The sequence below is a fragment of the Cervus canadensis genome, chromosome 31, assembly GCF_019320065.1.
Source record: "Cervus canadensis isolate Bull #8, Minnesota chromosome 31, ASM1932006v1, whole genome shotgun sequence".
In the NCBI taxonomy this organism is placed as follows: domain Eukaryota; kingdom Metazoa; phylum Chordata; class Mammalia; order Artiodactyla; family Cervidae; genus Cervus; species Cervus canadensis.
In genome coordinates, this window is record NC_057416.1 from 18,602,236 (window position 1) to 18,746,414 (window position 144,179).

General features: G+C 38.1%; 2 protein-coding genes across 4 annotated transcripts; one reads left to right on the forward strand and one right to left on the reverse strand.

Annotated features, from left to right (window-relative positions):
• Positions 1 to 318: 318 nt before the first annotated feature.
• Positions 319 to 77,336, reverse strand: MICU3 (mitochondrial calcium uptake family member 3). 3 transcript variants are annotated; one of them, XM_043454276.1, is made up of 15 exons: positions 76,480 to 77,120; positions 53,204 to 53,357; positions 48,703 to 48,734; positions 43,810 to 43,888; positions 37,578 to 37,625; positions 34,244 to 34,326; positions 30,662 to 30,733; positions 27,484 to 27,522; positions 18,595 to 18,690; positions 12,548 to 12,648; positions 11,869 to 12,040; positions 8,541 to 8,649; positions 5,607 to 5,764; positions 4,497 to 4,565; positions 319 to 2,746 (listed from the first exon to the last, which is right to left on the reverse strand). In XM_043454276.1, exons 1-14 carry the CDS (start codon positions 76,867 to 76,869, stop codon positions 4,497 to 4,499), a joined length of 1,602 nt encoding a protein of 533 aa, XP_043310211.1. In that variant the 5' UTR covers positions 76,870 to 77,120; the 3' UTR covers positions 319 to 2,746. The 3 variants fall into 3 exon arrangements, with proteins under 3 accessions (XP_043310211.1, XP_043310213.1, XP_043310212.1); XM_043454278.1 differs by lacking the exon at positions 37,578 to 37,625 and having other exon boundaries at positions 76,480 to 77,336; XM_043454277.1 differs by lacking the exon at positions 27,484 to 27,522 and having other exon boundaries at positions 76,480 to 77,117.
• A 24,249-nt stretch (positions 77,337 to 101,585) lies between these two features.
• Positions 101,586 to 111,458, forward strand: FGF20 (fibroblast growth factor 20). Its single transcript, XM_043454429.1, has 3 exons — positions 101,586 to 102,346; positions 108,149 to 108,252; positions 110,342 to 111,458. Exons 1-3 carry the CDS (start codon positions 102,061 to 102,063, stop codon positions 110,585 to 110,587), a joined length of 636 nt encoding a protein of 211 aa, XP_043310364.1. The 5' UTR covers positions 101,586 to 102,060; the 3' UTR covers positions 110,588 to 111,458.
• The last annotated feature ends 32,721 nt before the right edge of the window (positions 111,459 to 144,179 follow it).

Below are 144,179 nucleotides of genomic sequence, written 5' to 3' on the forward strand. Positions count from 1 at the left end.
TTATTTTAAGCCACTTAAATGGCCCACCTACAAAGAAAGTTGATATTCCATTCACAGGTAAACTTTCTGAAAGTTTTCCAGTACTGATGATAATTCTATAATGTATGACTCTTATTATGCACTTTGAGAGGTTTTATGGCTCTGTGATTTATTTACTTACAGAAGTGTTGATGAGATTAATTTCTTGGCCTGTACTGATATAGCAGACGGCATAAGATCAGTGGAGGTTTGGTCACCAGCAAAGATTTTCAAAGTTTATATGTGACATTTTTCAGAAAGACGTTATTTAGTCCACAAATATACACAGAAGCAAAGTACTACATTTCTTGATTTGAGAGCAAGTATATTTATTTTATGATAACATAAGAATGTAAGACAGGTCACTTTACAGTTATTTTTTATAGTAAGAACAACAGACTACAACTTAAGTTACATGAAATTCTTAGTATGAAATGATTTTTAGAAGACCATAAACCTTTTATCATATAGTCTCCTGTAAACAGTATGATACTAAAATTTTATGAATAGCTTCATCTTTCCAAAGAATAATTTGTAGAAGATACTGAGAACTGCATACATGTACTTAGTACAGTACTATTTTCAAAGCATTTAAAATTTTTTAAATTGATGTAAACAACAGTCCAGTGAGATATTTTTACCTCCCATTTTATAGATGATAAAGTTAAAGAGTGATAACATGGAGAATCAACATAATTTACTACTCTTTCGCATTTTAATTGATCAGAATACTTTATTTGCAGTTTAATATTATGCTGCAGTTTTAGATGAATATCATTCTGATAAGCAATAAAGAGTAAAGTTTGCATAGGTAGTATTCCTTGGGAGAATGGCAGAATTATTAATAATCATTAATAATCTTAATGAGCTAATTCAGTTTTAATCTTTATTGATAGGACTGTTTTAAATATCAATTTTTCCATGTATACAAGGTAACTTAGGTTATAATCAAAGATAAAAATAAGTTGCATTATTTCCATTATTATTTTCCATTAGTTCCATAAATTCTTTGCATATTTTCCATTATTTTAGATAGTAAATAATATTGAGGACATTCAACGTAAGATAAAATAAAGCTGGGCATGTTAAATGAGAAGGTATTTTCATTTAGTCAATCACAACCTTCAAAGCAGGTGAAATTAAATTATACTATATGAAATCCTAAAACTTATGAGTCATATATATTTATATCAATATAATAAATAAGTCAGATAAAGAATGTAAAAAGTCTACCAAATGCACTGTCAATGCTAACAGTATTTTCTTGGAAATAATAATACCTTCATAAATAGGCTGATGCAGAACTATCAATTTCACATTTAATAACTTACAAAACCGAAGTCAGTATTTCCTATATTCCTGTGCAAAGCAAGGTAATAGTTGGAGTGTGTGCAATTTATATTTAATACATCCTAGAAAAGAAGATAAATTAACCTATCTTCCACATACAGTATATAAATAAATTAAATCCATTGTTCTATTTTTGTTTAGTATCCTTTTATAAACTACACTTTTTAAGTTGAACAGATTTCCAATAAATAGTATTGAGTTATTTTCTCCATGTGAAATTGAATTTTGTTGTTTTTCAAAAGAAAGTTTTTCTTTTCTTTTTAAAGACATTTTAAAATATAAATTATATTTAAGTTATTCATCATTACTGGCTGTTGGGCTCACTTTTCCATATGGTCCTTTCACAAGAAACAAAACATTAACTTCTACCTAATATATACATTAGTCTTCTAAACCATTTTACATTAGTCTTTATAAAATTCATTTTGACACTACAGACATATAATAACAATATGCAATAAGTTACAGTGCCATAAGATACTAATTTTATTAGTGTTATTAACATGTACCATCTGCTGTCAGGAGCTGCACCATGTTTAAAACAATATGGCAAAAAAAAAAAAAAAATAAATAAATAAAACAATAATGGCAATAACAGTGACTACTGCTAAAAAAACTATCACTGTTTCCACCATCAATGTATGACTGTTTTTTTGAGAAAAAAAGATCTACATTTTAAATTTCTTTTCTGTACACATAAAAGAATACCAGATATTCTGTTGACCTTGGTAAATGAACAAAAACTTAAAACTTTATATGATTCAAACAATAATGCTAATTAAGTACTTTTAAAAGTTAAAAGTACAATGTAAACCATCATATTGTACAGTAACTTAATTTCTACTTGTGTTTCAAAATTATTTCAGTGTAATTAAAAACCTGGTAAGTAATGGAGATCTATTAATGATTCTAAGTCCCCTAAGATAAATCTCAAGGAATACTCACTTTCTGAAAATAAGTTCACAGTCCAAAACCAAAGGGAATATGTTGCTGTTCATTTTTAAGGTATCTAGATTCCAGGAGTCATACATTATTCAAAAATGAGACAAGTTTCTAATAAATTAAAAAAAACATTTAAAATACATTCTTACATAGTCACTGGAAGAATCTATACACTTCTGAAGGGAATGAAAAAGTGCAGAGTTCAGTAAATCAACACAAAAGCTCAACATAACACACAACATCTGTAATTAGTAAGAAGATGCATCTTATCTGTCTTATGTTCAAGAATTCAGTTCAAGAAAAAATTACAATTAGCGTTTCACCTTTTCCTTCATTTCTACGAGTTTTGACTTCAGGCCTGCTTCCGCCCTCTGAAATGTCTGCTTCTTGCATTTTCAAGTAGATAATAATCCTTTAAACTCTGTTTTAGCAGTACCTAATTAAAAAAAATATGTAATAACATAAAAGTAACATTTATTTAGGATGAAATTTGGACATGATGGCATTAATCAGTTATTATAATAATGACAAGAAACAGTAAGAAGCATAATAAAAACACCCAACAGATAATACAAGAATCAGACTTATAAACTATTTCCTTTTAACTTAAAAGTTGAATGTTTTACTAATTTATCTAATCCTGTCTTACAAAGTTCTAGAATCTATGTAGTCATTTTTAGCTATGCTTCTATATTCTACTACTAGAATCAATGATGTTAATGTGACACTATTTTAAGTTGGTTAGATATAGGAACTAACTATATACAACTATATAGTTATATATATATAACTATATATATAACTAACTAACTAACTATAGGAACATATAAGTAGTACAATCCTACTGCTTTTTAAAAAAAATGTTTAGTTTAACTTTTTATAATAATGGCGATATAAGGTTCCCAGAGATTAGGAAGACCTGACTTCTATTAGCTCAATCATGACAGTTACCACCTTAGCTAAGTAAATAAGCCTACTTATCACTAAACATTTTAGACCAGCAATCCCCTTATTGAGTTCCATAAAACATTAGGCTTCAAAGCTTTGCAAAATATTGAATACTACTGTTTTCTTTTAGGGAGACAAATCAATAGTGTCATGTTAAGATCTTAGTCCTATTTAAGTAATGTATTTAATCATGTTTATTATGGTTGTTTATGTTTCTCATAGTTATTTCTAAATAGCTTTTGGTCTTTTAAGTAACATATCCTATGCATATGGACCACGTTGGTAATGATGCTGTAGACAAATATAAATGCTTTAAGCTTGAGAAAAATAGAAAAAAACATTTGTAAGCATGTAAATGAGCAAAATTTTCGTTTCCGAGAACTAATCAGCACTCGCAACTGATCAAAATTTTATAGTTGGCTTTTTAAAGAAAAAAGAAAAAAATGAAGAAAAAAGGAAAAACAAATCTTTCATTTTGGAGATCATCAACAAGTTTAAGGTATTTCTTTGGGTTGATAGAAACTGAACAAATCTCCTGTATCTTCCTCAACTGTTTCATTTTCTGGTGATAGTGCAGTAAATAATAGCTAAGATGGTTTTGTCATCACATAGAATGAGGTTCAAATTCCATTTTGCAGCTGAGTAGCAAGTTATCTTGGGTAATTGGCTCACCAAGTCTCTATTTTCTCTGCTGTTAAATGGGATTTCTAGCTGTAAGGATTAAATGAGATACTACCTGTAGAAGAACACCTAGTATAGTGCCAGGCACCCAAAATAACTCTAAAAAAAGTTAGCGGTTATTATTGTAGCAGATGTTTGGACTCATGATTCTAAAAAACAGTAAAAGATATCCCTTAGAGTCTGATGATCCCTGATTATACAAATGCAATCTGGATTCATCCTACTGTACCTGCTCAGATATAAAACTGCAGGTTAAACAAAAAATTTTTCAGTCAAGACACTCCATGAGAATTTCAGCTGGATGAGTATTCCAGTTCATTTTTAGATCACAACTTAATAGTAGCAAACTAATGCTTTGTTATAACAACTATTCTTGAATTATAGTCCAAAATGAAATCCTTAAAAGACTGACTCTGAAATTTAGTGACCTAAGATTTAAAAAGAAATTATAATTCTATTTCTTTTAGCTATTACCTAAATGTTATAATAGAAAAATAAATGACCCCTTTCTTTTATTGTTACTGAGCAAATTTTGACAAACAGAGGTGTTAACATACTTATCTACTATGAAGTTCCTTCTTCAGACAGGATTTGAAAGTGGGATACTTCTGAACTGTTTTATAACCCTGTGGAACAGAGGATTAAAAGTAAAGTATAAATAAAATATTATGAGGTCATAGATATGCAATAAATAAAGCAAAAATAAAAATGCATAACACCTGAGAGAGGAAGACAGTGTCAGGGGTTTATAGCATATACATAATTTATGTGTTAATTTGATCTTGCTACTCTAAAATATTTGAGGAAAAAAATGATTTTCACTTGACTTGTGCCACCAATGCGAATGTTAACAACTAACCACTAGGTGGCAGTTAAATACACAGTATCTTTATCAAGGCAGTTTGGATTAAAACATTGTCTATGACGAATCTTGATTTTTTGTACATATATTTTTTCTCTTTTAAAATGTATAATACTCAGAGCTATTCTTACCAAAGAAGGAAGACTGAATATTCTAGCTGAATAGAAAACAGTTTTTTTTTCTTTTTCTATTTGTGGCATATCAAAATAAATGTGTAAACATGCACTGATTTATGCACCATTTCACTGTTTAAAATGTATTTTTGAGATAAAAATCATTGAATTTCTTGAAATTACTTCACAGTGTGAGATGTGAACAGGAATGAACAGTTCAACAAACAAAAAAACACTTTTTTACCTGATTTTCCATATAAAAAGTACTGAATATGCAGTGACTTAAGAACCTCATGTTGCCTAGTGGAAATCTGCATCACATAAAATGAGAAATGGTGATATTTCTTTGTATACTAAAAAGTCTTGAACAACCAGTGTTCAGACTGAAGTAATAAAAATGTTTGGCAACATCTCCCCCCCACCCCAAAATGGGATAAATACATTAAACTAACTGAATATGAAAACAAGTTTTTGAAATTCAAAAACTGATTTTATATTTAAAAAAGCATGACCTTTTATAACCTCAAATTATTTTTGAAAGTAGATAGGACTTTATGTTTACTTTTCAAATATATATCATTTCATGTTTATATACTTAAATATTCATATAAAACTATGTCTGAAACTTAGATGGATTTTTTTTTTTCCAGTTTTTAAAAGGAGAGCAATAGGCTTGAAATGTATAGGTTTACCCGGAATCCTCTATGGAGTCTGTCTTTCATAATTCCAATAAATTCTTTATAGCTTAATTGATCATCTTTGTCAACGTCAAAAATCTTGAAGACCGTGTTTACTAAATGTGGTGAAAGTTTGAGGCCAGTGGCTACATAGACAGCACGCTTAAATTCATCTAGATAAATGACACAGAAAAGGAGTAAACCATTAATATTATTTTTATAATATGTGTTAGTTACTAGCAAAGTTAAAATGGAAGTTCCCCCGCCCCAAAAAAAAAAACATGGATCATGATCTTATGTTAAGTAATTCTTTTCATTAATCATCCTATCTTTTAGGGAACAAAAAATTTTTGTGGTTTTGGTTAAAAGGGCCTGGTATCAACCACAGATATTTTAGAGGTTATTAAAGTGAGTAAGTTCTCAAGGAACTTACTCACAGTTCAGATGGGAAATGAGACACCTGCCCAAATAATCACTGCACAGGACCATGCAGAAAGCAGCAACAGAGCACCATGGGAATTTGGAAATGTACAGTGAGTGTCCTGTAGTGTGGAGCCAGGGAAGCATAAAGAAGACAGCCATCAGGGAAGCCTGCCGGTTTGTACATGAGCTGAGCCCGGAATAGACGACTTCAGCTGGCAGAGATGAGAGGAAATGGCAGATGACGACATGGAAGAACAAAGGCGGGGGCGGGGCTGTGGGGATGGACAGGAGCGCGATGCAAGTTCAGAGCATGCGCAGCCTGGACACACAGAGGCTGGGACGCTTTGACTTTGAGGCTCTGACTTTGAAGAACCTGTGTGTTCTTCAACAGGTAGCTGGGGAACTGAAGAGTTTTCGGTGTGTCAGGAGTTGACAAATCTGTTTTATAGGACGGCTATTCTGTGTGTTGTCCAGGAAACATGGAAGAGGAGAGTGGATAACGGCAGGAGTACCACTGATCTGGCTACAGCAGTAGTTCTTTTTAAGTGGTAATAAACCTGAATTAAGGTGCTAGAAGTTGCAACAGAAAAATAAAGGGGGAAAAAAAAAAAAGGCAGATCTATTCCTAGCTAGCACCTGCCAAGACTGTTTTTCATTTCTGTGAGGCTGCCAGGGCTAACACCATGACAGGCGGCCGGGACCTAGGTTTCAGCTTCCCCCGAAATGGTAAGATTCCCTACCCCCATCAGGCCACCTGGAGCCAGCCAATCAACATGCGCCCAGTAAGAAAAAGGGAACCTATCAGGGGAAAGCTGAAAAGGCCGGAGCGCCCAAGTTTGAAAAAAGCCCGGGAAAGCTTGGACCAATAAAATTGCTTTGCAAGCATGTAACCAATCTGCTTAAGCCAGCTACCAACTGCTTATGCTCACCCTATAAATTTGTGTAACAGCTGGAGCTCGGGGCTCTCTGACCCCCGCACCACTGCGTTGGATGCGGCAGGAGCCCTGACTCGAGTCAGCAATAAACTTCCCTTCTTTGCAAGTTGCATTGTCTTGGAGGACTTCTCTCTTCCCGCTCGGGGATTCGGACATTGGGCATAACAATTTCCCAGTTCCACAAAGTAAAAGAGTAGCCTTCCATTCTGAACCAGGTAAGCAGGTACTGACTCTTTTTCTCTTTTTAAGGTTGACACTCTTCCCTTTTTAAGGGTGATCAGTAGATTTATTGGGCTTCCCTGGTGGCTCAGATGATAAAGAATCTGCCTGCAATGCAAGAGACCCGGGTTCAACCCCTGGGGTGGGAAGACCCCCTGGAGAAGGGAAAGGCTGCCCACTTCAGTATTCTTGCCTGGAGAATTCCATGGACAGAGAAGCCTGACGGGCTACTCGTCCAGATTTATCATGGCAATAAAACACTGGTGTGTTAAGGCAGGGCTCCCAAAGGTTTTGGTTTTAATTTTTGAAAAAAGGGTTTTTTGACTGCACTGCATGTGAGATCCTAGTTCCTCAATCAGGGATGGAACCCATGTCCCCTGCAGTGAAAGCATGGAGCTTAACCACTGGACTGCCAGGGAAGTTCCAAGTTTGGTTTTAAAACACTAAAATGCGTTAAGAACATCAAGATCAGTCAAAGGGTGAAATATGAAAATTTTTCAGGTTTCTTTTACTCAATGAAAAAGTGAATAAAGCTATGGAAGGGATTCATTGTGTTTTGGAGAGAGAATTGTCATGTAGGGGCTCCAGTGTGCCTTCTCCCTAGAACTTGGTAATAAAATAATGAGACTGTCCTCTGAAATTAAACTGGGGGATTAGCACTTACTAGATATGGCATACATAAAATCACTGTAAAGATATAACCAACAAGTCCTTATATGGCAAGAATATTTAAAAATGATATGAGCACAAGGGAAGGGAAAATGGTCACAGAATCCTGGGAAAGGACTTGACTTGTAAAGCCTCCCTACAGGGAATGAAGGAGCTGGCCCTGAGGGCAACAGCATTCTCAATTCTAGGGCAGCTGTAATTTTTGGTAAATTAAGTAAAACTGTCATTTTTATATAACGTTCTTGAAACTCGGTTAATTTAAGTCCATCTCTAAGAGGTAGTTTTGCTGACAAAATTCGGGTTTCTGAGCCAGCAAAGAGTACGGGTCAAGTCAGTAATATAAACAAATAATATGAATGTCAACCTGTGATGATGTGTGTGGCATGGCTGGCTGGCCCTTCTATAGGGAGATACATACCCCTCTATGTTACTAAACGGCCATGAGGTTTTTTCCTCTTTGAACCTTTACAAACATCATTAGCTTTTCCCCATAATATGCGATGAAAGGCAATAATAAGTTTAATACCAAAATTTAGAATATTTCCCTAAACTGTGCTTAGGGAAAATGAATTTCTCATTGAAGTATACACTAGACTTTCAGGCAAATGGATGATGAATGTGACAGACATATCTAGTTAATTTGCTGTCAAAGGTTGCTAAAGAATTATGGTTTGCTTTTAATTTTTGAAAGTTTAATACTTACCTTGTCCTATAGAACGACTTGCAAAATTATACATATTCAAAGCTATTGCAAAGTCTTCTAGGTTGTTCAAAAACTGGAAAAATGACCTGAATTCATCAAATGTAATGCCCTATATTGGGAAAATACATGTAAATATATTTAGCATTATCAAATTAATTAAAATAAATATCCACACTTACTAGAAATAAATACACTAAGCCTCAGCAATATATCTTCTAAGTAAATATTTCCAGGGTACTTTCTGAAACCTTCTTTCTCCAAATGGAATGTAAAATTCCACTCAGTTTTTTCCCATGGGTAATGTTGTCATATCAGCACAGAGTTTAAAAAAATGCTACAATAAAAATAAACTTAAAGTCTCAATTTTATTTCAAGCCTGGATTTTTTAAGCCTTAAAAGTAAATATGATGGTTAAGAAAAAAAAATTTACAAACTTTCTCCTGTACATGTATTCTTTAAATATATTTTGGCATTAGGTCATTAATGCTTTTATAATGACAATGCAAAATAAAAATGTCCAAAACCCCACAGCACTGTGTTTTTACTTGTTTCTGCTATGATAAGGCGGCCAGCACAGCAGAAGGAGGTGCAATGTACATAGAGCTCGGGAGGCCCAGCACCGGGCTTGGGACAGAATCATGGACAGGACTCAGTGATGTTATTTACATAAAATGAAATCAGTGCCACTGTTAAAGCTGCAGTTCAACAGGAGAGTTACTTAAAGTAAGCACAATGTATCTCTGATAATACAAATTTGGACACGAAGAGCTGTATTTAATATGTGTTCTTCTTAGCAAAATGAACAAAACTGAGAAAGAAAAAGAAACTGAGGAAGGAGCAGAAGGCCAAGAGCTCAGGCTTAACAAATTCTGACCTTCCTGCTGGGGCAGCAGCAGAGGGGAAACTTATTATATAAATAACATTTATATAATAGGTAAGTATGTATTAGGTTGGAAGGATAGACCTCATTGAGAAGTAATGTAGTGAGCCATGTGTATATCTGAGAGAAGAGCTTCAGGGACTGTCTATCTCCTTTTCTAGTCCTCATGACCTTTGGTCCTCTTCATAATATTTACCATTATCTGAAAAGATATCATTTACTATTTTTCCTTTACTTGTTTGTTGTATCTCTCCAATGAAATGTATTTCCATGAGAGAAGGATTTTGTTATCTTATCACATTATCCACAGTGGCTAGAATAAGGCCTAGTAAACAGCAGAATGCTGCTGCTGCTGCTAAGTCGCTTCAGTCGTGTCCGACTCTGTGCGACCCCAAAGACGGCAGCCCACCAGGCTCCTCTGTCCACAGGACAAGAATACTGGAGTGGGTTGCCATTTCCTTCTCCAAAACAGTAGACTAAAACCTAGTAAATACTATAAATAATAGCTTAATATTTCCTAGACAAATGAGTGGAAATGAAAAAGCATTTTAGAAATGTAAACTGCTACTGAAATACAATTAGTTGTTTTTCTTTTGGAGGGATGGAAATGCAGGAGAAAGGAAAGGCAGAAGTAAGATGTGGTAGGAACAACACTGGCTAGAATTTTGGGTTTGAATCCTTGGCAAGTGTCTTAAGTGCCTGAGAGCCTCAGGTTTCCATTTTCTAAAAGAAAGTTGTCAATATCTAGAAGGTTGCTCTAAGGATTGATGAGATAATGCAGAAAAAAAAAAAATCAGTGAGAATCAATGCTAGTTCACTTGCCATATTTTCCTTTCTCATTGTAATGATTTATTACATTTAAGATGTGCTATGCTTAGTCGCTCAGTCATGTCTTGACTCTTTGTGACTCCCTGGACTGTAACCCACCAGGCTCCTCTGTCCGTGGGATTCTCCAGGCAAAAATACTGGAGTGGGTTGCCTTGCCTTCCTCTAGGGGATCTTCCTGATCCAGAGATCGAACCCAGGTCTGCACTGAAGGTGGATTCCTTACTGTCTGAGCCTCCAGGGAAGTCCAAGAAAACTGTATGTTTAAGATAGCTCTATCAATTAAAAGTTTTCAGAAGCTGAATTTAACTTAAAAGGAAACTTTCTATTTTTTATTTTTTTGGCTACCCCACGTAGCTTGCAAGATCAGAGTTCCCAGACCAGGCCATTGCAGTGAAAGCAGAGAGTCCTAACCACTGGAATGCCAGGGAATTACCCAAAGAAAGTTTCTTATTTTGAAATAATTTTGTGTAAAAAAATAGTTACAAAGAGTTCAAATGTAAAAATGTATATGTAAAAAACAGTACAGAGAGTTCCCTATACACTTCACCTTAGAATTGAATTTTTTGAATTATGTATTTTTATAATTTTCCACTGGATAAAAGAGAAAAAGCAGATACCTCAAGGCCCTAAATAATACACCAGTAGCTTGAGAAAATAGTACAGTTTCCAATATTCATTCTTAGGGAAGTGTCTATGAATTGGGAGAAATTTAGTTTAACATGTAAAACAGATTAAGAAAAAAAAAAAACCCTAAGAGATTATATAAACTAATAGTCAAAAACATCAAGTCCTTTTTTCCTCATTCCATGGGGACCTGCAGAATTGTTAGCATAGTCACAGTGTATCCATTTTAAACAAAGTCAAACTGTTTGCAAGTTTTCCTTGGATAGATTAACTTGATCCTTCTACAAACACAAATAGAAGGCAATACATCCCAAACATCCCCTGCTTTAAGAGGTGCTTGTAACACCAGTTCTATTCGGTTGCAGTGATGCATTCAAATACCACTAGATAATGTAACTGCTCAGAACTGCTGACAAAATATGTGCTACTAAACAAACAGACAATCAGTTGTCCCAGGTTCTTAACCATTCATGCCGTCCAAACTCTTTGAAAAACCTCACTTCAACTACTGATAAAATCATTCACTCATCAATAGCTGTCTTCCAGTGACCTTTTATTAAGGGTGTTAGGGAAATGAATAAAGTGTGACTGAAATGATGTCAATATAAACTATTTTATATGAGGTGATGTTTACATAGTAGCCAAAGCATATAGTTGAGCAGAATTCTCTTGAAAAATGATATTCATAATGTGAATAAAACAACTGTTGATAACATTAAAGGTTTTCAAAATGTCTAAGAAAAAATAGGGTAAAAATAAATTAAAAAATTATATTTTTTAAAAAGAAAAATAAGGATATGTATCTAGAATTTTAAATTCATCAATTTTTAAAATTTAGCAGAGCACTTAAGACACATAGGAACAAAGAGTGGAATATATTCAAAGTATGTATGAATCCACAGGGGAGCAGAACTAATAGGACAATATATTTTACAGACCTATAGAATTACAAGCTAATAACATACTGTTAACAAAATAAAAATGAGGATCAGATACCTTTTCTTCAGGTATACTGTAACGCACATTTTCCAAAAATACTGATGTATTTTCCACATTTGTATATCGTAAAAGAATATGAGCAAAGTCTTCTTCACTGATAGTATTCATCCCATTAGAGTAGGAAAGGAATTCTATTTCTAAAACTTCTGTTTGGAGGTTATCCATGAACCTATGACAAAAAATATGTAAGCAATGAATAAGATAAGTGAAGAGTGATAGTAACAGATGGTACTTAGCCTCTGAGGATTTTTGCTTCTTACTCCGTAAAATGGGCATAAACAACAATACCTTGCAGGGTAGTGATCAGACTTAAAGGAGTTAATGTGTCCTGACTAGTATTTACTATCGTAAACACTATACATGCTTATTATTACTTATTGTCACTGTGGCTTACTAAGACTAAGACTAAGGAATTGGTAATATTCTTTCTTCCGAACACATAGGAAATAATCCAGATATCTAGACTTTTTTTAAAAAAAATCATTCAGTGACTTGCTATTATATTTATCAATATGACTACTGGTACACAGGCACTGATGGAAGTGGATATTTGTTATAGAGAGTATCTTTAGCTAAAATGAAAGCAGCAAAGAGGTGAGTGTCACTGCATTAGATGACTCCTTTCTCACTTTAGCATGTTAACATTTTTCAATACGAGTATAAAAATTAAGCTCACCTATAAAAATCTTCAAAGTTGAGCTCAGCTTTTCCTTTCTTCCCAAAAAAGTGTACAAGAAGTGTAGTATCTGTTACTAAGTTTGTAATGTCATCAGCACGCTTAAAAAAAAAATTACAATTTGAAAGTTAGTTACAGCAGAACAGAATAGGAATATCCAATATCCCCCAAAGAATGTAAATATATTAACATTAGAGTAAAAAGCATAAAGATGTATCAACACATGCCATTACAGTTAACAAGAAGTTCAAAATGTGAAAGCAGAATTATAGATGAAATTGATGTTTATCTTCAAAAAGCTTAAAGCTCTGACTATATAAGAAGTATTCAACCTCACATTGTGGTTTGAGTCTTTCAAGGCCCTTTATGTGACAAAGATACTAAAGTGTTAGTTACTCAGTTGTGTCTAACTGTTTGCAACCCCATGGACTGTAGCCCACCAGACTCCTCTGTCCATGGGATTCTCCAGGAGTGGGTTGCCATGTGTTCCTCCAGAGGATCTTCTTGACCCAGGGATCGAACCCAGGTCGCCAGCACTGCAGGCAGATTCTTTATTGTCTGTCACCAGGGAAGCCCCTATGTGACACTAGATTAGTATAATTTTCAAGTAGTGCTTAAAAGGCACTACTACTTTTACCAATAACTTTAGGTTGAGGAGGTAGACTGATGTAATGGAAAGAAGACAGGATTTGAAATCAGAAGACCTGAGCTTACTGACTTTTTTGATCATCGGCTTCCTTACCTGTAAAATGGGAAAAACCCTATCTGTGATAACCATTTTGAGGATAAAACTAGAATGTGAGTGTAAATGAAATATACAAATGTCCTTATTGGTAGTCATAAGATGCTTTGGACAAAAGCATTAAAACCTTTGGAGGGGGAGAAGATATCTCCTGTTAATTACAGACATTCTTCTGTGATTGTGCATAATCAACTCTAGTCAGTTTATTATCCAAGGAACAGCTTAACTTAGTAGGGGGAGGAAATATCAAGATATTGAGAAGCATGCCTAAATGGAGCATAAGAGTGGAGGCTCAAGCTGATCAGAAGTCTGCAAGAAGGACTGGAGTATCCATCTGCAGGCCAGAGGGATGGGATGTGGAAGGGGTCAGGATGGCTAAGAAGAGGAGCAGGGGACAGGTTTTAGAACAAGTTGCTACTTCACAAATACACAGTAGTGTGATGAGCAAACAGGAATAATGAACTCAAGAGTCAGATTTCTGAGCTTTAAATCCTGACTTTTTCCCTCATTGGTTAAGTGGCCTTGGGGAAGTTAATCTCACTGAGGATATTATTATCTTCAGAAATAACAACAGTACTTACCCTAAAGGGTTGTCGTGAGGATTAGATAACCCGTGTTAGTCAGCACTATCACTGGCATATTGTAAATGCTCAATAAATGTTAGCTATTATTATTCATTTCTGTCAAATCTGTAAATTCCAAGAAGGTGAAAAAGGACTAGACAAGACAGGAAATAATGTTGGAACTTAATGCAAAAAAATAATTTTACATGGTACACTCTTACTTCTTTTGTGTTATTGAAACCACATATATTATACAGATCTAACAAAATGCCTTACAATGAGAGGATATAGGAACACTAAAAGTTAGTGAACTCAGATAACATAATTACGAATGTTTTCCTCTGGTGTTGTCATGTTCCTGACCTCGAGACATAATACACTGAAATGAGATGGCTTTGTTTCACACAGCTTTTAAATAATGACCTCATTCGGCCAGTTTTTCTCATGCCCATTGAGCAGAGCAAATCTTCATTTACAGTCTTTCATCATCAAAATCTTATTAGACTTAGGTTGCACTTATCCAGATAATCCAGATCCACAGAGGCATAAATAACAGTTGGACATTAGAGAGAAAAATTAGAAAATGGAAATGGTGAAAACCTTTTCCCCTCATTCAGTGAAACAGAGTACTGTTGGCAGTCATTGAAAACTATACCAGTGTCCTTGGTATCCTAACAGTGTTATATAACTTAAATCACAGGAGCACTGAGACAAAAATAGAGACTTTATCCCTTTGATTCTTGTGCTTATTGTTAAAATAAAATGAATTCAGGTGTTTTCATAACAAAGCAAAAAAAGAACCCCATGGGCCATTTACATGAAGAGCCATTATCTAACTCTGTTTTGACTAAAAATTACTTTAAATGACTTCATCAAAAATGAAATACATTAAAAAACCTGCATAAAATAAAAATATGCCAAATTATTAAAGAGCTTGAAGAAATTCTTTCAATGTATTTTTATTGTTTATTATATGATAGTAATCTTATCAAGCTCTATTCAAGGGCTGGAGGAAACCTTCAAACTCTTGATATGTTAGTGAAGGTTTTAAATAACCTACTAAAACTTATTAAGGGTTAGTAATGTTTAAAGCAAATAAGAAAAAAATCTAAATTTCATCTGTAAAGCTCAAAACAGTTTGTATAATTCCAGTACTCACAGACTGTATTCAACAGTTGCACAATAGATATATTGTACTATGAATTTATTATCTATTATTTTGGTTAGAAAGTGGTATAATTTTTCTGAAAGTGGCATACTCAAATTTTCATTATCATAGGGTTTTACTATCATTGAAAAAATTTATGGTTAGAAACAGCTCTGAAATAAGTGTATGAGAGGCTAATCTCAAGTTTACCTACATTATGTAAAGAGACCTGCTTTACTCTCAATATTTACATTTTTAAATATAAAAGAAACAAAGAAATACAAATATATATAGATCTAAGCTTTCTTTCTGAACTAATTTGAATCCTGAAATACTATTAACAATTCATTGTTACACTGGCATCAGTAATAACTGATAAGGGTTGGAATTTACAGCTAATTCTCAGTTTTCATTCCAATCCCGAAGAATGTTCAAACTACCGCACAACTGCACTCATCTCATATGCTAGTAAAGTAATGCTCAAAATTCTTCAAGCTAGGCTTCAGCTATACGTGAACTGTGAACTTCCAGATGTTCAAGCTGGTTTTAGAAAAGGCAGAGGAACCAGAGATCAAATTGCCAACATCCGCTGGATCATTGAAAAAGCAAGAGAGTTCCAGAAAAACATCTACTTCTGCTTTATTGACTATGCCAAAGCCTTTGACAGTGTGGATCACAATAAACTGTGGAAAATTCTGAAAGAGATGGGCATACCAGACCACCTGACCTGCCTCTTGAGAAACCTGTATGCAGGTCAGGAAGCAACAGTTAGAACTGGACATGGAACAACAGACTGGTTCCAAATAGGAAAAGGAGTACGTCAAGGCTGTATATTGTCACCCTGCTTATTTAACTTATATGCAGAGTACATCTTGAGAACGCTGGGCTGGAAGAAGCACAAGCTGGAATCAAGACTGCTGGGGAGAAATATCAATAACCTCAGATATGCAGATGACAACTACCCTCATGGCAGAAAGTGAAGAGGAACTAAAAAGCCTCTTGATGAAAGTGAAAGAGGAGAGTGAAAAAGTTGGCTTAAAGCTCAACATTCAGAAAACTAAGATCATATCATCCAGTCCCATCACTTCATGGGAAATAGATGGGGAAACAGTGTCAGACTTTATTTTTGGGGGCACCAAAACCACTGCAGGTGGTGACTGCAGCCATGAAATTAAAAGATGCTTACTCCTTGGAAGGAAGTTATGACCAACCTAGATAGCATATTAAAAAGCAGAGACTTACTTTGCCAACAAAGGTCCATCTAGTCAAGGCTGTGGTTTTTCCAGTGGTCATGTATGGATGTGAGAGTTGGACTGTGAAGAAAGCTGAGCACTGAAAAATTGATGCTTTTGAACTGTGGTGTTGGAGAAGACTCTTGAGAGTCCCTTGGACTGCAAGGAGATCCAGCCAGTCCATCCTAAAGGAGATCAGTTCTGGGTGTTCATTGGAAGGACTGATGCTGAAGCTGAAGCTCCAATACTTTGGCCACCTCATGCGAAGAGTTTACTCATTGGAAAAAACCCTGATGCTGGGAGGGATTGGGGGCAGGAGGAGAAGGGGTCGACAGAGGATGAGATGGCTGGATGGCATCACTGACTCAATGGACATGAGTTTGAGTAAACTCCAGGAGTTGGTGATGGACAGGGAGGTCTGGTGTGCTGCGATTCATGGGGTCGCAAAGAGTCAGACATGACTGAGCAACTGAACTGACTGAACTGAATGTTAGGAAGGTAGTTACAGAGATAATCCCTCAATAATTATTTTACCTGAAAACACAAATTTTGTTTTCTTTTCATTTTTCTTTGTACTTCCCTCCATCCAATTTATTTTCATGATGTTTTAATTAAATTAGCCGGTTTATAGCTGTGGATTGATTACAGTCAATGGTGTGCTAGTAAACTAGCTTGCAAAGGGGGGAGAAAAAGCCAGATTTGTGGTGTTTGCCAATGTCTAATACACTCCTATCATGGGCACTTTGAAGGTACCAATGGGGTGTCACAGAATGCTGGGTTGGGAAGAGATGTGCTGTAAAAGCCAGCCCCAGCACAAGTCTGAAAGAGCGATAAACATCTTCAAGAGATCCTATGCGAATCTTATATATACGATCTTTGCATATATGTACGAGCCAACTGGTCTTCTGATATTAAACCTCCCAAGATTTAAATTAAAGCAGATTGTGTCTAACTGCAAGAATTTCTTTCTAGCAGAGTTAAATGAGATTAAAGACAAGCTGGAGGCTGAGAGGCGAACAGTCCGTGGTGGCGAGAGAGCAAGACAGAACCGCAAATTTGAAGCTGGGCATAGCTGGCTTGTAGGGACTCTAAGGAATAGTGTCCCCAGTGGCTCTTATTTTTAGGCACTGACTACTATGTGCCTACATAAATGATTACAGAATTAAGCACTTCTAAAATATGTGTAAGTGGAATATCCATTAGCACTTTATGCCCCCAAATAGCTAGAATTTAAAAAGGTGATTTTTAAACATTAATAATTACTAGCCATAATCATCATATTTATATATCACATACAGACTAAATATAGGGCAAATGCTTTATTCTATGTTTTAGGATTTTAAAATTGAGCACAAGTGGCAAAATTAGCATTTCTAAGTGTCTACCATGCTATCAAGATGTCAGTTGAGTAACACAGTATATATGGGTAACAGAAGTCATATCTGATCCAGTTTACTTTTCTAGATATTTTTAATTGTAATTTTTAAAAACAAAACTTTAGAAAAAGAAATGAGAAGCCAACTTTAAAGACAAAAAGATAATGAAAAAATACATTTCTTGGTATTTACTGAAAAAGTCCTTTATGATAAGCCAGCTAGTCATCTCTAATAAATAAATAAAGTTCTTAAAAATTCTTAATAGGAAACATAGAACAGTATTCAATCTACAACACATAGCCCATCTTTTAAAATGACAAATTCCTATTAACGGGCAAAAAGAGAGTGGGGTGGTGGGAGCCGTCCGCCTGAGTGCAGCAAAAAGGTACATGTCTCTATGGAATTCAAAAACAATAATGAATGATGTAATGGTCGGTCTGCTTTTCATTTTCCATGCACTGGCAATCCTAACCAATGTCAAGGAAAAATGTTCCTCCCTTCCTGGACCGACTGCTCTTAGCACAATGCCCCCATGCCCACCCTTGGTAAGCTGCTCACTGTGAATAGTGGGAAACTGGATTGTTTCAATCTACTGTAACTCTAAAGCATTAGATATCTTTTACTAAGTTCATGTAACATTGAAGTTTATAAGGTTAAAAGAGTCAGTGAAACTATAAATAGTATTTTCAAATTTCCTGAAAGTAATCCTAAAGTGAAAAATAATATTTCCTTTTAATTAGGTTGGAAAGTCAAGTTTTCTACAACAAGCAGGTAGATTTAGACAATTAAAGGTGACCTTGCAGCCCCTGCCAGCACAGCTGACATATTCAAATATACCAATTTATTTATAGGAATTATTGCTTTCCTGGAGAAAAGGGAAAATACAAAATACATTTTTGGTTTCATCACTGTGACTCTAAAATGAAACAAGGACCAGATTAAGAAAGTGGCATGTGGTACCAGGACCTGGCTGAGGTTTGATTATACCTCTGCGAGGTCTGAGAAGAGTGCTTGGCTTGTGTTACGTCTCAGTGTATCCCAGTAGCTTCTGGAGACGAGTTCCTCAGCGTCTGTTTTAAGTACCTGTGGAAGTTTTTAAGAAGCACAACTGAAATCTAAAGAACAGTCCCAAACAATGATAATTTATACATCTAAATCTCTTCTAGCCAAACTTGGAAAGAAAACACATTAGCTTACCTTTTTTGTTTTCTGCTGCACACAACAGTATTGTATTACATCGCTGGTAAACCCAGGCCATTTTCAAAGCGGTAACGTACATAACCACTATTTCTAAGTACAATGTGGCTTTGTCAAAAAATCACCTCCTTCACTCCCCGGCCCATGCCCTTCTACTGAGACATACATCACTTCTAAGAAAGTGTGAAATAAAAATTTTATTCACACCTGTGTGAAGTAAATTCATTTGGAGGAGACTTTGGTAATTTTATAGCAACCTAGGGAAATTCTGCTTAACTTAAAAATGAATTGTTAGCTAGCATATGTTAGTGCACCAAAGAATCAAAATGACCACACCCATACGTTAGAGAAAATTTAGATTAATCCAAAACTTGTCAGAAAGAAGTAGTGAGTTTCAGGCAAACCACTCAGAGCTAACCAAGGATTTGGTAAGTGTGTCTATGGTAAATAGATCAGGTACTTTCTGGTTTAATCCCAAGGACACAGCACCAGCTTCTACCTCAGCACAGGCTAGTCTGAAGGTGATAATCAAGATGAAGAAGTGTTGTCTAATCTTCATATGAACTGCAGAACTTCAAGCTTAACTTGGGCTGTATAAACAAAAGTAATTAAATCTGGTTTCTGTCAGAATTTATCAGGGAAGATTTCACAGATTCTCAGGCTTGGTCTTCTTTGGGTTACTGTGAGAAGAAAATGCTGCATAATAAACTTAGGAGTGAGTGGCTGACGATGAGAGAATTCTCATTTCTTGTGTGTGTTAATTTTCAAAAGTCCAGTGCCCCTAATGAAATTATAAGCATCTGGGAATTATTTCAAAGACCTATATTTTAATTCACTATTATGAACTAGAAAACACTGCCTACTGCCCATATTTTAATAAACTCTTAATAAAATGTTAATAATAAGGTATCATTGAGCAGGAGTCACTTATATAACATAGATATATTTACTACCATAACAGGAAACATAGTAATATGGCAAGAGAGTGTGCTCATCACGCCCTTTAGTAACTAAATAAGCTTTTACCAAGCAAAATTAGCTGAGTAGAGAGCTAACACAGTTCTTTTTCTTTTCCATAGATATAATAGAACTTTGATAAATTGTTACTAGATTAAATACTCTGTCATCTAAATATTTTGACTGTGGATATATTTTTAAACTGTAACTAGAAAGTTGGTATACAATAAAGAAAAGGATTGTTAAACCAATGAAACTAGAAAATAAGGCTTACTGCACAATTGTTAGGAGGATAACAGGAGATTTGTTTTGTGAAGCCAGGCCTCTCCCCTACTTTCAAACACTGGTCACCATCACCCCTCCCAGCCATCATACACAGACTTTGATGACATTAAAAATATTTACAACATATGAAAGGATAAAATTAGTTTGAAAACCTATATTGACATGGATCGCTATAGGAAAAAATGTATGTTCTGAGAATAGAAGAGAGAGAGAGGAGGAAGAAAGGAAGGAAAAGAGGAAGAGAGAGAGAAAGGAAGAAGCTAAGTGTGAAGAATTCAGGTACTGGAACCCTAACCCCCAAGGCGATGGCATCAGGAGGAGGTGGGGCGTTTGGGAGGTGATTAGGTCATGAGGCCAGAGCCTGCAAGGATGGGATTGTTGCTCTTAGCAAAGAGGCCTGAAAGACCTCCCTTCCCCTTCCACCACCTGAGGACACAGTGAGAAGGTGCCAGGAAGTAGGCTCTCAGCAACTACCACACTGAGGCTGCTGGCTTGCTGACCTTGGACTTCCATAGCTCTCAGAACTATGAAAAAAATGATTATTCATCATAAGTCATCCACTTTATGGTATTTTTTATATTGCAGCTCAAACAAAGACAGTAGGAAAGAAGGAAGGAAATAAAATGAGGGAGAATGGGAGGATAGAAGAAAGGAAGAAAAAAGGTGATTAGAGGGAAAAAAAGACTGATTTAGAGATGGGAATATACCACTGTGGGAAGCAGAACAGTGGTGCCCTAAGGTTGTTCATGCCCAGATAGGCAAATAAACTATATATATAGTATATTTGAGAAAGGTTATACCCAGAGATAATGCAAACTAGAGGAAAAAAAAATCCCAAAATAGCAGCCCATAGAATTGGGCAGGAAACTGTCTTTGCTATTAGTGATATTTAAAAACACACACAGAAAAATATAAACAAAGAAAAGAAAATTACATCTTTATAATTTGCGCCAATACGACAACTGTGCCCTGAGACACCATAGTCTGAGAACTGTAATTTAAAGTCACACGGTGCTGCAGGTCTCTGCAGTGTATCACAGAAATACACCCCCACACAAGTCTTCCTGGAAAACACACACCGTTAACCCAGCCCTGCAAGAATCACCACAGACACATTCCAACAAATTCATGCTCATAATATGAGACTGCATGCGTGGTAAGTCGCTTCAGTCATATCGGACTCTTTGCAACACCATGGACTTGTAGCCTGCCAGGCTCCTCTGTCCATAGGATTCTCCAGGCAAGAATACTGGAGTGGGTTGCCATGCCCTTCCATGAAAGAACGTAAGTCATCACAAGTAGGAACTAGCAGAAAAAAAGAAACAACAGAACCAGAGCTGCAGATTTCAGATACTGAAATGATTAAATATGGAGCACAAAATAAGCTTAACAAATTTAAAGAATATGAAGTTGCATGTGACAGGTTTTTTTTAGGAAAAACAGACTATGAAAATTATTAGGGTGATCAGAAAAAGTAAAACTTCTAGAAATGAAAAACAAACCACTGAAATTTAACTGAATTGAACTATATACAGATAGAGAGAAAATCATTAAACTTAAAGGTAATATGAATAAACTATACAGAATGCAGTGTGAAAAGAAATAATGTGGCAAATTAAAGAGGAGTTGACAGACATGAAACATGAATATCTATGAAAGCTCTAGAAAGTCACAGTTGAGAAAATGGGAGAGAGGAAACATTCAGAGAGACACTGGCAGTAAACATTCAAGAAATAATGAAAGCAAACAATCCTCATATTTGAGAAGCCCAATAAATTTCACGATAAATAAAAGCAGAAAGATTGTAAGAAAATTGTAGAATACCAAAGGCAAAGAGAACCTTAAAAGCACCCAGAAAGAAAACAGATTAACTACAAAAGAATAATTAGATCCAGAGCGGACTTTTCAATTTCAACAATAGAAGCCAGAAGACTAGAATGACATCACAATTTGCTGAGAACAAATGTCAATCTGTAATATACCTAATAAAATTAGCTTTCAAAATAATGGCATGTATACATATATCAAATCATTATACACCTGAAGCTAATATAATATTAAATGCAAATTATGTCTCAATTAAAACAAACAAACAAATCCACAGAAATGGAAGAGACTGGTGGTTGCCAGAGGCAAGTGGCTGGAGGTGGGAGGGAACTGGGTGAAGGTGGTAAAAAGGTACAAACTACCAGGAATAAGATAAGTAAGTCTTGGGGATGTAATTAACATACAGCATGTAACTACAGTTAACAATACTGTACAGTGTACTGGAAGCTGCTAAGACAATACATCTTAGTTTTCATCACAAGGAAAAAAAACTGTAACTATGTGATGGGACAGATGTCAAGTAGACTTACTGTGGTGATTATTTTGTGATAAATACATATATCAAATTATGTTATATACCATAAATTGATACCATGTTATATGTCAACTATATCTCAATAAACTGGAAAAAAAAATAAGGGCAGAATAAAGAGATTTCCTGAGAGAGGGTTTAAAAAAATTATCAGAAGATCATCACTTGAGGATACACTTTGTGAGTATAAGATTATAAGATTTAAGAAGGGGGAAATTAAAGAGGGAATTACTGAGAAAAGAATAGCAAATATATAAGTAATTTGAAACAAACATGGCTGATACATATTTTAGAAGTCTAACTTGGTGGATTAAAAAAGACAAGGGTAGATAGACGTTGTTTTAAGTACACATGACAGGAGCAGAAAGAATGGTACTAAAGAAATTTTAAACTCTATTTTTGAGAAAGAGAATAAAGATATGGTCCAATCTAAGACTTTATTATTTTAAGTATATTTACTAAAATTTCAAGAATAACTACATAAAGAAAAGAAATACAGTGAATGTCTTCTAAACTAAAAATAAATCCAGGTAATACAAACAAAGAAGAAAAAAAAAACAGTATATAGAAAGGTTAAAGTAAATCCAAATAAGTTAGTCATCACAGTAATATAAACTGAATTTCCAATTAAAAAGCCCATGTTATCCACCCAGAAAAAAGAAACTGATAAAGTACATAAGATACACTTAAAATAAGACGTATCCAAAATATAAGGAAAAAAATAGGTTGAAAATGATAAACCAGGCTTCTAGTAATGAGAAGCTAGAAAACAATGCCAATTTTCTCACTGAGAACAACTGAAAAAACTAGACAAAATATAATGTAGATGTATCTTAAAGCATCTTAAGGACACTATCTGCCTTTTGTACTGTATTTTCAGGTACAAAAGCCATGGTGGGTAGAATTTCTGAAGCCTTAGTGCAATGAGAGCAGTGGGACCAAAGACCAAAGTCTTTACATTCTTCAGACACGGTCACAGTCTTCAGTTTCATATACTCACATTAAAATAAAATTCACTTAAGAATATACTTGCTAAAGAACAGAAACCATAATTTTGTTAATTTGATCTTTGAGCACACATCTTTTTAACATTCAGTGTGAAGGGAAGCAAGCATAAAGCACTTCTGCTAATGAAGTACTATGGCTGTCTGAGAAAAAACATCCAGGTGGTGATTTATGTTGCAAGGTAAATTAGTCACTTTTTTCATGATCCTTCATTTTTACTTGAAAGAACAACTGATAAGACAAACTATGGTTATTTAGACCTTGGTATACGGCAGACATCTTTTTGGAAAATGAACCCAGTAAGCCTGTCGCTTCAAGGGAAACAACTGATAGTATTTGTTGCCAAAACAATATCCTGCAACAGACTGAATACAGAAGCATCTAAGAGAAACCGGCTGTCTTCTATTAAGTCAGATGTCAAAGAGATTTGAAATGATTGTAAAAATACTACTTTCCTCATTACATTTTAAAAGTTATTTTTCATAAAAAAGTTTATGATAACAAGTGAGTTTTTATTATTTTAAATATACAAATAATTATTTTAAAATTTCTGAGTTTTAATTTCTAATATGGTAAATATAGATAAATATATCCAAAATATGAACAAAACTTCTTTGGATTCTCAATAATCTTCAACAATGTAAAGGGGTCCCGAGACGAAAACATTTGGGCACTGTTGCTTATAGTAATAAAAATGAATGAACTAGGACCATTCATTAGATTCAGTAACGTAGATGAAGCTGACAATCATGATAATGAGTCAAAGAAGCAAGACACAGAAGAACTCATATAATACGATCTCATTTAATTGAAGATCAAAAGTGGGCAAAACCAAACTGTATCATTTAAGATACATAAAAAGGTTGTAAAATGACAAAGTAGTGACTGACATAAAGGTCATGATTGTGACTATCTTTTCCAGGAGAAGAAGGATTATGACTGGAGATATATGAAGGGGGTTCTTGGGGCATAGTAAAGGTAATGTTTAATTTCTTGATCTATATTATATAGTAAACTTCTATTATTTTTTATTTCATATTTACATTCTATCAGCAGTAAATTTCCAAACTAAAATATATATTTTAAAAAAATCAAGGAAAGCTTCATCATTACTAGAGGTAAAAATAAGATAGTAAAAAACACAAAAAGGGAAAAGTCATATGTTAACAAAAATAAAGGTAGTATATTTGACAACTAAAATAGATTTTTAACACAAACATTTCTAGAGATCTAAGGATAGTATTTAATCAAAGATTTAATTTGCTAAGATGATTTAAGTGATCTAAATTTATTCCTATAGAGGCAATAACAAGGCTTAGAAATATATGAAATAAAACTGGAATTACAGGTAGAAATTAATAAGTCTATCTTAGGAATGTGTAATTTAACACATTATTTGACCAAACAAGTGGACAAAAAATTAGTAATGATAGAGATTTAAAACACATACTTAATATGTTTGATCATGCATATATTACATCCCTGTACCCCAAGTTGGAGAATACACATTCTTTTCAAACAAAGATCATTTATGAATATTGGCATTGTTTTAGTCCATAAAACAAGTTCAATGCATGTTAAAAAATTATATAATACCTGGTACATTTTTGGACTCCAACGAAATCTGGATAATAATCTTTAAAAATTTGTCAAATATAAGGCATGTCAAAGTCATGCCTTGACTTTGCATTAGTGACCTCATGTTTGCATTATTTATTCTTCTGGATGTTTTACATTTCTTTTCATCACCATAGTAAGATAATCAAGAGTTGACTATATGAGAAATATGAAAAGAATTAGGGTTATTTGGAACAAAAAAGGCTATAATGTAACTATCTTCCAGAATAACAAAGGAGCATGTTCAATCTTACACTGTAGGAAGGGATAATCTGACAGAGTAGAGGCAAAATCTACCATAGGAATGATTAAATTTTGGAACTGGCTACTACAGACACCACAGAACCTCCATCTGTAATAGTAAAATCCAGAGGTACTGCATTTCCTGAAGGAACTTATTCCTAAAGGTAGAATCTGAGGTTATAATTAGTTCCATGAACTATACTGAACTTAGATACTTTATCACTCCAGTTGATCTACAGTTCTGGAAACTAGCAGATAATTGCCAGCTAAGTCATAACATTATACTATTATATTTGTATGACATATATCACTGATATTTCATATAAATGTTCAGGCTTTTTTCTAATTTAAATCAGTTTTCCTTGTTTGGTTTGACTGTTTTTCAAAATAATCATTCCTTTCTGAGCAAAAATTTCCTATTAGTTTATACAACTTGAAAAATCATGTAATCCAGTGAAGACTGGATAATAAAATGACATCATGTTACATCACTTTATATGTATTTTATATTCTTAGATGGAAAAAAAAGATGTTTTAAGTAAAAATATATATATATATATATATATAACCACAATAAAATGTAAATTACCTTCTTATTAAATAAGCAAGCATAATATAAATGAAACATGTAATTTAAATCTGCTTCTCAATATTATTCTCTTAATGTCTAAGTAACTATAATTTGTATATATGGCTTAAACTAGAACCATATTAGTACCTGTTTCTTTTTAACAATACTACTCTGAAATGCATTATTTTAAAAAAATGCTTGTCTCTTAAATGAAAATTATTTATGAGTTTAAAGGAAATATATAAACTGCCACAGTTGGAAAAATGGCTCATGCAATGACATATTAGATTAGAAAAATAAATAACAAAGTCATAATTATTATTAACATTTATTAAGTTTCACAGGGCATGTGGCATTAAAATCTCTGAGATTTCCATCTTTCAAATTCTTATATATTTTTGAAATAATTAACAGAGAAATCTTTTTAAAATTTTAAGAGAACACTTTATTTCATGGAAATAAATAAATAAATAAAGCTTTATTTCATGGAAAACAGTGAATTTTGCAGAAAAATTTTAAAGTATCTTGTAAGGAATCAAAACAACTAGTCAGTCATAAGATTCCCATGGACTTGGCTTGTTTTCCAACCCATTCTAGGTCCATTCCTTGTGACTTAGATAAGATATTTTAGGTTTATTTTATGCTGCATCAGTCTTTAGTGTATACTTGAGTCTCAAAGAGAATTAGTTGTTATAGTATGGAATTTTTATTAAATATCAGTTTCAGGAGGCACACAGCTAGAGTCTACACTATAGTGGAACCTTTCAGTAGGACAATCCTTAGTAGGTCACTGTAAATTCGAGAGTTTCTCTCAGGTGGATTTGTATAATTTGAGGGATCTGTCTAAGTGACTTAAGGACGCCAGGGAAAATCAAATGGACTGTGCCTTTTACATTCAGAAGAGACCATGGCCTATTCTCAGTTGTGTAGCAACTGGGCTAATCCATAAGCTATGACTTTCTGGGAGAAAGAAAACAACAAAAGCGTAGCACGAGAAGAGTACATCTGGAAGATCATCTGCAAGAACTCCCAGCTTTTTCAGGAAAAAACGAGTTTGAAGATCATAATCCTCTTTGAGAAACAACATGATACAGTGATATATTGAACATATCAAGTGCAATCTTATACAAGACTTTTGTAGAGACTAAAGGCAGTAGGCAGGCATCAAAAGTTTTAGGAAAAAATGGGGAGAAATACTGAGAACTAGCAAAAGTTTATCCATTAATATCTTTGGTTAAAATTAAGAAAAGACTGTACATCAGATGGAGAGATCTAGCTCTCAAAATACCTGTGTCCTGTAGGAGCAGAGCCTGAGAATCTGCTCCATAAACTGTACTTAACTCTTCAAATACCACTGAAAAATACAAAAGGTCAATCACTCTGCCAGAGTTTTAGGTTCTTGTTCACTCACCTTCACTTCATTTTAATCTAAAGCTAAAGAGAAAAAATTGCTCTGTAAGTTTATAGTTTTCTTATAAGTCCAGGAAGGAAATAAAAACTGGGGGCTTGGTTTCACATTATTATATTCAATAAATTCCTAAACAGTCTCAATAGTAGATCTGGCTTTATAAAAGAAATAGCATTGTCAAGTATAACAGGTGAGGGCTATTTACATAAAGAACATTTAAAGGGTTGTACATACACTATTAGTAGGAGAATGGTATCCATAAAGTTGAAGACGCTGACATAGAGCACAAAGGGCCAAATGAAGTGTCACATTTCAGAATGAACCCAAGTATAGCAAAAGAAAAAAAAGAAAAAGACGACAAAATAATCAATTAGGAAGGGCAAATCATTATGCTACATTCTCTATAGAGCACGCACACAGTACAAGTGGGATAAATGTTAAAGATGAGTAGCAAAGTTTTTTAAATCTCGTATAATTAAACATTAAGTGAACCTGTGCTCATTTCAACCACTTTCACTATAACTTTTTGATGGAACTATTGCTTTGAATTAAACATGGTACTCCGAAGTACGCAGTTTTCCTGAGACATGCTTCAGCAATTCCATGTGCGATGAGGGGGCAGACCTCGATGCAGCAGCATGGCAGTGGGGATGGCATGAGACCTATGCTGGAATCCTGCTCACACCTGTTAGTGCCGTGGGCCCAGGCAACTTAATGAACCTCTCTGAGATGGTTTTCTCTTCTGTGCAAAGGTGTGAAGACTTACCTGAGAGAAATGTAATGAGGACTAAATGACAGTAACATGTATAATGGAGATAGTACAGACCTTAGCACACGGTAAGTGTCCCAAGAAATATTATGCTCATTTCTCTCTTCTGAAGCATAGTTCATTTTGATATGTAAATATTTTAAAATTTAGTCTTGCCTAATTTTTGATTTGGGGATGTACTATTCAGTTTAAAATGTTCTACTAATTAAAAGAGAATTTCATGTTTCACAATTAGCTAATCTTTTTGAGTATTTATTATATTTCATACCCTGTTAAGTGGCTACACGGTTTAACTCATTTAACCCCCATAATCATCATATGTGCTCATTACTCCTATTCTAGTACAAATGAAGAAACTGAGGCACAGAAAAATTTAAGGACCTGGTTCAAGGTCACAGAAGTAATGAATGGCAGAGCTAATAGTCAAAACTTGAAAATCTGACTCCTACAATGTCTAACATAATCTATATATTTTCACCATAAGCTAAATTTCAATTGTTTCAAAACTCAAAAATCTCATCAGTTCAGATATGCATTGTTTAAAATGTGACAGCTATTAACAATGTTACCACTAATTATTACTATTATTGTAAAACACAGTAAAAAAATATTTGAAGAGAGCTGTACTGTCCTAGAGTGTTGCTTAGTTCAGAAGCTGAACTAAAGATTATTTCTGGATTGTTTTTAAGAAATAGTTCAGATAGCTAAATTCTATAAGTGAGATTCCAGGAGCATTAATTGAACTCTAGATAAATATCCCTGGGACCTATGGAGATAGATCAGTGCGTCTTTAGCAAGCATTCGTTTCCACATAAGTAAGTGACAGAATACTTATAAGTTATTTTTATCTGTTCTTTAAAACAAGTCTCCTTCCCCATGTATTTGCTAGATGATGTTTCACTGATCTACGTATGTTCATATAAAATAACACAATTTGGGGTATACTGATATAATTTAGATTTCATAATTCAGATAGACTTTCCCTAAATAATCCAAGTTAATAAAGTTTTACTGTATTACTGTTATGAACTTATTTGCATTATATCATCAGTATTAAATTTACTTCACCTGGGATGCAATGAAGCTTTTGTGCTACATGGTAGCTTTTCCCAATGTGGGTTGTCTGCTATTATTATTCCCTTTCCTCTCTCCCTTTGTTACTCACTTAGGTATTTTAGTAAAGGTTACTGATTAGAATAGGATTGTTACTTTACTGGAAGATCCGTAAGTCTTTTCTGGAATTAGTACAAATAAACAAACAATTAAATCTGTATCCACTGAAACACTATCTACTTTATCACTGAGGTATACCAAAAGATTCATTAACATAATTCAACCTCCTAAATGATATTTTATCAACAACTTGCCTATCCAGTCAATCACTGGCAATCCATCAAAGTTAAAATAATTGTTTACTCTTTTAGTATATTATCAATAGAGAGTGTCTCTACAAGTGTCTTCTATAATTTAGTCTATCGGGGAGGTTAAAAAAATACTGATAAATATACCATAGTCAAATATTCTGAGAAATAATAAACATTCATAATCCTGATAATCTGCTTTTATTAATATAAACACATATTTGTAAATCTACTGGGATGAAAATGACACTCATCTGCTACAGATAACCCATGTTTAAAAAAACCTAATATATATGCTTGTAACAGTGAGAAAAATAAAAAGTGTTGCAACTCTTTGAAGTTAATTATTTGAATTCCAAATAAACCAATTAAACTATTTCACAGGGCCACTAATTTGCAAATGAAACAATTATCATTTACATACTAACAAAATTCACCATGTTTCTGCTATCTAAGTACCAGAGGAAGAAATATGATACAATAGGTAAAAGTATAGGTTTTGGAGCTGGCCAGCCATGGTTTCAAATCTTGGCTTTGCCATTTAATAGTTATGGAATTTTGGACAAGATACTAACCTTTCCAAGTGTCAGTTTTCTCATTTATAACTATAGATAATAAGGGAACTGTTTGGTAGATTAAAAGAGAAAATGCATGCAAAGCATCTAATATAATGCCTCATACTAAAGTCTTAGTACCTGTCTGTTATTTTTATTAAGTGAACCTGGGATGTTGTCAGGCTGAAATACTTACTTGGGACAAGCAAAAAGAAAACTAGAAGGAAAATGGAGGGAAATGTTGCTTAACTCTACTTTCAAAATAAAGTGAAACAAGACTCTTCTCAGAAGAAGAATCTATAATATGTATTTCTATGAATGCAAAAAAACATATTATTTCCTTGTTTTTGCTTCAACATTCATACTATATAGTACCACTAAATTTACTCACATGTATAATTAAATCTTTGCAATTCACCTTTAAATTTTTACATGCATAATGATCTGTATTAACCTATTATATGATATACCCTTCAAATCTCATGGATAACAACAATATGGATGAAAATGATTTAATGAATATGGTTATGGATACAGATGTTTAATATCAATACTTGATAGAAATATTGATATCAAAGTATATAAATACTGAAGTTTTTCTACATAAGAACTTTAGAAAGTTTTCAAGAAACAGATCCAAAGTTAAGGCTTTAATTACTATTTCTCAACATGAATAAAACAATTCTTACCTAGAAAACCCACCTGAAACCATTATAAATTATTCTTACCAGCATTGCACGCTTTTCTTCATCTCCTTTAGTTTCTCTCTTTTCATTTTTTTTCCTGAATATTTCCTGAAGCTGAAGAGAAAACCAATCAAAAATCAAACACCTGATAAGAGTTTCTGGGAACCTATCTAACACCCCATGCTAGATATATTCTAAGAACAAAGAAAATAATTAGCTTCATTACACCAGGAACATTAAAACTAGTATGAATACATTTTCTAATACCAGTTTTTTCCTAAGAAAAAGGAAATAGAGCCTTTGGTCCACCATATAGTTTTACTTTATGATAGTATCTCCTATAGTTTAACTTTATTGCTAAGACACAAAGACATGGAGCCTGTGGCATATACATAAAAAGAGATGAAGCCTACTGAGGAATCAAGGACACTGGACCAGGAGTCAGGGGTCTAGGCTTGAGCCCATCTTCTGTCATAAGCCAATTTTATGGATGGGGACAGGTCCTCACTGGGCTCCAATTTGCTCATACATGAAATGAAGATGGACTGAATGACCTCTAAGGTCTCTTTCAGGTAATGGTAGGAACATGGGCTCTGCATGTCTAACCTTTTGAGCAAGTTACTCCAATCATTTAAGGCTTGTTTTCCATATGGGGAATATGAATAAATTCTTACCTTAGGGCAATATTTTTTTTCTCTAGCTTTACTGAGATATAATTGATAGGTCTTATAAAAATAATGTTGTGCAGAGTAAACATTACAAGCAATTACTCAGCACATTGCCTGTCACACAGTAACTTTTCAAGAAATGTTAGCTACTATTACACATGGGCTTCCCAGGTAGCTCAGTGGTAAAGAACCTGCCTGCCAATGCAGGAGACCCAGGAGACATGGGTTCAATCCCTGGGTTGGGAAGATCCCCTAGAGGAGGACGTGGCAACCCATTCCAGTATTCCTGCCTGGGAAATTTCATGAACAGAGCCTGGTGGGCTACAGTCCATGGGGTCACAAAAGAGTCAGACACAGCAACTGAGTACACACACCCTATTATACATGGCATTATTTCCTGTTTAAAATCCTCTTTTACACATGGAAGCTTAATCCTATCTTTATCTCAGTTTTCTGGTGAGCTCACTGTTCTTGTCTGTGTAATTTGAACAGCTATCTCAATTCTTTTACTTCGCTTAGTATGGCTAGAGCTGAAATCCAAAATTTATTCCAAGATATATAATAACAATTTAAAAATACAGTACAAACTGTAAATTATTTTATTAACACATATATTCCATACTTTATCTTAGTGAAAGAGTTTTTCTCTTTAGCAAGCATTATTAATATTCACTTTATAAACAGGCAGGAGGATCATAGATTTTACAAATCTATTTTACAAATCTACAAATAACTCTGCCCAACTCCACCTCTGCTTTTAGGAAGTCTTAGCTGTTTATGTGCATGCGTGCTAAGTCACTTCAGTCATGTGTGACTCTGTCCAATGCTGTGGACTGCAACCTGCCAGACTCCTCTGTCCATGGGATTCTCCAGGCAAGAATACTGGAGTGGGTTGCCATTTCCTCCTCCAGGGGATCTCCCCAACCCAGGGATTGAACCCGAGTCTCTTACATCTCCTGCACTGGCAGGAAGGTTCTTTACCACTAGCACCACCTTGGAAGCCCTTAGCCATTTACAAACAACAACGAACAATAAAACATTAGTATGGCCACTGCAGAGTAGACCACTGCTTTAAAGGAAGAGCAACTTTTTTAAGAGTGTAGAGTAGAAACAAATTGAAGTTCTATAAGAATGTTTTACCTCCCACCTCCACAAACAGATAAGAGTCCCAAAGACATCTACACAAGCAGCTTCCAATGCACTGAGTTCCAAAAGGTAACCTTTAAGACAGTGGGGTGGAACTTGGCCGTGTTGCCATAGAAAGTCTGTTGAATACTGTTTCGATTATAAGGCCCATTCTGAAAGTCCTAAAGTACAGCTGTACACTATCATGACAGAGCTCCAGTGAACTAAGTCTGCCCATCTTAGGATGTTGGCAACATCTCTCTCTCCACTGCAATGAAACTCCCCACCTCCCCACCATTGCAAGCAGCACTGCAGTGAGGGACCCTTTGTGGGTCCAGCTCCCCAGACTTGCTCAGGGGCTATACTCGACCAAGGGCTACATGGAAGCCTTATGACAGATCCCAGTAATTAGTTCCCTGCTTCCTTTTGAGCGGCTGCTAATTTGTTCTGGTGAGGATTTCCCTCTCGCCACTTTCCTACCATGGAAAAGAATGGTTTCATAATTTCTCTTCTGTGCTCCAGCCTCTGAAGAAAATACTAAGCTATCTAAGAGGTTTTCCAAGGGATTTTTATTGGCTTGTTACAAAGGAAAAACAGAAAATGAAATGGCTATTTATGTTATTTTCCCCTTCTCTTTTTGCTAAGCAAGTAGAGGTAAATATTGAGTTGCACATAAAGGATAAAGGAAGACCTTGTTACTAGGAGGAGTAAACTAATGTTAATCTCTGTTTTGGAGAAAATCAGAAAAGGCATTTTGCCACAGACATAGATACAGGATACATGGGTAAAAAGAGAAAAATTCCAGGAGAGAGTGGTTAAGATGAGTGAGTAGCTGATGATGCTGCCAGGACAGCACCAACATGGGACCAGGTAGTTAAGAAAGACTGGAAAACAAATACCAAGAACACACTTATCAGCCCTTGGTCAAAGACAAGGGAAGGCAATGGGAGAATGGGCTAAGACTGGAATACAAGGCAGCAACGAATGGAAGAGAAAAAAAATAATGTAAATCTTTTAAAGAGAAGGAAGGGAAGTTTCATGGCAAAGAGCTGCCTGTGGCTGGGTGGCTGATATGACAGGGTCTGGGCATGTACAACAGCCCAGGCTTGCCTGTCACTCACTCTGTGGAAAATATACATTTCAAACCTCCAGAATATGAGTAAACAATTATAATCATCTTCATGTGTGTGTGCTCAGTCACTCAGTCACGGCTGACTCTCTTGAGACCCCATGGACTGTAACCCACTAGGTTCCTCTGTCCATGAGATTTTTCAGGCAAGAATACCACAGTGAGTTGCCATCTCCTTCTCTGGGGGAATCTTCCCACCCAGGGATCAAACCTGTGTCTCCTGCATTGGCAGATGGATTCTTTATTACTGAGCCACCTCAGAAGCCCTATAATCATCTTTATACACTGAATAAATTTATATTTTTATAGTGTAAAAATAATTCAAAATAAAGTACATGAGTATAATATACTTTATTAAAGTAAAAGCATAATACTTTTACTCTTTTTTCAACAATGTGCTGTGCTTAGTCACTCAGTCGTGTCTGACTCTTTGCGACCCCATGAACTGTAGCCTGCCAGGCTCCTCTGTCCATGGGGATTCTCTAGGCAAGAGTACTAGAGTGGGTTGCCATGCCCTCCTGCAGGGGATCTTCCCAACCCAGGGATCAGACCCAAGTCTCTGGCATTGCAGGTGGATTCTTTACTGTTTGGGCCACCAGGGAAGCCGTTTTTCTACAACAGTTATTCTAAGTAATGCAAAAACATAAAAAATATAAGTAAGCAATATATGTATTGATAAAATGTAACCAATAATATACATACCACCAAAAACTCCTTTTTATCCACCATCTCATTGCCATCTGTGTCAAACATGTTGAAAGCTATTCTAAAACCTGCATGTGGCTCTGCCAGACAAAAACAGGAAAGTATTTGTGAAATGGAAAAATGTTTTCAAAGTTCAAAATCCACATTAGTTGTAAACAATTCATATTCTGTGCAGAAATACTTTAACCAAGAAATTAAAAGCAATATGTTACTGTTAGTTAGATATAATAAAAACTATAGGTAAGTATATATACTTCTGCTTCACATATTAGCACACTTAGTAACACAGTTGATAATATACTTGAAATCTACTTGTGTAATACTTGCTGCATATCATTGACAGTAAAATCTGATTACCCTCCTTCCAAAAATAAATATTTCTTTCTTATCCAAAGTCTGTCAGTTTGTTTGAAAGGAAAATATCATCTCAGTATATTTGAAATATTTTTAATATGTCAGCTAGTTAGAGCAGCAGAAGAAAAAACAATACAACACAATGGACCAGCCTAAAATCCTGGGGGAATTATAACTGAAAAAAACCTACAAAAAAAAAAAGTCAGGTATGAGAGATTACATACTTGGGGTTGAACTTCCAGAGGCTTCAAATACAGAAACATAAAATAAAAAGGACTTGAATAATTAATTCCTTATTTCCCCCCAATATAAGGAAAAACTGCTTTTCTGAGAAAGACTTTCATACACTATGAATTGCTGTAATTGTATGAAACTTTAAGATTCAATACCTCTTCTCTTTTCACTTCTAAAGCAGAAAGAAGAATGCTTGGACAGAAGAAAACTTGAACACATCCTTCAAAGCGGATCTCAGTGTACATGCCTTTTTCAAAACATTTGACCTCTTTTGAGATGACTGGCAAAAAGTTTAAAAAGGGACCTCCCACAGGTACACTTGCCACTACATGTTTTGAAATTGTGAACCCAGCAAAAGCGAAGCACATAGACTTTCTTTCTTAACCAGTAATAGCTGTCTCTGAAAATCATGGAAATGAAAGCCTTTTATGCCAAGTTCATGTTTTGCATGTATTTTAGGAATCTAGACTTACTTTCATTCTCACTCACTTGAGGAAGAAATAAAAAGTTACAGCATCTCCGATGACCAAGTTTTAAGCTTTAAAAAGATCTTGAAGATACACACAGAAAGAAGTCCTCACAAGCATTGTTCGGAAGGGAAAACAAAGTCAAAGTAATTAAGGGGGGAACTATGGACAGCTAACATGGATTACCTAGCTCACTTCCTGTGTGCTTAGTGGTTCAGTCGTGCCCCACTCTTTTCGACCCCGTGGACTATAATCCGCCAGGCTCCTCCGCCCATGGGGATTCTCCAGGCAAGAATACGGGAGTGGGTTGCCATGCCCTCCCACAGGGGATCTTCCCGACACAGGCATCAAACCCAGGTCTCTCACACTGCAGGCAGATTCTTTACCGTCTGAGCCACCAGGGTAGACAAAGAATACTGGATTGGGTAGCCTATCCCTTTTCCAGAGGATCTTCCCGACCCAGGAATTGAACTGGGGTCTCCTGCATTGCAAGCCGACTCTTTACCCACTGAGCTACCAGGAAGACCCAAACAACACCCATAATTACAGAAAAGTTAGGATCTTTGAGTGCTGTGACTCTTCCTTTGGAATTTAGAACTCATCTTAGAAAAAGAGTTTAAATTGAAAAATTATAATTAAATAACACCCATAATGTTTTTTGGGTTTTTTTTTGTGAAGAGTCACAGTACTCAAATATCCTAACTTTTCTGTAGCAAGCAAAAATCACTATATGGGATTTTTTCTAACATGCTAAAACCAATCCTGTCGAAACTCAACATGTGGTTTTCCTCACCAGTTTTGTTTTACTCGTACCTACCGGTCTGCTGGTTCAGAGATTTACAGCTTCTAATTTTGCACCCAAAGTTGTTCTAGCTAACAAGATAACTTTTGAACAAGTCTCTGAGACACTCCTTGGCACCTACTCCTCTAATTTCCATGGTGGCATTCATCCTTGACCAGACTCGAACCATCAGAAAGGCTTTCCAGTCTGGAACGTCCTCAGGCAGTACTATTACTAACTGCACAATACTTACTTTTCTTCAGTCATTTTAAATGATTTTGAGCCAGAAGAAAAAAGGTAAGGGGAAAAAAAAAGGCAGTAATTTTTGAAACACACGTGTGCGCACACGTACACACACATTTCCAAAACTTCCTGTGACAGAACTCCAACATAACACCATCCATCACTAAATTCAGAATAAAACAGTGGCTGTGTTATCTTCCAATCATAGAAGTACAGGAATTTTAAGACTGGTTTCTAATGATGCAGTTTTATTGATGTTCTTTTTTCCCATAAATATCCATAAACATCTCCATAAATGTCCATAATTGGAAATCCCACTAGTCACTTTCTTGCATTCATTTGCCAGTTATTTTTTGAGAGGCTACCATGCGCCTGACACTGTTCTTGATACAGAAATGAACAAAAAAGATAAAATCTTTGCTACTGTGGACCCACACAGACAAAAATATATAAACCAATAAACAAACACTTTCAAATAGTTTCCGTGCTATGAAGAAAATACAACACTGGACAGGGAGAAAAAGGGAGAGATGGAAGAGGGAGCTATATTAAGGAGGGTGGTTAAGTAGGGCTTCCCTAAGCTTTCATGTTTCAAAGAAAATCTGAATTATTTTTATTATCCGGAGGATCTTGAGGAAAAGCATTGACGGTAGAAGGAACAGAAAGTATAAATGAGACCAGGGATTTAAAATGTCAGATAGATGGTTGGAGCACAGTGAACTACAGGGTGTAAGTTCCCCCATTAAATGCAATGAAATTTAACTGAACACTTCAGTAAACTCTTCATATATTTCAAAAGAATTGCTGTATATGAAGAGAATAATGAAGCTGTTGGAGGATGTATGATATGTCTCCTGATAGACTCAGTAGTTAAAAGACGCATTCTTTCACATTAGTCTTGCAGAAAATGTGATTTGAATGAGTGTAGCAGAAAATTTACAAATTATTACCTGTCCTTACCTTTAGGCTCCCACACAGATTAAACCACAAGGATTGATGTAGGATATTAAATTCTTAATTTATGAGCATTTTATTACTATACCATAAGCCGTAATCATATTTATGGTTTTGACACTTGATAGTACTATGCTTAGCATTTTCCACTGGCATTTAGAAATGAATTTTGCAAGACAGCATGGATAGAACTAAAATGATTTTCAAAGTAAGAGAATCTAAAAAAAGATTTATTTCCCAAGGTTATGCTTGAGAAAAGAAAACTGCATCCAGAAATAGATTTAACGAGTACACTTACTTGTTAAAATACATAAAAGAAAAAGATACTCTGTGTAAGAAATCACACCTAGAAGAAAAATAGTATTAGTTATGCTACATATAAAATATTTCTTTCATATTTATCAAGTAATATATTATTCTTATAATAGCAGTAAATAATAGTTACAAAAAAATTCAGACTTTAAAGAAGATGCTAAATATTGTTTTAAATGAGACCAAACTATTAGCATAAGATCAGAGCAAAAGAAGAAATTTTACTTTGTTTCATATGCCCTCTTAGAAACAAAATTCACATTAATGCTTCCAGATATACTGACACAAAAGCAAAATTAATAATGTTTATATATAGCTGTAAATTTTAAATGTGTTGCTAGAGCTTTCAATATATGAAGCTAATTAAAGATGAGAAGGCTGAAAATGGTTAACTCTGTGAAGTGCTTAATGACTTTTTAGAAATCCTTGAATAAAACATTTAGATATTCTTGCTTAGAGATTTGACTGCTGTATTGCATTAAAAAAATACAACTTTATAGTTACTACTTTTCTGCCTTTAAGTTATCATTCATTTTTCTTGACACACTTCATGCTTCTATTAAGTCTAAGAAATTTTAATTTTAATTAAATGGCTTACACTTTCTGCATATTGCATCCTGAGTTCTCTGTAATCTCATAATAAACTTTAAAAGGAGTTTTGTTTAAAGTAAAGAAAAATATATATTCTGTTACTCAAATTCTTGCTTTTGAATGATAACACCCACAACTAGAATTAATACCTTAATCGATTTTCCAAGCAGATCCTGAGAATATTAAAATCAGGAATAAGCCAGTAATACTTATCCAGATACTAGACAGTCCTCATGTTTGGTAAAACAGTATAAAAATTCTTAAATGATCAGATCGTGAACCTTAAAACTCCACTTTACCTGATGTTCTTTGAGGCTATCCTCTTTGTTACAGAACAAAGAGGAGGAGGCACTGTCAGGCGGTCTGTCAGAAGAGGTGAAGGGACAGAGCTAGGAGGCCTGAAAGCATTCCCGTCTTTTGTTTATACTAGAATATTGTGACCTATGGACATAGTTCTGGTTGATTGCCATGAATGTTATGGGAGAAAGATTCTGGAATGGTCAATGTGTATAAAGATACAATACCTAGATTCCATAGGGATCCCTCAAAAAAAAAAGAAAAAAAAAAAAAAAGAATTGGAAATGGGCTCTGTATCTCCACAATCCAGTCTCACTGACTGTTGTTCCAACTGATGTGGTGAATACACAAGAGATACCGGTTAGTGAAAAGAAGTTTAATATCTGCTGTACATCTTTTACTTGGTAATCAACTCAAGAGTCCCCTCAGTGAAGGATTACTTAACAGCAGGTGTCCTGATCATGAGTACTGCAGTAGACACTTGGAAGTACGGAGTTTTTGGGGTGTTTTGAGTTTTTGGTTCTTGAGGTGGTATCATCCACAGCAGAGAAAAACAAAGTGAAAGCTCATGATAAAATTTAATAAAAATGGTCAAGGAGAAGACAAAATACTACTAAACATGAACTGTAGATTCTTAATGATTTTAATTACAAAAATGGAGAATCATTAGACTAACCTTTCAATTTGTTTTAAGGTCACCCAGAGTCAAAAATAAAATAACAGTAAATGCTAAGCATATAGTAAACTTGTGATCTTTAGAAACAGAGGATAAGAAAGATGCCAACTAGGTTTCCTTTGAAAGTCAATTTAAAAAAATTCTAAGGGAAGTTCCTTTAAAAGCACCACACTGTTTAGTTCCTATATCCTGAACATCACAGCTGCCTATTATAACTAAGTCTGTGTAAGTCATGTTTTCATAAATGTTACATACCAATTAAATTTTTGTAAAATTGTCTAACATTTTCTTGCTGGGTTGTATTTTAAGCTGATAGAATTCTTTTGTAAGTTAGTCTTCAACAGCTCTAAAAACTTAGCTTTAAGATTCCTCTTCCACCTAATCTCTTTATTAAAAAACAAGACTGTAACTCTCTACTTTACCTACCCAATGGTTCTAAAACTTGGGTACATGGATTACCTTGATAGTCCCATCACTATGACATAGATCTGCACTGTTCTACAGGGTAGCCACTGACTACATACGGCTGCTTAAATTTAGAAATAATTAAAAGTAAATAAAATTAAAAACTCAATTCTCAGATGCAGTAGCCCCATTTCAGGTTCTTCATAGCCACAAGTGACTCCAGGCTATGGACACTAGGGATATGGACATTCCGGCCACTGTAGACAGTTCTATTCAATAGCATTGAATACATCATCTTCCCTGAGAAAAATATACAAATCTGCATACAATTTAAGAAAGATTCAGTTCAGTTCAGTCACTCAGTCGTGTCCGACTCTTTGCGACCCCATGAATTGCAGCACGCCAGGCCTCCCTGTCCATCACCAACTCCTGGAGTTTACTCAAACTCATGTCCATCGAGTCGGTGATGCCATCCAACCATCTCATCCTCTGTTATCCCCTTCTCCTCCTGCCCCCAATCCCTCCCAGTATCAGGGTCTTTTCCAATGAGTAAACTCTTCGCATGAGGTGGCCAAAGTATTGGAGCTTCAGCTTCAGCATCAGTCCTTCCAATGAACACCCAGGACTGATCTCCTTTAGGATGGACTGGCTGGATCTCCTTGCAGTCCAAGAGACTCGCAAGAGTCTTCTCCAACACCACAGTTCAAAAGCATCAATTTTTCGGCACTCAGCTCTCCTCACACTCCAAGTCTCACATCCATGCATGACCACTGGAAAAACGACAGCCTTGACCAGATGGACCTTTGTTGGCAAAGTAATGTCTCTGCTTTTTAATATGCTATCTAGGTTGGTCATAACTTTCCTTCCAAGGAGTGTCTTTTAATTTCAGTCACCATCTGCAGTGATTTTGGAGCCCAAAAACATAGAGTCTGACACTGTTTCCACTGTCTCCCCATCTATTTCCCATGAAGTGATGGGACCGGATGCTATGATCTTCATTTTCTGAATGTTGAGCTTTAAGCCAACTTTTTCACTCTCCTCTTTCACTTTCATCAAGAGGCTTTTTAGTTCCTCTTCACGTTCTGCCATAAGGGTGGTGTCATCTGCATACCTGAGGTTATTGATATTTCTCCCAGCAATCTTGATTCCAGCTTGTGCTTCTTCCAGCCCACCGTTTCTCATGATGTATTCTGCATATAACTTAAAAAAGCAGGGTGACAATATACAGCCTTGACATACTCCTTTTCCTATTTGGAACCAGTCTGTCGTTCCATGTCCAGTTCTAACTGTTGCTTCCTGACCTGCACACAGGTTTCTCAAGAGGCAGGTCAGGTGGTCTGGTATGCCCATCTCTTTCAGAATTTTCCACAGTTTATTGTGATCCACACAGTCAAAGGCTTTGGCATAGTCAATAAAGCAGAAGTAGATGTTTTTCTGGAACTCTCTTGCTTTTTTGATAATCCAGCAGATGTTGGCAGTTTGATCTCTGGTTCCTCTGCCTTTTCTAAAACCAGCTTGAACATCACGGTTCACGTATTGCTGAAGCCTGGCTTGGAGAATTTTGAGCATTACTTTACTAGCGTGTGAGATGAGTGCAATTGTGCGGTAGTTTGAGCATTCTTTGGATTGCCTTTCTTAGGGATTGGAATGAAAACTGACCTCTTCCAGTTCTGTGGCCACTGCTGAGTTTTCCAAATTTGCTGGCATATTGAGTGCAGCACTTTCACAGCATCATCTTTCAGGATTTGAAATAGCTCAACTGGAATTCCATCACATCCACTAGCTTTGTTTGTAGTGATGCTTCCTAAGGCCCATTTGACTTCACAGTTCAGGATGTCTGGCTCTAGATGAGTGATCACACCATTGTGATTATCTGGGTCGTGAAGATCTTTTTTGTACAGTTCTGTGTATTCTTGCCACCTCTTCTTAATATCTTCTGCTTCTGTTAGGTCCATACCATTTCTGTCCTTTATTGAACCCATCTGTGCCTGAAATTTTCCCTTGGTATCTCTAATTTTCTTGAAGAGATCTCTAGTCTTTCCCATTCTGTTGTTTTCCTCTATTTCTTTGCATTGATCGCTGAGGAAGGCATTCTCCTCCTGGCTATTCTTTGGAACACTGCATTCAAATGGGAATATCTTTCCTTTTCTCCTTTGCTTTTCGCTTCTCTTCTTTTCACAGCTATTTGTAAGGCCTTCTTAGACAACCGTTTTGCCTTTTTGCATTTCTTTTCCATGGGGATGGTCTTGATCCCTGTCTCCTGTACAATGTCACGAACCTCCGTCCATAGTTCATCAGGCTCTCCATCAGATCTAGTCCCTTAAATCTATTTCTCACTTCCACTGTATAGTCATAAGGGATTTGATTTAGGTCATACCTGAATGGCCTAGTGGTTTTCCCTACTTTCTTCAGTTTAAGTCTGAATTTGGCAATAAGGAGATCATGATTTGACTGTATAGAGCTTCTCCATCTTTGGCTGCAAAGAATATAATCAATCTGATTTCGGTGTCAACCATCTGGTGATGTCCATGTGTAGAGTCTTCTCTTGTGTTGCTGGAAGAGGGTGTTTGCTGTGACCAGTGTGTTCTCTTGGAAAAACTCTATTAGCCTTTGCCCTGCTTCATTCCGTACTCCAAGGCCAAATTTGCCTGTTACTCCAGGTGTATTCTTGACTTCTTACTTTTGCATTCCAGTCCCCTGTAATGAAAAGGACATCTGTTTTGGGTGTTAGTTCTAAAAGGTCTTGTATGTCTTCATAGAACCGTTCAACTTCAGCTCCTTCAGCATTACTGATTGGGGCATAGGCCTGGATTACCGTGATATTGAATGGTTTGCCTTGGAAAAGAACAGAGAGCATTCTGTCGTTTTTGAGACTGCATTCAAGTACTGCATTTCGGACTCTTTTGTTGACCATGATGGCTACTCCATTTCTTTTAAGGGATTCCTGCCCACAGTAGTAGATATACGGTCATCTGAGTTAAATTCACCCATTCCAGTCCATTTTAGTTCGCTGATTCCTAGATTATGACTTGCCTAAACCTATACCTTCCAAATTTAAGCCTCCCTTTAACTAAAAAGAATTTCCTTCTTCCATCCATTTATCTTTCTTAGATTATATTTGATCCAATTTTATTTTCCCATGAGAGGTATTAAGGAAATACTTTTTACATTCACCAATTTACCCCATTCTTCTGAGCTTTGAACTTTCTTGATCCTATCATTCCACTCTAAAATTTGAATGGCAATCTTAACACAACTTCCAGAAAAAAATTTCTAAGAACTTTAGATATCATAGCCCAGACTTCACAAATATATATAAACCCTAGTTATGAAAAGCCTACAATTAAAGATAAGATGTCTGCTCCATCTAGAGTCCATGAGATCTAGGTATAAGCAATTTGAATTTCTAATTCTACTTAGATAAACAAATATGAATTATAACTATTCTTTTAAAGTATTTATCTTCATGTTAAATATATTATTTTCAAACCAATATTGGTTAAAAGTGATAAAAAAGAAAAAGGTAAGTTTATACAATTGCTTTATATTTTTATTTTGTATATTCTTATATTTGAATATAAAAATATATATTTCTAAGAAACATTCCTTTCTAAGATTAAAGAGATTACATTGATCAGTTTCTACTATAAATATTTATAAAAAGTTCACTGTAAAAGAAAATTGTAGTAACAGCTATATAATTTGACTGCAAGGACATACATGAATTAACCAGTTAACATATATATAGATGTGGGTAATACAGTAAGTTGAAACAACTGGATTTTGCTGTGAGTTTTGTCTTAAAAAAATGCTCAAATTATACAGCCAAAAGATATATCCAATAAGCTTTTCATACTGATTAAATTTAAGAAAATCTGGAAGTAAATGGAAAGAAGAAAAAATAGATATTTGGAAATCAGTATTTCTGAAAAATGCTTTCCTTAGGTAAATATAATGTATACTTCTCAATATGGTTAAAAAGGTTTTTTTTAAACTGTCAAAGTTCACTTTGTTGGAAGATATGAATAATGTATCATAAATAAAGTAACATAAAAACCACCCTTAACCTCACTACCAAGAAACATTCATTATTAATATTTTGGTGGTTTTCGTTTTAGTTTTTTTCTCTCTGTACACAGACACATATATAACTGCAAAATTATTTAAGCATGAGGGAAATGTGCATGTATAAATAGTATAAACAATACAGTGTCAGTACTAAAATACATAAATACTAAAGTTAACTTACCTTTTTCTTTAAGATTTCGAAATAGCTTTGATGATCCTTTCCAAACTGGTGGTGTTTCTGATAGCATTTGATTTAATTCCTGTTACATAAAGTATCATTATACTGATTAACAGGTAAGCCACTTATTTATAAAATAGACCAAAAATATTTAAATGCCTATGCAAAAAACATTCTCTGCTTAGAAGACCTCAGATAATGGGTGTATTTATACTACTTTCTCTGTGGTCCATTCAACAGTAAAACACAATATTTGACCAAAAGTGCAAAAGTAAAAATGAGTGATAAAGATGCTACATTAAATTCAATTAGAGCTACCAAAATTTTCAGATAAATGTATTAACTGGAGATATATAGGGCTTCCTAGGTGGCGCCAGTGGTAACGAATCCACCTGCCAACGCAGGAGCTGTAAAAGGTGCAGGTTTGACTGCTGGGTAGGGAAGCTGCCCTGGAGTAGGGAATGGCAATGCACGTCTTGCCTGGAAAATCCCATGGACAGAGGAGCCTGGCTGGCTACAGTCCACGGGGTTGCAAAGAGTTGGACACGACTGAGCACCAGCACCACCACATATACATATTATATGTGTGTATATATGATAATCTAATTAAGATAAAACGGTGAATTTAAGTTCTGGGGCCAGTTAGAAAAGGATGGTTCCATGGAAGCCATAAAAAATGGTGTATGCCTAATGCAGGTCAGATAGGATCAGCAGGTTTCACATACTGTCTTTTCTGTAGCCCATTTGGATTTAGGCAATTCTGGGGTTGATGAAGCAACTGGGCAACAGATTATACTGGGAAAGAATGAAGAGTATTTTATAGTTACTTAAAGAATGACATCAGATGAAGTGAGAAAACAGGTTATTGAGTTATTACGGTCACTGTTGCAATTTTTTCCTAATTTTAACCTAAATATTCAGTAAAGAATACACACTCCAATAGCTGATTAGTCAGTTGTTTTTTTTTTTTTAAACCAAGCAGAAGCGGGACTATTTTGGAACATTTAAACATTTGACTCATTGCTCAGATACCAAAACAATCTTTCATTTGTTGTGCTTACTTGTGTTAAGGGCAACTAAGTGAAAATGATAAATAGGTTAATTGTGAAAAATTATTAAAGGATTTGGTGAGATAACTTGAAATAATTTGAAATTTAAAAAAAATTAGTCTGCTAAGTAACACACTGAAAAAAAACAAACAAACACTAGGAAGTGCTTCTTTTCCAGATCTGATTTTTGCTACTCAAAAGTGTGGTTCCCTAAAGGCCCTGGCATCATTACCTTGCCAGACAGCTTGTTAGAAATGCACAATCTCAGATCCCATCCCAGACCTACCGAACCAGAATCTACTTTTAACAAGATCTATGAATGACTTTTATGTACACTCAAGTTTGAGAAGCACTTTAGATCAATCCTTTCCGATGTGTGTGCTAAATCACTTCAGTCGTGTCCAATTCTTTGTGACCCTGTGGACCATAGCCCATGTATATCAAAATGCTGTCCATGGGATTCTCAGGCAAGAATACGGGAGTGGGTTGCTGTGCCCTCCTCCAAGGGATCTTCCCCCCTTTCCCGATGTAGTTGTACCTTAAAAAGCCCTGTGACATTTATAAACTATCTTTCTCATTACAGAGCTGTGTTAGCAGACAAATAGGGAATCTCCGGGATGCCAAAAGCAGGAGAGGTGTTTTTAGGGGATTTGTAGAGGCCCTGAAGTCCATCTGTGAGCCCTTGCTCTCACTTCCGCATGGCAGGTAACAGATGCCACCAGTGCTGAGCACTGCTGACTAGGACAGGAGTGGCACGGAGGTCAGGATTCACAATGACTAATGATGTTTAATGTCTAAGCAACAGTCAATTCATAAAGATTTCTGTTAAAACAGGAGATTAAAAAGTATTTTGAGTACACTTTTTACACTTTCATTTATACTGTCTCTATTATATTGATATTACTTCTCTTTCTCCCTTTTAACTCTTTTCATGTATTAAACTCCATTTCTTCTACTCAGCAAAAATTTAAGACCAAAAATTCAGAGCCACCTTCTATTTGAGTTCCCTCTATGTGCTTAGCATTGGGCTAATACACACTTCATTTAATTCTAAAAATTAATTCTCATTATGCATATATTACTGAGTCTTAAAGAAGATAAGTAACTCACTCAGGATCACACAATTAGTCAATGACTGGCCAGATCCTTACTCACTCTAAGCAGTTTATTTTTGTAATAATTTAGTTCTGTCTGGTCTAGATTATCCAACTGACACACTGATCTTTCATGTCAATTTTAGGGACTTTTAAATTTTATTAAAATTTGTATTTCCACTCAGGCTCGGACTCTCTCTCCCCACTCCCAGTGCCTATCTTAGTCTCTTAAAGGCAGTAGTATTGAAGACAGAGAATTTGATTGGCTTTTGTCCCTGGTTTCTGGGGGCAAGACTCCACATCCTTAGACCACACCAACGTTTATGCTAAGGAGAAGAATCAGGATGGGAGCTGACCTTCAAAAACGCCTTGTGACTCAAGGGTTGGGGGTGTGAGCTAGCCTGACCTTTGGGGAGGGGGGGGGGAGAAGGAACGGAGATTGAATTCATTTGTGTGGTCAATGATTTGGTCAATCACAGCTATGCAATGAAACTCCCAATAAAAGCTCTGGACACCAAGCTCAACAGAGCTTTCAGGTTTGTAAACACATGGGTCTTCCTAGGATGGGGCCATACCCTGATCCCTCAGAGAGAGGGCACAGAAGCTGTGTTCAGAACCCTACTATACCTTGCTGCATGTGTCTATTTGGCTGGCCTTGATTTGTTCCCTTATAATGATAATTATAAATTGGAAATCTAAGTGTAGAATGTTTCTCAGTTCTATGAGTCTGTCTAACAAATTATTAAACTTGAGGGAAGTTGTGGGAACTATCTGAATTTGTAGCACTTGGTCAGAAGTGTGGGTGGTCTGGGATCCCTTGAAATGCAGCTGGCATCTGAAATGAGGGCAATCTTTTGGGGGATTGGGTCTTTAAATCTGTGGGGTCTGATGCTAACTCTGGATGGTCAGTATCAGAATGAAACTGCAGTACTGCAAGTAGGGACTAAATAAATATTTGCTGGATTGAATTCATTTACCTAGAATTATAGATGCCTTTTAAAGGATTTACACAATTTTCCTGAGTACAATTTTTTAAAGTAAATACTTAATATATATGTTATAGGAAAATTAGGAAGTGCAAAAAATAAAAACAGATTGTGATCCAGGGATTAACCACAATTAAAATTTTTATTTAATCTGACTTTAATTTCATTCTTTATTTTTGTCATTCTTGTTCTAAATATTGAATAATTTTCTATGTAAACTTTTGTAACTTACTCTTTGCACTTAATATATCATGATCATATTTTCCTGCCAAACATTCTTCATTTTCATTTTAATGGGTACACAGCAGTTCTGAAATGTAACTCTTTATATTCTTAAAAACTGTGAACCCAGAAGAGAGATTGCTTATGCGAATTATATTTAATGCGTGTGGAAATAGAAATGATACTTTTCTTACTGGTCACACCCCATAGCTTGTGGAATCTTAGTTTCCTGACCAGGGATTGAACCTGTGACCTCAGCAATGAAAGTGCTGAGTCCTAACCACATTGGTGGTTTAGACACTAAGTCATGTCCATCTCTTTGTGACCCCATGGATTTAGCCTGCCAGGCTCATCTGTCCATTGGATTTCCCAGGCAAGAATATCAGAGTGGGTTGCCATTTCCTCCTCCAGGAAATCTTCCTGACCCAGGGATCAAACCCAGGTCTCCTGCACTGCAGGTGGGTTCTTTACCAACTGAGCCCCCAAGAAGCCCCCTAACCACTGTGCCACCAGGGAATTCCCAAGAAATGATATATTTTTAAAACACAAAAATACATAAGCACATATTCTATTATCTCTCAGAGTGATGATGTCATCACTCATCAGGAAGCCTCTGGGAAACTCCATTGTACCCTTGTGAGAGAATGAGAGTAACAGAACAAGCAACTTCTCAGTATTATTATGAAAATAGTCTTGACTTTATGGATGCCCCCAAAAGGTCTTTGCATGTTAAGAAAAATCAGTTTATATTACTTTGCAATGTGCTGTTTTATTCAACCCTATGTTTTTTAGGCCTATTCATGTTGATAAACATAGGTCTTATGTATTACTCATTTTAGCTCCTTTGTCTTTCATATGCCTACTTCACATTCTTTTATTAATCTTCTACTAATTAACATTTATATTGTTTCTAATTTTTTCAGGACTCCTGGTATAAGTATGCAAATGTTTCTCTTATAAACATATCTAGAAGTAGAATTTCTGATACGCATAAGATATTGCCAAATTTCTCTCAAAAGAGAAAATACCAACTTACATTCTCACCTGGTTCCTCCTTTCTATCCTTGATAATTACTGGTATTGTTAGATTTCTGGAAGCTGACTACCTGATGGGTGTAAAACAGTATCATATAATTGGTTTAATTTGCATATCCCTGATTACTAGTGAGATTTGCATATCCCTGGTTACATACATTTATTGGCCTCTCTGGCTATGTTCATCCATTATTTTCTTATTGATTATCTTTCTTATATTGATTTACAGGAGTTCTATATAAGATACTTAGCCTTTTCTGTTAATAGGTTGCAAGCATATTCTCCCACATGTCATACCTCTTTTAAGATTGTTGACATTGTCTTTTGTGTGCCAAAATTTTCAATATTTAATTTAGCAAAATTTGCCAATAATCTCCGTTGAGTTTAGCTTTATGTATATTTATATATGTACATATCACAATGTATGTATGCATCATAAATATATATACACACATATATATACACATTTAATTGTGTGCATGAATATGTATACCAAGAGCTTTAACTTACCTGTTTGGAAAGTGACTTCCATGTTTTAGCAACTATAAAAAACAAACATAAAAAAGTGGATAATAAATACTTCATGTAATGTATACAAAAATCTAGTAACCATCTACATCATAACTCATGACACTGACTTTTATATCTAAAAGGCAAAGTTTTTTTTAACCTTAAGATGTGGACCTGTGTAAGTTATACATTTGTATTTGTCTCATGTACTATAAACTATTCATAATAAATAATATCAGTGGAGTAGAAAACATATTTTCCATAATCATCATCTCACTTTGGGGATTTCTGAATTTACAAAGTAAATTAACTTACCCCAAGTTAAATGTCCTAGGGCTAAAAACACAAATAATGATATTCATTAAATGTTGTTAGATGATGTTAGAATATAAAATAATAGAGAAATTATAATTTTAAGGTGTTACCCGTGATCTCTGCTGTGTTAGTATCTCGGATTATAATTTGAAGGTTGGGTTTCTCTACAGTGAATGGGAAGGACAGGGCAAAGATAAAAAGAGATGAAGGAGAGAACAGGCGATGTTCTAGGAAGACTTGGCCTGTTTTCCACTCTTCTCTGAGAATGTTACAGTTGAATAAAATACCAGAGGTCATTTTCTCTTTCTGATTTCTCACATCCCTGAAGACCTCAAACACTATACATCTCATAGTATTAAAACAAGTGCAGTCAACAGTGCTGTTTCTTTGCTCAGATTTGAATACTGTGACTATACAATGCCTGTCCAAGAATTATCTCCAGGTCTGGATGTGATTAAGCCCTATAATACAGCTGTATTCAATTTAGTTCAGTTCAGTTGCTCAGTCGTGTCCGACTCTTTGCAACCCCATGAATTGCAGCACGCCAGGCCTCCCTGTCCATCACCAACTCCCGGAGTTTACTCAAACTCATGTCCATCGAGTTGGTGATGCCATCCAGCCATCTCATCCTCTGTCGTCCCCTTCTCCTCCTGCCCCTGATCCCTCCTAGCATCAGGGTCTTTTCAAATGAGTCAACTCTTCGCATGAGATGGCAAAAGTATTGGAATTTCAGCTTCAGCGTCAGTCCTTCCAATGAACACCCAGGGCTGATCTCCTTTAGGATGGACTGGTTGCATCTTCTTGCAGTCCAAGGGACTCTCAAGAGTCTTCTCCAACACCACAGTTCAAAACCATCAATTTTTCAGCGCTCAGCTTTCTTCACACTCCAACTCTCACATCCATACATGACCACTGGAAAAACCATAGCCTTGACTAGATGGACCTTTGTTGGCAAAGTAATATCTCTGCTTTTTAATACGCTATCTAGGTTGGTCATAACTTTCCTTCCAAGGAGTAAGTGTCTTTTAATTTCATGGCTGCAGTCACCATCTGCAGTGATTTTGGAGCCCAAAAAAATAAAGTCTGACACTGTTTCCACTGTCTCCCCATCTATTTCCCATGAAATGATGGGACCAGATGCCATGATCTTAGTTTTCTGAATGTTGAGCTTAGTAAATATTAACTATTTCAGCTACAGCACAATAATGACAAGCAATAATTTTTCTCCATGGTCATGTGGGTTTTTCTATATAATTAACCATTGTTAATGTAAATAATATATCAAATTCAAGATTATAAGATAGATATTTCTTGCTATGCAATTTTCTCTTTTAAGCAATGTAATAAGTCATTTTAAGATCACGAGGGAAGAACTATATTCTAAAATTTAGCAAACTGATTTCTATGAAGATAGTTTTCTTCTCTATGTAGTAACAACATCCTTTCTTTACCTGAGATAGTTAATATGGAACCCTGTAATCAAGTGATTAAAATCACAGGTCTATAAGGTAGACTTCAGCATTTAACCTTAATTATAATACTTTATACATTCATTTGATAGACATCTTCCTTTATATAGTGAACATAACAATGCAAATAATTTTATTATTCTGTTGCTTTTGAAATATAGCAGTAAAAAAGGAAGAAAAATAAATGGTACAAAAGTACATGCATATGCTCTTATGCAATGTTCAGAAGGCATTTATCAAAGAGGAAGTTAGACACTCTTGAGTTTTGTAGGGTTTATGAGATTTCCAGGGTAAATTATTCACAAAAGACATATTCATTCTGCCGGATATGTCACCATGTTCAGTATTACTGACTTTTTTAAAAATAAAACTAAAGAGCCTTTAAGATTGTTCTTCAAAGGATTTTCTGATTTTCTAAATTCTTTATTTCAAATGAAGTTACTGCATACATAAGGTAAAGAGAGACTTCATTCTTTTGGATATATTTTATTTCTTGGGCTATAGGTTCATTATATTTTTAATACATTTATGTAAGTCTGAACTTTTTAAACAATAAATTCTTTAAAATTAAAAAATACTTGAAGCTACATGAAAATAATTACTTATTTTAGTTCTAGATGGAAAATTTACCTTTTAGGTTCTTTTAAGTAGGTAAAATAAGAAATTTTCTTGACTTCAAACACAAAGTTATAATCAGTGATCTGATGTATATCTCAATTAACATTTATTTGAATTACAATTATTAAGCAAATGTTTACATGGCATAGCATTTTCCTGTTGATATTGCCATAAAGTTACGGATTTTAAAAAATAATGGTTCTGAATTCAAGTGATAATGATGATGATAACATTGTCACCTAGCAAAGCTTATTCAGTGCCTACTGTATACTGGTATTACACTAAACATAAGTGATATCATTCATCCTCAAAAAACCTCCCAAGACTTTTTGTTACTTTCATTTTTATAAATGAAGAAACAGAAGACTAAATAATTTACTCAGGTTCTCAAAGCTCATAAAAATTGCCAAGGTCTAAATACAAGTTTGTCTAATTTTAATATGCTACTTTGGTATATATATGATTTAATATTCTGTCTCTGAAGCATATTTTCTTTTTTGAGGTAAATATTTCTTTTTAAAGCCCTATACTTTAAAAAAAGGTTTTTGCAAATATCTTGATCTTCACAGTTATCATTTTTAATTACATCTTAGAAGTACTGATTAGATATTAACTGAAGTTGACAGAGAAGGAAAAATATCGTATGACATATGACATGTCTTATATGTGGAATCTAAAAAGAAATGATACAAATGAACTACTTACAAAATAAAAAGAGAGTCACAGACTTAGGGAATGAACTTATGGTTGCCAATACACACTGTTGTTCTGTTTAAAATGGATAACCAACAAGGTCCTATGTGTTGCACATGGAACTCTGTTCAATGTTATATGTCAGCCTGGATGGGAGGGGAGTTTGGGGGAGAATGGATACATGTCTATGTATGGCTGAGGCCCTTTACTGTCCACCCCATCACAGCATTGTGAATCGGTTATACCCCAATACAAAATACAAAATTAATTAATTAATTAAATTAAAAAAATAAACTGATGTTAATTTGAGTTTCTTGCTTAAAGAAAACAACTGACAGTATTTGTTGTCAATAATAACATCTGAGACTTCAAGTGAAAATTAAAATTTTGGAAAGCTTGTATACACCATGCATCTGACAGCTTTCCAACAAGCAAAGACTTTTCTGATTAGATTCTGATGGTATTAGTGAGTGTGATTTTTAAAAAATATTGTACAATGAAATATGGCAACATTTGACAGATCGGTGTAATTTAATGAACCAATATTTTCCAGCTGATAGTACAAAATTATATCAATATAAAGCAAAATGAGCCATTCAAAAATGCAATGTAGGTCAATGGATTTTAACAAAACAGATGACAAAAATTCAGAGTCCACATTGCAAGTAAACTTTAAGAAACTACCAGCAGCCAAGTATTGATATAATACCAAAGAAGAATATCTATGATTATTTGAAAAGGCTTTTGTAATACCCTTCCCTTTTCCTCCTTCTGTATCTGTTAGGCAGATTTTGTCCATATGTCAATACTTTCTGAAAACAAACACTGCAACAAATTGAACACAAAGGCAGATATGAGAATCCAGATGTCTTCTATTAAGTCAGACATTACAGTGATTTTGTAAGAAAGTATATAATGCCAAAAAGTTTGAGAACCACTGCCCTAACACATGGAAGGGTGAGAAACAATCAGTCTACATTTACACTGCAGGAGCCATGACAATATTCAGAAGAGATACAGGAAGAATTCTTGTCCAAGTCTAACTGCAAAATCAGTCCTCCACGTTTTTCTGTCCAGGCTGGATATAAGAACTGATTTGGCAGAATAAGAACCTTTATCAAGAATATTAAAAATAAGGTGGGTGTTTATTCTGATGTACTGAGAAAGAGGGAACAAATGAAAATTTCTGAAAAGAGAAAAGATACCAGTAGGGGTTTATAAGAAGTATTAGTCTGGTAACATCGTATCTTTTGATACACAGTATCAAAACATCAAAGCATAGTATTGTTTGAAGTACCACATTACTTGGTTAGTTGTTTCGAAAAACTTACACTGCTCCACAATTTTAAAAAATAGAGATAAGAAAAAATGTTATATGTTGAGATAAACTTGAGAAATATACTTACTTTTGGGCTCGTCTGTTGTAACAGCCAAAATAAAATCATACGGAGTCATGAACAACTGCCCTTCACATTCTATAGAAGCAAACAAACGAAATCGCCTTTCCCGAGATGTAGCATAGAGGTCCAGGTCTTCGACTTCCGTTCTGCCAACAGCAACCTGAAGTTAAGAAAGCAAATTAAGTCTGGACTGTGTGAAGTGACACCTCCTTCTAGAAGATACATGTCTTCAATTATGTTGATAGGGAATTAACAGAGCAAAAGAAAAAAGGTGAAAATACATAACCATAAACAAATATCCACATGAATAAAATGAATTAATGTTCAAAGGATCCTACTATGATTATCATTCAGATTCTGAAGACTTTACACTGGCTCTTTGAAGGACTTGTGATTTCTTTCTTTAGCTTCAGTCTCGGAGAACATTAAATTTCTGAGCTAGTAGTTTCTTCAGAAGGAACACCAACACTTGCTGAATGCCTACTATGTACTCTCTATATAGGCCTACTTATTTAATTAGAACTCTTTTTACTGTAGTCTATTAATTTTCTAAAAGAAGAAAAGGAAACCCTGATAGGCTGTTCTTGGCAACCATTAAGGAAACCATTTAGTGGTAGAGTTTAGATTTGTGCTGAAGTTGCTAACTCTAGATCACTATGGTAGAGTTACCACCAATGATCACTCTGAATTCTACCCAAGGTTAAGATAAGCAGAATGAGGAGTGTGTATGGGGAGAAGGGAATCTCTTTTGTTTTCCTTAATTTTAAAATCTTTCCTTGTAGATAAATAATTTCTATTTATTTTCTTTGAACTGTAACAAAATTTTTAATGCTTTTTTTCCTGATTCCAAAAGCAATGCATAGTTACTGTATATAATTCAGAAGACAGAATTGAAAAACTTATAGATATAATTGTTTATGGTTTTTTTGACAAAAAATCAGGGTTATACTATACTGTCTGGTTATCTGATTCTTTTTACTAATTAATATATCATTTTTCCATGTGACTAAATAGTCCAGTAGACCATTTTTAGTAACTATGCAATATTTCATAGTAAATGTTTGTTGCTTAAATTAATTAATTAATTAATTCCACATGGTTGAATATTTAGGTAATTCATAGTATTTCACTACTATAAAACAATGTTATTAATATAATGGCCAGCCTTGAAAATATTTAGATATATCTATAAATAGTTCCTTGGGATTAATTCCTGGGAGTAAACTTGATTGGTCAAACACAGTCATTTCATACACATTATCAAGATGCTTCCAGGAAGCTTATGGCAATTTACATGGTTAATAACAATAAAAAATTATACCTTTGAACATTTCACACAAAACATTTTATATCAGAAAAAATTCTTATTTAGGATGACAAACTTAATCTCCTTATTGCCTCTTCTAAGTCATTATGCAAACTGTGTACAAACTTAAAATTATTTAAACATCTACTATTTTGAGAAGTTGTATCAAAACAGACCATAAGAACTTTCAGTAAGAAAACTACATTTTATATTTCTAAGTTACACCTTATTAAATGAAAAGCCAGGCAAATTATTAATCTTTTTTCTACTACTCTGAAGACTAAGACTTTTTAAAACATAATGGAAATAGTCAAATAAAATTTTTTTTGATGCCTTTTTTAAATGGCTTGTATAACAGGTAGAATCTAGTCTCAGCTCTTAAAGAATACATGATCTACATAGGTGGACAAAACGCTAGCTGGAGGGACAAAAGGTACAAACATGGAAAAGAGTAACTCAGAGTAAGAGAAGAAAAGCACAATAGACTGAGGTTATTAAGAAGGCTTTAAGAAGACTTCCCTAGTGGCTAGGACGGTAAAGAGTCTGCCTGCATTGTGGGAGACCAGGATTTGATCCCTGAGTTGGGAAGATCGCATGGAGAGCACAGCAACCCACTCCAGTACTCTTGCCTGGAGAATCCCACGGACAGAGGAGCCTGGCAGGCTATAGTCTATGGGGTCGCAAGAGTAGGACACGACTGAGCAACTAAGCGCACATGGGTACATGGGTAAGGAGTCACTCAATCACTCAAGGTCAATAATGAGCAATAATTTCCCTGAATGCTCCTCAGGGATCCATCTACCGTCTTAAGTCCCTTCTACACCTATATCTCAGGGGCTTTCTCTTCCTCGCTGGGCAGGGAAACCAATCTTGTCTGTGACCATAGTTTACTCTCCTGTTTTCTTCTTGCTAAGCCATTTCCTTGGGCCAAGGTGGCCCCCGTCAACCATGACTCATCTCCAGTGAATTTCCTGGAGGACCACTTGATGTGGGGCACTCACTGCTTCTGCACCATAATCTGAAGTCATGCTTCACTCCAACACCCGGAACCACAATTTTTGCCTATTTCCTGTGACCTAATATGCACTTTATGTGTGACTTCTGCCCTTACCTGCTACCATTACTGCTCACGGGGTGCCTGTTGCTTTCTCATCAAACTATCCCTCCTTAGGCCTGGTCCCAGCACACCAAGCCTGCTTGATTGCTGCAGCTGGCAATTTGATCTACCTATGAACTAGTGCTGACGACTCCTCCTTTTCCTTAACTTCTACCAACAATCAATTAACAAAGCCTGTTGTTCTCCCTCTAATTTCTCACATCCACCCACTGCTGCACCTTTGTTTAAGCAATCACTCCTGCTGCTGCTGCTAAGTCACTTCAGTCGTGTCCGACTCTGTGCGACCCCGTAGACGGCAGCCCACCAGGCTCTGCTGTCCCTGGGATTCTCCAGGCAAGAACACTGGAGTGGGTTGCCATTTCCTTCTTCAATGCACAAAAGTGAAAAGTGAAAAGTGAAGTCGTGTCCGACTCTTCGCGAGCCCATGGACTGCAGCCTACCAGGTTCCTCCATCCATGGGATTTTCCAGGCAAGAGTGCTGGAGTGGGTGACATTGCCTTCTCTGAAGCAATCACTACTTTCCTAAGATTTTAGTCATGGCCTGTGGTTTTCGCCTCTTTTCCATCCTATGTTGAAAGAAAGAAAAAAAACACACAGAACTGTGGAACAATTTGTATTCTTTAAACACAAGAAACAGTTTCAGAAGAAATCTGAGTTAAACGTTTTCATTAAAACATCACTGTATGTATGAGTTCTACCTCTTGTTGCCTTAGCAAAAGTACCTGTCATTTTTTATAATGGCACTAGGTGCCTACTGGTCTATTTATCACCTTAAAAGAAGGTGTGGGGAGGAGTTTGGAAATGGTTTGTGCCCCTAGACAAATACACATATTTATAAATATATATTTACATCCCTAACAGGGCTATATATATATACACATATATTTGGTATACATATATATATGGCATATATATATATATATATCCTAAAGGGGGAGAATATGATTTACATATAAAAAAGATAACCAGAGCCTGAGTGCTTAAAAGGGCCTCCAGCTACTGCAGTTGTGTAGGTTCCTCCATCACCTCTGCTCAATTTAGTGTGATAAATCACATGGTGTAAATATACACATTGTTGTTCAGTCACTAAGTTGTGTCCAACTCTGCCACCCCATGGACTGCAGTACGACAGGGTTCCCTGTCCTTCACCATCTCCTGGAGCTTGCTCCAAACTCATGTCCATTGAGTCGGTGATGCCATCCAACCATCTCATCCTCTGCCTCCCCCTTCTCCTCCTGCCCTCAATCTTTCCAAGCATCAGGATCTTTTCCAATGAGTCACTTCTTGGCATCAGGTGGCCAAAGTATTAGAGTTTCAGCTTCAGCATCAGTCCTTCCAATGAATATTCAGAGTTGATTTCCTCTAGGATTGCCTGGTTGGATCTCCTTGCAGTCCAAGGGACTCTCAAGAGTCTTCTCCAACACCACAATTTAAAAGCAACAATTATTTGTCATTCAGCCTTCCTTATGGTCCAACTCTCACATCTGTACATGACTACTGGAAAAACCACAGCTTTGACTAGATGGACCTTTGATGGCAAAGTGATGTCTCTGCTTTTTAATACTCTGTCTAGGTTTGTCATAGCTTTTCTTCCAAAGAGCAAATGTCTTTTAATTTCATGGCTGCAGTCACCATCTGCAGTGATTTTGGAGCCCAATAAAATAAAATCTGTCACTGTTTTCACTTTTTCCCCATCTTTTTGCCGTGAAGTTGGCACTGCTCAAATGAACCACAGATTGGTAGTAAGTAAAAGACAATTTTCTCATGCGATCACAGTAAACCGGCCTGATCCTAGAGCATTCTAGTTATCATTAGCTGGTAGGACTGGGCTCATCTGGCTGGAGGATCTGATGGGACAGAGAGCAAAACAGAAAATCAATACTTGGGTCGGTTTTTATACTTTCTGTTCACTTCCACTGACTGATTTGTCTCTTCATACTCAAGTACCATAATGCTTTAATTGCTATAGCTTTTGATTATGTTTTTGACTTTAGGTAAAGCAAAGCTCCATATGACTGTCAATCTTTTAAAAATATTTTTGCTGACTGCTATGCAATTTCTTCTTCTATGTGAGCTTTGAAATTAATCTATCAGGTTCTATTTTTAAAATTCCATCGATACTTTGGGAGTACACTGAGTTTTGGTGCAATTTAGGATGACTTGACTATAACAAAAAAGAAGCAGATTCACAGATACAGGGAACAAACTAGTGGTTACCAGTGGGGAGAGAGAGGGAAGGCACAGTATAGAGGCGGTGGAGTGTGAGATACAAACTCTTGGATGTAAGATAAGTTACAAGGATGCACAATACAATACAACATAGGGAATACAGCCAATATTTTGCTATAACAGTAAATGGAGTGTAACCTTTAAAAATTGTATAAAAAATTTAAATTTTTTTTCAAAATTGCCTTTTCATTTTACAGCTGCTAGGAAATTGCATTTTACACTTTTTATGAAATTATTTCATGGGATTTGCTTAACATTCTCTTCAAGTTTGCTGAAAATGTTTAGGGAATCTTCTTTCTAGCTCTAAAAAAACATGCTATCTTTTATTTTACTGAGAAATTGTAAAACATTCTACATTCGAGTTCTACAATCTCAGTGTTGTTACTTACAAAAATAGAATGTATACATGTGTATATATATATATGCGGAAATAAAATTTTCAAACATACCTGTAAAATAAGTCATAATTTAGTCATAAAAATAAATAACGATCATTTTCAGGTAACTGTGGATCCTCTAAGTCATGCCAACATAAGACAAGTAGTTTAAGAAATGGTAGAAATGATAAAAGTTACATTTTAAAATTACCTCAATTTCCCAAAAGAAATTAAAAAATACTGTGTCAATGCAATTATTTTCTCTGGAATTTCCAAGCTCAGACCTTTGCAACTAGTACTTGGATGTTACTTCTTAAGGTACTGAAATGAGGGCCTTCAGGCCACATCATTATCCTTCCTGTGAATAACAGAAAGCAAAGGTTCACTGCCAAGGCACCGGCTCATGTTACTTCAGGTCAGCAATTCGAAAATTTACTCTGTAGTAAGGTCTGGTTTTCCCAGGGAGGCAAGATTAAATGCCAGATAAAGGATTCACTACTTAACAATTAGAGAAAATGATGCCTACAAGCTGATAATACCCTAAAGAGGTAACTTGAAACAATTATATCAATTATCTAAACACCACATAATGCATTACCTTTTAGCAGCTGAGAAAAGGAGACCCGAGAACAAAGGATGGAAGAAGGAAAAATAAAAACCATTTGTACTGAGCAAAATTATTTCAATTACTCATGCTTAGTAGTTTATTTTTTAAATGTTTTATTAAATAGAATCACTACTAATTTTTTAAAGTAAACAATGTTTAAAGCATGCATTTGACTTCATATAGGATGCTGATCATTCGGTTGAGGCCCTACCTGATATTGGCAACTGTAGCAACATTTTTATAAAACATTAAAGAGCAAATACCATTTGAATTTAGATCTTTATTTTATATTTTCTGGGCAAGAATCTTATGAGATGCGCATGAGATTCTATTCACGTTTATTTTTATTCTAGCTAAAAAGATGTTCATGGAAGTACTACATTTGGCTTTCTCAAATGGCTTCAGGCTGATTTAAAAGCTTCTAAGAAGATAAAAGGGGTAACATTTTCTTTGCTTGTTGGGTGGTCGAAAGGTTAAACATCAAAATTCTCAGTGTGGGAAAATCCCAAAGTCCTCTAAGAGAAATCTTTTGCTGCTTGGTAAACGTGTCCATTTGGAAATACACACAACTGAAGATCAATCAAGAAGCACTTCCCTGGCAGAGATCACATTGGGAAAAAAAAGTAACTGACCACTTATTTTAAAGTTTCCACTTGCTCTGTTACGTTAGCTTATATATTACAGGATTCTTTACAAGTTTACAAAGTACCTGCGTATATATCATCTCATCATTTGATAGGACGGTAGGTGAACGTATCTCTGAGGCGGCAGTAGTCACGCTAGTTTGATACATACATCTCGCCTCTTCCCGCTCTTCTAGAGCCTGCTCCAGCAGGGGCCCCCCCTGCCTTTCCTGCTTCACTGTTTCCCCTCTTCCATGCCCATAGAGTGCTTCCCTTCAGCGCACACACATTTCTCCCATCTTGGAAGCTTTCCGGCCCACCTCTCCATCCAGCTTGTCACACTGGGTTTCCTGTTTCAGCAAGTTCTCCCCTTCACCACTCCGCTAACGCTGCTTGTCAAGGTCACTGATGACCTCCATGTTGCTAAATCCAGAGGTCAATTCTCAGTCTTCATCTTACAGCGTCTGACCCAGTTGATAACTCTCTTTTCCTTGCAATAATTTTTCCTGTCCAAGTCCACCCATTCCTCATCTCCCTCCTATTACCCAGGCAGTTCCTTCTTGGTACTTTTGTTGATACTGCCCTAGGCCAGTCCTTGGACTTCCTCTCTTTGAATCTATACTCACCTCCTTAATCATCTCATCTAGCCTTTACAGATTATAAATATACTGACAAATCCAAAATTTCCATCTCCAGCCTTCTGTGATAATATAAATTCCATGAAGGCAGGAATTTTTGCCTGAGTGGTATACTTCTGCTTCCCCAGTGCCTAGAAGAGTCTCTGGCTTGGAGCAAGCTCTCAAATATTTGTTGAATAAATGAATGAATGAATATGGTTATAAAACTTACTGTAATTGGTAAATAAGGATTCCCTTAAAAATTAAAACATAATATTAAAAAACCAATAATTACCTGGTGCTAACAGTGTAGCTGACCTCAGAAAATGTGGAATGGGGAAGGTGATACAGAAAAACATGTTCAATGATGTGTCTTTTTTTGGAATGGTAAATTTTCTGATACTAATTTATATCAAATTGCAGGTGTATATATTAAAATATACACAGTTTGTTAAAGTGATATGTAACCACTTGGAGACTAGAAATAGGATGTATAACTTTCAAACCACCAGAGGAAGAGAAAAGATAAAGGAAGAAAAGACCAATCTAACACCAGGTGATAAGGGGAAAGAGAGAATAACACATACACATAATACAGCAAAAACACATGCAAACATGTCTACAATTATAATAAAAAAAAGATTGGGTTAAACTCCCCCATTAAAATGAGCAATTCTCATATTGTGTTTCTTAAAAAAACTATTAAATGTTCCTTACAGGAGTAAAACATTACCAAGAGTGTTTGAAAAAACATAGAATTAAGAACCAAAAGCGGTAAATGGGACAAAGAAAGATTCACCAAGAAGGTACCACACACATGAACAAAACAGCTTAAAATTATATGGTGAAAAAACTGTTAAAAGAATGCAATCTGATCAACTCACAATCATGGCTGAGATATCAACACTTCTTTACTAGAAATGGATAGGTCAAGTGGAGAAACAAGAAAAAGGATCTGAGTAACAAAACAAAGAAGGTGCTCATTAACTTTGATTTTAGTAAACAGAGAATATATAAACTGTTTATTAGTCATCATGAAAACATCAATAAGATAAAACTGTGAAAGTTATATAGGTTTAATGAAATATTCATACAGTAGAGCATTATACAGGAATGGAAATGAACTAGGAGTACATGTGTCAAGATGGATAAACTTCTTAAACATTAGCTTAAAGGACTAATTATAAAAAGGTAGGTACTGTTTACATAAAATGTTTTAGTTGCAAAATAAGTGTATACTATTCAGAGATACATCCATTTGCAATAAAACTATGAAAACTTATGGGAATGCTAAAATGGCTATCTCTGTGGGGAAGAGAGGATCGTGACAAGAGAAGGTACATATGCTGGTAGTTTATTCTGTAAACTGCTAGTACATACACAGCTAATATGCACTATAGTATTACTGTCTATTTAAAAGTTGGATATGTTCCATTTTAAAAAACAAATTCTTTCAAGGGTTATTCCCTGATGCATATGGGAAAATGCTAAAAGACTAAAAGGAAAAAGGCCACTTTAGAAAATTTAAGATACGCTGTTATGTAAACAATGATTGGATTAAAAAAAGAAATAAAAACTGAGACTATAAGCTTTTTGAAAATAAATGACACTTAGGAATTTACAAAGAGCCCCCTGTATAATTTGGTCAATGCCATTATTGACATAAAAAAATTCATCTATGCATTTACTATAAGAATAATTAAGAATTTAAAATAAATGAACTAAGTATTTATTTACATAGAAGCTAAAAAACAGGATAAGAACTCAAGAAGTTAAAAAAGAAGATAAGATAAATTTGATGAAAATAGAAGGGAATAGATGATAAAGATAAAAGAAATAAACTCCCCCAATGAAACAGTAAACACAAAAAGTGGCATTTGAAAAGACGTAATAAAACACAAACCTCTATCAAGTCTGATTTTTAAAAAGAACTGAAAATGGAATAAACATTAAACTTGAATTATGACACATCCACAGTTTGGAAGAGCATCCAAATATAAGAAGAAGAGACCTATAATATATTGATCTCTCAGTATAATATCAGTTTAAAAGGCAAGAACAATATGTACAGTATGGTCACATTTGTGCTAAAAAGGAAATGATATGTGTTTAGTTTACAGGCCTGTGAAATACATTTTTAAAAGCACTGAGGGCAGAAAAGCATTTGTGACCTATGAAGTAGAAACAGGATTTAATAGTTTGGCATATCCTAAAAATCAGTCAATAAAAAATAAAAGTTGGCAAAGGATATTAATATGCAATCCCCAGGAAACTATAAACAAACAAAAAATTCTCCACCTCACTAATAACTAGAGAAGTGGAAATTATAACAATCATGGTGAATCATTTTTCATACTCAAACTGGGAAAACAGTTAAATTTGACAAAGTGAAAGGGGACACTGGAAGCCCATTATTTATTGCTGGCAAAAGTATATTTTAGTATAACCATTTTGAAGAACAACTTGATAGAATCTATTAAAATATAACAGCTATGGACCCAGCAACTTAACATTTGCATCTACAAAGAACCCTGGATACTCACTATAGCACAGTTAACAGTGAAAAAATAGAAACAATCAAAATTCCCATCAGTAGAACAATGGTTAAATAAACAATGGCACATCACTGGAGTGGTCTGTGGTCATTTGAAAAGGATTCGATTTGGTAGGCCTAGGGGTGGTTTTATGGTAAGAGCCACAAGACACATAGCAGAGTGAGAAAAAGCAAGTTACAGAAGAGTGGGTAAAAAAATAAAAAGATAAAATCAAAAAAAGCTCATTCTTAAAAGAAACATAAATCATTTATATATGACATATATTATAGATACATACACATATACGCACTCATACATAGACATATTCTTATAGAAAGAAAAATTGTGGAGTGGTGTATTATTTTTAAAAAAGCAAACAGAACATATATTAGCTCCAAAAGAATTAGCTTAGTCCAGCATCTAGGGAGGACTTAGTCAGGGCCACACAGGCAGGAAATGAGTCTGAGATCAAAACTCAGGTGTTAGGACACCCAACTGAGTGTTCCTCCACATTACACAACTTAGTACACTGAAATACAAGGGCACAGATTTTACAATCCTCCAGGCCTATGTTCTAATGCCAGTTTCAACACTTCCTAATTAGGTAAACGTGGGAAAAAGAGATTTCTAAACTTAAGCATTTTCACTGTAAAATGGACAAATTAAGACTAACTCTGCTGGCTTCCCTGGTGGCTCAGTCAGTAAAAAGTCCATCTGCAATGCAGGAGACCCAGGTTCAATCCCTGGATTGGGAAGATTCCCTGGAGAAGGAAATGGCAACCCACTCCAGTATTCTTGACTGAAGAATATCGTGGACAGAGGAGCTTGGCGGGCTACAGTCCATGGGGTAGCAAAGAATCAGACATGACTGAGCGACGAAACAGCAAACATTAACCACAAAGTGTAAACATTACATGAAAATTAAATGAGGACACTTCCATCTCCTCTGGTCAATAAAATCAGTTTATGAAGAGTATCCTGTTAATCAGCAGGGTCCAGAAATAGCCGTTGACACCTCAGCTCCACACATATATTTGCCATCTCGGTACCTTCCTGTCACTGTAAGTTGGGAGTCCTCTAAATACGTCCATGGTGACCAAACAATTCCAATTGCCTGACATTTCCTTGTGCTCCCATCTGCTTCATGTGCTATGACCTTTCTCTCAATCATCCTGACTCAGCTCCAAACATCTAGATTATGCAATATGTGCATATTGCATATGTGGTATTTATGCAACACCACATATTCTACTGATTTCTTGAGAGTGACAGCTGACCCTCAATGACAAAACCTCTGGCTATGCAGAGAGCCATTGTCTTTGGAGCCTGATTACATAATCACTCTAGTTTTTCTAGATTACAGCTGAAAGAAACAAACACACTATACCATTAATAGTCGGCTATTTTTCCTTAAATAAGTCACCTTGAACTTACCTGCAGCTACAACAAAATAGCAGAGATTGGATGGCTTAGTGACAGAATTTATTTTGTCACAGTCCTGGAAGCCAGAAGTCCAAGATCAAGGTGCCAGGACAGACGTGGTATGATCTCTCTCTCTGGCTTGTAGACTGCCACGTTCTTCCTACGTCCCCACATGGCCCTTCTGCAGGGTGTGGGCACAGAGAGAGAGGGCAAGCTCTCTGGTGCCTCTGCTCACACTAATCCTATCAGATCAGGAGTCCACTCTCCTGACCTCATTTAACCTTAATTACTCCCTTGGAGGTCCCACATACTAATACAGCCCTAATCGAGGGGTTATGGCTTCAGCATATGAATTTTGGGGAGATACATACCATTCAGTTCAGAACACCAACCCCAGAGCAGCTCTTCTGCCTTGTCCTTTACTCACGTATATAGTTCTTAAAAATGTTCTTTTATAGGCCATTCCCATCAAGTTGGCAATTTACTCTCTGGAAGAACTTGAATATTTGGAAATTTAACTATGTTCCCTCTCTTCTGGATAATTTATAAACAACCAAACAAAAAACATTAAATAAAATCAGTCTCAGACTCCTCAACCTACCTGTACCCCAGTGGGGGTGAGGGTGGGGGGATCCCTGCTTGCTAGCTACAACTTGAGATTCCCAGCCCAACTAGCCTTGGCTTGTATGCATCCCAGCTGGGGGTTGGGTGGGGCAGGCATTTCCGGTCCAAGATTCCCTGTCTGCCAACACCGGCCCAGTGGTACCCCAGCAGGAGGCTTCCAGGCTGCCAGTCCCAGCTTGTGGTTCTTTCTCTGCCAGCCTCGGCCCAGCAACTTGGACAAACTCTAGCAGTGAACACACCTCTTCCAACGAGGCCTGATTCCCACCGAGGGAGGGGGCTACTGCTGCCCTTCCAACTTTGTTCCTTCCTTGGGTACCCTCTCAGCCCAAGGGTATTCTTTATAATCCCGATTCCTTCTTAGTAGCTAATCCCCTATAAATGGTTAATATTTCTTTATACTGAGCCTTAACTGTTCAAGTTACCATGTGGCTTTTGTTTCTGACTGCTGAAATTATTATTGAAAAGGATAAACAAGTTTTAAAATGATGTAGTTTGGGTAGTTTATTCCCATTACACTGGCATTCAACTTTTTCGAAGAACTTAAATGTTACCTGAATTTAACAGAAAAGGAAAGCTGAAAAGGCATTATCTGGGACAAAGTTTATAAAACTACTGCCTTCATTTATAAAACATTTAAAAATTAAGTTTGGAGAGGATTAAGGGATGAGAACAAAATTAAAGCAACTACTAATAATAAACCAATAAAGTATTCAGTTCAGTTCAGTTCAGTTGCTCAGTCATGTCCAACTCTTTGTGACCCATGGACTGCAGCATGCCAGGCTTTCCTGTCCATCACCTACTCCCAAAGCCTGCTCAAACTCACGTCCATTAAGTCAGTGATGCCATCCAACCATCTCATTCTCTATCATCCCCTTCTCCTTCTGCCTTCAATCTTTCCCAGCATCAGGGTCTTTTCAAATGAGTCAGTTCTTCATATCAGGTGGCCAAAGTTTTAGAGTTTCAGCTTCAGCATCAGTCCTTCCAATGAATATTCAGGACTGATTTCCTTTAGGATGGACTGGTTGGATCTCCCTGCAGTCCAAGGGACTCTCAAGAGTCTTCTCCAACACTACAGTTCAAAAGCATCAATTCTTTGGCGCTCAGCTTTCTTTATAGTTCAACTCTCACATCCATACATGACTACTGGAAAAACCATAGCTTTGGCTAGACAGACCTTTGCTGGCAAAGTAATGTCTCTGCTTTTTAAAATGCTGTCTAAGTTGGTCACAGCTTTCCTTCCAAGGAGTAAGCATCTTTTAATTTCATGAGTGCAGTCACCATCTGCAGTGATCTTGGAGCCCAAGAAAATAAAGTCTCTCACCATTTCCATTTTTTCCCCATCTATTTGCCATGAAGTGATGGGACTGGATGCCATGATCTTAGTTTTCTGAATGTGTAGTCCTAAGCCAACTTTTTCACTCTCCTCTTTTGCTTTCATCAAGAGGTTCTTTAGTTCTTCTTTGCTTTCTGCCATAAGGGTGGTGTCATCTGCATATCTGAGATTATTGATATTTCTCCTGGCAATCTTGATTCCAGCTTGTGTTTCATCCAGCCTGGCATGTCACATGATGTACTCTGCATATAAGTTAAACAAGCAGGGTGACAATATACAGCCTTGATGTACTCCTTTCCCAGTCTGGAACCAGTCTGGTGTTCCATGTCCAGTTCTAACTTTCTAATAAAGTATTAGAAAGAGTAAAATGATTTTGAGATTAAAAAACTATATAGGTGAAATAGACCTTACAGATTTGAATCAACCATCCCTACACCTAATCAGTACAGTATGTTTCACTGTAGTTTTATTTCCCTATTGCTAGTGATATTAAGCATCTTTTCATGTATTTATTGGCCTTTTGAATATCTTACTCTTGAATTGCCTATCCAGACCTCCTGCCCATTTTTCTATTGTGCTGTTGTTTTTCTTATTAATCTGTAGATCATCACTATATATTCTGGATACTTACTTCATGGGAGTGCTATGTATCTTAAGTATCTTCTTCCATTCCAAGACTTTTTTGTATTTTCGTAGATATTTTTGTTTTAATGAAGTGAAATGAGGCAGTGTTTTCCATCTGAAATTGTGTTCTTGGCCTTATTTTGAAAATCCTCCTCCTCCTAGGGTCAAAATTTCATTTTCAGATATTTTTCTCTAAATATCTTAAAGTTTCTCTTATCACCTTTAAGGCTGTAACCCACCTGGGTTATTACTGCAATGGGGTAGGCATCTAGTTTTACTTTTGCTTCCCACACAGAACACTTCAACTCTAATCAAGTCCTACTGTTTTGTATGTCACTGTTATCCAATATTTGAGATCCAGTTTGGTTTAGCTTTCAAGATAATAATAATTATTGTTGTAATATGTAGTCAATATTTAAGATTTACTTCATCTTTACCAATTTCTTTATTTACTGTTGCTTCTTAAATTTCACCCTTTTTTCATGTTCATTTCTTCGTGATAGTCACTCTTTAATAGTTCCTTCAATGATGATCAGAGATTGGTAGGCAATCTCAGACTTATGAAAAATGAATTTATCCTCATTCCTAAATGATAATTTATCTAGGTAAAGATATCTAATGGTAGTTATTTTCTCTTACCTCTTTGAAAATACAGTCTAGTGTCTCCTGACTTCTATCCATTATCAGAAATTAGTTTTCAGTCAGGCCAACAGCCATGCCTTTCTAGGAAACTGGTTCTATCTTCCTTTATTTTTGATTTTCAGTTTCACTATAATCTGACCATTTTTATTTATCCTGCTCAGGACTGTTTATGCTTCCTGAATCTGAGGATTAATGTTTGTGTTCCTTCTAAGAACTGTTCAGGTATTCTCTCTTAAAATACTGCCTCTCATTCTCTCTGTTCTCTAAGCCTGTAATCCCTAATTGAGGAATTTTAGACCCTTTCAGGCTATCTTCCACATCTCTAAAACAAGCCTTAGTATTTGCCATGTCTTTTGTGTTGTTGTTTGTTTTTGGCTGTGATGGGTCTTCGTCACTGCACGGGCTTTTCTCTAGTTGAGACAAGTGGGGGCTAGTCTCTAGTTGTGACCTCAAAGGCTTCTAACTGTGATGGCTTCTCCTGCTGCAGAGCATGGGCCCTAAGGTACTCAGGCTTCAGTAGTTGCGGCTTACAGCTGTAGAACACAGGCTCAGTAGTTGTAGCACATGGGCTTAGTTGCCCCACAGCATGTGGCATCTTCCCAGACCAGGGATCTAATCCATTTCTCCTGCATTGGCAGGTGGATTCTTTACCACTGGAACACCAGGGAAGTTCTGCCATTTCTTTAAAAGTGTGTTACATTCTGTGTAGTTCCTCAAAATTATCTTCCAGATTACTAATTGCCTCTTCAGTTATGTTTTATATGCTGCCTAATCTATCCAACCTCAAAGACCATATTTTACATTGTGAGAAGTTCTATTTGATTCTTTATTATAATCTATCATTCTTCTTCATACTGATTTTTCACTATGTCGTTAATCACTCTGAATATCCTTAACTGACAGACTCAACCAAATGATCCTATTATTAAACTGTGAGGAATAGAATCACTCAGTTTACTGAGTTTATCCTCCTGGAGGCCTTCTCTGTAGAAATTACAGGTGGCCGGTGTTTGAGGCATCTCCCTCAAAGAAGTTTTGCATTTTTTTCTGCCGGCTTTATCAGTTTTTTTTTTTTTTTTCACCCGGGGTAATAGAAGTGCTAACTCTAAACCCATATGAGGCAGTGTTGTTGTTGATTTGCTAAGTCATGTCCAACTCTTTTGCAATCCCATGAACTGTAGCTCACCAGGCTCCTCTGTTCAGGGATTTCCCAGGCAAGAATACTGGAGTGGGTTGCCATTTCCTTCTCACAGGGATCTTCCCCACCCAGGGATCAAACCCGCATCTCCTCCATTCGCAGGCAGGTTCTTTACCGCTGAACCACCTGGGAAGCCCCGTGAGGTAGTGTGGGACCATTTTTATACACTCTCGGGAGAGACCTTTTTTCCACTCAGAGCCCATGCAGACATCCTCAGGCTTCCCTGTCATTGCCTCTCATTGTACCGGGAGGGAGGGGAGGGGCCTGGGGAATCATTCTTTCGTCATTTGTTCTGTTGCTATAGGCTCTGGCTTTAGGGAGATGGAATTTGAGTGCCAACTTTCCAAGGTCTTGTCTCCTGTCCCCATGAAGGCCTTAAAATCCAAACCCCCAGGATTCCATGAATAACGACTCACTGCTCTCTCACTGAAGCCATAGCTCACACTATTCTAGCTCCTAGTTTTCTCTTTACTTCTGCCCTGGCAATTTCCTTTAGTTTCTTAAATGGACGGAATGGTATTTAAAAGGATGTTTAAAATATTTTGATGACAGATTTTGAAGCATGCTGTATGGATAAAACCAGAAGTCTAAACCATTTATTTTATTAAGTGAACATCCCATAATTTATTTAGGAGCATTTTCTTTTCACTTAAAAGCTGTTCTCACAACACAATATGTTTCACAACCGACAAAGACCAATATATACCTACTGCTCATTCTCTAGTTTTTCCTTAGAAAGAGGACTCGTGCTTAGCTGGGCCCAAGAGCACACAGAACAAGGTCATATCTCTCAGGCTTTGTTGCAGTTGGATAGGCTGTTTGATTAAGTTTTGGCTAATGTAAATAAAACTGTTTTTTGAGACTTCCTGGAAAGTCAACTTAAAGGCTGCTGACTCAGCCAGACAGGGCACAGGAGAGTAAAGGCAAGGTTATCATCTTGACTTCTTTCTCCTGACCTCAAGCCAACTGCTCCTCACGGCACTTTGCTTTTACTTATTTCAATCTATGTTATTTCCATAATCACTTTAATCCCTGAGTTTGAAGCTGTGGCACACAGCAATCAGTAGTCATGTACAGATCTGAGAGTTGGACCATGAAGAAGGCTGAGTGGCCAAGAATTGATGCTTTTGAATTGCGGTGCTGGAGAAGACTCTTGAGAGTCCCTTGGACTGCAAGGAGATCAAACCAGTCAATCCTAAAGGAAATCAACTGTGAATATTCATTGGAAGGACTGATGCTGAAGCTCCAATACTTTGGCCACCTGATGTGAAGAGCCAACACACTGAAAAAGACCTTGTTGCTGGGAAAGACTGAAGGTGAAAGGAGAAGAGGGTGACAGAGGATGAGATGGTTGGATGGCATCACTGATTCAACTGACATGAGTTTGGGCAGACTCTGGGAGATAGTGAAGGGCACGGAAGCCCACCGTGCTGCAGTCCATGAGGTTGCAAAGAGTCAGACACCACTTAGCAACTGAATGACTACAACAGGGCAATCACAAGCAGCCTTGGGCAGAGATCACTGTAGAGGGAGGACAGGAGGGAAAGAAAGGGGAGGAATATCTGTACTTTCCCAGGCAGAAGCTAAACATTAAGCGAAGATCAAATTGCTTCTGACTAGTATGTGGTACTGTGAGTGAATCAGAAGTTACACAGAGTGACTCCATCCATTTTTCTAGGTCAGGTAACTGTCCCATTTGTCCCCCAGTACCTTGTTTTTCCAAAGGAATTAAACTTCCTAGGGAGTCACTGTACTTGCCTACAATTAAGAGAGCACAGCTGCAGGTACCTGATTTACATATGCATTGAAGAATGCCACTTTCTCTACAGATTCTAAGAGAATCTAAGTCCTAAATAAAACATATTACCAAAACATGGAAGAGTCGTGTTTCTAGAATTTTTCTATCAGCCGATCATCAAACAATGCACCCCCTATAACCCTAGCAACTTCTGCCCTTATAAATCTTGACATTTAGATCACTCCACTCTGGTTCACTTTTCCATACCCTCCTGGTTTTCACCATTCTGTTGAAGATCAATGTTCAACTCGATCAATGTTCAACTCTTGGCTTCAGCCAAGTTTCAAATTCTGAGAGATGAGGGGTGTGGGGAGAAGACACAAGTGCTATTCTCTTACAGTTTGCCAGCAGGTGGCATGAACCTTGAGAAGTTTGCCTCCTTGCCTACAGTTTTATAAAACCTTTTAAGTAACTACCATAATGACTCAGGATAAGTTCTAGATTTTAATTATTTGGTAATATATAGGTGCAATATTCTTGATAGTTAAATATTTAGTTCATGATAACACTTTTAAGTAATAAACTTTAGAATATTTGAATTGCAATCTTTTGTTGGCTTCCACGACCTTCCTGGCTTTCTTTAATCTGTCTGGGTCTCAGCTTTTTGCAGAGTTCCATTTCTCTGTTGGTGTTGTAAATTGTTGATGCTCACCAGGGCTCTCTCCTTAAGTGCTTTTCTCTTGCTCTGTGTATTCTGAATAATGTCATACATTCTTATGACTTTCAACACTTGACGACTCCCAAATCAGTATCTATAGAACAGATTTATCTCCAGTGCTTCTGACCTATGTATTGAGCTGGAAACATCCCTTCATCTGTGCAAAGATCCTTTGATCCACTGTGCAAGTTAGAAATTCATCATCCATGTACACTACCCCTAACCTGTCTTTTTGTTATTTCTCCTGAGGACCTAGTTTCAGTGACCTGCTGTACTACCCACCCAAGTCACCCAAAACAAAAACTTGAATCTCATCCTAGACACTTCCATCTCTCTCATTCCTGAAAACCAATCAACTGCCAATCCTGTTGACCTCCTAATCTCTCTCCAATCCAGCAACTTCTAAGTGCCTCACTGTCATTTTCCTAGTAAAGCCACAACCATCTCTTGTCTAAAGAAATACCACTGTTAAAAACTGCTTGTCATGGAAATTCCTTGGTGGTCCAATGGTTAGATCCCATGCTCTCACCACTGAGGGCCTCGGTCAGAGAACTACCATCCTACAAGCCTCAAAGCACAGCAAAAATGAAACAACATAAACTGCTTGATGTGTATTTTCTTTTTAACCAAGAATGTGGAGAACCATACCCTCTAACATTCTCTCCTAAGAGGCCATAGCATCTTACCTGGCCACCCTGTGACAAATAAATCTACCAGATTCTGAAAGTGAAAAAGTGAAGGTGTTAGTCAACTCTTTGTGACGCTATGGACTGTATGTAGCCCATCAGGCCCCTCTGTCCATGGAAGTCTCCAGGCAAAGTACTGGAGTGGGTTGCCATACCCTTCTCTAGCGGATCTTCCCAACCCAGGGATCAAATCCAGGTCTCCTGCATTGCAGGCAGATTCTTTACCATCTGAGCCACCTGGGAAGCCCAGATTCTACCAGGAAAACAAAAGAGGGGATCACCTAGTTTAGCTTCCTATACAACTAGGTTAGTCTATACAGAATTTACCTATCTTCCGTTTCCCACCTATGTGACTCCTCTCATAAAATTCTTCTGCATTTATACATCTGGCAAGTTCTTCAATATTCTGAGAAAGAAGCAGCATTACCTCAAGTATCAAAATGTGTTGCATTAAAAAGAGGTTGGAAAAGGTATACAGCGAAAGAAACTTAAAAATACATGATCACTGGCCATTATTATACAAATACACAAAAGAGATAAAAAATTAAAAAATATTGTTCTCTTTTCTTCTTAAGATGAACAAATCATAAAATAGGTCATGTGTTACAAATAATATATAAAATAGTAGGTTAAGGTACGTTAAGCAACCTAGCAGATTTTAAAAATTCTGACCCTGAAAGAGAAAGGCAGTTTTAGAACAAAAATTTTTCCACTGATAAAAATAGTGCTTTAAGGTTAACTGTAGGGTTCTAAACAAAATCTTGTCAACATCTCTCTATAACATTAATAACATTCAAGTCCATATTTACAGAAAAATTTTAGCAAGCCAAGCTTGCATAAGTAAAATAAATACAATGTCACGTGATCTGGTCTCCCAAAGCCTGGAATTTTGACCTTGGCTGAAGTCTTCCCAATTCTAACGCTATAAATAACTACTTAAGTTGAACAAAATATGAAACTATTAATTCTCACAGAATGGGCTTGTGTCTTTTCAATGTGTATGCCCTGGGCAAATATTTAGCACGGGTTTATTTGCTCAACAAATATTTACTGTGTGCCTACTAGGACTAGAGGGCTTCCCTGCCGGCTCAGTGGTAAAGAATCCGCCTGCCAATGCAGCAGACACAAGAGATGCAGGTTCAGTCCCTGAGTCGGGAAGATCCCTGTAGGAAGAAATGGCAACCCACTCCAGTATTCTTGCCTGGAGAATCCCATGGACAGAGGAGCCTGGCAGGCTACAGTTCATGGGGTGGCAGAGTCGGACACGACTTAGCGACTAAACAACAACAAACCAGGACTAACTCCATACCAGGCAATGAAGATATAAAGGTGATCAAGACCAACACTATGCTGCTGCTCCTTAAAAGACTAAGACAGCAGAGAAGACAGTTAACAAAAAATTGCAAAAAGTCATCATCTGGGAATTTAGGATAAGCAGGGGTATTTGAACAAATCTATCAGGGAAGGCGTTCTGGAGGAAGTTCAGAGGCAGTGTCTTTAAAACAAACATCTTCAAGGTAACAGAACTGTATGTCTATAGGTTACTGCTGTTCACTCCTATCAGTTATATTATTCTCATAACAGCTACAGATTAATTTATATGCTAGGTTTATGTTCAGTACAAAATGAAGCTTAAAAGAGGCTTTATAAATCAAAGTTTCTTAGCTACAGTATGAAACATCAAAAGGAATCACTTCTACCACTTCAGGGAAATCAAATATAAGCATAAAAAATGAAGAGGCAACACGAGTTGAAACTATTTCTGACACATGGCAGACTGAGCTCATGACTTTCAGCCCCTTCCTTCTCTAACCACATTAAGATCACAATAAATGAATCTCTCAAAAGGTGTAAACACACAAGGACTAAAAAAGCAAAAAAGGAAAGGAGACTTAAACACTCAAGAGAATTAATCAGACTTATAAAATTGAAGACCTAGAGGAGTGATAATTGACCTAGAGAAGCAGAGGCACTCCCCGGGTACCATGGAGGAGGAGCCAAACAGAAGTTAGCTGATTTTCAGCACAGACCCGGGAAAGGATGAGGCCCAGGGAACACACATCGTGGAAGCAGAGCAAGCAGTGGGGCTGAAAAGACAGAATGAGATAACAGCATGGAAGCCCATCCCTGGACACTCCCCCAGCACACATGGTCTCACATGAACGTGAACCTGTGCCTAAATCCAGAAGACAACTGCTCCTCCCAACTAACCTATTCTTTACAGAAGTGCAATGACACCAGAGAAAAAGACTTTAAAAATACTGACATTTGGATGCCACCCTAATGAAAAGCCCAGATCACCAAATGAAAAGTCATGCTCAGGTACAAAGAGCTTCTGAAATTCAGACAGGCAACAACCACAGATAAGCAAGGAAAACCTCCAAAAAGGAAGTGAGAGCTTAGGAAAAAAAAAAAAATCTGGAAGAAACAACACAATGCATGGAGTAGTAGGCAATTTTTTAAAACCCTATAATTAATATCCTTATGATACAAAGAGAACTTTATCATCCATAAAACAAAACAGAATGCTGAAACACATGAATAGCAGAGAACACAAAATAGTTCTTCGAATTAAAAAGTTAGGATAATTGAAATAAAACATTTAAAAGGCAGGTTGGAAGATAAAGTCAAAGATACCTCTCATTTAAAAAAAAAAGCTAGAATTTAAGTAAGATTAGAATTTGAATTAGATTAGGATCTGTCAGGAAGTGTAACTTTAGACTGACACAGATTCCAGAAAAAGAAAATAGAGAAGAAACTGTCCAAGAAATAATACAAGAAAAGTACAAAGAACTTCCAGATGTGAATTTCCTTACTGAAAGGATCTTTAAGTATAAGACACAATAAACGAAAAAATGCCCATACCAAAGCTCATTATCCTGAAATTTTCAAACACTAGGGATATAAAAGTTTTCAGAAGGGGGAAAAATAAAATACAAAAGGAATAAGGGTAAGACACAACTTCAGTATTATTTGATTTTTAAAACAATGTACAGGAATTTTTATAAACACCAAGCAATAATAATGTAGGTAAATAAATACAGACAATAAATAAGTAAACAAATGAATAAAATAAAAATACAAATTTGCTGAATGCTCACTACATGCTAGGAGTGCCATTCTAACTCCTTTAAATATATTAACTCTTTTAACTGTCATAACTCTATGAGACAGACTCTATTAACCTCATTTCACAGATGAGGAAACAGGCACTGAGTTTCAGTAATGACACAACTAGGAAGTGATAAAACCAGAGTCCCAGCTTTCTGAGTGTGGGCTTTCAAAAACTGCATGACACTCTCTCAACTTTAAAAGTAAAACTGATTTTTTAGAAAGAAGAAAATACCATTTCAATCTTCAATGTTCCCAGATAACTGTGGTTGATTAAAAGGCTTCCCTTGTGGCTCAACTGGTAAAGAACCCGCCTGCAATGTGGGAGACCTGGGTTCAATCTCTGGGTTGGGAAGATCCTCTGGAGAAGGGAAAGGCTAGCCACCCCAGTATTCTGGCCTGGAGAACTCCATAGACTGTATAGTCCATGGGGTCGCAAAGCCCCGGACACACTGAGCACCTTTCACTTTCACTTGGTCAAACAGGACACAATCTTAACATGTGTTTGTGGCGGGCAGGCGGGGCGGGGGGTAGGGGGGTATTTGCTAGTATTTTAAGTATTCACAGTATAAATATACTTTGCACTATGTATTTGTGATTTGCTACTACAAGGTCCTTAATATAGATTCCCTGCTCTAAATACATCAACAATCTCCACCAAAAGAACTGATGAACTTACATCAGATCACCATCACCTATTTGGGCAAAGAATAAAGGGTATATAAATTATATTAAAGTTAAAAACAGAATAGCTGTCTCTTTCCCCAGTTATTGTCATCTAAGCCCTTCACACTCTCCCTGTCTTGCAAGAATTTTCCTAGATGACTTCCTAGTCATGCATGACTCTTAATACACTAATAAGACAAAAGCTTCTTGCCCCTCTTCTCACTCTTGCCTTATACTCACCTTTACCTTATATTGTCAACTACATGATGATTACTTTATATTGTCAACTACATGATGATACCTGAACAGTTTCCTCTGAAGTTCCTCTACAAGAGTTAATCCTCTTTCAGTTTCCTACTTCCACTGTCCTATCCATCTTCTCGCTTACTGATCGTACTTAAGAGTATCTGGCTTTACTGGGGGAAGAGGGAGGGAGAGAAATATACTTCTTGAATAATTGTTGTTGTTTTTTAAATCTGGTGACATCTTCACTCGTTCTTTCTGACCTATGATAAGGAGGCTACACAGTTTTGGCAATTCCGCTCTTGGGACTCATAAACCTCCAAACAATCATGCAGTGGCTTTTGGGATCTCAGACCACGCCTTTGATGCGCTCCTACAGCACTGGACCTCCTTGATCATGCGCTGAGGCCCAGCTCTGCCTGGGAGTATATTCTCTCGAGTATGCAGCCCTTGTTTCTGCCATGACTTTCAGCCTGTCTTGCCCTTGGCTTCTGCTGTGTCGGTTTTTGTTTGTTTGCTTTATTTTGTCGTGGGTTTGGGCTTTGGTGGCTAGGTGGCGGCTGCAGCAACCTAAAGGTCCTGATGTGATGCGTCAAGACATGTGATGCACCAGATGTGTCTTCCCCACGCTGGGTGAACAGACTCGGGGCTGCCCGGCCTAGAAGGTTTCGGTCTCGCTCACAGGACGTCCCCGATCGGGGGCCCCAGAGTCACACTGCGACAACCCCCAACGTCCGGTCTCACGCGCGCCCTGCGCGGCCGTCACCCCGTCTCTCCACGCGCTCAGGTGTTAACACCCGGCGGTCCTCACCCCGAAAGTCACCTGCCAGCCCGCCCAGGCGCGCGCAGGCGCTCCCACGCACGTACCGTCTCCTTGGCAGCGGCAACCGGGATGGGAAGCAGCCCCCCGCCGCCGGGCGGGTCCTCGGGCTCGGCTGCCGCGCTCTCCGAGGGGAGCCAGGGGCCTGGCGCCCGCGCGGAGTCGGCTCTGGGGTCCCCGTACAGCTGGTAGCACACCAGGCCGACCAGACCCCCGCCGGCCGCGGCCGCGAAGCTCAGCTCCCGCCAGCGCCGCCGCCGCCTCCAAGCCGCCTCCGCCACAGCCCCCTCGTCCTCCTCCCGGCAGGAGAAGGGCCGGCCCGGAGGGCTCGGGGCTGTCCCCGCAGGCCGCCCCCACGGCCCAGGGGCGGGATGATGAGGCGAGCACGGAGGCGGCAGCCGAGGCGGCGGCCACAGAAGCCTCCGCAGCGCAGCCATAGCGGGAGCTGCCGGCGCCTCAGCCAGGAGGGGGCGGGTGAGGGGGCGGAGGGGGGCCCGAAACCTCGCGAGAAGTCGGTGCGACGAGCTTCGCCGCTGTCCGAGAGCGACCCCTACGATTGCCGCCCCTCACTGGAGTCACCTGTTGGGAGCGCCTTTGGCTGAGGAGGGTCGAGGGGGGCGTCTCTGGCTGTGGAGAAGCCTGGGGAGGACCGGGCACAACCGGCTGCTCCTCGGCCCCGCATTCCCCGCCCAACCCCGCGGTCATAAATAACTTGCGCCTGCCTCCGGAGACACCTGACTGCGCGAGAACCCAACACCGCAGGCGACAGCCGGGTCGGCGGGGCTGGGCCGAGCCCTCGGTTGCCAAGGTGTCCCGACGCCCCTCCGCTGACTGGGTCCTCCGCCTCTGCTTCGCGGGGGTGGGTCTCCGTCAGCCTAGCGCCCCGCTAAGAAAGTCACATCCCCTAACGCTATCCTGATCTTCAGATATACCGTGAATAATTTGCAATTGTGTCTTCAGGTGTTGCGACAAAAATGGCACATAAAAATTTGGTTCAAGTCATAAAACTAGCAAATTAAGTCAAAGAACTTTTTTATTACGTGACAGTTTCTGATATTTTGATGGGAGAAGGCTAATACTGTTTGAGGGGAGAAGGCTAATACTTTTTTTTTTTTTTTTGAAGCGGGGGGTACAACTGCTTTACAGTGTTGTGTTAGTTTCGGCTGCGCGACGAAGTGAATCAGCTATACTTAAACATATATCCCTTTTGAGCTTCCCTCCCAGCCACCCCTTCCCATCCCACCCATCTAGGTGATCAGAGCACAGAGCTGAACTACCTGAACTACCTGTGCTGTAAGCAGCTTCCCACTAGCTATGTGGATGGTCTTAAGTCTTGTCACTCAGAGTTAAGTAAGTCAGGGAGAGAAAAACAAATAGAGTATATTAACCAGTATATGTGGAGTTTAGAAAAATGGTACAGATGAACCCATTTTCAGGGCAGGCATAGAGAAGCAGAGTAGAGAACAGACACGTGGGAGGCGTGGAGAAGGGGAGAAGGATGATCTGGGAGATTAGGATTGGCATACCTGCTGTTTTTTAGTTATCCTCCATGTGTTTAAAAAACATTGCCATACCTGCGGTGGCTTCGTTCAATAAAACAGAGCTGTCTTGAAAGATACTTTCGGGAGGAAGCTGTTGATATAAATAATGGGTAAGCACATTGTGTCATTTTTGGTTATTTCTGTACTTGTTTGTTTGCTACACTTCATGAGAACGTTTTTATGATATTTTTATCAGTTTCCTACCCCTGAATGCAGTTTTGGTAACTTGGTTACCTAGCCCTGATATTTATATTCTGGAATGTTTAGAGGAACCCTTCAAATACTCTGGATCTAGGGATATGAACAATTAAATTCAGTAATTTCAATTGAGCTGTGGTCACAAGGGGTTTGAGTGCGTGCTGTCACTTCAGTTGTGTCTGACTCTTTGTGACCCTATGGACTATAGCCAGCCTGGCTCCTCTATCAATAGTATTCTCCAGGCGAGAATACTGAAGTCAGTTGCCATGCCCTTCTCCAGGAAATCTTTCCAATCCAAGGATCGAACACCCAGTTCTCCTACAGCTCCTGCATTGCAGATGTATTCTTTACCACTGAGCCACCAGGGAAACACCCACAAAGGGTTTAGATCCTGGCAATTCTTATGAAGACTAAGGGTTTCCAGAGGCAAACAAAATGAGATTTTTCTGGCCCAGCTTCTCAAATTGCCATTCCTAACAAAGCCCTTGCCTGTAAGTAATCTATCAGATACACCTCAATTACTTCTTATTTTAATATAGGCTAATTGCCAACATCTGTTGGATCATCCAAAAAGCAAGAGAGTTCCTGAAAAACATCTGCTTTATTGACTACACCAAAGCCTTTGATTGTGTAGATCACAACAAACTGTGGAAAATTCTTAGAGATGGGAATACCAGACCACCTGACCTACTTCCTGAGAAATCTGTATACAGGTCAAGAAGCAACAGTTAGAACTGGACATGGAACAACAGACTGGTTCCAAACAGGGAAAGGAGTACATCAAGGCTGTATATTGTAACCCTGCTTATTTAACTTATATGCAGAGTACATCATGTGAAATGCCAGGTTGGATGAAGCACAAGCTGGAATCAAGATTGCCGGGACAAATATCAATAACGTCAGATATGCAGATGACACCACCCTTATGGCAGAAAGTGAAGAAGAACTAAAGAGCCTCTTGATGAAAGTAAAAGAGGAGAGTGAAAAAGTTGGCTTAGGACTACACATTCAGAAAACTAAGATCATGGCATCCAGTTCCATCACTTTCGTGGCAAATAGATGGGGAAACAATGGAAAATATGACGGACTTGATTTGGGGGGGCTCCAAAATCACTGTAGATGGTGACTGCAGCCATGAAATTAAAAGACACTTGTTCCTTGGAAGAAAAGCTATGACCAACCTAGACAGTATATTAAAAAGCAGAGACATTACTTTGCCAACAAGGGTCTGTCTAGTCAAAGATATGGTTTTTCCAGTAGTCATGTATGGATGTGAGAGGAGGACCATAAAGAAGGCTGAGCACAAAAGAATTGATGCTTTTGAACTGTGGTGTTGGAGAAGACTCTTGAGAGTCCCTTGGACTGCAAGGAGATCCAACCAGCCATCCTAAAGGAAATAAGTCCTGAATATTCATTGGAAAGGCTGATGCTGAAGCTGAAACTCCAAAACTTAGGCCACCTGATGCAAAGAACTGACTCATTTGAAAAGACCCTGATGCTGGGAAAGATTGAAAGCAGGAGGAGAAGGGGACGACAGAGGATGAGATGGTTGGATGGCATCACTGACTCAGTGGACGTGAGTTTGAGTAAGCTCCAGGAGTTGGTGATGGACAGGGAAGCCTGGAGAGCTGCAGTCCATTGGGGTTGCAAAGAGTCGCACACGACTAAGCGACTGAACTGAACTGAACTGAACTGAATGGAATTTTTCTTTCTTAAAGCCACTAAAAGGGATAAACAGAAAAGTCCTCTATTACAAGAAACAAATGTATCTGTTTCAGGATGCCATCTCTGTGTTTCTTTTACTTTCAGCCTTTTGGTTTTATGTATTCAGTACCATAAGGAAAACTCTGTGGTGGCTCCTTGTTTTATCACCAGGATTCCTTCAATTTCTGCTTCCTCTGAATTCTGAAAATTTCCACAGAAGCATTTATTCTCTGGATATATAATGCAGTTCTTCTGGCATTGTTTACTTTGAGCGAAATACAATTTGTGGATTTTCTCATAAATTTCTCACATGGCCTAATAGCAGAGTTCTGGGACAGACTGATGAATTTTTATTAGATGCATATTAAAAGCCAGGTAGCTATAAAGAGAATTAGGGAGGTAATAAAATAAGGTATTACAGGTAAGGAACGTGACAGAAATTCTCTACATAACATGATTTCAGATATATATCTAACTCTATATAATTTCTCTCTAGTTTAAAAAAAAAATTTATAGAGTTCCTGCAAGACATTTCTTTGGCTCAAAATCAAGTTCTGCTGTGAGAGTTGCTGGGTTTAGTAGGTTCTCCAAATACTCAGAAGGCTTTGGGTAAAAGGTCTCTCTGCATGCAGAAGTTATTCTAATTATAACTTTCCTTCGTACCTCCCTCCTAAAGGCTGTGGTGGTGCTGATTTAGTCACAAGTTGTGTCCGACTCTTTGTGACCCCATGGACGGTAGCCCACCAGGCTCCTCTGTCCATGGGGATTCTCCAGGCAAGAATACTGGAGTGGGTTGCCATTTCTGCCTCCAGGGGACTTTCCCGACCCAGGCATGGAACCTGCATCTCCTGTGGCTCCTGCTTTGGCAAGCAGATTATCACCCAGCCACCAGGGAAGCCTGCTTTGCAGACTCGTTTCCTATAAAATAAAGGAATATAGGTGATCACCTTCTGAACCCATGAGCCTAATTAACCAAAACGCTCCAAGCTTATTAGTAAACCAAATATAAATACTTTCTTCATAGCATTTTTCATATGTCATTTCCCTTCTCGAAATCCGTGCTGCTGTGCTGTTCGCTCAGTCATGTCAGACTCTTTTTGACCCCATGAACCGTAGCCCACCAGGCTCCTCTGACTGTGGGGATTCTCCAGGCAAGAATACTGGAGTGGGTTGCTATGCCCTCCCTCAGGGGGTCTTCCCAACCCAGGGACGGAACCCAAGTCTCCCGCATTTTAGGCGGATTCTTTTACCATCTGAGCCACCAGGGAAGCCCTTCAAAACCCATAATTGCCCTACAGTTGCTTTTTTCTTTCCAATTACAATTTCACCCCATGACCCAATTATTTTCACCTTTTAATACTTTTAAAATTGCAAACAAAATGAGTGACTTTTAAATTTCGAAAAGTTGAAATTTAAGTGTAATATGTGTCATGCCTAGGCAGAAATGTCCTGTTTAACAAAAACTCATATTAAAAAAATCCTGCTTGTCTAGTTTTATTCATTCTGGGCACTAGAATCTTGACTCCTTGGAAGAGGAGCAATTATATCTGAGATCCTACATCAGGGCAGATGAGCCCTGCCCCCATCCTCAGGCCTACTCAATTCTGCCAGAGGGAGGCCACCAACCAAAGACTGCAGCAAGCCACTGCTCTCTTGGGAAAGTGGTCCTCATCTTCAGTGCTGTTTTCCTTGGGGGAATAATTGGCAAAGTCAAAAGAGAAAGTGATGGGAAAGTATGTTCTATGGAGTTGCAGCCTTTTCTTGGTCATTTGTCTTCAGAGAGCCAGCCTCTAGGAGCCTGGAACTTTATTCCCCAGCATCCAGAGCCATGGAAACCCATTTATGGAAGGTGCTAAGGATTCTTTTCGTATTTTGACCAGCTTCCACTGCCAAAGACAGGTTGATAATGGTTTGCACTCTGACCTCTCCCCTTGGTCAAAGAAAAGCCTCCTGGCTCCATGAAGCCAGATCATCTATTTAGTCCAACTGCTTGCACATAGTAGGACTTTAACAAATGTTTATTAAATGAAGAAGGGAATTTAACATTGTTGTGAGGGGCAGGGGGAGAGGCTAAGATAAGAAGGTGAATTAGGAGATAAGAAAATAAAGTAGGTCATCTGATGCTAAAGAAGTTGATAAAGTAAGCAACACATCCTAAAATGCAATTAATGCAAATAGAAGGATAAAAGGAGAAAGCAAGAGGTTGGCATGGAAAGGTTGTGGTCATGACGAAGGGCAGATTCAGAAACAAATTTTGTGATTTGAAGCCATCCTCTAACATACTATAGTTTGGCATAATCTAGCAACATTTAGTGGAGAAGGCAATGGCACCCCACTCCAGTACTCTTGCCTGGAAAATCCCGTGGACGGAGGAGCCTGGTGGGCTGCAGTCCATGGGGTTGCTAAGAGTTGAACACGACTGAGCGACTTCACTTTCATTTTTCACTTTCCTGCATTGGAGAAGGAAATGGCAACCCACTCCAGTGTTCTTGCCTGGAGAATCCCAGGGACAGCAGAGCCTGGTGGGCTATGGGGTTGCACAGAGTCGGACACGACTGAAGCGACTTGGCAGCAGCAACATTTAGAGCCTTAAAGCAATAGGCTTCTGCCTGGTTCTTTTTGTGCTCTGAGAAATTCCAGCCTGCTCCATGGACAAAGTTCAGTGACTTGACCTTGATACTTTCCTTTTGTTCTTACATGTCTCACTGGTGACACCACCACGCTGTCAGTGGTATACATTTAAATACCTAACATCAAGACCAGTGATAATATTACTTTGACCATTACATCTGACCTATCTAATTTATGTAATTTCTGGTTTTGTATAAGTTCCACAATCTTTGCTGATAGTGTATCACCGTTCAATTCTTATTGTCTTTATCCTCCATTTGGTGGCAGGGACATCTTTTTTTATGTCTTTTGGAAACAAGGAACAGTAAAGCTGGCTGCCTGAAACACGTGAGGCCTTTCTCAATTGTCTTGTTCTCATGCCTGTTAGTAATTAAAGTTTCCAAGCCCACAAAAAGCTGTCTTCTAGTGAAGAATGGCCTCTGAGTAACATATCCATCATCCATTATGCAAGCATGACACTTGGGTAAGAAAACAAATACCATCTTTTTAAAAGTATTGGCTGTAACTACTAGAGTTTAGCATATGCATACCCTATGCCCCATTAATTTCACTCCTAGATGAAATATTCAACAGCAATGAGTATTTATGTGCATCAAAAGACATATAGAGGAATATTTGTAATTGTAATTGTAATATTTCTAATTTGTAATTAGAAAATGTTCATAAGTTCTTCAACAATGCCCTGAATTTTTAAAAATTGTTATATAGTCACAAAATTGACTGCTCTATAGCAGTGAAAATTACTAAAATGCAGCTCTGTGTAATTACATGGTTCAAAGAAGGCAGGCCCAACAGAACTGTATTATTCTATTTATAATGTTCAAACACAACAACATATATACACATACATGTGGTGTCAGAAATCATGATGGTGGTTTCTTTGGGCACAGGGTAGTGACTGACAGTGGGAGAAGGGGGGTCCTAGAGTTCTGTTCATGTTCTGTTTCTTTATGTGTGTGCTGGTTAAACAAGGATATTCCCTCTGTGAAAATTCCTAGAATTATCCAGTTACGATGGCTATTTGTATATCATTTTAATGCATATAATACTTCAGCAAAAAGTTTATATATTAAGTCAGTGCAAACTTAACTGTGGTTTTGAACCGTGAATTTTAAATCATTACAACCAGGCTCAAACACACCTTTATTAATCAAAACAGGAACCATTACAATCAACACACTTTTGCCAATGAGGAAATAAGTTAGTTTATTCCTGCAGTGTAAAAATCCATGCTTTGAGATTCAACAAACTCTTGGAATATTTCTGCCTCCTGCTGGTTGTGGAAGCATTTCTTCTGCAAAAAGTTGTTGAGATGCTTGAAAAAGTGGCAGTAGGTTGGCAAGAGGTCAGGTGAATATGGCGGATGGGGCAAAATTTCATAGCCCAATTTGTTCAACTTTTGAAGCTCTGGTTGTGCAATGTGTGGTCAGTCATTGTTGTGGAGATTGGGCCCTTTCTGTTGATCAATGCTGGCTGTAGGTGTTGCAGTTTTCAGTGCAGCTCATCAACTTGCTGAGCATATTTCTCAGATGTAATGGTTTCATGGGGATTCAAAAAGTTTTAGTGGATCAGATGGGCAGCAGACAACCAAACAGTGACCATGACCATTTTTTGAGCAAGTTTGGCTTTAGAAAGTGCTTTGGAGCTTCTTCTTGGTCTTAACCACTGAACTGGCCACCACTGGTTATCCACTTTTCATTGCATGTCACAATTGATCGAGAAATAGTTTGTTGTTGCTATGTAGACTAAGCAAAGACAATACCTCAAAACGATGATTTTTTGATTTTCAGTCCGCTCATGAGGCACCCACTTATTGAGCTTGATCTTTCCAATTTGCTCCGAATGCTAAATGACTGTAAAATGGTTGTCGTTGAGTTCTTTGGCAACCTCTTGTGTAGTTTTAAGAGGATTAGTTTCAATGATCCTCTCAATTGGTTGTTGTCAACTTCCCATGGCCCACCACTAGGCTCCTCATCTTCAAGGCTCCTGTCTTCTTTGCAAAACTTCTTGAACCACCACTGCACTGTATGTTCATTGGCAGTTCTTGGGTCAAATGTGTCGTTAATGTTGTGAGTTTTCTCTGATGCTTTACAACCCATTTTGAACTCAAATAAAAAAAAACTGCTCAAATTTACTTTTTGTATAACATCATTTCCATAGTCTAAAATAAATATAAAATACACAGCAAGTAGTAAGTCATTAGCAAAAATGCATAAAGTGAGAAATGCACATTAAAATGATGTGCATTTTAATAACCATATTTATTTAAGAATATATTCCAATATCAAATGCAAAGTTTAACAAAAACTGCAATTACTTTGCACCAATCTAATTAAAAAAATAGATTTTCTTCCTAATGCTCTTGAATGATATGCTACTTACTATAGTGTGTTTAAACTTGCTTAGTTATGTACTATGTGACTTAAAAGAAATTGAGCTTTGTAAAGTATTAGAAGGAAAAATTGATTGAAGAATTGGAAACTAACAGAAAAGGTGGATAATCTCAATACAGATTAAAGAGATTTTTTTTAGCATCTATAATTATATCTTCTGTTTAATTGTTTTAAACTTTTCATATTGTAATGAAGTAGAGCCAAATAACAGTGTTGTGATAGTTTCAGGTATATAGCAGAGTGACTCAGTTATACATATGCATGTATCCATTCTTCCCCAAACTCCCATCCCATCCATAGCCTAAAGAGATTGAATGAAGGAGCATCTTAAAAAGTGTGCTAATACAAACAAAAAGTGTTTTAGTACCTGAAAATCCTTAAGAAGCTGCTCATGAATGATTTTCCTTATTTAGTAAGGAAAGGTATTTTAAGAAACAAACTAGTGTTTTATCTTCTTTGACTTCCAGCACTTTCTCCTGTGAAATGTCCATATGGACAGACTCAGTAGGTATCTGGTGGTAGGGCCTAGTGCAACCAGTATATACCCTCATCTCTGGCTCGAACCCCAGACTGTCAGGTGTTGGATGGGAAATTGTTTTAAGGGCAGATAACCAAACATAAGGGCAGCCTTCAGAACAGATGGAAAGCTCAGCACCAAGAGGGAACCATTAGAGAAATCAAGCATGGCATAAGGTAAATCTGTTTATGTACGTGCAGAAGCTTACTGGGACAGCAAACCAGTCTCATTTCTTGCTAGCTCCAGTTGATTTTTACATGTTACCCAGAGCACTGTGCTGAGCAATGTTTTCAAATCAGGTCCAGAATTTCCAGTAAACAACACCAGAATGTCTCTAGTTGAAAACAGGAGGACATCTGGATCCTGCCCACTTAAAGCTCTCTTTAAACACTCACAGTCAGGCCTGAAGCATCTTGGTACAATCTTCGGACTTAAAAACCATGAAAATGTGCACGCCTCTTGGTACAATCTTTGGACTTAAAAACCATGAAAATGTGCATGCCTTTAATTTTTTTCTGATGAGTGAAAGAAATAAAGAATTTTCTGTGGGTCACACAACCAGAACTTGAACCTTCATATTCTGCCCTCCATCTACATAGTTTCTATATTGCAATCAGAAACTAAGAATTTAAGACAGTTTCTCTTAAGACACATTAATTTGTGAACAGTAGAATAGAAATTGCATTAGTTCAAATAAGAGATATGCTTTATGGATAAAATCCACATCAAATTGGGGGAAAGTGGTACCATGAGATAAAAGTGGTACTGTAAGTATGTACACAAACATGTTGCTCAGTCATGTCTGACTCTTTGCGACCCCATGGACTGTAGCCTACCAGGCTTCTCTGTCCATAGGATTTTCCAGGCAAGAGTACTGGAATGGGTTGCTATTTCCTTCTCAAGGGGATCTTCCCCACCCAGGGATGGAACCCGGGCCTCCCACATTGCAGGCACTTTACCCTCTAAGCCACCAGAGAAGTCATAAGAATGTAAGTAAGTGTGGTAATCAGGTAGGCTCTACAAACCCACATAGGAAGAGTTCAAGGACATTTGTTCTAACATACTGCTGTGACCATGTCACAGTCTAATTTCATCAGTCTCTATGAATCTTAGTTCAGAGCCTAAAGAGAAAGTATTGGTTTGGTCTAGCCTAGAGAGGCTTTCTATTTTTGTCAGTTCCTTACTCTAAGACTGATCTGGTGTTCCTGGGATGAAAGAGGTGGAGTCACATGTAGGAACAGTTTTTGGAAAATGCAGGGATTGCTTTTATTAGACAGCTCAGTGTGCAGGCCCCAGTGGTGTACTGGGAAAATTTAACAGCTGGTTCTGGGGTAGAAGGCAGGAGAGTCCTGATTTGTAGTGTTTACAGATTTCCACAGTATAAATATTCCCACCATAGCTGATGTCAAGCTACCAATATGACATTACCAGTGGTAGAGTTGTAAAAAGATGCACAGTAGCACCACATTATATAGAATTTGCATGATACACATATCAAAGAGGTAATAGGAATAGTAAAATAATTGGGGAATGATGAGTTTTTAGCACTTATTACTTTTGATTTTAATATAATTTATCTACTTATAAATTTATATAACATTTAAAAATAACGCCTCTTACAACTTGGCTCACTAAATGCCTGAAAATTTGACAATCAGTTCTATTGAGCTCGAGCGAGCAGGCTGCAGAACACTGCTACCAGGTATTTAAAGATTACTATACCCATTAAGGAATCTGGGAGATCTTGAAGATCAGTGTTTCACACCAGAAAGAAACAGAACAAGAAGGATGTATTGTGTAGCACAGGGAACTCTACTTAATGCACTGAAGTGACTCGAATGGGAAAGAAATCCAAAAGGGAGGGGATATATGTACGTATGGCTGATTCATTTTGCTATACAGTAGAAACTAACACAACATTGTAAAGCAACTATACTCCAATAAAAATTAATTAAAATACTTTGAAGGATTTAAATAAAAATATGAACACAGTATGGGGAAAAATAGAAGGACACAAAACTAACCCAAAAAAAGTCAGGATTAAGAATTTGCCTTTATCCACAAATGGCAAGTGAATTTACCCATCCTTTAATCAAGAAGAGGGTTAGAGACTTCCCTGGCAATCCAGCAGCTAAGATTCCACACTTCGCCACAGGTTCAATCCCTGGTTCCTGCCTGCTGTGAGGTGCAGCCAAAAAATAAAACTAAAATTTAAAAAAAAAAAAAAAAAAGAAGAGGGTTAACAACCTTCTCTTACTTCTTGGGGTTGTTAATTGTTTTCAAGCAACCTGCATATAGATATTACTATGGAATTATTTTTATTCTTTCCTGTTAATTTTATTTGTTTTTCCAAAGAGTTGAAGTTAAAGAATCATCTCAGGTTTGGATGAATACAACTGACTACCCAGAACCAGACAAAGACTATTTTTGTTTTGAGTTTGCAGCTACCTAGATGAAAAGCATTGCATTAACAGGTGATACCAACTAGGGACCAACTTCATTTGATATTGACAGGTTGTTAGGTCTTGCTATATGCTAATATTAATCTTTAGGTTTGAATAAAATATGTTATTTCAAATTTAAAACACAGAAAGATAATATACCTAAACAATACTTGAATTTATTATGTTTAAAATTCAGGGGTTTTGTTCACAAGAAGGTATTCACTCTTAAACCAAAGTAATAATAAAGTGGTTTTGGTCACTATGTAGTATCTTTTCATGTTAGAATAAATCAGTTTGCCTCAAACACTAGATATTACTCTAAAAGCAAAATGTCTTAAAATATGGGTGTTCATAAATTTCTTGGCAACTGAAGCATATCAAAATTCTTGTGCTTTGAAAATGATTGTTATTTTTTTTCAGGATTGTCTCAAATCTTGTGTTCAGGAACCTGTAAACCTCAAACCACCACATCAAGGGAAATAAAGTGAACCTTTCACTTGGTGACAAGACTTTATAGAACATCACTACACAAGTTGCTCTAAGATCATCATGCAGGTGCAGGGGGCTCCTTGAACAAATTATTCAAGAATAAGGAGGTCTGTTCCTTCATCTTTCCAGTGTTATACAAGAAAACAATGTCTGATTAGAATTTTATTGTGTGCAGTATTTGTTTCAGGGCATATGCTTTGATCAAAATCTATGTAATGGAAGCCTGTGTTCTATGATATCCAGAATTAATCATTGAACTCTGGACTATAGTTAAATATAATAATTACACTCACTTACTTATTAAACACCTATGAGCCTGTGAAGAGTTTGTCCCTAAAGTGAATTTTAAATAAAGAGGAACATCAAACAGCGATAAAACCAACATATGAAACTCAAGGTCACTATACAAACCAGGTGCTTTCTCAAAGTGAGAATGAATCAAATTAAGAAAGAGAAAGAGCTAGAAGTTGAACAGATGTAGTAATTAATCATTTTTAGTCTCTTAAAAGTAGAAACAAATGAGAAATAAATTTCAGAACACGGTGTGAAGATTCTTTTTTCTCATTTCCAGTCTGTAGGTTAAAATTAAATTTCCTTCTAATCTTTCTCTGATAATTGTGTCTGATTGATATAACATCCAACTGGAAGAGGTCACCAGGCAGTCAGAGATGGGAAACTAGAGAGAGATCGTAAAGGTGGTACCACTATGCAGCTTTGTGTTGAAACTTAGTAGAGTTTTAAATGTGATTTTAATTAAAAATAACATACTTTGAAAGAAAGCTTATATATACTGTAAGTGGATTATGTTAGAGTCAAAAATTATAAAATTATGTGATATTTACATAATAATGGTAGCTTGCAGATACATCTAAAGAAATACTGTGTTGTGTTTAAGAGCACTTCAGAAGTTGGAAGTACATGTATAAATATCTTTATGTACACATTTGGTTTGCTAACATATCAGTATTTGAGTCTCATAATTAGAACCACTCATCTTCTTTACTCTCTAGTTTTAAGGGATGAAGAACTGAAGTAATTTGAAAAAATAGGTTTGTGAAAATCAGTTTATAAAGCAAAGTTCCTGAATTCTATCTTCCAGTTAAATTTTACCTTGAAATTTGGATAGAGAGTCATAAAATGTTAGGTTGAATGGGGCCACGGGGATAATCTAGTCCAAGACCTGTGTTTCAGAGAAGGAAACCGAATGGATCGTGCCTTACAAGGGGGAATGTTATTGTCTGAATTCTGTCTGCTTCCCCTCTTTAACAGGACTCTGCTGGATTCAACTTCTTCCTGAATGCTTCTCCTATTCCAAGACTGGTTTAGTCTATCCTGCCACCTGCTTTCAATGAAATACCTTGAACTTTCCCATCATAACTGACCCCCTCCACACACACACACTATAATGTTCTTCTCTACTTGTTTGTTTATCAGCCAATTAGACTGTAAGGTACAGGAAAATGGTGTGGAGATGGTGTTTTGCCATTTAACAAACACAGACAGTGCTTATTACATAGTGAGAACGTATGCGTTTTTTGAATGAAAGGCAAATAATTGTTTTTATAAAATTATGTAGAAGGCATGCAAAATTAACATAAACAGACATTCCTCAGGATATTAAAGATATACATTAAATTATTCAAAGTTCAGAAACCCGCTAATGAACTACTAGGTTAAAATAATTCCCCTGAAAAATACATTACAATCATAACAGCTCATTGAAATACAATATGTTATATTGATAATTTTGAGGAACTTGTAGTGGGTCTGAGTTTACTGAAGTCAGTCATGAAAGGCTGTTGTCTGAACCTTTCATCTCTTATTTTTAAAAAAATACTCATAAAGTTTATTTGCTGTTGTGATTGTGTCTTTTTTCTTGGATATTTTGGTTCATGCAGTTTTACGGGTGATACAATTCTCAAAGAATTGCTCTTTGAAATTTCCCGGCCATCCAGTGGTCGGGGCTCTGCGCTTCCGCTTCAGGGGCACAGGTTCGACCTCTGGTGGGTGAATTAAGATCTGGCCTGCCCCGGGACTAGGTCAAAAAAGTCAAATAAAAAAGGAGTGCTCAGACTACTCTAGAATCCAGTTCCTTGCTGTTTCACTTACTTGACTCAGCTCTTTGTCCTTGAACTCGTTTCACAATTTCATTGCCAGAGAGAAACGTACAGCCTTGTTCATAGGAACGGCTTCAGTCAAACACTGTCAGCGTCAACATTTTTGCAATGTCCTGACAGCTGCACCGAATCGGCTGAAGCTGCGTTTTATTCCCCATCAGGATTATTGACATTTTCACAACTTTGCCTGGATTTTTTTTTCTTTGCCAAGGACCTCCTCAGAATGGTGATGTGTTTTCTGTTTTCATATTTGGAAATGAGATTTCCATGAGGAATTTACCAACAGCAAGCCAGGAGCTGGAGAAGTGAAACTTGGCAGAATTCCTTCCTCTCTACCAAGGTCCCTCTTGGCCTTATCAAGGGTCTGGCAGTGACTGTGCCCACACCGTCCCCTAGTGTCTGGCCCCACTGCGGGCCCCTCAGGGCCGGGCATCTCCTGTGTCCTGGTGACTGACAGCTCTTTCTCTCAGAACATGGCTTTTACGCCCTGGGGCGATCTTTCAAGGATATATTATCTCTTGTGCACAAGAGGAAATATATATATATTTCTCTTGTGTTTTCTGATAGTTTTACATCTTTGAATAAACATTCTATGACTTAGAACCTTTCTTAAGGGAAATAGAAAAATAAGTTCAAACATCGTAGCGTGTACTTCAGGTTTCTGAAAAAGGCTTAGAGTGCCTGTCTATCAACCAACAGATATTTCTCAAGCACAAAAAGTACACCAGACACTGTTGTTGGCGCTTGTTATACATTCATGAACAAAACAAAGACCCCTGCCCAATAGAGTATATGTTCTAGTATCAGAAAGTATAAGAAGAGCACTAATAATGTACTTTTCCTTACAGTAACATTCAAACCAGGTTACTTGTAAACGTGGTGTATTCAATAACTGTACTATTGTGAGCTGTGTTTTTGCATCCAATGATGTAGTTGATATTTGTTTCCCCTTCTCTAACTTGCAGTCAGGGTAAGCTGTGGGTGACCACAAGGTGTTACTCATATAGCTGATACCTGCCCCAGTCATGCCTTGCCATACAAATGTGTTATTCGGCTCCCACATGCTAATTTTCTCACTCTAGGGTGGCCATTATGAAGAGATTGGTATATCCTCCTAAGTTCAGTTCAGTCGCTCAGTCGTGTCCAACTCTTTGTGACCCCATGGAGCAGCATGCCAGGCTTCCTTGTCCATCACCAACTCCTGGAGCTTACTCAAATTCATGTCCATCACGTTGGTGATGCCATCCAACCATCTCATCCTCTGTCATCCCTTTCTCCTCCTGCCCGCAATACCTCCCAGCATCAGGGTCTTTTCCAATGAGTCGGTTCTTCACATCAGGTGGCCAAGTATTGGAGCTTCAGCTTTAGCATCAGTCCTTCCAATGAATATTCAAGACTGATTTCTTTTAGGATTGACTGGTTGGATCTCCTTGCAGTCCAAGGGACTCTCAAGAGTCTTCTCCAACACCACAGTTCAAAAGCATCAATTCTTTGGTACTCAGCTTTCACATCCATACACAACCACTGGAAAAACCATAGCCTTGACTAGACGGAACTTTGTTGGCAAAGTAAAGTCTCTGCTTTTTAATATGCTGTCTAGGTTGGTCATAGCTTTTCTTCCAAGGAGTAAGTGTCTTAATTTCATGGCTGCAGTCACCATATGCAGTGATTTTGGAGCCCAAGAAAATCAAGTCTCTCACTGTTTCTCCATTGTTTCCCCATCTATTTCCCATGAAGTGATGGGACCAGATGCCATGATCTTAGTTTTCTGAATGTTGAGATTTAGGCCAACTTTTTCACTCCTTTTCACTCTCCTCTTTCAGTTTCATCAAGAGGCTTCTCAGTTCCTCTTCGCTTTCTGCCATAAGGGTGGTGTCATCTGCATATCTGAGGCTATTGATATTTCTTCTGGCAATCTTGATTCCAGCTTGTGCTTCATCCAGCCCAGCATTTCTCATGATGTACTCTGCATGTAAGTTAAATAAACAAGGTGACAATATACAGCCTTGACGTACTCCTTTCCCGATTTGGAACCAGTCTGTTATTCCATGTCCAGTTCTAACTGTTACTTCTTGACCTGCATACAGATTTCTCAGGAGGCAGGTCAGGCGGTCTGGTATTCCCATCTCTTTAAAGGCAAATGGTGTGTCTTCCTAAACTCTGTGCCAAAATGTAAGTGGTGCCCTTCCAGTCTTCCCTCCTGGCCACTTTTCCCAATACTCCACCCTCCAGGGGTGGACACTCACGGTCCCCCTCCTTCAGCATCACTTGCCTCAAGAGCTCCTGGGCAAGCGTTGCCTGGGGCCAGGCTCTGGTTCACATCAACAGGCTTAGTTATCTCAGGCCTCTATGGTTTAAAAATGGGTAAATAAGGCTTTAGTACTCTTATCTCATTACTGTGCTTAAAAGACATGAAATTGCAAAGTAATTTAATAAATTACTTTTTCATTTTCTGACTTTTAAAAGAAATATGTGCATGTGTGCCTGCTCAGTCATGTCCAATTCTGCGACCCTGTGGACTGCAGCCTGCTAGGCTCCTATGTCTATGGGAGTCTCCAGGCAAGAATACTGGAGTGGGTTCCCATTACCTTCTCCCCTGGATCTTCTTGACCCAGACCCAGGGACTGAACCTGTATCTCCTCCATTGGCAGGTGGGTTCTTTACTACTGAGCCACCTAGGAAGCCCAAAGGAAATATAATAATTTATATTATTAATGTTGTAAAAGATTAAACACTTGTATCTCCATTCTTGTAATGATGTCTTTTATTTCTAACTAATTCTAGGGAGAGACAATGAACAAGCTCATTAATTGTTTAAATTTATTGATTTCCTAAATTTTATAAATAGATTTTCTTATTTGGAAAGGTGTCATTCAAAAAAATCAGATGTCAATTCCATGCCCTCCAATAATATAATTTATTTTTAATATTGATGGTTTAATTTTATTATAATAAAATATCCTTTAGTGTTTATATGGCATTATATTTCAGTAGGCTGAAGCACATTTATATAATTTAAAATAATGTTTCTTTATTTGTTTTTTAGAAAAGTATTTATTTTTATTTATTTGTTTGGCTGTGCCTTAGTTGTGGCATGTGGGACTTTTGTTGTGGCATTTGAACCCTGAGTTGCAGATTGAGAACTCATAGTTGCTAGGATTCAGTTCTCTGACCAGGAATCGAACCCAGGACCCATCCATTGGTTGTGCAGAGTCTTAGCCACTGGGCCACCAGGGAAGCTCCTTGTTTCTTTACTCTGAAAATGGAGAAAGGAAAACAAAGAGGTTTAGTGGCATCTGTGGATACATTCATAGTAGTTCAGTTCAGTTTAGTTGCTTAGTCATGCCTGACTCTCCTTGAACACATGGACTGCAGGGCGTCCCTGGTTCCACACCAGGCCTCCCTGTCCATCACCAACTGCCAGAGCTTGCTCAACTCATGTCCATCGAGTTGGTGATGACATGCACCGATCTCATCTCTGTTGTCCCCTTCTCCTCCTGCCTTCAATCTTGCTCAGCATCAGGGTCTTTTCCAATGAGTTAGTTATTCATATCAGGTGGCCAGAGTATTGGAGTTTCAGCTTCAGAACCAGTCCTTTTGATGGATATTCAGGACTGACTTCCTTTAGGGTGGACTGGTTGGATCTCCTTATAATCCAAGGGACTCTAAAGAATCTTCTCCAACACCACAGTTCAAAACCATCAATTCTTTTGTGCTCAGCCTTCTTTATGGTCCAACACTCACATCCATACGTGACTACTGGAAAAACCATAGCTTTTACTAGACGGACCTTTGTTGGCAAAGTAATGTCTCTGCTTTTTAGTAGGCTGTCTAGGTTTGTCACAGCTTTTCTTCCAAGGAGCAAGTAGCGTCTTTTAATTTCATGGCTACAGTCACCATCTGCAGTGATTTTGGACCTCAAGAAAATAAACTCTCTCACTGTTTCCATTGTTTCCCTATCATTTGCCATGAAGTAATGGAACCGGATGACAAGATCTTCAATTTTTGAATGTTGAATTTTAAGTCATCTTTTTCACTCTCCTCTTTCACTTTCATCGAGAGGCTCTTTAGTTCCTCTTGGTTTTCTGCCATAAAGGTGGCATCATCTGCATATCTGAGGTTATTGATATTTCTCCTGGTAGTCTTGATTCCAGCTGTGATTCATCCAGCCTGGGATTTTGCATGATGTATAACCAGTCTATCCTAAAGGAGATCAGTCCTGGGTGTTCATTGGAAGGACTGATGTCGAAGCTGAAACTCCAATACTTTGGCCACCTGATGTGAAGAGCTGACTCATTTGGAAAGACCCTGATGCTGGGAAAGATTGAGGGCAGGAGGAGAAGGGGACAACAGAGGATGAGATGCTTGGATGGCATCACCAATTCAATGGACATGGGTTTGAGTAGACTCAGGCAGTTGGTGATGGATAGGGAGGCCTGGCATGCTGTGGTTCATGGGGTTGCAACGAGTCGGACATGACTGAGTGACTGAACTGAACTGAACTGAACTCTCCATAGAAGTTAAATAAACAGGGCGACAATATACAGCTTTGACATACTCCTTTCCCATTTTGGAACCAGTCTATTGTTCTACGTCCAGTTCTAACTGTTGCTTCTTGACCTGCATACAGGTTCTCAGGAGGCAGGTCAGGTGGTCTGGTATTTCCATCTTTTCAGAATTTTCCACAGTTTGTTGTGAGTCACACAGTCAAAGGCTTTAGTGTAGTCAATGAAACAGAAGTATATATTTTTCTGGAATTCTCTTGCTTTTTCTATAATCCAAAGGATGTTGGCAATTTGATCTCTGGTTCCTCTGCCTTTTCTAAATCCAGCTTGAACATCTTGAAGTTCTTGGTTCTGTTGAAGCCTAGCTTGGAGAATTTTGAGCATTACTTTACTAGTGTATGAGATGAGGGCAATTGTGTGGTAGTTTGAACATTCTTTGGCATTGCCTTTCTTTGGGATTGAAATGAAACTGACCTCTGCTAGTCCTCTGGCTACTGTTGAGTTTTCCAAACTTGTTGACATATTGAGTGCAGCACTTTCACAGTATCATCATTTAAGATTTGAAATGTCTCAGCTGGAATCCCATCACCTTCACTTGCTCTGTTTGTAGTGATGCTTCCTAAGGCCCACCTGACTTTGAACCCCAGAATGTCTGTCTCTAAGTGAGTTATCACACCATTGTGGTTATCTGGGTCATTAACATCTTTTTTGTATAGTTCTTTGTATTCTTGCCACCTCTTCTTAATAATCTTCTGCTTCTGTTAGGTTCGTACCATTTCTGTCCTTTATCGAACCCATCTTTGCGTGAAATGTCCCCTTAGTATCTCTAATTTTCTTGAAGAGATCTCTAGTCTTTCCCATTGTATTGTTTCCTCTATTTCTTTGCATTGATCACTGAGGAAGGCTTTCTTATCTCTCCTTGCTGTTCTTTGGAACTCTGCATTCAGATGGATGTATCTTTTCTTTTCTCCTTCTACCTTTCACTTCTCTTCTTTTCTTAGCTATTTTTAAGGTCTCCTCAGACAACCATTTTGCCTTTTTGCCTTTCTTCTATTTGGGGAAGGTTCTGATCACTGCCTCCTTGATGTCCATGTGTAGAGTCGTCTCTTGTGTTGTTGGAAGAGGGTGTTTGCTATGACCTGTGCATTCTCTTGGCAAAATTCTGTTAGCCTTTGCCCTGCTTCATTTTTTACTCCAAGGCCAAACTTGCCTGTTACTCTGGGTATCTCTTGACCTCCTACTTTTGCATTCCAGTCCCCTCTGATGTAAAGGATGTCGCTTTTTGGTGTTAGTTCTAGAAGGTCTTGTAGGTCTTCATACACCCATTCAACTTCAGCTTTTTCAGCATTACTAGTTGGTACATTGGAGAAGGCAATGGCACCCCACTCCAGTACTCTTGCCTGGAGAATCCCATGGATGGAGGAGCCTGGTGGGCTGCAGTCTATGGGGTCGCACAGAGTCGGACACGACTGAAGTGACTTAGCAGCAGCAGCAGCAGTTGGTACATAGACTTGAATTACTGTGGTATTGAATGGTTTGCCTTGGAAATGAACAGTGGTCATTCTGTTGTTTTTGAGATTGCACCTAAGTACTACATTTTGGACTCTTTTATTTGCTATAAGCACTACTCCATTTCTTCTAACATTCATAGTAAGGAGGTAATAAAGCAATGAAAAAAAATAACCATAACTGTTCTTCCTAATCCACTATTTAGTTGCTCCTCCTGGGAGTAACCAAATAAAGTATTGCATATGAGCAATGATATCAATTTTTTGGAAAAAGGTATGTACTTCAGTTTTGCTAGAGAATCAACTTCTGTTACTCTTTGGGTATTTGAAGCATTATTTGGTGGTGTTGGAAATGGATGTGAAATATTTAATTAAAAATTATGATGTTTTCCCATTAACTAGGTGACATTTGCAAGATGAAGATGGTCGGTTGAGGTAACTTGGCAAATTCCTTCCCAAAGAAGAAAAATATAAATTACTTTCATACTGTAATTTGGTGGTATATTCAAATGATGACTGAAGACCTTATAAAAGACAAATAAATGATGCAGAGTCATCCAGATGCTTGGCTACTTCCAAAACATCTTGTATTAGAAGCATATTTCCTTCCAACTCCTCTCAAAATACTATTGGTTAAAACTTTCATTGATGGAAGCATAAATATCATTTTTTCTTTGCTCCAAATAAGGAGCGCTGTAAATCCCGTAAGTCTTCTCTTCCTGCAACTTTGAGCAGAACATGGAATTTCAACTGGCCCCAAACCCAGGGAAAATAGATACTGATTATCTTCATTCACATAGTTACTTAGATGTTGTGTAACTAATGGAACTTCATATGCATTTATCCACATAGTTCCTATAATACTTCTTCATGCTAGACACAATATACTTTATATTAATTTTACAGAGGAAAAACTGAGCTCCAGGGAGGTAATGTAATTTTCCCAGGGTCTTGTAACTATCGAGAGGCAAATATCTTGCCTGCATCTAGCCAGGTGAACAGGAAAAATAAAATACAAGGCCAAAATCAAACTATATTTGTTGTTTATTACTCTTGCTCTTTGTGGTGGGGAAACTGAGAAATGAGTTTGGATTACAATAGTTGACATTCCTGAACTAAGGAGGCAATAACAAAGATATTCAATTTGTGTCAAATTTTCATTCTGCCTAAATTTGATCCCCCAAATTATATGACTTCATGGTGAGTTAATACTCCTTTTTCCATGCATGTTCAATACTATGCACAGGAAGATATCCAACCCCATTCTGCTCAAGATTTGAAATTCTTTGCAGACTGAGACCCTTCTATACACATAGCTCAAATTCAGGAATTCTGATTTATCTCAATTACTTTACATAATAACTGTTGAATTTAGATAGTCTCTCCTACAACCAAAGTACTTCTAATATTTGTTATGAACTTTCAAATTTTACCTTAATAATAATGTCATACTTACAGAAAAGTTACAAGAGTACTGCAAAGAATTCTGCATATCCTATACTCACTTTCTCTGTTAACATTTCACTCACCTGCTTTATCATCTATTTTCTCTTTTTTTTGTATATAGTTGTATATACACTTTCCCCAAACTATTTGAGAATAATTTTGCAGCTATCATGTCTCTTTATCCAAAAAGTTTTATTTTGTATTTTGTAAGACTTTTTTTTATATATTCACAATAAAACTGTCAAAATTAGGAAAATTAGCCTTGATACAATACTATTGTTTCATTCACAGTTCATAGAGATGGTTGGATGGCATCACCGACTCAATGGACATGGGTTTGGGAGGACTCCGGGAGTTGGTGATGGACAGGGAGGCCTGGCATGTGGTGGTTCATGGGGTTGCAAAGAGTCAGACACAACTGAGCGACTGAACTGAACTGATCTCATCCTTTTATTCCAGCTATATAATGCTCCACTGTGTGAGTGTACCATAATTGATCCATTCAGTTTCCCATGTGTAGAAATTTATATTGCTGCCAATAACTTGTAATTACAAATAATAAACCATGTTGGGCGAATGTACTTGTAATTTATTGAGAGTATAAGCCATGACTTATATTGTTAAATCAGCTCTTTTCTTTTTCTCAAGTTAGACACATGTAGAATTATTGAAAGACATTAATTCCTTTTTCATGTGCAAAAAATTCCTTTTTCATTGATTCATAACACTGTGCTTGCTGCAAAACTACATCAGAATCATATAACCTGGAAAACTGTAACGACATTTTGTGGAAGTAGAAATTGTACCACGTATTTGTCTAACAGCAAGGCAAGTGTGGTCTCTAGGAAGTATAGGTAAAGTTGATTAGATTGCAGTGTATACTTAAAAGCTGAATAATGCACTCTTGTAAAACACTCTTCAAAATTATTTAACTTCCCATGATATCATCACAGCATGTGCAAAAAAAATCTTTAGTGTTATCTTTTCCTGTCACATGACTAGTGCAAACAAAAGAAATCCTTATCTTTTTGTTTCTATTCTGGCCCTTCATAAAATGGCATTAAGCACCATTCAAAATTTACACAGTAAGGACTTAGCTTGAGGAAAAAAGATTTATTTTGTATTTCAAACAAATTATACTTGCTAAATTGTAAAGCAAAAATTTTCTCAGCAACTGTAGGTTTCTAGCATTTTACACGTGCAGAAAATATTTTAGTTTTAAAACCACTTTCCTAGATATTTTTACATGTAAGTCTCATAGCAAACCTTGGCATAGAGAACTAGGCAGGAGTTCTTATTGTACAATAGGAGTTCTATAAGTACAATATATTATACTTATTTTGCAAAGGAGGAAAAAGAGGCATTTAGAGAGTTTAAGGAAATTTCTGTGGGATGTAAGAATCTGAACTAAACCCTGAACCAGAATCCAGGACTTTTTTTTTTTTTCTTTAAAAAGTGGAATGTGCCTATTTCATAGCATTATTGTGGTGACCAAATAATGCCACGGACTTGAAAATGTTAAAGTTGTACAGAGGTAGTAATTTTATTATTAAAGTTTTGGGGCTTTTGCAACTACGGGTAAAATTTCTCTATATTTTACTATTTTATATACATATATATTTGTATACATATATGTAATACAAGAGACTTAACAGTTGGAGAGAGAGAAACTTCACAGCAAGACTCAAAGTGTTCATGTGGGGAAATATTTTATAGATTGAACTGGTACCTCTAGGAGCAAATGATGATGTTATATATCCACTGTGGAATAATTAACAGCATTATATATTGTATAGAAGTTAGACCTTGAAACAAACCTCATTAAAGGTACTTGATCTTAGTTTTAAACCTTTAAGTATCTGCTTTAAAAGTGATCAATGTACGTACTGGCTACTTTAGTTATCCTGCTATGAGATTCATATAACTTTGATCTAACTTTCTTTGATTTAACTCTGCAATTAAGAAGATTTGGTTCAAAGTAAAAGCTCATTGGTTGATGTTTTCCACTGATGTGATAATGTTTACACAGATGTGCTTTGAAATCTTGATTATGGTGGATTTGGGGGTCCTACCACAAGACAGGTTGCTGTTATTTGAAAGGTGAAATAATATGACACTTACCTGGTATAACCTTTAAAACAGACTTAGCTGTGTACATTTCTAAAGTGATTTATTTGTTTATTGTTTTAAGTCAGTGTTTTTGTTTTATTTCATATCTATCAACAGTAAATCACTTGCTTTAAGGACCCTTTTATAACTTAGTTGCACAAGGGTCAGTATTTAGGGCCGTAGTGATGAAAAGGTATAACTTTACCTACTTTAAAGCACCTGCCAATTAATTAGCAAAAATCCCTTCAGAGCAAATAAAATAAAAAAAATCCCATCCATCCGCACTCCCAAGTTGAGGCCTTTGTTAAGCAGACCGTGAAATGGGGCTGAAAAACTCAATTTCAGTGAGTCCCTAGAACTTTTTTGCTTAGAGGAAGCATAAATACCTGCCAAATGATTCTCAGCTCTTCGGACACTGAAAAACTGTAACTTAAAGACCTTAAATTTAACTCGTTGCACAAAACCAAAGTTTGACGTGTACCCAGCTCCTTCACCTCAATGACTTTGGATCTGACAAATATGCACTGGGCAGTTCCACATGCTACCAGCAATTTTCTGGGTCTCAAAAACACACCAAGAAGAACACCATTTTCCATTTATTTGTTTTTATAATTCAAATGTGAACAATCAAAAAAATTTAGTCTGAAAGCAAATGCAACTAAGAATAGGGAGGTACTCTTAGATTGGATAAGGGCCCCAGAGGTCACCTATCATTTATGACCCTATCACAGATATTCATTTTCTGTATGTGGCATCCATGAAATATGGAATATCCCTTTTCAGCCTACTTGGATTTACTCTTAATCCTGAGACTCACAATTAGATTATGTTATTATATTAAGTTGCTTAAAAGTTCACAAACTTAGCACAAAATTTTAAATTTCCATGCAGATAGGTTATATCATGTGTTATCTGAGTAAAGATAAACATTAAAGAGAACCTGGGAAGGGGGGGTGGTGGTGTGTGTTCCTAACCTAACCTTGATTATGTAAAGAAAATCCCCCATCTAAATGATAAAAGAAACGAGTAATGCTTGTACATTTTATTAGTGTTTTAAAATTAGTGAGTTAAACTGTCAAAGCTTTGATTTTCCTTTCATGTGTGTCTGGGCAGGTCTAAGCCTCGGGTAACGCCCTTTTTCCTTCTCCCTCTGTTACCTTTTTTTTTTGCACCTGTCCACTGCAGGCTCCCAGCAGCTCCCAAGGGGTCCAATTCTCTCCTTTCCTTTTCCTCCTCCTACCCATCCCCTCCTCCCTGCCTCCCCGCTTCCAGATTCCTCCCCCCACCTCCTTTCCCTTCTTCAATCTACCTGCCAAGTTGGGCTCCTTTCAGCAGCGATCTATCACGGCAAAGGAGCTCACATCAAAGGCGATTGCACGGCCGCAGCCGCGCGGCATCACGGTTGTTCCAGAGACGACCGCAAAGAGGGGCCTTGACTGCGCCTCCCCAAAGTTGCTGGCCAGCTCTGGCCGATGGTGGGAATGATTTTTTTTTTTTTTTTTTTTTTGCGACTGCAGTGATACAGAGCCGTCAAGGGCTCCTTCTGGTCACTTCCGAAGAGCAAAAACGTGTTGAGAGGAGGCAGGTTTAAGATTTCAAACGGAAACCTCCCCAGCGCGCATGAAAGGACTTGATTAGCATATGTCAAGAGGACCCGCTTATATACTGTGTGTATGTACACAGGACTCTGATCTGATCAGTTTGCGGAGTTGAAGCCCCAGCCCCCAGCCCCAGCCCCCGTATTGGCAGCGGCAGCTTATAGATGTTTCTGCAAGGCCAGCAGCCGGCTCCCACCTACCCCGGGAGAGAAGACCGCTCCAAGACAGTGAAAGCGTCCCTGCTCTGAGTGCAAAGTCCATCCTGCGACCTCACAGGAGTAACCGGGCCTTAACTTTTTTTTTTTTTTTTGGCGCTTGTTTGGCCATCATTTTTTCTCATCCACCTCCCCATCCTCGCTACCGTATTGCTTGTAGGGTGGGGGTGTCTTTTGTTTTCCGGATCGGCCGCCTCGCCCTCTGGCCGTTCCATGGCTCCCTTAGCCGAGGTCGGGGGCTTCCTGGGCGGCCTGGAGGGCCTGGGCCCGCAGGTGGGCCCGCACTTCCTGCTGCCTCCTGCCGGGGAGCGGCCGCCTCTGCTGGGCGAGCGCCGGGGCGCGGCGGAGCGCGGCGCCCGCGGGGGCCCCGGGGCGGCGGAGCTGGCGCACCTGCACGGCTTCCTGCGCCGCCGGCAGCTCTACTGCCGCACCGGCTTCCACCTGCAGATCCTGCCCGATGGCAGCGTGCAGGGCACCCGGCAGGACCACAGCCTCTTCGGTACGTACGGCCGCCCGCATCCCGCGCTCCTCCCTGCTCGCCTGCTGAGCGGCTCCGGCTTGCGCGCGGCCGGAAGCCCCAGAGACCCTTTGGGTGCCAAGTGCGGGCTGGGACTTAAGGGACCCCAGGACTTTGCCTGTCCGCCGGCCTCTGCGATCGCCGGCTGGCCTGCTGCTCCAGACGCTGGAGGGGGCGGGAGGGGAGAGGGGGGTGCTCCGCCCGCACCTGGCTGCCTGGGACGCAGAGCCCTGGACTCGGAGCCACATCTTTCCCGCACTCCTTACCTCACAGGCAGTATTTTTTTTTTTTTAAATCCCTATGATTTTCTCCTGCGCCCCCCACGTTTCCCTCAGTAACTGTCCACTTAACAAAAGTTGACAACAGAAAGCCTGCCGCTTCTTTCGACCTGCCCTACAGCCAGGCAGTTGATGATGCTTTTACGGTTACTGCTCAAAAATAGGAAGCGAGCTTTTACTTGTCTACCTAGAGCACCACACATGTTGAGCAGGTAACAGATTAACTCTCCGTGGGCACCATCGCTCCTGTCACTCACCTGCCTGCAGTTCTCTGCGCTGGTAAAGTTTGGTGAGAAAAAAACAAAAACAAAAACAAACAAACAGACAGAAAGCTTATTGGGCTACAGAGCATGCCTAGTCCTTTAACCAAGATCCTCTTTAGCAATTATGAAATCCTGAAGCAAAGATCTTGGTATTGACCATAGGTAAGAGGAAGTAGGGAAGCGAAAGACGATATGGGTGGGAACACAAAGAGACATGTTTCAGAATACCCCCAACGGTGCCTGGGAGCAGAAGGAGTTAAAGGAAAAAAAACAAACAAAAAACCAAAAAACCGGAATGATTGTTAAGGCAGATTGCTAAGAGACTAGATTGGGAAACCATGAAGTCTCTACTGTTAATTCCTCCTTACCTAGCTGCGTGACTAGCATGTGCTCTCTCACCAGTGAGCCTGAGTTTTCTTTTCTTGTCTGTACAATGATGGGGTTAAATCAGGTGATTCTTTTAAGATGCTCTCCTGTTCTAACAGCCCAGGATCTTTCCTCTACTGTGGACGTGTTCATCATATTTGAGTTAACTGGCTAACACTCCTGAAGGATTTTGATCATCAAACTTGGAACTTCACTAGATAGAATCAGTGTATCTCTTTTTAAAGACTCCTTTACCTGTCAGCAGCACTGTGAAAGGACTTACCTAACATAGTGTCTGTTTTCCTTCTCCCTTCCTTAGCAGTGGAATTGTTTGAGAGTCTTATCTCTGAAGGGCTCTCTCTTGTCCTCATCCCTTGTTCTTATTTGGCTTTCTCTTTTTGACTTGAAGTCCTCATTAAAACTTTGGAAAAGTGTAAATCTCAGTTTGAGGGGGCATTTGTAACCCTAGATGTGGAAATGAGCATGTGGTGGTCATTTGGTAGCACTTAAAGGCTTAGAAAATTAACTTTTTAAACCCCACATGTTTGCAACTTCCACTGATCTCTTCCAAATTCCCATTGACTATGAGTCCAGAGTGTCATGACCTAGTGGCCAACCTTGGGGTCACTTTCAGAAAGTGGTTTCTAAATTGAAGAGGCTGAGATTCCATGTCTAAAGAACTTTGCTGACACCAGGTGGCTCAGTTCCCTCGCCTTGAGTAATTACTGCACTTCACTTGTTACAGAAAAACCCTCCAGCTACCAGAAAGATTTAGAAATGAAGGCAAATGTGTTAATGCCTGTAAGTAGAACAGGTAGAAGTTAAACTTAGGTAATAGTCAGGCTCCCCCACACCCCCACCCCCTCTGATACATAGTGGTGGTGGTGGTGAGGTACTAAGTTCAACTCTTGCGACCCCATGGACTGTAGCCTTCGAGACTCCTCTTTTCATTAGATTTTCCAGGCAAGAACACTGGAGTGGGTTGCCATTTCCTTTTCCAGGGCATCTTCCTGACCCAGGGATCGAACCCATGTCTCTTGCTTGGCGGGAGGATTCTTTACTGCTGAGCCACCAGGGAGATCCATGTGATACATGGTGTAACTTTGGAAATTCTACTTTTAAAATACTTGTAATTCAACTGTGATCTCCCCAAAGTCAAGTAGTTGCTTCTTCTACTCTGTGTCTTTTTATAAGAATGACTCTATGGGAAGAGATTAGTAAATATTTGTAGACTTGATAACATTCATTAAACTGGTATTTTATTCCATTCTTTAAGATGTAAATGTTGCCTATCAGAATGACCATCTTAGTAGAATTTTTTTTTTTTTTTGCTAAAATCTTGTATGTTTATTTAGTTATTGCAAAAATATGACTTGGACTGATTTTTGTACTGGGTTAAGTCACTCTATGGTGCAGGGGTATCTATAGGAACAAGATATTTACTGTTACACAAAGGAAAGATAACCCAGATTAGTCTGGTAGCTTAAATGAGTAACAACCTCTAGAGTGCATTACAGTGCATCCTAGTGGCATTTGATAGCTAAAGCATCATAATTTACTACAAGGAAGTGTAGGTGAGAAGAAAGTATATATTCAGCATGCATGTGTAATATTAAATGGACTTCCCAGGAGGCTCAGTGGTAGAGTCCACCTGCTAATGCAGAAGTGAGTTCTATCCCTGGGTCAGGAAGATCTTCTGGAAAAGGAAATGGCAACCCACTCCAGTATTTTCACCTGGGAAATCCCATGCACAGAGGAGACTGGCAGGCTGCAGGCCATGGGGTCACGAAAGAGTCAGGCATGACTTAGCAACCAAACAACAACAACAACAGCATTATATGATTCTCTTTATATTTGCCTTCTTTTCTTAGTTCTTCAATGATTGACTATGAAATTATTTTCTCTCTAAAATTTATTTCTATGTCATCAAAGTAAGAATTCTGAAAATGCTTAAGATGTACTATTTGAGATGTTAAAGTAGATAACATTTTTGATAATTTATACTAATTTGACCATGATTAAAAAATTCAGAATACTGTGTTTTAAAATTTCAAAACCACATCAATAGAATAAAAACAAAAGGTCCCAGTGAGGCTTAAAATATTCCCTATCTGCGTTAGTTCTGTATTTATAATAGTTTTTCTGCACAGTAGTATCGTAGAAAGATTTTACCTAATACGTAAACATGGAATCATTACTTTAAAAAAAAGGTTAGCCTGAGATCAAACATATTCCTTTAAAGGCTTTTCCTTTCTTCTCCCCTATTCTCCATAGATTTGTCTGATGTGGTTGCATTGTGGGTTGACTCACCTGTTTATTATGATTTTTTAAAAGGCTGGCTTTGAAAATGATACCAGAAAGACAAAGTACCTCCAAGTCTTTTTATGGGACACTGGGCATTAGAAAATCTATCTAAAATCTGTGATTACCTCTAAAGGAAAGTTTTTCATGTCTACTCTTTGTTAAGGAATTAGCTTAGTTGCCACCTCATATTATAAATAAGAAAGACTTGTCAAATCTCATTTAAGAATCAAATGATTACAAATTACTGTGTGGTATACTATTTCCTTGTGGAGAAAAAGGATCAGAATTTAAAAGTGTGGCTAAAATCTTTAAGAGGAACATGAAAAGCACATAACCTTTTTCCCATCAGCCCCCAGGAGCCACCACAAAATCATTTTGACCTTGTTATATGTATATGAGGCTTTGCATATCTTTAATGAAGTTGAAGCTATTGAATATAGTTTTCTAAGATATATATGTAATTGTCTTTCTACAATTAACATGTTTTTTGACAAAATAGCATTATTTTAAGATTAGAGTTTAAGTGCAGGTGGTTTACGATTTAGTTGTGAGAAAAACAAATACCTTATAAGATCTGTTTTATAACTAATTTATATGGAAACGAAACTTTTATTGTACTTGAAAACTAGTTCTACTATGCAGTCTAATCAGTTAATCAGTTCCTGTTCTTTGAAAGACAAGAGCGTCTTAATGTAAATCAGATACCTAAAGAGAGTTAAGTTACCAGTGAGCCACAGTACACTTTTCAGTTTGAATGTAACATTCATTACAACTTCAAGTAATTTATAGATTGTAAGTATATCCTGAATCAAATTCCATCAATGTGTCTTCTTCTACCAGTCATGTTTTGGGTCTTTATTTTTGTTTCTAATGGGGATCACTGATGAGCTTGGCAGTAAGTTTAATTTTCCTCTAATTCCTACCTCTCTATCAGTTATTATAATGGCTATCCTCTGGGGTCTGTGTCTTCCTACTATATCTTTTCTCCGCTCGGCCTTGGGCAAGTCACTTACAGGAAATTTGGCAGTATATTGTTGCTGTTAGATCCTTGTTAGGTCTAGTGTTATACGTGATCTCCTAATAGTTTGAAAGAGCTCCTTTGAGCTCTTAAGAATCTATGTTTAGAGCTTAAGCATCTATGTTTCTGCCAATGAATGAATTAGGATCTGGGCAGAACAGAGCCCTTCATATAAGCAAATAGCCAGATTTTGTACTTTCCCTTGGCCTTGGTAATATCATGTGTCCAAACAGGAACTTGTAGTACAATAAATCAAGAAATGACTTAAGAGCAAGAGTTAGGCTACATGGTACACATTTATACTGTCGTGGATCTTAAAACAAAGTGAAGGGGTAAAGGTAGAAAGCTATTGAGGAAGGCAGTTCCAAGCATAGAAAGTCTGTCTATATACTTTTTCAGCAAAGAGTCTAAAGAGAAGAAAAAGACAAAGACACCATCCGAAGGTTAGTGTGTGCAGGGAAAAAGAATGATGCAGAGGGAAGCAGTAAGGGTTTTTATTTGTTGTTGTTTTTGTTTAACTATAGTGTATTAATAGTGTTGAGTGGAGAGTTTTTGGTACTAATTTACCTATTTGTTGTTGTTTAGTTTAGTTGCTCAATTCTGGAAAGTTTCTGAAAGTGAAACCTACTTACAAGTTAAATTCTTGGTGTTTGGCTATCACATTTTATGAATTATAAAGTCATTTAACTTTTTCAACCATAAAATTTATCTTTAAGAATCATGGGATGGGAACCAGCATATTATATAATCTGTAAATTTTGAAACTACTTTCTTGTCCTCAAGAAGCAGTGTTCCAAAGTATAAACATTGGATTAGGGCTCAGAAGATATGACTCCAAGTATCTGTTCTGTTAATTACAAATGTCATTATCTTTAGGCAGACCTCAGTTTCTTTTTATGCAAAATGGGATAATAATATCTTCCACACATATTTTAGGAGGTTGTTTTTGAGGACCAGATGGGAAAATAAAAGTAGAACCTTTTATAAACTACCAAATACTAATGCATCCATATAAAGTATATTGGCCGCTGCTAGAAAAAAAATTTACTTAGTTCATACTAAGCAAAAACAAAGCAAAACAATTAACAGGGCATGGTTATAATTGGTGGGATCAAGGAGAACTAAGAACATCTCTATTATATTCTAATTTATGGTAATAATAGCTTCCATTTGTTGGATGCCTAGAAATGTTAGTCCTTACCACTCTCCTGTAAGGAAGCATTTCACCCTTCCGTGTATGAAGACACTGAAGTTCAAAAAAGACAAATGACTTATGTACTCAAGACTAATCAGTAAGTTACTAAACTAGATTCAAACCCAGGTTAATTTTGTTTAAGGTTTTATACCCTTAATGTTATATCACAATGAACAATTTTTTCTTTTTATCTATAAAATGGGAGCCTCATCATAATGACAATTGTACAGCACTTTTCAGTTTATGAAGGACTTCCACATACAGTATTATATTTAGCAATTTGATCTACTACTCTGGAAGATTTTCATTAGTTGTATGTTCTTTAATAAATGCAAATCATTGTTTTGTTTATAAATTCAGGTATCCTGGAATTCATCAGTGTGGCAGTGGGACTTGTCAGTATTAGAGGTGTGGACAGTGGTCTTTACCTTGGAATGAATGACAAAGGAGAACTATATGGATCAGTACGTATTTTTAAAAAAATTACTGTAATTCATTAAATAATGATTATCCATTTTTAAGTAAAATAGCTACCAATAATGCATATCAGAATATATAAATATACATACTTAAGAAGAAATGAAAAATCTTTATCTTGATAAATTTCCATATATCTGGGCTATAGTATAGCATTAATAACTCACCTCTACTTCTTAAACCCTAAACCTTTATTGCTTTTAGTTCACTAGTTCTTTCTGCCCATTATCCTGGGACAAGAGATATGAAACAGAGCAGTTTCTTCTTGCCTTGTTGAATTCTTTACATTCATTTTAAGATAAGTTTTCTCTACCCATTACTACCTTTGTAGGTAGGTAAGTATACATCAGTGACTTGCTGACCTTTGCAATATAGAAAATGATTTAATGAAATCTTAGGATACTGTGAACAACAACAGACAATGGCAACATACTAGTTGGGCCATATCTGAGGTCTGGATAAGTATAGTAGCTGTGCTGTTACAGTTGGATTGGGAAGTTTTTAAGCTCATCACTGGGGATATGTGCACACATTTGTAGGTCTACCATAAATATTTTAAATATGGAAATACTTTAAAAAATTTAAACTTTTCAGGTTAATAGTTTATCAGTGTAAGATTTTTTCTTTTCTTTTTTAAATGACAAAACAGCAACAACACAAGAAATAGAATAACAGGATAATATAAAACTCAATCTGCAGTATGATGTAGATCTTTATCTTTCACTGGCAACACTATTTATTTGCTCACAGTTGCTTATGTTGATATAATTTTGAGAAAATTGTTAGTGTAAATGTGTGCCACTCTTTCCCATCATCTCACATGAAATTCCTTCTTAAAGTGTAAGTCTCTGTAGCTATTTCCAAAGAGAATTTAGCTTTTATGGTTTTTCATTGGGTACCTTCTTTTGTCTTAAAATCTCAACTGAGACCACAATGTACAGTTAGAATCTTAATATACACTGAGGAAAATTGGTTATCATATTTCAGTAAATGGTATTCTACTTAATAGCTGTCCTTTTAAAGGTAAAACTTGCCCTTTTTGGGCTTTCTGTCAGCTCAGAAGAAAGAAAAAGAATGCATTTTGTAATCTTATAAAAGTAGAATCACAACTGAAAGAGAAAAACATCACATATGGCTCAGATGATAAAGAATCTGCCTGCAATGCAGGAGACATGAGTTCAATCCCTGGATCAGGGAGATCTCCTGGAGAAGACAATACAGAATTCTCCAATATTCTTGCCTGGAGAATTCCACGGACATAGGAGTCTGGTGGGTTACAGTCCATGGTGTTGCAAAGAGTCGGACACAACTGAGCAACTAACATTTTCACTTCAGTCTTCCCTCTTCATGTATATGTCAGATTAAAAAAAAGCAACTGTAGTCAATGTCTTGGGATAATATGCAGTCCATCTTGAAATGACAAGAAATTACCGGGCTTTTACTACATTTGGTGCATTTACCAAATAGTAATATCCAGACACAAGTTAATCATGGGTATTGTATAATTAGATAATTAATTCACAAAGGGAGGATATATGATTTGGAGTGGTGATCTTGAATTAGGAATTTGAATGTTAGCAAGGTCTTGAAATGTTTCAAGATGATAGTAGAGATTTGCTGTGTAGAAATTTGGCATCTAATGATGGAACAAGATAAACTACAAGTCTATTTGGTGGTTATGGTGTGGGAATTGAGATAAAATGGAGCATGGGCAAATTTAGAATATTTATTAAGTACTGGGTTGGCCAAAAATTTCATTCGAGTTTTCTGTAACAGCTTATAGAAAAAACCAAATGCACTTTTTGGCCAATCCAATATTTGGAAATAAAATTGAAAATTGACATTCAACTTAAAGTTCTTTGAGCTAAATAAACTGCTGGATGGAGTCACCTGGGAGAAAGAATTCCAGGTAACATGAGAACTAAAACAGAACAAAGCAGAAACAGTTTATCCTTTCTCCTTCTTTGACAAGGATATAGTTATAAACAAAGAAATAAAAATATAAAAATTGAGATTTTTCTAAGGAAATGTTCTTAAAGATGTCATTTTTAATGGTAGCTATCTTCTCTCCTGTAGGAAAAACTGACTTCTGAATGCATCTTTAGGGAGCAATTTGAAGAGAACTGGTATAATACCTATTCATCGAACATATATAAACATGGAGACACTGGCCGCAGGTATTTTGTGGCACTTAACAAAGATGGAACTCCAAGAGATGGTGCCAGGTCCAAAAGACATCAGAAATTTACACATTTCCTGCCCAGACCAGTGGATCCAGAAAGAGTTCCTGAACTGTACAAGGAACTACTTATGTACAGTTGAAGGGGGTTGGTGTCTTTACTGAAGAACCAAACTACATCTCTTCTTTCTTGTTTCAGTTCTCATCATAAAACAGGAACCCAGGACAACATTCAGAATGTTATGGTGTCTGTTTTCCACTGGGATACTGACTTTGGAAAGAATATTGAAAACAAGAAACATTTTCACTTGAAGTAGGTCAAGATCTCTTTTTTACAAGTGGATTTAGTTCCCTCGGGTACACTGGCTCAGTCCTCACTCATAGATTGAAGCTGAAAATCTGTTCAACTGTGATCCTGGGAACTCAACTTAGTTTGCTGCTGGTGCCTCACCTCTCTGGAGTATGTTTCCTTTGAAGGTTACATTACAAATAGATACTTCATGTTGAAGAGATGAATTGACATAGTTGGCCAAGATTATTGCTATATACATTCTAAGAACCTTCTAGGATTTTGCAGGTGATGACGTTATATGTAAAAAGTTGGGGTGAAACATGGATTAGGAAACATGCCACACCAAGATGGACCATTTTTTTTAAAGGATGGACCTATTTATACATTTTCAGTTGGCAAATATTTATTATATATATTTATTTATTACAGAGTTTATTTTTTACTGGTATATGAAGATAATACGAAGAGAAAAAAAACAACCAAAATTTCTTTATTGTGCCATTCCTTTGTTGTGATGTCTTTGGCTGTCAAGAAGACTTCGTGATTGCTACACATTAAGCATAGAATAAGATCCTGAATTTCTTTTAAAAAATGAAGTAGAGCATAGATTATATATTTTTTGCAATCAGTTGCCTTCTAAATGTAACATTGGTTTCTTTGGCCTAGAAAAATTCTGTATCAATTTGTACTGAATTTAACACACATTCAAAAAGGGAAATAAACACTGATATTTTAATGTTTTGGTGTCATTACTTTTGAGGTGAAGTTATTCTACTTATATAACATTTTTATGGTGTCATAATTCTAAGTTCCTGAGAAAAATGTAATATTTAGCAAACTTCTAATGTTGAAAATTATTGGACATTATAAGCCAGCTGTGCTTACTTATTTTCTTGACTTAGTGTGGCAAAGCTCATTTCTTTTCACTCACTATGATCATAGAAGGTGCTTTCCTGGTGGCTCAGATGGTAAAGTATCTGTCTGCAATGTGGGAGACCCTGGTTCGATCCCTGGGTCAGGAATATTCTCTGGAGAAGGAAATGGCAATCCACTCCAGTACTCTTGCCTGGAAAATTCCATGGACAGAGGAGCCTGGTAGGCCACAGTCCATGGGGTTGCAAAGAGTCAGACACGACTGAGCAACTTCACTTTCACATGATCATAGAAAGAATGAGTCTTAGTGGAACCATGCATAATAATAGTACGGCTCCATCTACCTATCTCAGCATGCCATCTTTCCCATTATATCTCCTAATTTGTCATTTTTCAACAGTCATTAAGACTACTATACAGAAGATATTGTTAAAAACTAAGGAAAATACAGTAATCAAGACAGAAGTGGGTCCTGCTTCATGAAGCTTGATATCTAGTAGGGGAAACTGACACAGTAATGGTGAATTGTGATGTACTCTATGAAATAAACAAGGTTCAGATACAGAAAAAAAGAGAGGATAAATTTAGATAGGATGGGTCAGAGCCTTCTCTAAAGAGCTGACATTTCTTAAAGGATAAGGCTAAGATGGGGCTTCCCTGGTGGTTCAAACGGTAAAGAATCTGCCTGTAGTGCAGGAGACCTGGGTTTGATTCCAGGGTCAGGAAGATCCCTTGGAGAAGGGAATAGCTACCCATTCTAGTAATCTTGCCTGGAGAATGCCATGGACAGAGGAGCCTGGCAGGCTACATTCTACTCTGTAGAATTGCAGAGTCAGATACGACTGAGCGACTCACACTTTCACTACAGTTACTTTCAAGAGAAGATTAAAAAGCCATGATGGAAGAGGGAACAGTGAGTTTGGAGTCCTTAAAGCAAGAAAGAACTTTGTGGCTGCTATTGATTAACCCACTGGGAGAGTGGCACCCACAAATTTCTAAAGCCACACAGATACAAATCCTGCAGGTTTTATTTGCTCCTACCCGGCAGCGCTCAGTGTTGCTGCCCTCACACATGGTGGTCATCACTGGGGATGTGGTAACAATCACGGAAGCAGCGGTCACCAGTTAGAACACAGAAGCCTTGGTAAAACAGACTGCTGGGCTCCAGCCCCACCGTTTCTGATGCATGTGTCTGAGAGGGAGCCTAAAAACGTGCATTTTTAACAGGTTCCTAGGAAACATTGATGCAGTTGGTCGAGACCATACTTTAAGAATCACTAGTCTAGAGCAGGGTTTTTCAAACTTTAGTGTACATGCAAAATCACAGGTGGATCTTGTTAAAGGACAGATCTGTTAAGCTAGGTCTGGGTTAGGGGATGGAGAGCTGAACTTTTGTATTTCTAACAATATCCCAACTGATGCTCGATATGGTCATACCACATATCATGCTTTGAATGCAAGACTGACTGTTGCTTCAATGTTCTCTGGAGTTATTCCTATTGGTTCATCCTCTCATGACTTGAATATATTAATGGTGGTGTGTGGCTTGACAGTAGGGAATTCCTCACATACCTTTAATAAAGCTACATGGGAAAGTGTGTGTGTGTGTGTGGCTGGAAGACTGGTGCTTGCACGTGTGTGCGTACAGTGTAAGAGGCAGCGATATAGCTTAAAATCTATTGCTTTCATAAATGTAAAAAATGATAGTTTAGCAGTAATATTTTCATAATAGTCATAATAAAACAATTCTCATTTATTTTTATTTGTCAATAAAAGTAATAAACTAATTTTGGTTCGCTGCTTGACATCTATATTGAATGCATGTGTCCCAAAGCAAGCATTATGTAAGTATTTCAAATCAAAATGATGCCGGTGTCTAAACTTACAGCTGTGGAGGAAGTCTTATAAATTTAAAGAGAGAATCCACTGATCAAAGATGGCCCACAATGAATATCCTTACTCAATCAAAATTTCTTCTTTTTTTAGATATAACAGGAATATAAGTTTAACTTTTTATGGTGATAACTACCTGTAGAAATTTGGGATATGAAATATGATTGAAGCAATGATTTTACAAACCTTCAGATGACTAAAACGTCACTGTATCTTGCATTCTAACTCTACTTATATATTGGCATGTCTTCCTATGTCAGAAAAACAATTTGTACTTACTGAATTTACACTACTTGAAGAAATGATCTATTTGATATCTTAATAGGCTTCGCTTGACTTCACCTGATATCCCTAAATGGAAGTAGAGTGTGAACATATCAATTCATACATGGAAGGATAAGAATAATTTGGTTTATTATCAAATTAATATTTTCAAAATAATTTTATTCTCAGGATGCTTGGGGAAAATTTTGCCCATTAGTCACCCTCTTGCTTCTTTATTTTAAATGTTTGTGTGTGTGTGTCTGTGTGTACGCTAGTCACTCAGTCATGTCCAACCCTTTGTGACCCTGTGGACTGTAGCCCATCAGGCTCCTTTATCCATGGAATGAGCCAGGCAAGAATACTGGAGTCAACACTGGAAGAATACATTTCCTTCTCCAAAATGTTCTATTAGAAATCATTTGCTAATTTACATTTTCCATTCTTTCTTGCTTGGAATATTAATTATCATTTGCAAAATTTACCTGCAGTAATGATAAAAGAACATATGTAAATCAACTTTCATTAACATCTACTTGCTAAAATAGAACAGATTGATCTCTTTCCTGCTTGAGTATTCTCCACAGGTCCCAGCCATTGCCCTGAATGACTAGACATAACTAATACTTGAAGACCAAGGTTCTTCTCTTTAAGAACAGTGTTTCTTAGAAGAAGCAGTGTACCTTAGGCATCAGTAAAGGCGCCCTTGCCATGGGATGGCTTCCAGTTGAGCAGCATACTTCTGTGAAGGGCAGTACTCCATTCTGATGCTACCACTTCCATTTAACAGTGGAGATCTCATTTGCCCATCATTCCTGGAGAGTGTGTGGGTATCAGATATAATCGAATTCATGGTGGTGGCAAAAGGACTTGCTACTCTCTCTTTGGGTTGCTCTGTTTTAATGCTGCTGCTGCTGCTAAGTCACTTCAGCCGTGTCCGACTCCGTGCGACCCCAAAGACGGCAGCCCACCAGGCTCCTCTGTCCCTGGGATTCTCCAGGCAAGAACACTGGAGTGGGTTGCCATTTCCTTCTCCAATGCATGAAAGTGAAAAGTGAAAGTGAAGTCGCTCAGTCGTGCCCGACTCTTAGTGACCCGATGGACCGCAGCCTACCAGGCTCCTCCGTCCATGGGATTTTCCAGGCAAGAGTACTGGAGTGGGGTGCCATTGCCTTCTCTGTCTGTTTTAATGATGGACCAATAAGTGGCTGGCAACTGATTTGTACTCAGAAATGAGAAAACTATTTGACAGACATTACACATTCGTCATTTCCTTGGGGCATGCCAATAATTCCATGCCATCAGATCACTGGAGAGTCCACTGGAGAGTCATGTCTGGGTTATATAGGATGAGAGGTTAGAGAGTTGCCTGTGTAATCTTTAAGAAACTTGCCTTTCAGGAGGCCATGGGATGAGTTATGACACTGCAGCATCATATCCCACCATGTCAGTATCTGTACCTTTGCATCCTGTTTAGTGATGTGGGTTTCAAGGGCAAATATTGTGTTCTGTTCAGTGCAAAATTAATTTTTTTCAAAACAACATTCCCAGAAAAGTTACTGCTTTGGCAGATGGTCTTTGAATTTAGTTTTTCTGTTAAATTGTTTTACCATTTTTAGTCATAAACTGATAAGGAAAGGAACAGCCTCAAATACAATTATTTCTCACTGTTATCTAGTGTGCCACCTACAAAATGAATACATTTTCTATTTGAATAAAATCAAGACAGCTGTTTAAAATTTACCGTATGAGATGATAAAACAGTGCTAAAGAATTTATGGTATCAGTTCAGTTCAGTTCAGTCTCTCAGTCATATCCGACTCTTTGTGACCCCATGAATCGCAGCACACCAGGCCTCCCCGTCCATCCCCAACTCCCAGAGTTTACTCAAACTCATGCCCATCGAGTCGGTGATGCCATCCAGCCATCTCATCCTCTGTCGTCCCCTCCTCCTCCTGCCCCCAATCCCTCCCAGCATCAGGGTCTTTTACAACGAGTCAACTGTTCGCATGAGGTGGCCAAAGTATTGGAGTGTCAACTTCAGCATCAGTCCTTCCAATGAACACCCAGGGCTGATCTCCTTTAGGATGGACTGGTTGGATCTCCTTGCAGTAGGATGATAAAGGTATACTTTTGGCCAAATGAATCAAATTATATTGATGATCAAAATGAACAGGGATCTAAAAGAATGCATTTGCTACATCGGTGACCATGGATTACTAAAAGGTTGATTCAATGTCCATCTCTATTTTGGACCAGTCAAACCAGGGTATAAGGGGTAAGTGGTATATGGGATTAGTCCCAATTTCTCCAACACCCTATGTAGTCCCAGTTTCTCTAATACCCTATATAATTTAGTATAGACCTACTATACTTCCATATGATTCCACACTTGCAACGGTGTTGTTCCAGAGGTTCTCTTTTGGCAGGTCCAATTTTGGGGACCCTACTCTTTAACCTTTTGAAAGCTCTTTCCATCCCTAGAACTGTAATGAATCTCTTGCAATTACACACTCAGGGAGAGGAAATAGCACTCCAGGAAAACTTTTTTAGCCCCCTGTGTCCAGCTGGGCTTCCCAGGTGGCTCAGTGGGTAAAGATCTGCCTGCAAGACAGGAAATGCAGGCAGATGTGGGTTAAATCACTGGGTTAGGAAGATCCCCTGGAGGAGAATATGGCAACCCAATCCAGTATTCTTGCCTGGACAACCCCATGTACAGAGGAGCCTGACGAGCTATAGTCCATGGGGTTGCAAAGAGTCGGACAAGACTGAAGCATACACGCTGTGTCTAGCCATTATCACAACTCAGCAACCTCAGCTACTTTTCCTTTACACCCTCCAACAGTCAAAACAATTTCTCTCCTTGCATTCAAATTTCCAGAATTAAAGTTATCTTTGATCCTGTATCTAAATGTACCCGAGATTCTTGAATATTATCCTTTGTTCAAAATAAGTCACAGAGTTTAAAGTCTCTCCAGGTCGATCTAATGTTTTAATGGACTCAACGTTAAGGACTTTGGAGCAATTTGTCCTTCCCTTTGAGAGACTGGGCCTGATCTCCAGACTTTAGTGCCAGGGTTCTTAAATTAAGAAAGATCAGAAGAAATCAAAGGAGATGCTTTGGAAGGTGTCCTTTGTTTTTCATGTGCAGGGAGCTTATCCTCAGGATTTACGAAGTCCTTGTCTCAGTGTTCCCTCTCTTGGCTGGGCTCCCAGTGATCGTGAAGTGGCTTGTTGCTATCTGTGTGGAGGGTTTGCCAAGGTTGTTGCCATGGCTGCCGTGCCCACAAGTTTAGCTGATTCTTCTATCCTATTGATCTCCTCTGAGTCTTAGCAACTTGCCAGTGTTTCTCTTGTGAACTGGGGGATGTGACTCCAAATCTAATGGCCCTTTCTCTTGGCTCACAGGGAAATTGTTTAGCAGACAGTGGGCCCAATCAAAATTCATATCTTTTCATTAGACCATTCTCCAGCAATTTCCCATGAAATTCATGCTTCCAAGAAAAGATTTTGAGTGTTAGGAATGTAATCTTCTGGGACAGACTCAAGATGCTTGTTTATTTGCATTTTGGGATAAAGATAATCATCTAGAGTTTTAGGTTCACCTTTCCTCTTGGTCAGGATAGTCCATATTTGAAGTTCTTTCCTTCTAGTCACCTTGATCCCTTGCTTATCAGTTTTGCAAGGTGAGATTGCTCTATTATTCCTTGCAAATCCCCTCATCTTGGTTTCCAAGCTTTCCCCACCATAGAAACAAAGCATTAATTTCAAACAGTTGTCCACCTTTTCCTCTCACATATTATATTCACCACCTCTTGAATTGTGGTAAAATGTGCATAACACTAAATTTACCTTTTTGCAAGTTAGAAAATGTAAAATTTCATGACATTAAGTACATTCATATTGTTTGTGCAACCATCCCCACCATGCAACTCCAGATCAACTGAAACTCCGATTCATTGAACATCAACTCCCCATTCTCTTCTCCTCTTCTCCTCTGGCAAATACCATTTTACTTTCTGCTTTTATGAACTCAACTTCTCTAAGAACCTCATATAAGTGGAATCATACATTATTCATTCTTTTGTAACTGGTTTATTTTACTTAACATAACATTTTCACGGTTCATCTATGTTGTACCAGGTGCCAGATTTTTAAGGCTGAATAATAATTGTATGTATATACCATAGTTAGTTTACACATTCTTCTGATTATAGACACTTGGATTGTTTCCACCCTTTGTCTATCTTGCAAAACTGCTATGAATACGGGTGTACAAATATTTGTTCAAGCCCTACTTTCATATATTGATCATCCTTTAAACAATCTTTATGAGTGTTCTTTAAAATTTTTTATTGCAGTATAATTTACATAGAATAATTCTAGATATTAAGCACAGCGTTTTATGGCTTTTGACAGATATATACACCTATGTAACCCCCACTACACTCATGATATGGAATATTTTCATCAGGCTAGAATGTTTCTCATTGCCCATTTGCTCAAGGAAGCCACTGATTTGTTTACTGTCAAGGAAGCCACTGATTTGCTTACTGTTACTACAGATTAGCTTTCATTTTCTAGAATTTACCATTGATGGTACCATTGATGGAGACATTCACTGTGAACTCTTGATGTTTTTGAGATTTACCCATATTGTATGTATCAAAGGTATCTTTCTCCTTATTGCTGAGTAGTAGTTCATTGCAAGGCTAGAATACAGCTTTGTTTTTCTATTTGCAAGGTGATGGACATCTGGTTATTTCCAGGTCTATTATGAATAAAACTGCTATAAACATATATTTTTAATTCTCTGGGATAAATATCTAGAGTGGAATTGTTGATTTATATTTTTAATACAAAGCCAATCAGTGACCCAAAGTGATTGTACCATATTACATTTACAAGAGCATCATGAAAGAGTTCCAGAAGTTCTACTAGGTTGCCCAAAAAGTTCATTCGGGTTTTTCCATAACCTTATAGAAAACCTGCTCATTCACACTTGACTTCCAAGTTTTAGAAATTCCAGTGATATATCAGGTTTTCAATTTGCACATTATTTGTATCTAAATGCACTTTAATTAAATTCCATAGTAACTTATGACATGGACCATATTTTCAGCTTATTTGTTATCTATATATCTTTTCCAGTTAAGCATTAGTTCAGATGTTTTGCCCATATTCATAGTTATTTATATTACTATTGAGTTGTAAGAGTTCCTTATATCTTCTAGCTACAAGTCCTTTTTGAATATACATTTTGCAAATATTTTCTCTCAGCCAGTGGTTTACCTTTTCTTTCATTAACAGGGTCTTTTGATGAGCAAAAGCTTTAAATTTTGATGAGCAAAGGTTTTAAATTTTAATGACCTCCAATTTATGAAAAATTTTTTCTTCATGCTATTTGTTTAGTAGCTAAGAAATCTTTGCCAGACTCAAAGTTACTAAAGATTTCTCCTATATTCTTCTTTAAGTTTTTATAGCATAAACTCTTACATTTAGATCTATGATCCATTTCACAGATTTTCACCTGTGAAATTTTTAGAATTGTATTCATTTTGGTCGATGAAAGACTATCTAATTCTTCAAGAATCTAAAAACAGACCAGATGTGTTTTGCTGTGAACACTTTGTAGAGACGAAGTGGAGGTGGGAGTTTAAGGAAATAAAGAGATAAAAAAAAAAAAAAAGAATAAATCAGTACAGTGATGGAAGGGTAAAGCATGCAAGAATTCAGACATTCTGTGGAGGATTACTTTCCCTCCATTAAGAGGCCTATAAAAAGGAACCAACTGATACCCATTGGAGGAGTCAGCAGAAGCCCCATGTTTTCCCCACCCAGGTGATAGGTTTTTGCTGAGGGGCCTCTGCTAGATCCTCACTGGCTCCCTTCCTTTTAGCCTGAGATGGCAAGGCAGTACATGGGCCTTGAAGGGGCAAAACGTGACTCCTCACTTACAGAACCCCCATCAACCTAACCCCCGGCTCTTCGCCCTCCTCATCTTCAGCCTCACGTCGTCGTCGTAAAGCAAACACGAGCTGCTGTCACTGGAAGGCCCGCTAGTGCTGGGGCAGGGTTCTGTCAGGGCCGCGAGGACCTTCACTCCATCCTCTTCTGCTTCCTCTTTAGTGGCTGAAACCTGCTTCCTAACGATTTCAGCATATTCCTTGTCTTCTCCTTTACTGTCCTCCCTTTCTTGAACAGAACCGAAGCATCCACCTTGGTTGTGGAAAAAGTGTCGGGCTCATGAAGCAACTGGGACTACGCTTATCGGGACAGTCCTGAGAGTTTGAGGGCAGTCCTCCACTCCAGGGCGCCGTCTACAGGCGGATGAAGAGGTGAAATGTATCCATCTCCATCCTCTTAAACGTTGTGACATCTCAATTTGGTCGAGGATCTGAAGGTAGGCGGTGACTGTGGTTAGTCCCTGGGAAGCTTACTGTGCGCCTTGAAGTAGCCGTCTTCGGAGGGGGTGTGAGGGCGTCGGAGGAGGGCAGTCTTCGGGTGTAGAGGTCGGATTCACTCCTGGGGTGATGTGGCGCCTTCCTCAGCTTTCTCCTGTGGGGATTTCCGCTCGAGCCTCAGGGCCTTCTGCGAACGGGTCATCACGGCAGCGGTGGCAGCACCGGGCCCCTGGTCCTCACGCCCTGGCCAGCGGACCAGGCCCCATGGGTCAGGCCTACCGGGATCCTGTCTTCATAGCCCGATGGCCGGCACCAGGCCCCAGAGGCCGCTGGGCCAGCCGGTAGGGCGAGCCGTGCGCTTCTCTTCACGCGCAGGCCGGTTGTGGGGAAGGGTGGAGAGAATTTGAGAAATTTCCTGGGGGTCCGGACTTCACCCCCACCCAGGAAGAGGCCTCAGCTTGGGGGTCGCGAGAGAGGAGGCGCAAGCGGAGGAAGGCGGCGGAAGACCAGTGAGGAAACGCAAGGCTCACCTATCCTGTCCTGGAGTTTGATACATATCAAATGTATCAAATCAAGTACATTTTGTGTACATTTCAGGTAAAGAAAGATAGTTGAGAATTTATTTACTTGCTACTTAGCATAAACTGCAAGTATTAATTCCAGGTTCAGTTCAGTTCAGTTGCTCAGTCATGTCCGACTCTTTGCGACCCCATGATCGCAGCACTCCCGGAGTAAGTTTCAAATCCTGAAAGATGATGCTGTGAAAGTGCGGCACTCAATATGCCAGCAAATCTGGAAAACTCAGCAGTGGCCACAGGACTGGAAAAGGTTAGTTTTCATTCCAATCCCAAAGAAAGGCAATGCCAAAGAATGCTCAAATTACCACACAGTTACACTCATCTCACACGCTAGTAAAGTAGTTCTCAAAATTCTCCAAGCCAGGCTTCAGCAATAAGTGAACGGTGAGCTTCCAGATGTTCAAGCTAGTTTTAGAAAAGGCAGAGGAACCAGAGGTCAAATTGCCAACATCCGCTGGATCATCGAAAAAACAAGAGAGTTCCAGAAAAACATCCATTTCTGCCTTATTGACTATGCCAAAGCCTTTGACTGTGTGGATCACCACAAACTCTGGAAAATTCTGAAAGAGATGGGAACACCAGACCACCTGACCTGCCTCTTGAGAAACCTATATGCAGGTCAGGAAGCAACAATTCGAACTGGACATGGAACAACAGACTGGTTCCAGATAGGAAAAGGAGTATGTCAAGGCTGTATAATTGTCACCCTGCTTATTTAATTTCTATGCAGAGTACATCATGAGAAACGCTGGGCTGGAAGAAGCACAAGCTGGAATCAAGATTGCTGGGAGAAATATCAATAACCTCAGGTATGCAGATGACACCACCCTTATGGCAGAAAGTGAAGAGGAACTAAAAAGCCTCTTGATGAAAGTGAAAGAGGAGAGTGAAAAAGTTGGCTTAAAGCTCAACATTCAGAAAACTAAGATCATGGCATCCGGTCCCATTACTTCATGGGAAATAGTTGGGGAAACAATGGAAACAGTGTCAGACTTAATTTTTTTGGGCTCCAAAATCACTGCAGATGGTGATTGCAGCCATAAATTAAGACTCTTACTCCTTGGAAGGAAAGTTATGACTAACCTAGATAGCACATTAAAAAGCAGAGACATTACTTTGCCAACAAAGGTCCATCTAGTCAAGGCTATGGTTTTTCCAGTGGTGATGTATGGATGTGAGAGTTGGACTGTGAAGAAAGCTGAATGCCGAAAAATTGATGCTTTTGAACTGTGGTGTTGGAGAAGACTCTTGAGAGTCCCTTGGACTGCAAGGAGATCCAGCCAGTCCATCCTAAAGGAGATCAGTCCTGGGTGTTCATTGGAAGGACTGATGCTGAAGTTGACACTCCAATACTTTGACCACTCATGTGAAGAGTTGACTCACTGGAAAAGACCCTGATGCTGGGAGGGATTGGGGGCAGGAGGAGAAGGGGACGACAGAGGATGAGATGGCTGGATGGCATCACTGACTTGATGGGCATGAGTTTGAGTAAACCCCTGGAGTTGGTGATGGACAGGGAGGCCTGGTGTGCTGCGATTCATGTGGTCGAGAAGAGTCGGACATGACTGAGCGACTGAACTGAAGTTTCAGATGCGGACTTAACGATGGTGCGTTGTGTAGATTCATAAAAATGTCCTGAGATTGTACTATGCTCTGGGGCAGCAGTCCCCAACCTTTTTGGCACCAGAGACTGGTTTCATGGAAGAAAGTTTTTCTGTCTTCGGGGATGGGGAGTGGGGGGTGATTAGGGGATAATTCAAATGGGGTAAATTTTTTTTGCTCTTTATTTCCATTGTTATTACATCAAGTCACCAGGCATTAGATCCTGGAGGTTGGGGACCCCAGCTCTGGGGTCTCCCACTCTGTTCCTGAGATTCATTCAGAAAATGTAATCCAGGTGGGTTATTTAGACTCTGAGATGGAGTTTAGAGAATAAGATGTTTATTATTAGAGAATAGGATGTTTATTAGGCATTGTTTGTGACCCCCATGGGCTGTAACTCACAAGGCTCCTCTGTCCATGGGATTGTCCAAGCAAGCATCCTGGAGTGGGTTGCCTTTTCTTCTCCAGGGGATCTTCTGGAACCAGGAATTGAACCTGTCTCCTGCGTTAATAGGTGGATTCCTTATTGCTGAGCCACCAGGGAAGTAACAATGTGAAAATCTCAGCAGTAGTAATGGGTCCTCTGGCCACAAGAAATCATTAATCTGTATAAATTCCCGGGGGAAAAATTTTTAACTAAAACCCTCACCAAACTGTAAATGACAAGCAACATTTTAATTTCATCTAACATTAAATGTAACATTTCTCATTGAACAATTACCAAGTGTTCTTAGTTCTTAAGACACCACAATTGCCCTTGGGTAAAACAAATGTGGGAACAAAGGAATAAGACCGGGCAGGAGATGTTGAGAATAAGTCTGAGCAGAAGTGTTGTCAGACTTGGCTGTTTTGTTTGAGTGCCGAAGCTAAAATGGCCCAGACTCACTGTTGTGGATTGGCTGATGCTTTATGGTCATGCTTGGATCTGTTGCTGGATGTGGGTCACCGCAGGAAGTGGGGCTGTTTGTTTCTGAAAGGGCTGACAACACCTGGGCAGCTGGAGCCATAAATTCTTTGCAGAGGCCTGTAGAGGATGAATCTCCATTGTCCATCACAATCTACTCTTTGTTGCTGAAATCCACATTTTCATGGAAGTGATATGACTGGTGTATATCCGTGTCATTGGACTGCCTTATGCCTGCTGTGCCACGTGTGGGTTCCTGTGCAGGTAAAACAAAGTCTTGGTTAGTGATGCTGGCTGAGACTCTGAGGGCAGGAAAGGCAAGCTCTACCAAAAAAAGGTCTGTTCTTATCTGAATCAATCACAGGTCTTTTAAAGGTGGAAGGGGCTCACTATAGGCAAATTGCCATCAAATGGACAGATGATCTCCTTAAGGAATGGTGCCATGATATGGGCTCTGTTAGTCTTTGTTGCTTGCAGATTGGACATTTATAGATGGCAGTAGCTCAATTCATTATGGAAAGTGGGAGCCCCTGCTTCTGGGTGACACCTAACCTCTGTCTCTGTCACCAGCACCACTTCCTAATTAATACATTAATACATGTTAATACATTATTAATATATATTAATATGCTAAGACACCAGCGAGAGCTTGCTGTCACCAGTTAACTGTTATTCTATCTACTTCATTGTTTAATGCCACTTCCATGTTGGGAACGCTTGGATTTATTTTTTCCATATGCCTTATTCTTGAAACTCTTGGACTGATGTTAACTTTTAATACCAAGATTTTCTCATTTTATGTCCACTCCCATTTACCATACACTATATTTCCTTCTGCCAGATCTATTTCTGATCTTCCAGCTGTTTTTCTTCTATGATTTTGATCAGCTAGTCAGACTACCTGTGAGTCCTAATCTCTGTAAACTTCTTTTGTCTAATGTTCTAATCTCTGAAAACTTCTTTTGTCACAGTCAGTAGGTGACCAGATGCACTGTCTCAAACTCTGCCAATTGGTAGGACCTCCTCTGAATTAGGCTATAGTGGCTTGCATCCATATACTGGGCTGACCCATCTGTAAACCAAGCTTGGGTGTTTTCATTCTCCATCAGCTTGTCCTCAGAGATCCCCTTTCTGGGCCATGGGATTATGCTGAGGAAGTGTTGCCAGTGTAATGGTGGTGGATGACCAGAGTCTGGGCTATCTGACTTGATGGCAGAGTGGGAATTTGGCTCATAAATTCTTATGTCCCATAGTCAGGCTTTGTACCATGTGGAGAATGGCATTTCAGAAGACATGTATCTATTGCAAATTGTGTGACCTTGCTCCAGCATCTCAGGGGGCAGTGCTATAATTTTCTCACTTGGCCTTCTCCTAGATTTCACATGCTGTTTTTCCCCACCACTGATAGCTTTAATAAAAGAGGGTCTGTTGGCTCAAGGGGCCAGGTACAGCTTGGACCTAACTGTAGGCATTCCTGCTTACTTGGTCATTCTTTTAGTTGCTCAGTGGCATCTTTGATTTGATTTGATTTTAACTCTCTTACTTTTTAACAGCATTTTTGAAAAGCTGTGAACCAGGGTCAGAATGAAACGCCCTCATAGTGCAGCATCTCTAGCTGAACCATCATGGGAGACACCTGAAATGGATTCTAGAAAGGGTTGTTTCTACTTGGTGGTTCCTGAGGTTGCTCTCTATTGCTCTCAGTAAATTAGAAATGGTCCTATCCATAATGAACATCCTGATGTGGTGTGTGTTACTGGGTGCTGAAGAGGATTGGTGTAGAAAGAGGGGAATAAAAGAGAGAGTAAAGAGATGGCAGGAAGTCCTCTGATGAGCTGTTTGCTCAAGCCTGCAAATGATGATTTTTTTTTTGTATTTTCACTTCTTAGATGCGTCCATGTCTTCTGGTATATTAACACATTAATAAATGTAAAGTAAAAATATAGAAATGGTGAAACATCGATGCCTTTCCTTGTAAGAAGAGGAAAATATGTACTATAGGTAGTATATTGTACTTTATGTTCTATTTATTTAATCTAAGTAAAAACATTAGAATTTTTAGAGCTTAAAGATAGCTTTCATCTAGGTCAATCTCTCCGTTTTATAAATGAGGAAAATCTTTTATCTTATTGACTCTTTTCAGTAAAGTCATGAAACTTTTCGTTGTTCATAAGTTGGTAAATGTATCCATATGCTTTCATAAGGTTCTTTTGTGATTTTGCCCAGCAATGATGAAATTAGTATGTTTTGATCTTTGTGCAAGTTGTTCAGAAGGAACTTAAAAGAAGTATTTAGGAAAATCCAAGTGCTGAAACATTTAAGATATGCTTTATGGTCTCAGTTTTGTGTGATTGTCAGCCAGGAAGTTTTCTGATTAAGACGGCTTGCCAATTTCCTGCCAAATACATTATTTATTACACTAATGGGGATTTCCTATTTGAGACGTTAAAGACAAAATGCTATTAATATTATTTCCCTTAAAATAATTAACATAGATCAATTGATTTGGGCTAATAAATTAAAATGAAGAACAAGACAGTGGTCCAAAAAGATATAAGTATATTATAGTATATACATACTGAAATAAACTAGATTTCTTTGGATTAGAGATTTTTCTTTCACTATTGATGTGAAAATTCAAGCTGGATGAATGAATTCAATGAATTGAAGCTGAATGAATTTGTATTTTTTGGATATGATTCTTTGTAAGAATAAAATAACTTTCAGTGAAGACTAAATTATGTTGGATTAAAATGGCATTAGGAGTCAGAAATTATATGCACAGATTTTAGAATTTTGAGGGGCTCAGCAGTGAAGAATCTGCCTTCCAGCAGGAGATGCAGCTTCTTTGCCTAAATCAGGAAGATCCCCTGGAGAAGGAAATGGCAACCCACTCTAGTATTCTTGCCCGGGAAATCCCACAGATATGCGAGCCTGGTGGTCTGTAGTCTATACGGTCCCCAAAATGCTGAACACAACTTAACAACTAAACAACAAGTTCCCCCAAAGTTATAAAGAAGCTTCTACATACTTGTGTGTGTGTGTTCTTGTAGTAGGACCTAAAAAAGAAGATGGGTTCCAAGCATCGAGTAAAGAATAAATACATGTAGTAAATTAGCATTGTAAATTACACCTCATTTTCATCAGACAGCAAAAGCATGAAACAAATTTTAATAATTACACATTTGTAATTTGTTTATAAAATTAAAATACATTTTAAAATTACAGATTGGAATAACTGCTATGAAGGAAAAGAACAAGGTGTTGTAAGAAAGACCAGGGGGCATTTTCTTTAGTTGAGACAATCATAAAAGAGCTTCTGAAGGGCAAATAATTAGGTGGACAAAGAATTTGTGTGTGGGAGGAAGGATGTGTGTGGACAGCAGTCCATGAAAAAGGCCTTATAACTGGGTGTGTGAGATGTTCAAGAAACTAAAAGAAGGCCATGATGACCAGAGTACAGTTAGTGAATACGAGTTAGCGTGAGATGAGATTGAAGAGGTTGGCATGGTTGGGCCACACTGAGTTGTTTGAATTGTATTTTAGTGAAATGTGGGGGAGGGTCATAAAAGGATTTTAAATAGGAGAGTGACACCATTTCATCTATATCTTTAAAAGACCCCATGGGCTAAAATATGGGCATTGCATTGGATCGGACTGGGGTAAAAGAGGAAGAGAATAAACTTTTTTAGGAGACAGTTGTGTTAGTCCAGATGTGAGCTGGCATATCTTGGACTGAGGTGTTGGCAGTGCAAATGAAGAGTGATGGATGGATTCAGGGTGTTTTGAGGGTACATATCAGTTAGGCTCAGTAATATATTGAATGTGGAGATGAGAGAGAGATATGTCAAAATGTGCCCAGATTTGGGACTTAAGCAAATGGGTAGGGGGAGGTGAGAGTGTCATTTACTGAAATCATGTAAGTCTGGAGGAGTAACAGTTTTCAGAGAAAATAAAAAGCTCAAGTCATGTTAGTGTGAGATAAGAGATCAGCAGAAAGTTGTGTACTGACAGACACTGGTCTACCAGTGACTATCTTCTGTGGATTGAGTGCATATTTCCTGAAGTGAAAGGTATGCCTTTGGAGTATTCCTTTGAGGTCATCCATGATTTTGGATTGCTATGGAAACAAAGAGTCCACTTATGTCCACTGGGATTCCAATAAAAAATGGACAAGTAAATGATCTTCTTGCTGCTATTCTCTTACCTTCTGAAATTGCTGCTATCAAAATTTGAGTTTCACACTTAAAAGATTAAACCTGAGTCTTAGGGAAACACCCTGACTGACTTTCACACAAAGGCAGCAGCAACAGAATCTATAAAGGATATGAGACATGAGGATAAAGTCCAGTCTACTTGTGCAAAAAATGATCCCCTGTTACCAAACTTTTGCCATCTTGATGTCCTTGGGATATGGCACCATTCTGTTCCGGAATCAGAGAAATCACAATGGACACATCCAGGTTGTAAATTCAATGAACTCTCAGGGTTACAGGAAACCCAGGATGCCTGCTTGGTTCTTCCTGGCTCCCTGGCAAACCCCATCTTTCATTCCTTTACCCACCATCGTGCAGTTAAGATAACTCAAATTATGAATAAGTATCTGTAGAGACTCTATAACATTGTGAAGACAATTTACCATAATCCTGGGAAAACTAATTTTGTTTCCTGAAGCCTCAAACCCTTGTTTCTCTCGACCCTTTGAGCATCTGCATCTGGACTTTATTCAACTGCGACCTATGGGTTATCAATACAGTCTTGTTATTGTATATATGTTTTCTGGGTGAGTTGAAGCCTTCCCTTGCCACCAGGATGATGCCTTCACAGTGGCAAGGGAACTGTTAGAAACATATTTTCCACTTGCGGTATACCTTCCATGATCACCAGTGATTGGGTTTCCCATTTCACTAGGCAAATCATACAAGCCTTAACAAAAGCCTCACAAACTTCTTGGAATTGTCACTGTCCCTGTCACCCTTGTTAGGCAAGGCAGAAGGAACTAATGAGGTCATCACACTCAAGATCTCTTGCTGACTGTTCACAGCACCCACTTCAGGAAATATGCACTCAATCCACAGGAGATAGTCACTGGTAGACCAGGGTCTGTCAGTATACAACTTTCTGCTGATCTCTTGTTATCGTACACTAATATGACCAGCTACCTAAGTCTTTAATGTCCTGCTAAAACCCACTGTAGACATGTTAAAGAAACTGTCGCAGATTCTAATTAAAAGGATCCTGTTGGTCACAGTCTGGAGCCTATGGACTGGGTGTTCTGGAAACATAACAAGAGGAAGACAGCTTTTGAATCTTGTTGCAAAAGATCTTACTAGGTACTCCTGACCCCTGATACTGCTGCAAAACTAGAAGGCATTGTACAGTGGACACACATCTCACAGCTAAGCTCCATTTGACATCTGCTGCTGCTGCTGCTAAGATGCTTCAGTTGTGGCAGATTCTGTGCGACCCCATAGATGGCAGCCCACCAGGCTCCCCTGTCCCTGGGATTTTCCAGGCAAGAGCACTGGAGTGGTTTGCCATTTCCTTCTCCAGTGCATGAAAGTGAAAAGTGAAAGTGAAGTCGTTCAGTTGTGTCTGACTCTTTGCGACCCCATGGACTGCAGCCTAACAGGCTCCTCCGTCCATGGGATTTTCCAGGCAAGAGTACTGGAGTGGGCTGCCATTGCCTTCTCCTACCTGACATCTGGTTTGGTTTAAATTCTGGAAGTCTCCAAATCAAATTGTTGAAGAAGAGAAGTAGCTGTCACAAAAATAGACTGCTTCCACCTAAGACACTGAATCAAGACTCAGTTCAGTTCAGTTTAGTTGCTCAGTCGTGTTCGACTCTTTGCGACCCCATGAATCACAGCACGCCAGGCCTCCCTGTCCATCACCAACTCCAGGGGTTTACTCAAACTCATGCCCATCGAGTCGGTGATGCCATCCAGCCATCTCATCCTCTGTAGTCCCCTTCTCTTCCTGCCCCCAATCCCTTCCAGCATCAGGGTCTCTTCCAATGAGTCAACTCTTTGCATGAGGTGGCCAAAGTATTGGCGTTTCAACTTCAGCATCAGTCCTTCCCATGAACACCCAGGGCTGATCTCTTTTAGGATGGACTAGTTGGATCTCCTTGCAGTCCAAGGGACTCTCAAGAGTCTTCTCCAACACCACAGTTCAAAAGCATCAATTTTTCAGTACTCAGCTTTCTTCACAGTCCAACTCTCACATCCATGCATGACCACTGGAAAAACCATAGCCTTGACCAGACGGACCTTTGTTGGCAATGTAATATCTCTGCTTTTTAATGTGCTATCTAGGTTGGTTATAACTTTCCTTCCAAGGAGTGAGTATCTTTTAATATCATGGCTGCAATCACCATCTGCAGTGATTTTGGAGCCCCCCAAAATAAAGTCTGACACTGTTTCCACTGTCTCCCCATCTGTTTCCCATGAGGTGATGGGACCAGATGCCATGATCTTAGTTTTCTGAATGTTAAGCTTTAAGCCAACTTTTTCACTCTCCTCTTTCACTTTCATCAAAAGACTTTTTAGTTCCTCTTCACTTTCTACATACTCTTTATTTTTTTCTTTCCTTTAACTTGGCCTTGAAAGATAATACCATCATCCATATCTCCCAGGACATTGCTAAGAAGGGTAAACTCTTAGACTACTGGACTTACCAAAAACTTTGAACAGGCTGGGATACTAAGTGAAAGTTGCTTAGCCATGTCCAACTCTTTGCGACCCCATGGACTGTACATTCTGTGGAATTCTCCAGGCCAGAATACTGGAGTGGGTAGCCTTTCCCTGCTCCAGGGGATCTTCCCAACCCAGGGATCAGACCCAGGTCTTCCACATTGCAGGTGGATTCTTTACCAGTTGAGCCACAAGGGATGCCCTAGGATAGTGATGCCTTTAGGATACTAAAGTTCCCCTGTAATCAATTTTTCTTCTATTTCCAATCATAGTAAACTACAATCAGCCACCCTTAGAGGTCATTCACAGTCCAACTTTTACAGCCAGAACACCCAATGCCTTGTTTTACCTTCCTTGATTATAACTGTATTGCCCAGTTACACACAAATCCATATGCAAATCATTTGCACCCCCACATTCTTGGGATTGTTCATTGGCTAAGTCATGTCCCCTTCTTTGCCACTCCATGGACTGCAGCACGCCAGGCTTCGCTGTCCTTCACTAGCTCCCAGAGTTTGCTCAAATTCATGTCCATTTTGTTGGTGATGCCATCCAACCATCTCATCCTCTGTTGACCCCTTCTCCTTCCACCCTCAATCTTTCCCAGTATCAAGGTCTTTTCCAGTGAGTTGGCTTTTCATGTCAGATGGCCAAAGTATTGGAGCTTAAGCTTCACATCAGGCCTTCCAATAAATATTCAGGATTGATTTCCTTTAGGATTGATTGGTTTTATCTTCTTGCTATCTGAGGGACTCTCAAGAGTCTTCTCCAGCACCACAATTCAAAAGCATTAATTCTTCGGTTATCAGCCTTCTTTATGGTCCAATGTTCACGTCTGTGCATGACTACTGGAAAACCCATATCTTTCACTATATTGATGTTTGTCAGCAAAGTGATGTCTCTGCTTTTTAATACACTGTCTAAGTTTGTTATAGCTGTTCTTCCAAGGAGCATGCATCTTTTAATTTCATTGATGCAGTCACCATCCGCAGTGATTTTTGGAGCCCCCCAAAATAAAATCTGTCACTGTTTCCAATTTTTCCCCATCTCTTTGCCATGCAGTGATGGGACTGGATGCTATGCTTTTTCATTCTCCTCTTTCACCCTCATCAAGAGGCTCTTTAGTTCCTCTTCACTTTCTGCCATTATAGAGTGGTATCAGCTGCATATCTGATGTTGTTGATATTTCTCCCAGCAATCTTGATTCGAGCTTGTGATTCATATAGCCTTGTATTTTGCACAATGTAGTCTGCATAGAAGTTAAATAAGCAGGGTGACAATATATAGCCTTGTCATACTCCTTTCCTAATTTTGAACCAGTCTGTTGTTCCCTGTAAGGTTCTAATGGCAGCTTCTTGACCTACCCACAGGTTTCTTAGGAGACAGCTAAGGTGGTCTGGTATTCCCATCTGTTTAAGAGTTGTTCACAGTTTGTTTTGATATACACAGTCAAAGGCTTTAGCATAGTCAATGAAACAGAAGTAGATGTTTTTCTGGAATTCTGTTGGTTTCTCTGTGATCCAACAAATGTTGGCAATTTGATCTCTCATTCCTATGCCTTTTATAAACCCAGCTGGTTCATCTGGAAGTTCTTGGTTCATGTATTGCTGAAGCCTACCTTGAAGGATTTTGAACATTACCTTGCTAGCCTGTGAAATGAGAGCAATTGTATAGTAGTTTGAACATTCTTTGGCATTACCCTTCTTTGAGATTGGAATGAAAAAACTGAGCTTTTCCAGTCCTGTGGCCACTGCTGAGTTTTCCAAATTTGCTGACATGTTGAGTGCAGCACCTTCACAGCATCATCTTTTAGAATTTGAAATAGCTCAACTGGAATTCCATCACCTCCACTAGCTTTGTTTGTAGTGATGCTTCCTAAGCCCACTTGACTTCGAATTCCAGGATGTCTGACTCTAGGTGAGTGGCCACACCATCATGGCTAATCTGGGTCATTAAGACCTTTTTTGTATAGTTCTTCCATGTATTCTTACCACCTCTTCTTAATCTATTCTGCCTCTGTTAGGTCCTTGCTGTTTCTGTCCTTTATTGTGCCCATCTTTGCATGACATGTTCTAGGGCTAATCTAAATCAGATCTGTCCCTAATCACAAAAAGATCTCACCAGCAGACTCATCTATGCTAATAACTTAAGACAACTTTTTATTTCAAGATAGGAGATTTACTTCCCAAATGCACTGAAAACTTAACTGACCCCTGGCTTGAGTGGGCACATGCAACAATCCCTGAAGTAAATTCATTAACAGTGCTGCTTAAGCAGAATGGTTTGTGCCCTGACAGGATTTACCTTTGTGATGGATGTCATTCTCCTTGCGCCTCTGAAGGTCTGTATAGCTGGAACATAACCAATAAATGTACTCTTGGGTTATCTAACTGTACCTGTAATTGTCCACAATCAAATTGAGACATCTCATAAACAACTTTAAAAAGAAATGTGAGTAAAACTACAGGTATTTTAAATCTTATAGCATAGACAACTTTTAAAGCTTAAGCTCCATCTGAGTTTTCTCATGGTGGTTAGTGAAAAGTGAAAGTTAAGTCACTCAGTCGTGTCCAACTCTTTGCGACCCCGTGGACTGTAGCCTACCAGGCTCCTCCGTCCATGGGATTCTTCAGGCAAGAATACTGGAGTGGGTTGCCATTTCCTTCTCCAGGGGTTCTTCCCAACCCAGGGATCAAACCCAAGTCTCCCGCAATGCAGGCAGACTCTTTAACCTCTGAGCCACCAGGGAAGCCCCAACCGGAACTCAAACTACGCGAGGAAGTTTTTGTGTGTGTGTGTATGTAAAATGATCATAGGAATCTCTTACCAGAAAGAGAAAACAAAGCACATGTATTACCTTTCCTTTAATATCCTTCTAAGTACCTTTTTTGTAAGCTGGTTCTACACTATCTGGGATTTTGTTTCTTTGTTCACTAGGAAAACTTGCATTTAAATTTTGACTCTCCTGCTTATTATCTCTATGTCCTTGGGCAAGACAGTTAACTAGAGGTGAGGATAATATGGACATCATAGGGTGTTGTGAGGATTAAATAAAATAATGTGTTTTAAATATCTGCACAGGACGTGGTACACTGATACTTTAATTAACCTTAGTCTTCTTTTTCTCCTAATATTTGATACCAGAGAAGAATTTCCCTTATGCATATTTTCCCTCAAATTTAGGTGCAGAAGAATCATGAGGAAATTGTGAAAAAGACAGATTTCTGAGGCTCACCAAGTCTTTTCTGGATTTTGGAAGTAGCAGGATAACCAGTCTCCCTAACTCCTGTGTTTCCCCTTCGAATTTATTCAAAACCACTATCCTTACTACATTCACATATAATCATATCATTCCTACACCATATGTAGAAACTTTCAATAAGAACATTGCTATGAATAACAGTCAAACTCTCTAGTAGACCTTTAGTGCCCTTTATACTTTCTATCTGGGCTTCCCAAATGGTGCTAGTGGTAAAGAACCCCCTGCCAATGCAGGAGACATAAGAGATGCGAGTTTGATCTCTTGGTTGGGGAGATCCCCTGGAGAAGGGCATGGCAACCCACTCCAGTATTCTTTCCTGGAGAATCCCATGGATGGAGGAGTCTGGTGGGCTACAGTCCATGGGGGTCGCAATGAGTTGGACACGACTGAGCAACTAACACTTACAGATATACAGTGAATTCTTTCCTTTGGTTGAAGGTAAAGTTGTATGGTAATAAAATATTTAATTACTATTTTTCATTATGGTCGGCCTTTAAATAATACAACCTCTTTTTCCAGTATCTTAGAGAAAGCTTATCATTCCAGTAGGGTCAGCTTAGTAGAATCAACATGTTTAATCTTCATGTGTAATAGTTGGCTGAAAGCCAATGGAATCAAAAGGGCAGGTGTGAGCAACGAAGAAAACAGGCAAGTGTAGACGAGCACAGGGTAAAACACCTCTTTAATAGATGCAGGAGAACATGTACTCTATTCTGTAGGGAATGAACAATTCTGACGGGCTGAATAAGTCACTGATTGCTTCTCCCACTCATTTGATTGTGACTTTGGCTATTTTACTTCATTTCTCTGTCTTGAAAAATAAAAGTAACTGTGCCTGACAAGTTTGTTGGGAGTTTAACTGAAATATTATACATAGAGCTGTACAATCTACATTGTACAGCTGTGCAACTGTACAATGTCTGGCATATAGCAAGTTAGCAACAAACTGTAACAATTATAACTATTATGATAGATAGTAAGTTATTTTTTAGGTTAAGTAGGGTAATTGCTCATGATCAATACTAGAGTGTTGAAATAACACCCCCAAATCAAAGCTATTTTGCTACCTAGGGAATATTTTATTTAGAATGTTAGTATTATCCTGCCAGAGACCTGGGTTTGATCCCTGGGTTAGGAAGATCCCCTGGAGAAGGGAAAGGCTACCCACCTACTCCAGTATTCTGGCCTAGAGAATTCCATGGACTGTATAGTCCATGGGATCGCAAATCATCAGACACGACTGAGGGACTTTCACTTTCTTTCACTTCAAGTTAAAACTAGGAGGAAGATATTGGCCAGAATGTATAAAATGTGTTGGCTAAACCAATCATGTGGTAAGGTGAATGAGATGCAATGATTAATTTGGACAATATCAGTTCACACCCTTAAGGGATTTGACCACTCAGATATCACTGAAAAAGTGGGATTCTATTAGCATTGGGGAAATAGCTATTGGGTAGTCAACTAATGGTGTCTACCAAAGTTGTCTCTACATCTTTTCTCTACTCTCTACTTCATCTTTCACTCTTCAATTCACTCCAGTCTCATATCTGTCCCTGTTGCTCTTGAAGTCATCCTAAAGTGACTGTGGATACCCATGTCTTCAAATTTAACCAATATTTTTAGCTCTCATCTTATTTGGCTGCTCAAAAACACACAACACAATTGCTTCCTCCTAGAAATGCTCTTTTATTGCTCTGTGTGATAAAAAACTTTACTGATTTCTTACCGAGCATCTTGTTTCCTCTCTTTAGATAACTTTTCCTCTTCCACTTGACTTAATGTGATCTGGAACTTTTATTTTTTCTCCATACTGTCTATATGCCAAAACTCCAAATCATATCTCTAACCTACATTTAGAGACCTATATATTTCATTGTTTACTTGACCCAGCCATTTGATTGTCTCCATGGCATCACAAAATTAACAGTTTATCCTTCTGATAACTGATTTGCTCTAGGAAGGGCATGGAGCTCTGCTTGTTGGGCTGATTTAGCTGTGGTAGGCTTCTCAACTATTTGAAACTGGGTAGTGACAGCATAGATAGTGGAAATTCCCTTTTTCATTTTTACAGTGTAACCTACAAACAAACAGAATTAAACCAAGGTTAGTCATTATTACATCATGGTTGTAGGGTTCACCTTGGTCAGGCAGGGGTGACAGTGTAGCAGCATTAGTGGCATTAAGAACGTTGCAGCATTTAAGATGTAGATTAGATGGTTCTGCAGATGGATTTCAGAAGACATTAGTCAGCTTGCAGAGAAATGCTGAGTCAATTCAGAAGACTTTGGAAAGTGAGTATGTAGAATTTATAAATAAATATCATTTCATAGGGTTAAAACTGCTGAGGCCTCTACTCAGCTTGCAGCTGCAGCTTAAGGCAGTTGGGATAGGAAAGAGCAACTGAATCAAGCTGTATGCTGTAATAGGCAGTAGGTTTCTGTGTATTGCCTTCCTGTGAGCATCCCCAGGGCTTGATTATCTCTTTTGTGCACAAATTAAGGTGAAACAATATGAACAGTATGAAAAAGCAAAAAGATAGGACACTGAAAGATGAACTTGCTAGATCAGTAGGTGCCCAATATACTACTAGAGATCAGTGGAGAAATAACTCCAGAAAGAATGAAGAGACGGAGCCAAAGCGAAAACAACACCCAGTTGTGGATGTGACTGGTGATAGAAGCAAAGTCTGATGCTGTAAAGAGCAATATTGCATAGGAACCTGGAAGGTTAGGTCCATGAATCAAGGCAAATTGGACCTGGTCAAGCAGGAGATGGCAAGAGTGAACACTGACGTTTTAGGAATCAGCAAACTAAAATGGACTGGAATGGGTGAATTTAACTCAGATGACCACTGTATCTACTACTATGGGCAAGAATCACTTCGAAGAGATGGAGTAGCCTTCATAGTCAACAGAAGAGTCCGAAATGCAGTAATTTGATGCAATCTAAAAAACTAAAGACTGATCTCTGTTTGTTTCCAAGGCAAACCATTCAATATCATGGTAATCCAAGTCTATGCCCCAGCCAGTAATGCTGAAGAAGTTGAACGGTTCTATGAAGACATACAAGACCTTCTAGAACTAATACCCAAAAAAGGTGTCCTTTTCATTATAGGGGACTGGAATGCAAAAGTAGGATGTCAGAAACACCTGGAGTAACAGGTAAATTTGGCCTTGGAGTATAGAATGAAGCAGGATGAAGGTTAATAGAGTTTTGCCGAGAGAATCCACTGGTCATAGCAAACACCCTCTTCCAACAACACAAGAGAAGACTCTACACATGGACATCACCAGATGGTCGACACTGAAATCAGATTGATTATATTCTTTGCAGCCAAAGATGGAGAAGCTGTATACAGTCAGCAAAAACGAGACCAGGAGCTGACTGTGGCTCAGATCATGAATTCCTTATTGCCAAATTCAGTCTTAGATTGAAGAAAGTAGGGAAAACCACTAGACCATTCAGGTAGACCTAAATCAAATCCCTTACGATTATACAGTGGAAGTGAGAAATAGATTCAAGGGATTAGATCTGATAGACAGAATGCCTGATGAACTATGGACAGAGGTTCGTGACATTGTACAAGAGACAGGGATCACGACCATCCCCAAGAAAAAGAAATGCAAAAAAGCAAAATGGCTGTCTGAGGAGGCCTTACAAATAGCTGTGAAAAGAAGAGAAGTGAAAAGCAAAGGAGAAAAGGAAAGATATGCCCATTTGAAGGCAGAGTTCCAAAGAATAGCAAGGAGAGATAAGAAAGCCTTTCTCAGTGATCAGTGCAAAGAAATAGAGGAAAACAGTAGACTAGAAAAGACTAGAGATCTCTTCAAGAAAATTAGAGATACCAAGGGAACATTCCATGCAAAGATGGGCTGAATAAAGGAAAGAAATGGTATGGACCTAACAGAAGCAGAAGATATTAAGAAGAGGTGGCTAGAATACACAAAAGAGCTGTACAAAAAAGATCTTCCTGACCCAGATAACCATGATGGTATGATCACTCAGCTAGAGCCAGACATCCTGGAATGCAAGGTCAAGTTGGCCTTAGGAAGCATCACTATGAACAAAGCTAGTGGAGGTGATGAAATTCCAGTTGAGCTATTTCAAATCCTAAAAGATGATGCTGTGAAAGCGCTGTACTCAATATGCCAGCAGATTTGGAAAACTCAGCAGTGGCCACAGGACTGGAAAGGTCAGTTTTCATTCCAATCCCAAAGAAAGGCAATGCCAAAGAATGCTCAAACTACTGTACAATTGCAGTTATCTCACACGCTAGTAAAGTAATGTTCAAAATTCTCCAAACCAGGCTTCAACAGTATGTGAACCATGAACTTCCAGATGTTCAAACTGGTTTTGGAAAAGGCAGAGGAACCAGAGATCAAATTGCCAACATCTGCTGGATCATCGAAAAAGCAAGAGAGTTCCAGAAAAACATCTATTCCTGCCTTATTGACTATGCCAAAACCTTTGACTGTGTGGATCACCACAAACTCTGGAAAATTCTGAAAGAGATGGGAACACCAGACCACCTGACCTGCCTTTTGAGAAGCCTGTATGCAGGTCAGGAAGCAACAGTTAGAACTGGACATGGAACAACAGACTGATTCCAAATAAGGAAAGGAGTATTTCAAGGCTGTATATTGTCACCCTACTTATTTAATTTCTATGCAGAGTACATCATGAGAAACATTGGGCTGGATGTGGCACAAGCTGGAATTAAGATTGCCAGGAGAAAATATCAATAACCTCAGATATGCAGATGACACCACCCTTATGGCAGAAAGTGAAGAGGAACTAAAGAGCCTCTTGATGAAAGTGAAAGAGGAGAGTGAAAAAGTTGGTTTTAAACTCAACACTCAGAAAACTAAGAGCATGTTGTCTGGTCCCATCACTTCATGGCAAGTGGATAGGGAAACAGTGGAAACAGTAACAGACTTTTATTTTTTGGGGCTCCAAAATCACTGCAGATGGTGACTGCAGCCATGAAATTAAAACACCCTTACTCCTTGGAAGAAAAGTTATGAACAACCTAGACTGCATATTAAAATGCAGAGACGTTACTTTGCCAACAAAGGTTCATCTAGTCAAGGTTATGGTTTTTCCAGTAGTCATGTATGGATGTTAGAGTTGCAGTATAAAGAAAGCTGAATGCCGAAGAATTGATGCTTTTGAACTGTGGTGTTGGAGAAGACTCTTGAGAGTCCCTTGGAATGCAAGGAGATCCAACCAGTCCATCCTAAAGGAAATCAGTCCTGAGTATTCACTGGAAGGACTGATGCTGAAGCTGAAACTCTAGTACTTTGGCCATCTGATGCAAAGAACTGACTCATTTGAAAAGACCCTGATGTTGAGAAAGATTGAAGGCGGGAGGAGAAGGGGCCAACAGAGGATGAAATGGTTGGATGGCATCATCGACTCAATGGACATGAGTTTGGGTAAACTCCAGGAGTTGGTGATGGTCAGAGAGGCCTGGTGTGCTGCAGTCTGTGGGGTCGCAAAGAGTTGGACACAATGGAGTGACTGAGCTGAACTGAACTAAGGTGAAAGGCTTTGAATAGTTGAGTAGCCTTAGGGCAGGTGTTTCTTTTAGCCTTATAAAGGCCTAGTCATGTTTATCCTCCCAAGGAAGGGGTTCAGGGACTGAAATTTTAGTAAGTTCTTAGAGTGGGGAAGCGGCAGAGAAAATTAGTAACACAAACTGTACAATAACCAATTAGGCCTAGGAATCCACAAAGCTGTTGCTTAGTTAAGGGCCTAGGGGAATTCTTGGATTAGTTGAATTATTTTTGGAGATAGCTAGATTCCTTCAGATTTTGGATTATGCCCTAGATCACATCTAAAAATAATTGCAATTTTTCCTTAGAGACTTTATGTCCTTTTTCAGCTAACTGTTGCAATATAGAATAGATGGACTCCAATAGATTGAGTCCTTTATGGATGCCTGTTTGTTAACTGAGCACCACAAGGGGTCATCTACCTACTGCAGAAGGGTCCATTTCCTGGGGGACTGGAGGGTACTTACATCATGTTGGAGCTCTTGGGATAAACAAGAAGTGTTTAAACTAAGATGAACCCTGGAGGCATGACTGTGCAGGTGTATTGGATTGTTGCAAGTAAAGGCAAATAGATGTTGGCTATTGGGGTCTATAGGGATGCTGAAAAGGACTGAGTCAGAGTCCACAACAGTGAACCATTTTGTGTCGATGGAACTTGTGATAAAAGGGTGTTGGGTTTAGAAAAACTAGGAAATGGTAAATAACTACATTGTTAATAGCTCTCAAGCCCTGGACTAATCCTCATCCCTACTCATTAGGTTTCTGAACTGGCAAGATACTTGTGTTGTAGGGACTGGTACAGGGAATGATTATTCCCCGGGCAGTTGGGTCTTCTGACATTAGTGTAAGACCTCAGTTGGCCTCAGGCTTTAATGGGTATTGAGGAAACTTGGGAAGAGGTTTAGTTAGGTCTCTCTGAATTTTTGTAGGTTCTGCATGTTTTATTCTTCCAATGTTAGCATTAGAGGAAGCCCACAGATATTTGGGCATCTCAGGTAAATGAGGACTTTTTGGACAGAATTCTTCCTCTTCTAATCAAAGACAGATTATAAGAAACATAAAAGATCAGGTTCAGATTGATGAGAAAATTTGAAGGCAAAAATCTCCATTGAAGGCATTGTTTTATTCTTTTTAATACAGAAAGAGTTAGAACCTTTTAAACATAGAAACTACCTAATAGATTGGAGATTACTCTTCTTCCAAATGAACAGCATTGATTAGTTAGAACTAAACAACAACATTATCCCCTTAACCTTCATTTTATTTTACTTTCTTTTCCACATTTCCCATAAGCAATATGATTATTATAATTACTTACATTTAACTAACAAAAGAAAATAAAAATTTAAAGCTTCTACAACAAAATAAATCTTCAAAGAGCTGGTAGACTTCTAACGTTTAGTTGTATTTTTAGATGTATGTCTAAGTTGATATTACTACTATATATGCTACTTCATTCTCAAAACACATCAGTGATATCCTTCATACATTCTGTTTCTTGAGTCTAAAATTAATTTGGACTAACATGAAAATTTCATTGTTATTGATATGACAAAATTTTTGCAGAGTCATTTTATACATAAGATTCCATCTTCCTCATATACTTTTAATCAGAAACTCAGGAAACCTTGAGACCGGAAACAAGAATATTTTATGTGCATAGTGCCAGACCCCACAAGCTGTTTAACAGTTTAAGATAGCCACTGCAAAAAGAAATTCACCTGAGTACTGCTTTCAAGGCATGTTGAGTAGCGATGAAATCAGGTGATTACCGTTTGAATTATTGCCTGGTCAATTAGGAAACCAGTGAAGCACAGAACTGTATTGACTAGTGTCTTTCATCACAACGTTCTGTTGATAGCAGAGCTCTAAGTCACACTAACAACTTGTTGGGTAGACCACCTTCATGTTGTTCAAACACCCGGCTCTTACATAGAAACGTGCAGGGAGGCTAAGAGAGCACAGAGAGAAAACAGAAGTGAAAGATGAGAAACTGAAACTAGGGTAGGGGAAGGTAATAAAAAAGAGAGGAGTGTTAACCTTCTGAAGAACCTCTATTGTTCTAACCCCAGAAAGTCATAAATTCAAAGACTCAACCTGTCCTAGGCCCAAAGGGTCAGGGAAACCTAAGTCTTCTTTGGGACACCAGATCCAGTGGGTCAACCTAAAATTACCAAGTAACATGTAAGTAACTGAAATATTCAACCACCCATCCTTCAACATTAATAGGATACTTAACATCTCTGTCTCAACAGTGCAATTGAAAAATGGGGATTCATTCCCTGGAAGAAACATGAAGATGGTGAGGGGGAGGGGTCAGATGGGTACAAACAACTTCATTCCCATCAAAGGCAAGGTCTCATTCTCATGTGTGCTCCAAGTAATTCATGGCACAATCCATCTTATACTAAAGTGTGGCTGAAAACTGTCTGACAAATAATTCACATCCATAGGAGTATTTTTGAAAAAAGTAAATATTTGAAGTTTTAAAATATATCAATCATAAGAAATTATATACTAAATATTAATGACCTTGTGCTATTAACCAGGGGGACTGCTTAAGTGATAATCTCTGTCATCTCTAAAAATGGACTACTGTTGTATAAAAAATTGAGAATAAAGGAACAGAAATTCTTTCTAGGTTTGTATTTCAACAGAGAGGCTGTGAATCACTACTGAAGAAAAGATACATATAAAATAGCAGGTTTAGATATGGTTTAGATATAACTCAAGGTGGGAAATTTTTATTAAAAAATCAAGTAGACCTCTGATTAGTAGGAAGATGCTTTTGATCTAGAGGAGATGCTACATTTATTGTTACATAAGTTTGCAAACATTTTATCATTTATCTATGGGGCTGCTATTTAAAATGGTCACTAATGAGCAAGGGTACAAATGTAGCAAATTGCGTCTTCAGTATTTCCTCTTTTAACATGAAGACTCTTTCAATACAGGATCAAGGTTCTTAACTGTCATGAAAGCTTTGCCTGACACTAGTGCATCCTAATAGTCGTGTCTGTGGATGTTTTACCTCAATGTCACTGTTGGCTTTTGTCTCATTACAGGAACTTCCACCTCTTAACCTGTGACAGTTCACTGATCTTGCTGTATCATCAAGCTCTGTTTATTTTCCAGATCATTTCTAGAGTGACGTTTCTAAGAACGGGTGTATTTATGGCCTCATCCAGATGATGCTGATTTGTTGTCACAGAGTTATCAAACCCTGGCTTGGTCACTCATTCCTTCAGCAACCTGTTACTATAGCTGTGGTTTCTCTATGTTCTCAGTCCCATGCATCCCATGCAGCGAGCGCCATTCCCTCTCTTTCCAGTCCTGTATCCTGCCCCCATAAGTCTCCCAACTCCACTGGTACCTTCCAGTCATTCATCTTACCTTCCTTTTAATACCCTTTGCACTCCTGTGTGCTCACTCCTCTTCCTACTGCCTAAGTTTCATGGTCAGTGATCATGATGACTTCCGTGCCTCCCTCTGGCTTTCTAGTATGGTATTATTTCCTCATCTTAAAAACCTAAATGACAGGCATTCTTCTGGTTCCACTTCTTGCATCATTGTTAAACAGCACATTTTCTTTTTCGTATTGACACCAAATACCGTATCTTCTTGGGTTTCATCCAATCTTACTTATCTTTTTTCCTCAGCCTCCTTAGTTGACAGTTCCTCCGAGTTTAATTTTAGTGTACACCAGTGCTCAGACCTTGATTCTCTTCTTTCTCTATGCTCTTTCTACCCATGATCTCATCCAGTGATATGACTTTAAATATCATGTATACACTCTCTGTATGTGCTCAGTTGTGTCCAACTCTGCAACCCCATCAACTGTCACCCACGAGACTCCTCTGTCCATGGAATTTTCCAGCCAAGAATACTGGAGTGGGTTGCCATTTCCTTCTCCAGGGGATCTTCACAACCCAGGGGGTCGAATCTGAGTCTCTTTAGGATTCTTTACCACTGTGCCACCTGGGAAGCACCATGTATATACTGGTGACTCCCAATTATATATCTCCAGTTTGGATATTCTTCTGAACTCCAGACTAATAACATATCCAAATGCAGTATTGACCTTCCTTTTTTGATGTCTAAAATATGTATATTTTAATTTTTTCTTCTTTCTTTAAAATTAATTTTATTTGCATATAGCTACTTTACAATATTGTGTTAGTTTCTGCTGCTACTGCTGCTAAGTCACTTCAGTCGCGTCCGACTCTGTGCGACCCCATAGACAGAAGCCCACCAGGCTCCCACATCCCTGGGATTCTCCATGCAAGATCGCTGGAGTGGGTTGCCATTTCCTTCTCCAATGCATGAAAGTGAAAAGTGAAAGTGAAGTCGATCAGTTGTGTCCGACTCTGAGTGACCCCATGGACCACAGCCTACCAGGCTCCTCCATCCATGGGGTTTTCCAGGCAAGAGTACTGGAGTGGGTGCCATTGCCTTCTCCACTGTTAGTTTCTACTGTACAGCAAAGTGAATCAGCTATACACATACATATATCCTCTTTTTTGGATTGGATTGATGTCTAATATTAAACTCAACATGTTCAGAACCATTTTTTCTTCCAAAATTTATTTTATCCACAGCCTTTGTCATCTCATTTAATGATAGCTGTGTCTTTTCAGTTGCTGATGTTAAAAATTTTGGATTCATTTTTGTAACCCTTATTTTTTTCCCACTTTCTAGCCAGCCTTCCAGACTGGAAGGTCTATATCCTGTTGGGTGTATGTTTAAACTGCACCTAGAATCTGACTGCTTCTTACCTTCTCCACTGCTACAGTCCTGGCCTGAGCTACAGTCATCTTCACATGGAGGATGCAGGTGCCTCCTAATTGGTCTTCCTGCTTTTCCCCTTTTCCCCACTTTCTAGCTGCTCTATTGTCATTCCAGCAGCTAGAGTGATGCTCTGAAAATCTGTCTCCACTTGGGTCACTTCTGTGCTCAAAACCTTCTATCTCGTCCCCGTTTTACTCAGTCAGAGCCAAGGTTCTTGCAGGCTCTGTATTATATGCTCCCTGTTTCTACATGTTCATTCACTTTAATTCAACTTCTTATTCATCTACTCATTTTCACTCTGTTTCAGCAACATCCTAGCCCTTTGTGTCAGGTTGAAACTGTGTCTGCTTGAAACAGTCTTCTTCTGATTGTCAGCATGACAGATTCCCTCACATCCCCTTGGCCTTTGCTGAGTGTCGCTTTCTCAAGGAGACTGTCACTGCTCTCTCAGTGTAATATCACATTCTGACCTCCTGCCCCAGCACTATGGGTTCCCTCCTTACCCTCTTCTCTATGATTTTTTCTATAGATGTTCATTAGTTTTTTTTAAACATATTAGATAACTTACTGATGTATCATTTCTATTAAATATCTTCCTTTCTCCTTTTGGAATTTAAGCTCCAGG

What these genes read in the sequence shown, in the direction of transcription:
- FGF20 (XM_043454429.1), top strand. Translation starts at nt 102,061, where the DNA reads ATGGCTCCCTTAGCCGAGGTCGGGGGCTTCCTGGGCGGCCTGGAGGGC. An exon ending in GCAGGACCACAGCCTCTTCG is followed by an intron (nt 102,347 to 108,148) that starts GTACGTACGGCC and finishes TTATAAATTCAG; the next exon opens with GTATCCTGGAATTCATCAGT. An exon ending in AAGGAGAACTATATGGATCA is followed by an intron (nt 108,253 to 110,341) that starts GTACGTATTTTT and finishes TCTCTCCTGTAG; the next exon opens with GAAAAACTGACTTCTGAATG.
- MICU3 (XM_043454276.1), bottom strand. Translation starts at nt 76,869, where the DNA reads ATGGCTGCGCTGCGGAGGCTTCTGTGGCCGCCGCCTCGGCTGCCGCCT. An exon ending in GGAAGTCACTTTCCAAACAG is followed by an intron (nt 43,889 to 48,702) that starts GTAAGTTAAAGC and finishes TTTATGTAACAG; the next exon opens with GAATTAAATCAAATGCTATC. An exon ending in AAGAAAAGCGTGCAATGCTG is followed by an intron (nt 27,523 to 30,661) that starts GTAAGAATAATT and finishes GCTCTATGTCAG; the next exon opens with CGTCTTCAACTTTATGGATA.